We start from the raw sequence: 144,179 nt of genomic DNA on the forward strand, positions 1-144,179 counted from the left end.
CTTGGCCAGTACAAATGGCTCTCTGGTTGTGGTCGCTGTCCATGGTACTGATGGGCCAAACCCCAAGTAAGTCACCAGACATGGATTCCTAGGTGTCGTCGTTCCATGCAAAACAAGTGTCCTAAATCTCCATTTTCCCAATAACAAAGTGATCATAACATTCTAAATAGCTATACAGTTTTGCATCTATATCTATAGGTGGTGCGTCTGTGACACAGGTTCCATCAAATATCAAGGGACCCTTAAAACCATCAAAGACCGAGACACGTTTGGGGCAGGGAGATCCTAGAAAAAGACTGAGCTAAATTAAATATGACAATAATGGCTTCGTTCCTGCTGTCTATTCCAACTTCATTTCTTTCATGTTGCCTACTTGTTGCATATATGTCTGTCTTTGTTGCCACGGTAACCTCTGTTGTTTTAGATGTGATAATAATCCCAAGCACATTTCGACTGTCTGCAATAACAATGTTACAGATAAGAAATTGTTATTAACTCATCTAATAATGATTGTGATGTAATAAAAACCCTCTTCCGGGTTAAAAACAGGGACACGTCCGACATGTTCAATCCCAACGTACTCGGCAGCATCAATGACATAAAAGGTAGCCATATTAAGCATAAAAAGCCCTATTTGCTAGCGTGTAAATTCATAGCTACAAATAAATACATGAAATAACCATAACACTAAAGTACTGTATTCTGGCCAACGCACAAAAGGTCACTTTACTCTGATTTGATAGACATGATCCTTTACTTCCAGTACCGGAAGAGAAATAATCAGTTTTGGGAAAATGTATAGATTTTTGCATTTGTTCTCTATGATAGTGCTATTGGCGTTCTTTGTTTTTCTTAGTCGTGCTGCCTGTTGGAAACATTCACTGCCGGTCTGCTACCGATAGAGGGCGCTAGCAAGGCTGTGGAATCCTGTCAACAGGACAGTCAGAGCGCATGCGCACTAGTGTGGGTGACGCCACGATAAGCCGTGCCCACCGGGAGACAGGGGTTCGACCGTCTAGTAAGAGAACTCCCCTCCCGTCGAGGGTTTGGCTGCTAATCTAGCGCATGCGCACAGAGTGAGATCCGGGTATTTGGCAGGATGAGAGCTGCTTTCCAAGATGGCGGCGGAGGGAGGAGGGAAGGAAATGAACGAAATTAAGACCCAGTTCACCACCCGGGAAGGCCTCTATAAGCTCCTCTCTCACTCTGAATATAGCCGCCCCAACCGGGTGCCGTTTAATTCGCAAGGTTCCAATCCGGTCAAGGTTTCTTTCGTTAACGTGAACGACCAGTCTGGTAACGGGGACCGGATCTGTTTCAATGTGGGCCGAGAGCTGTATTTCTATATCTACAAAGGCGTCAGGAAGGTAACGTTGGAAGTCAGGGTGCTTGTGTCACCCACACCCGGGGTTTGGCGGAGGATGGTGGCCTGGGGCGGTGGAGATAGGCCGGGGCAGAGGGTGAGCGGGGCGGGCCCGTGTCACCTGCTACAGGTCTGACACCTCCTTCCTGCGGGGCTGGTGACATCGCCCCGTGCGAAGGGCTCGGAGGGTACTGGGCCTCAGCTGCCCACCGTGGGGGGTGATTAATTTCGGCTTCTGCACAGTCACGTTGCGATGTGTTAGTGAATCGCAGGGGTGTTGGGCTGCTGTCACGTCTGCGTCGTTGTATGACCCTGAGGCTGTGGGGTCAGAGTATCTGCACACTGCTGACTGTACGCTACCGGAATGGCTGCCGAGTCAGCTGCCTCTAACTGCAAGCGTCATTAGGCAGCAGCATTTACTGATCAGTATCTGCTGACCCAGGCGCTGTGGTGCTCTATGCTTGTTGGGTGCTCACTGTATGGCACCCCGGTAGCTACAATTCTTGCTACCCTGACAGCATGATGCCGGGGTGGCTGCGGTGCTGGCGGGCCGGGGTGGCGAGTAACTTATTCCTACGATGTAGTGATGGGGAGCAGCGTGATTGCTGTATCTATGGAAGCAAGTTGCGGTGTTGATTCTTACAGCATGGGGGGCAAAACATACGCGGAGTATGTTGCAGAACAGCAGCGACCCCCCCTGATTTTGAAACCGATCAGATGACTCTGTGGCATCGGTTTATTTCTGTTCCAAGTGCTATTTTAGTTAGATTACAAAACCCCCGCGGTGAGGATTCTGAGTAATCTGTCAAATGTGGCCCTTAACGTACGGAATCCAAATTTGTGTCCCCCCCCAAAGCTAGGGGCGCAGGATGGGTTAAATGCAACAGCACCCGGACCGTATGCAATTTACCTGGTCAGATCAGGTTGGACCACGGCGCTATGGCTGTAGTGTAACTACACTGATACTGCAGCTGCACGGTTACATTGATAGCTGTCACTCATATATTATGGGATATAGTACGGGATCGTAGGGCTGGATGAGTCCATTGACCGCATCGTACGGTTGTAAGGCAGTGGCTGGCCTTTTTGCTGGGTAGTTGGCGCATGTTTTTCTTTACAGCGATGATTGTATGAAAAAGTTATCCCTAAAAAAACAAAGTGATGTAGGTGACTTCCTTTTATCTTCAGCCGCTGTATAGGGTTCCCTCTTTAGTCTTCTTGTAAAGTTAACGTTATTAAATGCTGTGATGTCCACCTATACCGTCGCGTCGCTGCAATCTGCTGTTCATTAGTGACACGCTCACCCCGTAGGGTAGGTTGGAGTCACGGGGTACATTCTTGTCTTTCACAGCGTACGTTTGTGGTCTTTAGACCCATAAACCTTAATCCCTTTAGTAGTAAAGATGCAGCAGTAAACGCTCTTTTGTCATAGCCGTTCTTCAGAAGATTGGGGTGAAACCACAAGGTGGTTTGTGAGCATGATGTCATGGAAGGTGTAATAACGCACATGAGCTCATATACAGTGTCAGGTTTTCAAAGTATTACAATGTTACAAAGCATCAGCAATAAAATAAACCAGTGGTATTTAGCGTATGACATCACGTGACATGTTATCGAGGTAGAAGCGGGGGTAATGTGGAAAGGTAAGGTAAGGACAAGCCGCCGGCTCTTATTACCATAGGGGCCGTAGAACATTCTGTGACATTACTTTTACTACAATTACTCTTTACAAAAAAAGTCTTATAAAGTCCAGGCGTGACATCTCCATGGCAACCCCAATTTGCATTCTGTTGGTCACACAGAGCCGGCTCTCGTTTTATTTGCTTCCCGGGGTGGGGGGGGACTCGGCTCACATGACGCATCGTCGTGATCCCGTAGCAGTAACATGGCAGCTCTTATCTCGTGTGCGCAGCAAATTTGCCGAGCCCTTCTCTAGTTAGATGTTGGATTCCTTAACTCCGTTGCGCTCGCAGTTCTTGGAAGCCAATTCTTACTGATCTGCGCTGGGGTTTCTAGCCTGCTTTAGAAATGACCATCGCTGCCGCTAGTCCAGTACCAGGGACACCTGGACCCGTCTGTGGTTTCACATCAGTTGCTAAGTGGAGGAGAGCGATGGCTGAATCATTGATACTTTTTAGGGATGTTTAGAGGGGGCAGAACTTTCCACCACACCATGAACATGCAAAGGCGGCGTTCCTGCAGAATAAGATATACCTGCGTTATATTCTTAAAGACTTCGATTACATTTCTTCATGTATGTATGTGTGTGTAATGGGATGCAGCGTGAGTTTGGTTTTCCTGGCATTTATGTGTTTCCATTACGCTGCTTGCTCGGTCTATTAAAGGTATCTGTAAAGCTGGGTGTGTGCGGTGCACACCTGCAGACCGTAGCGCTCCGCGCAGCCTTTAGAGGGACCTCCTGTTATCTAAGGCTCTGTATAATGCGCCGCGCGGACCGTAGCAGCCTGTTTTATTGTTCAGTTCGTATTGTATAGCTTCTAATTATATTTGTTTAGTTTCCAAGAAAAACCTATATGAGCAGCTGACTGTAGCATGAAAGAATTCCGGATTCTGACAATAGGAGGGGCAGGAGAATACTATTTGGGGGGCCAATGTAATATGTAGGAATTATTTTGCCCCCCTCCCCAAAGAAAGAAAGAAACTGGAACCACTCTAAAAGCCAGTCTGCTGATTTATAAGCTTTAACAAAACCCTTGCGATAGAATACTCCGTATCGAAGCAGATAATTGTTCTATGTACAAAGTAATATGTAATAAATGCGATGAGTGTCGCCGCATCCGCTGATATTGGCGTCTGCGTGAGTACTGCTCCCAGTTATCCTCGTGGTTGATGGCTTCGGGCAGCCTGTGGAAGGTTGTGGAGTTCTGAGAACTTCAGAACGGGGGATTTGATTCTGAAATACTAATCCGCTTTGCCACGGATCTCAACCTGTCTTGATCTTCTTGCCACCGATTGGGCACTTGAAGCAGCCAGTGGCAGGAAAGAGCTCTCATTGAAACCAATAGGAGGACTTTGCACACACATATGGTGCTTCCTGAGCCAATGCCAGAGCTGGGTGGTGGGGTAAATGGGGCAAATGCAGATGGCTGGAGTGACTACCTATTCTATGAAGCTTACTTTAATTGTTCACATCGTCGGACACCATGCAGACAATGCCGTGTTTAGCGGAGCCCTATCCATGTTCTCGAGAACCCCGTGGGTTTAATCGGTTGTATGTCTGGACATTCAGCATCCGCGGCTAAAATGTATGAGCCACACGTGGCCGCCGAACCGGTGCGTCTGTGTTCCAGATCTTCTCCCTGTCTGCTGCACCTGGCACTTGTCAAGTTACTGTTTTCGTGTTGCTCGTAACTGTCAGCTAACATGTGCTTTTGATCAAAATGAGAGAAAAAAAAATGTAACAATTACCACAAGAACCGCAGACAGCGAGGATCAGAGCGCTGATTTCCGTGTAACGTCTCCCGCCTGCATCGAGTAGGAGAGAAAAGAAAAGAAAAACCTTTTGAAGGCAGCAATGGAGTAATTTAGGTCCTCGCTTGTACTTGGCTTTGTCCGGCGCTGGCCATGCGGGCCTGGTTTCCGCGTTGAGTGCTCGTAGGATCAGGTGTCATGGAAACCCTTTTAAAAGCTAGAAAGACCTATTTAAAGTCTTTAAATTCAAGACTGTCTCTTTTTTTGTGTAGCTATTCCTATAGTAACTCAGTTTGGTTGTGAGCAGGGTTGACAAATTTGGGGGACCAGTACTGCGTGTACCCCCTTCTAGGTGCCAGGAAGTGATTTCTTGTCGCCATGGCAACCTGACACCCTGGAGCGCACCACAGCATTCTACAGCCCTAAAAGTCAGTGTGTATGTAAACAGTAAATCTGTGTCAATAAACTATTCTAGAATCTCTATCCGTAGGTTAGCAAAATATCACTAAATCCCTCGCTAAATACACCGCGAAATGCAGGTAGTTCTGACCAAATGTGCTTCTGGATATAGGATGTCCTTTTTAATGTCATTTATTCACACTTCCTAGCCTTTCTACCATACGAGTGTAAAGGACGTTTACCATCTTCTCGAGGTGATGCTGTAAGCACGGAAACGTTTAAAAATGAGCAAGGAGGGCATACCCTGCGACTAAAAGCTTTGAAACCTTCAGACTATGAACGGGGCATATAACCCCGTCCCGGTGCAGTAACTGTGAAATAATGCAGGGACCTTGCTAGTTAATATTGTATGAATGAATGTGTGTGTGTGTGTGTGTGCGCGCATTTATATATATATGTGTGTTCATTGTAAAGAATAAAGTGCTGTGTGTATGTATATGTGTCTAAGTGTGTGTATATGTATGTGTGTGTTTATGGTAAAGAATAAAGTGCTGTGCGCTTGATATTTGCCGGAGTTATGAATCTACCGCTAATACCCGCTCACTTCACAAAGTAGGAATGCTGACAGTTGGTTCCCCTTGATCTGCAATCCGATTAAAGTCCGCCAGGCAGTGGATTTCATCTCTTCCCTCTCCTGTCAGTTTACACAAAGCATTAACGACAACAAGGGTCAGGGACCGAGGAGAATCAGGAGATTATGGAGTCCTATGGAAGCATACTCTTCAGATCTGCTTTGGGAAATTGCTGCTTGGGTCCGTCACCTATGTGTAAGCCCCACACACCTATTAATAGGCATATTAAAGCACGCCGAGATGTCGCGAGTACTGATCTTTAATTTAGTTTAATCTAGGGCTGAAACAACTAATCGATAATGAAAATCGTTGACAATGATTTTCATTATCGATTTTATCCTTATATAATCCGACCTCCAACAGAGATCGGATTATAACACTAGAATCCAGATCCCCCGCAACGCTGCAGGGGACCTGGATTCCCCTCACTGTCGGCCGGTCTCTCACTTCCGTCTCTCTCCCCCCACCCATACACCCCTCTGACTCCTCCCCCCTCCCATACACCCCTCTGCCTCTCTCCCGACTCCCTGGTGGTTTGTGAGCCTCCGTTGCTGACAGGCACTTTCACTGCAGCTTCATAGAAGCCTCAGCGTAAGTGAAGGGCAGTAACGGAGGCTGTCTGTGCGCATCGTGCAGACCCCCACCGGCTGACAGAGAATCGAGGTCTCCTGCAGAGGAGGCAGAGTGGTGTATGGGTGAGTTATAGTGGTGTATGGGGGTATAACGAATTTCAGGGAGGCAGAATGGCATATCTGGGGGAGTTAGAGTGGTGTATAGGGGAGGTAGAGTGGTGTATGGCGGTATAATTAATTTCAGAGTGGCATATCTTGGGGAGGCAGAGTGGTGAATCGGAGAATTTCAGGGTGGTGCAGGGCATTTATGGGGAGTGGAGTGGCATATCAGGGTGCACAGTGGCATATAGGGAGGTATAAGGCATAAATGGGGGCGAGTGGCATATTGGAAGTTATAAGGCATATCAGGGGGGCATAAGACATATCTGGGGGTAAAAGGTATATCGGGGCTCAGTTGGATATCACTGGCATATAAGGCGTATAAGGCATATCAGGGGCACAGTGGAATCTGGCATATAAGAGGTATAAGGCATATATGGGGCAGAGTGGCAAGCTGGGGGTCAGATGTGCATAACTGGGGGCAGTTTGGTAAATAAAAGAAAATATAAACAAGGCTTTTTGCTCACTTTTTATTAATTCATATGTTAAATATTTTTCATATTTAATATTTACTAATAACTGCATTAAAACCTAGTTTGAGAAACACTGTGTTTGGGTTCTTGTAGCTTTTATGTCAGTAAAATAAGAAGGTGAATAGCGAGAGGCCATTGCAATAAAGAGATGAAAGTGTAAATTGTACGTTTTTTATTACATTAATTTTAAATTTAAAAAAAAATGAATTTTTTATCCGATTAATCGAAAAAATAATCGGCCAACTAATCGATTATTAAAATAATCGTTAGTTGCAGCCCTAGTTTAATTATGCAGCTCGTGCAAACGCAGCGATCCTTCACCTGGACAGAACTTCTCCACAATGAACATCCCTTCTGTGCCGATGAATACGTTCTCACAGTGCTGTACTTTCTATTAGCGGATGCAAATGCCCAATTGCTAATAATGTTACCCGTTTTTAAACGTATTCTCTCCATGTAAGGCTGGATCTGCTGCTGTATGCGGGACTTGAGGGCTTATGTTTTTTACGCCCCGCTGCGGGCTGATCTCCATAGCAATACCCACATGCTGCAAAACTGACCTTGAGAGTTCACACAAAGTGTCGGCTTTGGCAGACTGATGCTGCTGTTATGCCTTCTGGATTATGCTACGGGAACAGTCTGAGGAGGCCATGGAGATGGAGATTGGCTTCGGCTGCCGTATGATTAGAAGCCTGATTTCATGGGAGTCATAGTGTGACAACAGCCGGGGAGGAAATGGTCAATGTATGCTTTCTGTCCTCGGAAGAGTGGTGCAATGTCTGCCATTCACTGCGAGATGACTTGGTGTCGGCACGGGTAGAAAACCTGTTGGCTAAAACCAGCCATCATCCGCATGTAGATATCTTTACGCCCAGACGGATAAAATCAAGACAGAGGCGGTTGTTGGACGCTGAGAGGCAGCTTCTCCCGTATTATACGCACTCCTGTGACGGCTTAAACAGTGCAGTTCGCTCAAACAATGGATGTTTCATTTGTAATTTCTGGTAATGCTGTCCAGGTTAACTTGGTCTTATGTTGGTAGAAATAACCCCCCTAGTTTCATATTATGAAACTAGTGCATCTGCACATACAAAAATTGTAACTATGTTATTAAACTAGGGCTATTTTAAAGGGGCTTATGGTTCTTTGTCTTTTTTTTTTTTCTTCTTTAGGCAGCTGATTTGAGCAAACCTATAGACAAGCGGATATACAAAGGAACGCAGCCTACTTGCCATGATTTCAATCATCTCACCGCCACCGCGGAGAGCGTCTCCCTGCTGGTGGGATTCTCTGCCGGCCAGGTTCAGCTTATAGACCCCATTAAAAAGGAAACCAGCAAGTTATTCAATGAAGAGGTACGTTCAAATCTCGACTCGAGCTGATGGGTACGGCATCTGGCATTGAAGGGATGTGACCTCAAATCTCGTATTAAGTGCGTTATCGACTGATCCTAATTAGAGCGAGTGTGGTCTTGGGCCCAGCTTATCACAAGTGGAGTAGGGCAAGCAGGAGCTGAACCAGCTTAAATGTGGTTTTCCTTCTATCATTAACTTCTCGAATGTCATTCTGGACTGTTGCACCAACCTGTGTCTGGAAGGTGCTCCTAGATCAGCAGGGTGGATAAGCAGGTAGATGTGTCTACATACTAGTCACACGTACTCTCTCCCATATGTGTCCACTGAGTGTTTAGTGGCCCTGATCCTCCACCCCGGCATTATGTGCCAAATTCTACAGGTCCTTTCTCCTGTTCACCGAATGGTGAAGATGGTTCAGCAGACCCCATAAAAACAAAGATGTTTGCTTGAGGTCATTGTCCATCTTCACAGCCTGGTGTGTTAATCTTACCCAATGTTAAATCTAACTTGCCAAATAACATAGGGAACAATTTCTAAATTGTGTTGTTGTTTGGATACCCTAACAGTCGTGCTTCTCTCGTCTTGTCTTTTAACAGAGACTGATAGACAAATCCCGAGTAACCTGCGTAAAATGGGTTCCAGGCTCCGAGAGTCTCTTTCTAGTAGCTCATTCCAGTGGAAACATGTACTTGTATAACGTGGAACACACATGTGGCACTACGGCTCCGCACTACCAGCTACTCAAACAAGGAGAAAACTTTGCGGTTCATACCTGCAAGAGCAAGTCGACACGAAACCCTCTGTTGAAATGGACCGTTGGAGAGGGAGCGCTCAATGAGTTTGCGTTTTCGCCCGATGGGAAGTTCTTGGCGTGTGCGAGCCAAGATGGCTTCCTTCGTGTGTTTAACTTTGATTCGGTGGAGTTGCACGGTACTATGAAAAGCTATTTTGGTGGCCTGCTATGCGTGTGTTGGAGCCCCGATGGCAAATATATTGTGACGGGTGGAGAGGATGATTTAGTAACTGTCTGGTCGTTTCTTGACTGTCGTGTAATAGCCCGAGGCCAGGGGCATAAATCGTGGGTCAGCGTCGTGGCATTTGATCCGAATACCACTAGTGTAGAAGAGACCGACCCTATGGAATTTAGTGGAAGCGATGAAGATTTCCAAGAGCTCATCAGTTTTGGAAGAGACAGAGCAAATAGTACGCAGTCAAGATTGTCAAAAAGGAATTCGACGGACAGTCGCCCCGTTAGCGTGACCTATAGATTTGGCTCGGTAGGCCAAGACACGCAGCTGTGTTTATGGGACCTTACAGAAGATATCCTCTTTCCTCATCAGCCGCTTTCAAGAACAAGGACACATACAAACGTCATGAACGCAACAAGTCCACCCGCCAGTAGCGGAGGTCCGAATCCAGGAAGTAACGGCAACAGTATCACGACACCGGGCAGTTCCATACCTCCCCCTCTCCCCAGGTCCAACAGCCTCCCCCACTCGGCCGTGTCCAACACCGGCAGCAAAAGCAGCGTGGATAGTGCCATTGCCTCCGGAGTGAGCAAATTTGCCACCCTGTCCATTCACGATCGCAAGGAAAGGCACCACGACAAAGACCACAAGCGAAACCACAGTATGGGACACATATCTAGCAAGAGCAGCGACAAACTGAACGTAGTTACTAAAAACAAAACGGACCCCGCTAAAACTTTGGGGACGCCTCTTTGTCCCAGGATGGAAGATGTTCCTTTGTTAGAGCCTCTTATCTGTAAAAAGATAGCACATGAAAGACTGACTGTGCTTATTTTTCTTGAAGACTGTATAGTCACTGCTTGTCAGGAAGGATTTATTTGCACATGGGCAAGGCCTGGTAAAGTGGTAAGTTTTAATCCTTAATGCTGAGTTCAGAATTAAAACTTGAATAGTTTGATCTGGGAAAGCACTGACATTTCTCTCCATTCAATGTAGAATTTTTTTTCTTTTTTATTTCTTTTGTTCCTTTTTTTGTTTTTCTTTTTTGAGGCATATTTTGGTTACTGCATGTCATACTGTTTTGAATCATTTGAAATTTTGACACGGTATATACAGTACTTTTTGGGGGGGAGAATCACATGTAATACTGAAGCCTATTGTGCCAACCAAAGAAAAAAAAAAAAAAAAAAGTGAATTTACCAGAAGCACTGTTCATTGTAAATTGTAGAGATGTGTTTTCCCCTGCAAGAAGACAAAAAAAAAAAACACACAAAAATTGTGCAGGTAAATTTGGTGTCTCGTCAGCTTGAACTTTAATCCTAAATGTTAGTGAGGCCAACAGAGCATGGGAATCGGCGGTGGCCCCCATCATCTACTTGGAAGCACTTGTTAACGTATTGAAGAAGAAAAAGTGTATCTATATATACGGTATATATATATTGAGTCAATATAGAAGAGAACTTACCTTGGACGTAAGGTTTATTCTAATCTAATAAGATCTGTATTTCTGTAAATAAAACGGTTACCTTGACACCTTTAGTATTCTCAATGTGTAACTTTTTTATTGTTTTTTTTTTGTTTTTGTTTTTTTTTTTCTCCGTACATACAAACTTCCCGTTTTTAAAATCTCCTAAACACCTAAAAAAAAATATCTATATAAAATTCTGGCTTACACCAGTCTTTTCAAAATTGTCAAATATAACCGAATATCCGAAGGTTTTGTTTTTTTTGTTTTTTTTTTAGTAAAAAACTGCTTTTAACCAGTATGGCAGAGAATTTAAAGTCTTCTAAAACAGGCGTGACTAAGATACATTACTCTGAATTTTCCGTCGGCCGGGCCTTTTGAAGTTTCTGGGTTTTGGAGTGTAGACTTGAAGTGTTAAGTTGGCCTAAAGCTGAAGGTCATCAAGTGAATCTGAAATTTCTTTCTGCTGCATGGGTGTTCTAATAAATTAGAAGGATCAATACCTGTACCTTATCCTACTATGGCTCCAGTATAATTAATATTACTATTTTAAACCACTATTTTTCCTTAGTGTATTATCACATTTTTTAAATATTACATGCATGCTTAATAACTGCAATATTAGATAATTCAACTTAAAACATCAATTAAAAATACAACATATTACACATTTTATTTCCTTTCAGGTTTTGATTAAATTAACATTTTCTGTTAATTTACGATGTGCTTTTTAATTTTTTTTTAACGTAGACAAAATTGTAATGGCTCTTCCATTTGATCTATTTCTTGTTGGCAAATTGCAGTCATGTAATATAAATATTTTAACTTATTAATTTAAAAAAAAAAACCCTCTAAAATTTCAAATGTTTCTGAGAGATGGGTATGCAGTACCAAAAACGGTGCACATGTAGTTTTTTCTGAGTGGAGATTGTGGGAAGGTAAGTGTTTTCATAAATATCTTTTCTTGGCCACGGTGTTCCCGTCAATGTGGAAACATTTTGTATTGAAATGCACGTGAACGTACTAAAAGTGTTTTTGTTTTGTTTGCCAGGTCTAAACTGCACTTGGGTCCCGATATTAAAAATCCATTCTGGTACTAGATTCTACTTTTGTCCCCCGAGCCATTCAGGTCTGGCCAGGAGCTTCGCTCAAATTGCCCCTCCCCCCCCCCCAAAAAAAGTAGCGACCTGTTTGTTCCCAAATGCGCATTGGCATTTCACAATCTGCTAAATAAATGGTTACTGATGGGAAATCTTAGGAAAATACACCTTTGCAGTGCAGCTTTCCCCCCCCCCCCCTTTTGTAGGTTTAGTCGCATAAACACACAAGCGTTTTGTAACGTTGTCCTTAGTTTCTATGGCAACTAGTTATTGTTGCCTGCTTTTCCGTCTGATTGGCATTCCCAACTGTATTCTAACGACGATTGCCCCTTTGACTCCCCTGTGCTATCATTCTCTGCCCCCTTAAACTTCGCCAAGGTCGTTGTCCTATCAGATGTTGAGTAACGGTTAAAAACCCCATGCTGTCGATGGATTTGATGGCAAAACACAGAATTCTTCATGCGATCTAGAGATGGTGAATTTGCTGACCGTACGTAATTGGGTAGTATAACATAAGTTTAGCAAACCTTCCCACCCATCTTTATGCAATAAAAGTACATCATCACTTAATGTCACAATCCTTCATGGTTTCACTCAAATGGGCATGGTCCCTTTCCATGTGTACCGGGCAGTGTCGTTCCTCTCTGACTACTGCCTGCCTTCGCCTCCTCTCTCAAAATACATGCGTGGAATAGGTTGGCGGCAGTTTATGGGTTCCTTCAGATAGCCGTCCTGTTTCTCTTTCCAACCAACTTTTAGCAACACATTCAAGAGACAAACTGCCCATTAAATGATCCCTTACTTCCGTATTACCCGATTGAGAAACGTATGTTTGAACATGTTATTTTATGTCGCTACGATGTTGCTAAATATGGGATTGGGACATGTTAAAAAGATGGCTGCGCTCAATGTTTCCGATACAAGGTGTGTGTGCCTCTGCGATAGTCATTGCTGGAGATAATATGCTAGTTTAGTTAAAAAAAGTAGATTAAATGGACAATGTAACGTGCTTGATGTCCATAATAGTGTTTATTTGGTGTGGTAGAGTGTTAGGCATGACCTGTAAAATGGCAAAAGCTCTGATTCTTAAAGAAAATCGATATTTAAAGACGGTCTAATGAATTTGCAGACAGCTTGTGAGATTCCACAGAGCAGGAGGTGTCTTCTAGACCCAAATTCATAATCTTTCTACTAAACGTAAGCTCTATCCCAGAAGATTTGAAATCTCTAACAAGTACGTTTAGTACTATGAGTACCTTTTGTTGTGTTGAACCGTCCAGCGTCACAGGTTAAGTGAATAATCTTGCTGAACTACTCTAGATAAAATAAAGAGCTGCGGAATGAAGCTACTGGTCGGTCACCTCATGCCTCTTGCTGGTGCTCCAGGTGGATGACCCTTTATAATTTGTACATAACACGATATGAAATGGTTCGTCTCCTGTTTACTACATAAACAGATGTTATTTTTCTCCTGACTGCTCCTTTGGGGCACTTGTGGAACAATATTGCTGAACTATGTTCTGTTAGAGGCCATCATTTCCTCTACAAGTGAGAATAACAAAGGAAAGAGCAAATCAGTTCAATAACGTCCAAGTTGTCAATTGATTTGCAAAAGTTACTCTGCTGCCCCCAGCAAACCAAACTCTGAAAGCAACATGGGATAAGTCTGACTGTCGAGTTTAAACTTTGTATTACACAACCACAGCTGGTGGAAAAGTTTTTATATTGGTCAGGTTGTGGGTCAGCTTGCTGAAGTTAAGTTGTTGTTGAGTTGAAATACTTATCTGACATAACTGTCTTGTTAACTGAAATCCTAGCTTGCGTTAAAACGCAGTGGAAAGTAGAGCATCTCTGGTGATCACAAACACTTGAGAATTAATTGTATTTGTTAGCGGTCGATTGTAAGAGGAAAAAAAGGTCCATCAAATTCAAGTTGTTCCTGGCAGGATTATTGGCAACTGTAGAACCCAACGTTAAGTCAGTAGACCCCTTTTGTATAACTGTTACATTGTACATAATGGATCGAAAGAAAACTCTAGTACCACCTTGATATTATCAGTTTGTGTAGCTATTCTTTTACTGTGGGGCACAGATGCTGATCTGCTGAAAATCCACAAAATGTATTTATATACGTTTCGATTGTATTCATACCATGTGTATGTGTGTACATACACTATATGGACAAAAGTGTTGGGACACCTTACCATTAGGCCAACAGGGACCTCACATTATAAACACATAGACATTAATATAAAGTTGGTCCCCCATTTGCGGCTATAACGGCTTCTACTCTTCTGGGGAGGCTTTCCACAAGATTTTGGAGAGTTTCTGTGGGAATTTTGGCCCATTCATCCAGTAGAGCGTTTGTGAAGTCAGGCAGCAATGTTGGATGAGACGCCCCACTCGCAATCTCCGTCTAAGTTCATCCCAAAGGTTTTCGATGGGGCTGGAATAGAAAAGGGTCTTCCCCGAACTGTTCCCACAAAGTTGAAAGCAGAGTATTGTCCAAATGTTCTTGGTAGAAGACCCTTTTCTATTCCAGCATGACTGTGCACAGCGCACAAAGCAGGCTCCATAAAGACATGTTTGGGTCGGAAAAACTTAACTGGCTGCACAGATCCCTCACCTCAAGCCCATCGAACACCTTTGAGATTAACTCTCCACGGTCTTGTAGAAACCCTTCCCAGAAGAGCGGAAGCCATTATAGCTGCAATGGGCTTGGGGGGGGCGCAACTACATATTCATGTGTATGTATTTAGAATGCAATGTGCCGGGGCGTAACTAGTGAGTACCTCCTTTGCCCCCAAATAGCCTGCATGTGCTATCTTTGCTCCAGCTTGTCAGTGTCCCAAACACCTTGGCCCCTTGTCCCCCTCCTACACACTATGGCACACATAAGTAAACACACACAAATTTACACATGCCAACACACACTCCATCTCACAGACACTTACACATCCATGCATACAAACATGCATACTTCCTGCTTTACCTCCTTACCTCTTCTGCAGCTTTGGTTTCCACAGTTTGCACAGGGGTCATCTTGGGTTCACGTGATGTCCTCCAGGTCGGAAGGGCCCTTTCTGAACAATTTTGAAGTGGTACCGAGAGACAGGAACAAGTGGTTACAGGGGTCGTGCGGGCGCACTTGCGGTAGCGACTGCTGTGACCCCTGTAGTTACCCCACTGGCGATGTCAAAAAAGTCCCTCGTTGGTGTAATGGTCAGGTGCCCCAAAACTCTCTTGTCCATATAGTGTGTGGATGTGTGTGTACGTATGCAGAGCATAGCATTACTAACTAGTAATAGATACAAAAATCTATCTGTTTACATTGTCTTTTTATGAAATCTAATGTTTCTGTTTAATAAAAAATGCTTTGTTTGCAGGGTTTATTATCATCCCAAAACCAAGCCAATTCTCCAAGTGGAACTGTAGTATAGCCATCACACTACTGCTAGCAGAACATACACAAGACCAGAATGACAGATGAACCAGGAGCTGTCCTTCAGCCACAGAACAACATAGTACAAATATCAGAACGTAAATTTTGGAATTCTGTTAAAGTAAACAAAATGAGAAAGAAACACAAATCACAGTATATTTGTCAAAAATAACATTGGGAAAATACGTTTTTATTTAAGAATTTTGGCTGATCAACTAAGAGTTCCATAAAAATAAAATAAATAAAAAAAAAAGGTAAAAAATAAACACAAAAAAATACAAAATATTTCCTCTAGACGTTATGGTGGAATTAGTAATTTCATTCCTTTTTTTTTTTTTTTTGCTTTATACTTTCAAGTTTAATGTAATTTAATCTTTATAAATATATAGTGTAAAATAAAGTATGGTTATTGAAAAATTCCCAGTAATTTTAGATGGTTATTAAGAATTGAATTCACCATTGTGTGTATTGCACTGATTTTGTTTTAACCTGCGATGGTAGGAGGGCGCCTGGAATGCACTTGACAAGAGTCATTATTTTCATGGCTTGAAATTCAGGAAGATGGAAGCTGCAATTTTTTTTTTCTTCAATTTTTTTTTTTTTTTAATCTAATATAAAAAAAATGTTGCACTTAAATGCTATTAGAGAATTTAATTTTAAATGGGTATACAAATTTCCCAGAAAAAAAAAAAAGGAAACTGTCGTGGAGAGAATTATCTTTTGTATCTATTAAACATTTATTTTAATATTGTGGTTTCTAATTGCGCTGTAATATATGTGTAAATAATGTAATTCAATTGTGGGATGAGGGAATTTGGATCATTACACTAGTCATTTTCATTATATGAAAATAGTGATTTCTAATTAAAAACAAAATAATATTAAAAGTGTTGCATACGCAGTCTTTGTTTTAATTGGTCAGATCAGAATTCTAATGTATACACACCTGCTAAATACGTGCATATATATATATATATATAAAATATATATATTTCCCCCAATTAGAATTTTAAGGGTATTAATACTCAAATCATTAGCTAGTGGCCTGCTGTAAAAAAAACAAGCAGACTAAATAAAAAATGTGTTTAATATTTTGCAATAAAGTTAAATATTCAACCTTTGTTTTTATATATATATATATATATATATATATATATATATATATATATATATATATATATATATATAAATAAATTTTAGTTGACAAACTTTACATGACTTTGCCAGCACTACATGACTAGCAGACAAGGAAGCATTTCTGAACGCCTGGGTAAAGTGTATACACTATGTGCGTCTTCCCACGACCTCTTCACGATTTCCGTCCACGGTACCGCGAAACAAAAATGGTCAATAGCATTGTATTAAATCATTTAGACATTAAATACCCATTGAATTAGTCTATTTGGTTTGAGTTGTTTTGATTTGCTGGCTTTTGTAATGACAACTTACTATTACCAGTTTCACCGAGGCTCTTAGAATTTGGGTTAGAACACTTTATGCAGAAATGATAGCATATAAAGGATTCATTTTAGACTTTCAGGGATTATTTTATATGTTAAAAAGCAGAATTCCGAAAGGTCGGATGATGGAACGGTGCACGCCTTGAAAAGGTCTTTTGAAGAAGACGACAAATGTCAGAAGGTAAGAATGTTTAAGGAAAGCGGTGTAAAACTGTATAAGAAACAGTTTAATATAAAATACAGACAACATAGTTTCTCCTGACCGCTGTGGATTATACCTATATTATTGTAAAAACAAACATGTACATTTATAACTGTTAAAAATATAAAGTGCAACAGACAACAAAAAAAAGAGGATGTAAGAAACAGCATTTTTTGTTTGGTGGGGAAAAAGGGTTTTTCTGCATTGTTTTTGATTTCCTGTAGTAAAGGCAGGACTGAATTCTTCATTGGAGTAAAAATACTGCTACGGACTCAGATCCCGCCGCCTTTTCGGTCAATGGAGGGTAACTGGTATGGCTTCAACGCGGTTTTCATATGGTGCTGGTTTTCAAACTGTTAATAGAACAAACAATCAGAATATGGACGGGCCGCTCCGTTATCAACACATAGAAATGACACGCACGCAGGGCCGGATTTGTATATCGGTCGGCTGGGTCCCTCGTAGGTATGTACGTAAAGTGGATAGTATATAGATAAGTAGGAGATTGTTCTCAATAGACAGGTTTACTGGTAAAGCCTGACGTCTTTGCTTCCAGTGGCAACCATAAAGATGGCGGCTTAGCTGGAAATCCGGCCCTGGCCACAGGCAAACAAGACATCAAGATGGCGTTGCTGAGTAAGACATGGTGAAAGGGTTTACCTTGGCATCAAAGTACTTGATACTTGGTATAAGTGGGAGTTTTCCGTTATGTGCAGGGGTTGGAAACACAGACTGGAACTTTAGTGCCGGATAGGTCAGGGTTTTGCCCACTTCAGACACGTGAAGCTTTGGCAGCTCCGTGGGAAAGGTAGGTCCGTGATGCCGAGTAACCGGTTCCGGTAGGATCTTCAGCGCTAGCTTTGAAGGTAAATTTAGGATGAAATCTTGTGCTGCTTTCATTTTAAATTCTGTGTTTAAAATCTCCCCAAATACTAACTTCTGTCAGATTTTAATAATCTGATCACTTTGATCCCATAATTCTAAAGTTACTTGAGCCGAGGCTAATCTGATTCCCTGCTATCAACGCGCCATTGATTACATTTTTTCTACCTTGTTAAAAAAAAAAAAAAAAAATTTCTTTAAAATATAAATACACACAGTCCAGGGATTTCACTATGACATCATAGGGGGTACCGACTCATAAAATAGATCCCAAAGGTCTTTCAAGACACAAAAGGATCTCCATAAACATGAAGTAAAATAAAAAATTAAACTGACAAAATATAAAAATTAAGTTCCCTGTACTTTTTCACACTAGATATAATTTTTTTTTTATTTTATTTAAAAAAAAAACAAAAAAAACCTTTGCAGCCCCAGCCCAAAAAATAAACTGTATGTTGGCTATTACTGTACGTGCTGAAATTAAATTGGTGCCTAACCTATGAACGAAATTATATATAAAATGTAAAATATATATATTTATACTAAATGATTGAGTATACCTAAGAAGTGGTATTAAAAGAGAGCTTACAAATAATATATCATTTGTGTGCATTCACCCCAAAATATAATCATGGTTAAGTGGTAAGAAGCTTCTGTCATTAGGAGGGGTAGTACACTTTCATGAAAGGATTTAATACCCCAACATTTTTGGGGTATCAGATGGCTGTTCCACTTATACTATATACTTATTCCACTTCTATAGTACCCACTCAGGCAAGTAAAGCTTCTTTATGTTACGTCTGTGCCTCCGGCTCTCTTATTTTTACTCTGTGAGCTTTTAACAGCTCCTTCGTCTTGCACTTTGCTGAATCCCTTTAATATTATTACATCCCCTGCATATTGAGAATGACTGACTGTGTTTTATGTTACTTTAAGCTTCCCTGGAATGGCAAGAATGCTTAATCTAGAACATTCCTAGAGGCATTTGATTTATAGGGGCAAAAAGGAAGCGCTGCGGCAAAAGTAATCAATGAGCTATCCGCAGACGTTGCAGCGCAAAACCGAGGGGCTTGCAGCTGCGGCCCTCCTATTAATAACCTTGTTAGCCTTTCGGGTAGAGGTGATGCAGCGAATTTGATGGATCAGCAGCCTCTGGAATAGGAACTTACTGTGCCGCGGGTGCGAACGTTTACCTGCCTCCGGCCCCGGCCTGCGATCCGCAGCAGATAGTTGGTGGAGTCGGCGGTCTTTGATTGCTCTGCTATTCTTAGTTTACGATGCAGGGTTTGCGTTTCTAAAGTTCTAAAATTTGAAATGGGGGTAAATATGGAGATCATACTGCATGGATATTACTTTAGGTCTACTCCATTTTTCTCATGCCGTAACGGACACTCTGGAGTATTCATCAAACACGGCTTGCTGGGACCGTGAACAGAATGTATACATTACGTCGGACCCCCCCATGCTTATCTGCTGCTGCAATAGGGCTGAGCTGGCCCCACTGAATATCATCAAACTGCGTTAAGTATGCATTACGGGGGGCAACTCAGCCCTTATTGTAGAAGGAAGTTACTGAGGGGCCCTTCAGTTCTTCATAACGCTCACATGCTTAGTGAATAAATCCCTTTGTAACATTTAAACTCTTAACTTGGTTTTCTTTGGGGTTGAAGACAAAACAGGATCATTGTGTTATTCATCGTTTGGTTATATGATTACGAATGAGTATTCATTTTGGAGGGTTTAAGAAGCTAGGAGCCAAGTTAGAATAAGTTCTAGATATTTCTTTATCAATTATCCGTTTGCGGGCTCTGCCTTTTCGTAGTATTTTTTAAGACATTTTGTGCCAAACTGCAGAAATCCTGTGTTGTTCATTAAGCTGTTCGGTGGTTATTTTGGACACGTGTGTAGCATGTTGTAAAGACACGGATGTACCTGCATTCTGTAAAGTAGGAATGTTGCAGAGCTTCCTTGGCACTTATTCTCTGGTCAGGATCATACTCTAGCATCGCACACATTAAGGATAAACCCTCTGCGGAAATACTGGGTAGCAGCTTTGCAACGCCTGCGCCTTTCTTGTGCGGGAAATCAAAACTCATTGCTCTTGACCTGCATTAAAATAAAAAATATATATATATTATCATTTAAAAAATATATGTATTAATATATAAATAATATAACTGTAGTGGAATATTAAGAGGAATCTGAAAAACTGGGCGTTTAAATGTTATTTGTGTTCTTTGGGAGGTTTAGATTTTTTTTAATGAATCAGCGATTCATCACTAAGAAATCTACTAAGCATTACTATAAAATCCTGCTTTGTTGGCAGCCTTCAGGAGGACTCCTTTTGGACAACTGGATTCACAACATCCTAACATTCAATAATACAATATTACATGTTATTAAATAGTGAGTATTGCATAAAAAGTAGCAAAGAAGAGAAAACTTACTGTTTGAACTTTCTCAGCACAAGAGGAGCTGGCGTACCCAGGACATCATGAATTTTGGATATCTGGTCTAGCTCGTTCGATCCAGGGAAGAGCGGTCGAAGGCTAAAAGTATTTTACAAATGATTACTTTGTCGGTACTGCGCACGCACGCACGGACGCACACGCTATATATACACAGGTGGTTTGCACTAGATGTCTTTAGTGCTTATATCACTGATCTATGTGATATAGCAGGAATAGGCACTTTCTTTATAATGTTTCTTCTGCCCCCTACAGCTCTTTGCAGATCAGTTCTGGGACCCACCACTGGACAGGAGGTCACAATAGCTTTCAAGACCTCAAAAGTCTTTTTCTTCAACTGTATATCAGCATTCGCACGAATGATTATTATTTTTCTTTCCAAATCCTTAAGCTGTGCTGTTTGCTTTCCATTAGCTTAGGGTAATTATTAATCAAGGTAATAAGTGGGAATTCGGGTTTTGTGCCACCTGCCTTGACTTGCTTACCTGCATAGTTGCATGTTTTTGGAAGTGTATGCGTTTTAGTGGTTACCTGGTGATTTCAAAGAAAACACAGCCCGCGCTCCAAATATCCATCTTGTAAGTATAATAGCCATCGGTCAGAAGACATTCGGGGGCCCGGTACCATCGGGTTGAAATATATTCTGTGAACGGCTGCTTGGAAAACACACTACGGCATGACCCAAAATCTCCAAGTTTTAGGATGTCTTGCTGTAAAAAAAAAAAAAAGGAACCATTAACATCTTCCAACAGGACACAGGGTTCTACCTCTCGAAGGCAACAAATACACGATGAGTAAAAGCTACGTTTCCGTTATGAATATACCACTAATAAAATATTTGTATTATAAGCACATTTAAGTAAAAGAATGTTTATTTCAGAGCTTCTTCTCAAATACCTTCCTTGTCGAAAGGTTCATGGGGAGGGATATATCTCTCTGAACCCAGAGGCTACGCTTCTGCGTAATAACACCATGCATTGTTTTTGGATGAATTAAAGGCTGATGTTTCTTACCTTAATCAGAATATTTTCTGGTTTCACATCTCTGTGGAAGATCCCATTTCTGCCAGAAAAACACATTTAGAATGAATTGTAAACCGGTCGTGGCCTGTAGTCACCGGCACAATGATTGTATCGTGAAGGGCTGCACACCATTAGCAAGCACCGGGTGTAGGGGGCATAATGGAGGAGAACCATTGGCTTTACTGATGGTTGTAGCCCATGAACCAGCCCTAGAACAATGTTTTACTGGATGTCTAAATCTATCCGTACGGAGAATTTGGTTATAAAACATCAGGGAAGAAGCTGTTGTGGTCACCTCAGTGGGGGGAAGCTGATGAACCTGGGCAGAAATAACGCATGCTACGGGGTTTAACCTACCTGTGGATGTGCTCAAGGGATTTGCAAAGCTGGTACATGTAATTTCTTATTTTATTTTCAGGTAACGGTTGTCTTCTTCCTGTCTCGGTGGAAGACATTAAAGTTGAGTCCGTATTCTTTTTGCAAAGTAAGAAAGAGATTACAAATGACACAGTCTGCTAGTTCTGGTCCAGGTCCTCTGCCCTGTCCCTGACACCGAGCTCAACGAGACCTCATGGTCCTTGTGATCCACACCTCGTTGCTGTTTGTGACCGTAAATGTTGCCCTTACAAAGTTATCTCTCTGCCATCGGTCTCAGAAGGGAAAACCTTTACCGAGCAGCCAGGTAACACGTTCATAAACGTTCATGCTCCCCACAACAATGGGACTCCCTCCCCCCTACCCTCCAACCTTCCCCTTCCCTCTCAATATTCAAGAAAAACCTCAAAACCCACTTCTTCTGCCTACGACCCATTCGGCTAGAACGTATCCTCTACTAATAAAACCCCCACACTTTCTCTCCCCTTTCCCCCTACCTTATGTTTCTTCCCATCCCCTCTAGATTGTAAGCTTCTGAGCCAGGCCCTCTTTACCCACCTTTTACTAATGTCTTAGTCCGTCAATTCTACTTTAGTCATACCCCTTGAATATATGTATTGTAAGAGGTGCTTCATAGATTGTTGGTGCTATATAAATAAATGATGATAATCATAAAATATTATAACATTATTTGTATTAATAATAATAAGTAAGATACAATTCTTTCTTCTCACATTGAATGATTTAAATCGTCTGATGTTGCCACCTGGGTGTTAATCGTTGGCAAGTGTCTATAGCCCAGCGAGGACGGATCTTGTGCCAGGGATATGTTTTAGCTGATGTTTACAGGACGGTATCCGGCCGCTGGAACTCGTGGCTTAAATTCATGTAACGATCATCTGCTTACCCTTGATCAGCTCGTAAATATTCATATCCATCAGTTCACATATTAGCGCGAGGCACTCGGATTTTCTGTCACTGTAAGAAAAAGTTGTACATTTTTGAAACATTGTCCAATAGTTACCAAAACACACACATGATGACGATCACCAAGTCGCTCATAAATAACCACTTATCTAGTATGTTAGAAATACCTAATTATTCTGTATTCTATATACCTAGTTTCCCCATGTAGGGGAAAAGGGTTTCTTTTAAGCATATAGTAAGGAAAACAGATATAAATCGTGTTGATCAATGAGAAGATGGAGTGTTTCGTTGAACTTTTGCGTTTTCATTCATCAAACCGAATAATGAACAAACGAATATAGCGGCCGGTAAACGTAGACGAGGACGCACAACGCGAAGAATCATTGCTTCATCGTCTTCGTATATATACTGCGCTAGTCTATTAGTAAAGAAAAAATCCCTCAATATCTCCCAGGTCCCCCCCCGCCTCCAGCCTATCGTACGTCTTCCGTAGAATAGCAGGGGTTAATACCGCAATCCACAAGGGAGAAAAAGCTAATAGCGCTAACAGTCACTCTAACCCGAAACAAACTAATAGCGTGAGAAAAATAATACGTGGATTCCCGTATTAACCCCTGCTATACTACGGAAGACTTAAGGTAGGCTAGAAAAGCAGCAGAAAACGAATCCGAAGAACAAATACAAATAACGTATACAAATATTCGCCCAAAACGTAGAAGACGAAGACCCCCCCCCCGAAGACGAACACGAAGACTTCGCCGGCGCCCGAGTCTAGTAATCACCAACATCTGTTCACAGGCGCTGATTAACTATTCTGTGAAGTGTGATCAAGCCGCTTATAAGTATCCAGCTGCCTAGCGCTTGGTGCGCCACGGGGTTGTCTGCTATTTAAATTTGTTCCTGCTTGAGTACCCCGCCCCCCTTTTTATGATCCCTCCACCCGTATCTGATGGATTTCTGTTATATACTCGGATCTCTCCAACTTGGGGGGTAGATGGACAGTGCATCTGAGCATTAAAGGTTTGGATCTATCCCGATACAATAAGACATAGACTTCTAACAGAGATCTATGAGAGCTCAGAACACAGAAATAAGTTCAGCAAGAGGCCAAAACACTCATTTAAAAAAAAAAAAATACAACTAACTGCATATAGACTAAAGAGTAAAGGTATGTAAACGTATGTAAAAATGATTACTTACAAGACAACCTCATATAATATTATTATATTTGGATGAGGACTCAGGCGCCTCAGTGCTTGGACTTCGCGCAGGTTGGTAACCTGTTCTGTGCTGTAACACAAAAGGAATAGTTACACTAGCAGCGACAACAACACGCTGATTTAATAACATTTAAAGAGCCATTTCACATCAGCAAACATGCGGCTGAGAGAAGGAAAAGGAAAGATAAGTACAGATCAGGTCATAGCAACCAACACTCAAACATCAACACTCTTAATAAAACACCCAAACCAACTGGTTAATCGCACGCCGGCTCCTGGCGATGGGTCTGGACAGCCTCACTTTACAATAGCTACTTTCTAACTTCGACATCCACGTAAACATCAGCAAAGATTAAAATATTCTGCAAAAGGGGTTAAACTGGCGCAATATCTATTCTTGTCCAGTTTTGTTTATCCTTAGCTTTTTCCGGTAATATTTTTGTATTTGATGATTTCTCTAGATTGTAAGCTCCTGTGCGCAGGGTCCTCCTCACCTTTTGTTTCTGTAAGTCTAAAAGTTATGCTATACCAGTTGTCAAGTTCTGTTTACCCGTGGTACAGCACTAAGGAATATGATGGCGCTATACAAAACAAAAAATAATAATAAATAATAATAAATTATTATTATAAATAAATAATAATTTAAAAAATAAACTACTCTTTTACTATTTATTCACCTCCTTGTAACTATGAATATATCATAAATATTACGGCTGGTGTCGCATGATGTATAACATGATCTCCTATCCCCCCCCCCCCGATATAAACCACATTTCTGGAGAAATAAGTTAAGAATAGATTTAATTGGTTGATTTGTCCCAAAACATAGAATTGGATGGCAGATAAGATCAAATGGGCCCGTCTAGTCTGCCCATTGTTTTTGGTCTTTATGCCTATTCTATGCATGTTTAAAATCCCTCATTGTATTAACCTCTACCACTTCTGCCAGGAGGCTGTTCCATTTATCTGCCACCCTGTAAGGTAAAACTTCCTTGGGTAACCTCTAAGCCCTGGTTTTAGTTCTAACGACGTGTGATGGGCCACCTACCTTTTATAATGCTGTTTCATCTTTTTACACGCGTAGAAATTCCCGTCTTTCAAACTCTGAGTCTTCAAAACTTCAGAAAAAGTCCCTTCCCCGATCTTACTTATTGTTTTATAGCCTAGGGAATGAGACAGAACGAAATGAATCACAAGCTATTTCTGCGTTCATTTGTATCATTTTTAAACCTGATTTTTCGAGAGTTTTTGTTTTCTCTTAATTTTCTCATTACATCCAAAAAATAAACAAACAAATAAAAAAAAAAAATATATATATATATATAAAGATATTTAAAATAACTATTACGTAAAGGTGGCGATGGGAATGTACTCATGGCTCGTGGCCCATGGCTGGCTTACCAGGTGCTTCACTGATCTATAGGTCACGTACGGCCGCAATGTAAACATTTTAAAATTTGAATCCTAGAAACGTACAATTTGCGGGCAGATGAGACCCATTCGGCCCGTCTAGTCTGCCCATTGTTCCTGATGTAAACACCAAACCCCTAATCAGTCGTCGGTCTCGTCTTTGATTCAGCATAGCTTTATGCCCACCCTATACATGCTTAAATTCCCTCACTGTATTAGCCTCTACCACATCTGCTGGGAGGCTTTTCCACTAATCTACCATCTTCTCAGTAAAGTAGCACGTTCTTACATTACCTCTGCGTAAACTGGGAAAACTTTCATATTTTATTTCATCTCAAAGTATTTCTCAGCAGATATGACTATAAGCGGAAGTGTGGTGCGTGGCGGAGTGAAGGGATTATGATGTTGTGATTCATCATCTTCCTATTATCACTAATCAACTAGAAATACTTGCAGGTGCGACATAAAATCAAACCAACGTGTCATTGTGTATTTGTAACTGCAATTTGTATATTAATATATATATATATATATATATAATTATTATATTTATTATAATATATATATATATATTATAATATATATATAATATATAATTATTTCCTGTTGCATATTGCAACTAAGCAAAGACATTAACTTTATTTCATTTTAGACCCAGACCCCTTATTTCTCTGTTGAGAAACCCACATATTTCCAGGGGGTTCTGTCCATAGGGGGTGTAGAGTTAATAAGGCACTTTATAGTATAGGAATGGAATCATAAAGTGCCATTCCTGAATATGGCTGCCCCTCTATGGCTGTAATGTGAATTATTGCTGGGGTCCGTTTGCAGCCTGTACTTACTGTTCATTGTGTGACAGTACAGGCCGGTGGTCAGCAGAGCACTGATATCTCCCCCCATCGGCTCCGCGGGTTGTGCTGTCAGGTAGCCAAACTGTATTCCCGTCTCCTAGGTAACCGAGAAAGCCTTCACACCTTCCTTCCCAGGTCTGCAGTCTGCAGCCATGACAACCGGTGCGTTGACGTCATACGCAGTATTACGCACACTAAGCAAGCTCAACGCCGCTCCGATTGCGCTAAAAAAAACTCCGGGAAACATGGCCGCCGCATGAGGTTAAACAGAGATAATTAAAGAAAAAAATATTGCTAGCGACATGTGAAGATGTTAAAGTATTCAAATCGCTTGTACGAATACAATTTTATTTCTTAGAGCCTGCGCAAAAACCACTCGCCCAACGTGGGGCTCGAACCCACGACCCTGAGATTAAGAGTCTCATGCTCTACCGACTGAGCTAGCCGGGCGCTGGTAACGCCGACGTCCAATACCGTTCTATGGAGTATGATGTCATGCATTCTTTTTATTGTTGTGTCCACATTTGTCAGCTAAATTTCATTTGTTTGCAGCCAAAATTGCATTAACGTATTTGTCAGCAATTATTTGTAGTCATTATACATATTCAACTTGCAAAGACTTTTGTTTGCTATTGTTATGGAGTCATGGTTAACTATCAGAGTTAGAATGAAGCCAAAATAGAATGCGTATGGAATTTTCCCCACGGTTTTATATTGTATATGCACTTTTATATCATATTATAAATTTGTTGCCTTGCTTTTGACTGGTGATATGCAATACCATTTTATGGTGTTATTATAAAAAAAAGTAATAGAACACCGAAAACAGCGGCCTTCAGCTGGCCGGTTAGCTCAGTTGGTTAGAGCGTGGTGCTAATAACGCCAAGGTCGCGGGTTCGATCCCCGTACGGGCCAATGTTTTTAATTTTTTTTTTAAACACAAACCCTTTTATCATTTAAATACTACCAATCCCCAGTGCAATAGAATACAATATATATTTTTAACAATACGAACATCGAAGTAAATATTTTACCTGCCATAATAATATGTGATCTCAAAATGTTTATTATTTAAATTATGTTCGTCCGGTTTCCGTTAATTGTTACGGTATTAAACTGCACAGCTTTAAAGGGAAAACAGAGATGTGATAAACTTTTTTTGTATCTTTTGACATGACGTAGAAGATTCTTATTACAGCGCTTAAGCAGGGCCAAGCTTCCGCTCAGCCTACATTGCTGACAGCTCGAGCGTTCGGGGGACATTTTGACCTCGGCCGGCTTCCGTATTGTTACTGGTCCTTAGTCCCACCCCTTGATGACCTTTTGGCGATAGTTTTGATATAACGTTTAGTCGGTTACGAAGCTTTACAACGGAGAGGAAAGAGTATCGCATGGGCTTTGATATTACGCTGGCTACCCGCTGCGTATTTGCAGGTGACGTGGATGTCGCACATGTCTGATGCCTTGCCGGAATCACTTCCCCTAGTAAGATGGCGGCGGAGGTTGGACGTTGTGGCATCACTTCCTCTAGAAATATGGCTGCGTTTGGTGCCCATGGCAGCCTGGAAGAGACTGTGGTGAGCTCCGAGGAGTTGTGTGAATACGTTCAGGTCGTTGTGGAGGACTCCGAGGAAGTCATTGTGGAGCAGGGGGCAGCCGCCAATGTCTCTACCCTGGTGCCGAGCGAGGCTGTCAGCGAGGAGGTCATCCGAAGCCTCAGGGAGTCCAACATGGTGTACTACATGCAGTCGGACGGGACCCTGGTGCAGGGGGGAGAGCTGGGGCAGCAGGTGCACGAGGTGACATGGCTTCAGCACCCCAGCACTCAGGAGAGTTCCCCGGAGCAGGCGGCAGTCAGTGTGGGCCACCCGCCGCCCCAAGCAATGGTGAAGACGGCGACCCAGCAGCTGCTGACTGCGGCCCAACACGTGGCCCTGCAACAGGGGAATGTCACCCCGGTCACCAGGCTTGTCAGCCCCAAGGTAACCCTATGGCTGTGCCGAGCTGCACGTGGGGTGGGGTAGCTGGTCACACGTGTGGAGGCTGGCTCCGAAATAGCAGTTTATGTGGACTTGGTACAGGAAGCCCTCATTAGAGATATTCAAATAAAACATAACCGGTAAATTCAACCGATCCTTTAACATGAAACATGGACTCCTCATCATGTCATAAAAAACCTAATAGTGACTATGTAGATCTCCCATCATGGGTCCCTCTGGCCAGCTCTCCTGATTGCCCCTTATTGCAGGAACCTGTATTGGTATTAAACAACCATGCTTGGCATTTAACCTAAATAAAAATGGTGCCCAAGTTCATGTTAGGCTGTCTAATGGGATTCCATATGGTATCTAAGGCAGAACCTGAAAATGTATTTTTTTGTATCTTATTTTATCTGCCTGGCTATTTCTTTTCAGGGTTTAAAAACCTTTCGCATTGAGGTTCCAGGACTACAGCTAAATGAGGACAAGACTCAAGGGCTCGGTCTTCTTCATGGTGCACAGAAGCCCGCAGTCCAAAGCAAGATCGGTTCAGGAAGCCCTAGTCCCGCTGGGGCTCAGATCATACGTATCAAGCCTCAGCCTGGCCAGCGGCAGTTCCTCCTGCAAAGTTCTGAATCTGTAAGCCCCGCTCAAGTTATTGTGAAGAAACCGTCTTTGTCGTTAGAAAAAGTAGTAACCGGGGTGAGCTCTGTAAAAACCATATATCCCACCGATCTAGTGCGTAAGCAGGCATACGGTGCTTCGCTGAAGAAGACTCATCCGGTGCCCAGAGCTGAAGCCTCTTCCGCTCCTAATAAATCTTCCAAAAAGGAGCAAAAGACCAAAAGGTCTGTAAAGGTAAAAACTCGCTCCGGTCGAATTTCTCGTCCACCGATGCACAAAGTGAAGGACTACAAATTTATCAAGATGGGAGACTTGGCTTACAGCCATCCATCAGATTCTGATGACTATGCCGAGCTGAGTGCCGATGAAGAGGAAGATTGGGCCAAGGGTAGTTCGCTGGCTGTCCCTCAGAGTTACACCGTAAAGCATACATTGTTTCAGTGTGACACCTGTGAGAAATCCTATATGGGAAAAGGAGGGTTGTTGCGTCACTATCGGCTTCATCCCGGCCATGGGCAACTGGCTCTGTCTGACTACAAAGAGGCTACCAAAGCCGGTGGTGCGCTCAGATCTACAGCAGAGCCCGTAACCAGCGAGCAGCAGGTAGGTTGTTGTCGTATGACAATGAAGTGTCTCTAACAAAAATTAGTGATACACAATGTTACAAGATTCTAGAATAATTTGTGTATTCATCAGTACCAGGAATTAAGTTTCTAGTGCTGCATTTCATTACAAACCTGTTGAAATAAGACAGGTCGGTTGAACAGTGCCTTTGATTTAATATTTTAAACCTTATTTAGTCCCCAGCAATGTCGGTTATTTCTTGCTATACAGTAGAAGGTCTCCATCTTAATCACCCGGGGGAACCTTCTGCAGCCAATGGACTCGTCCCCTTCCCTTTTCATACTTTGCCCCAGAATCATAAAAGGTGACGACAAGTTATCCATTTCCAGTCCAACCCGTTTGGTTTCCTTCCTCTCTCAGAGAGCTGCAAGCGGGGCAGAGCAGAGGCTGTGCGGCGATTCTCAGGATCCCAATGGAAGCAGCCAGTCTTCCACGGCGCAAGCAACGGCCGAGCGCAAGAACCAGAAAGGAACCAGACGTGGAAGACCACGAGGTACCGGAAGGAGGTTTGGACGCCCTCGAAAAACCCTGGCCGGTGGATCAGCTGACACGAAGACTCTGAATAAAGCCAGGTTGAAAGAGGTTAGTAAGTAGCCTGTCACGGCGTTGTGCAGTAACTGTCTGGTTTAACATGTATTTTACTATTTCTGCTTATTTCATGACGTATATCTGTGTCCTCAGTTGCTCCAGCTGTGTGATAAAGAGGATTTGAAAGAACTGGTTCTCCCGTGTCTCACGAAGCTGATCACAGTGTATGAGTTCTTACTGTTAAAGGTCAGTATCCGTAATCTTCACTTTCAGGTGATCTGAGCGAATGTCTGCCTGTACTTGTCTAGGTGTAATCAGACAGCGTTCGTCTGTTTCGGACTGGCTATGACATCATGTTTGTGTTTCTGCATGCAGGAAGTGACATGGTCTATAGGTAACGTTATCGGGCACAAATGTGTAATTCATTTTAATAAACATTGAACCCACCTTTTATTCTTTAGTAGATAAAAAATGACATCTCTTGTAGAGTGTTTCCGTGTGAAATATTCTGCAGGTGCTCATCGGGGCGAAGAACTGAAACTGGGATAAGCACTGGCGGCTACTGCGCATAAACGGATGTCATTACTCCAGAATAATGACTCGTTTTGGATACAATCGGTTGGGTCATCTAGCAATTCTGGCTCCAAACACTGGCCCCTTTGGTGTTGGTTTTAATACTTTAAATACTTTTAATACTTGTTTCTACCATCAAACCCTGGTGGGCTGTAATGAATAGAACCAACATTTATTTATGGAAAGCGGGATAAACAAAGAGGTGTTTCTACAGCTTTCCCAAATCGATTGCATGTTGGCTACTCCATTTTAACCTCTATTTGACATTGGGGGTTATGAGTGAAACTAACCCTGGTGCCGTGTGTTTCTCACGGATTGGACCACTTTCTTTGGGTACTTTCAAGTCCTGTAATATGCCAACACCATAGCCCGCGGGTCCCCATGTCACCTGGCGTTACTAAATCAAGGGTCACTGAAACAGTTTTATTCCCTTATATATTTATTTGTCTAATTCACAATGATTTTTTTTAATTTATTTTTTTTGTTCCGAAGGTCGAGCAAGATTATCCACAGAAGCCACGCTTTCCTTCCGTGTATAAAGAGTTTGAGCGTTTGCACTCCAGCGTGAAGATCCTGGCCCAGGACTATTTCAGGATTCAGTCTGTGAACGCTGAAAAGATTCTTGCCGTCAATGACCACAAGGTGAGATTGTGTGCAAACCTATACCCTGAGCAAAATGGTGTAGGTGCCATGAGCCATGGCCAGCTATAGGCAATCTGGCATAGAATGAGTTGGCAGTGACCCCACGGCAGCATTCGGCATCACAATGTCAGACGGACAGAGCAAGTCGGCACCTCTTGTTGCAAAACGTATTTACGGAATCAGAATGTTTCGGGGTACTTTTTTTTTTTTTTTCTTTCATTACGAGCAACTCTCATCCCAGATAAGCATACAGACAAGTTTCACGTTTGTTTCACAGGTCGCAGTATCTCTGGGCGTTTCAGAAGAGATGATTGGAAAAGATGATTCTGCCGTCTGCTCTTCACCGGCTACAAATGAGCAGGAAGTTAATGTAAACGTGAAGGCGAAACGTAAGCATGAGGTATGGGCGAGTCAGGTGCTTTACAAACCAGGCTCTAATCAGATCCACAACGTACGATGATCCTTCTTCTGGATTTATGCATCCAGACTGTCTGTGGGACTGTTGTGTTTTTTGTAGCTCTGACAACTTGAGTAGCTGTTTTTGGACTTTTTTTTCTTCTAGTGTTCAGAAGAAGAGCTGCGGCCATTGAAAAAACAAAGGCAAGAGGTCTCTGACAGTGTGTGCTGCGATCAGAACGGGAATAACGTCCCCCCTGTAACATGTGAAGAAAAAAGACTAAATGAAGGTAAGTGCTGAACGCGTTACCTGATCCCAAACAAGATACCTTGCAGTCCTAGTTATGAGCGAGGAGACCTGTCAATGCAGACACGTCAGGAAAAAAATGTGACAACCTCTGCTGCTGTGCATAGACAACCTTCCGGGGCTTCTATGAATGAGCGCCGGAAGGTCATGTGATGCCGGCGCTCGGTCATAGAAGCCCCAGAGGAAGTGCTGGCAGCAGCTTAGGTTGTCTGCACGCATTGCATAGACCTCCATCCATGCAGCTGCCGGAGAGGAGGATCAGGGTTCCCTGCAGTGCTGCGGGGATCTGGATCTTAGTCTTGTAGTCAGAACTGTATTTGAGGTCTGATTAGAAGACTATCTTGAATATAAGACAATGGTTATTTTTCAGAGCATTTGCTCTGGGGGGGGGGGACTTGTCTTATCAAGCAAATATGGTAATTTTTGCTTGCTGTTTTGTGTTTTTTTGTGGGGGAAGCTGTTGTAGGATGTGTGCATATTTTATATGTTGGAATGCTGATTCATATTTTTTAATACTTGTAGGTCTAGGATGCCAAGTTGATAATCTGTACATGCCAGGAGGTGACAGCGTTGTGATTAATACTTCTCCAGTGACCACCGGGGGCCTTACAGGGGAATTTTCCCAGTCTGAAGCGCATCTCCCCAGCACAGCTATTGAAAGCTGTTCTGAATTGATTCCTTATGAAATGGACACAGGGTTATCCGTGGCATCGCAATCTCTGTCGGACCCGCAGCCGCCGGCATCATCCGGCCATTCGCAGACCGGTCCCGAAGGGTCCCTCCCTGAGAAGTCTCGTTACGAAGGCCAGTTTTCTCTCGAGGATGTGAAAATGTCTGCAGATAACTCAGAAGATGTCGGCTGCTTATTTTTTTCTTGCGTAACAGAGACTTCGGCCCTTGATCAGAACGGCATGTCTGCTACACACGAGGTGTCCTTTGATGATGGTGGCCACCTTGGCTCGCTGGACTCGCATAGCACCGAGCCAAGGAGTACAAACGGAAATAAAAGCGAGGTGATTGATCCCGTGGACACGGCTTGCGCAGACGTTTCTCAAGCTCCTTCACCGCATTGCAGTTCGTTTCCAACTCAGGCTTCCTCCCCGGATGGGAAATGCGATGTGTTAAATGATCAGAGCACCTCGTCGCATGGCGTAAACAGCGAGGATACCTTGGTCTTAATACAGAGTCCAGGAGGAATGGTTTCTGAAGACACCCCATCTCTCCTGCTAAAAAGTACAGATGCGTCAGGGCTGCAGTTTGAAATCATGGAAGCGCTTTTCCAGATTTAAGCAAAACGAAGACATCTTAAGCTTGGAGCCAAGAAGTAATTTCGGGCTGCTGCACCTCTTGTCATTTTTATATCGTGTGCTAGGATATCTCCTGTAAATTCTTCTCTTGGTAAAAGGGCCATGACAATTTATAACTTATTTGTAAAGTTTCTATTAAGAGGTTTATTTTGTACTATTTAGAAGGAAAGTTGTGGTCCTTTTTTTAGGGGATTTGCCAATAAATGGGGTGTATGCACAGAAAGCGATTCAATCAGAAAGTGGGGGGAAAACAAAATATATATCTAAAATATTCATGGAGGAAGAAATAGACCATCGTTTAACAGTTTGCCCGTGTTCTGTTCATGTTACTGGTGGCCATGTGGTTCGGACTAATGGTTTAATATTAATCTAAGGTTTTGTTACTCTTTTTTGTAAACAAGGCCCCTCTTGTGAATTCTCTCAAAACTATCATGTTGCATTTCAGGGCTTTTCCCGTTTTTCAATGGCCAGTAACGCATGGTCCAACTCATTGATGGGCTGGGATAGTAAAATAAATCAATGGCTGTCCAAGTTGTCCTCTAACGACATCAAACTAGCTCTTCAGGTTTAACAGCCACGTTACTAACGCCCTGTTAATCACATCCTAAAACTGTTTGGGACACGGCCCTTGCCGGCTTCTTTGGAGATCCTTCAATTACATCTGATTTTTACTTTTGTTGAATAAAATGTGCCTTGTTTGCATGTTTTTTCCCCCATATCTTGAGGCTTTCGTGGATAGCCGACCTGTTGTAGCTTGCGGGTTGGAGATCGCTTTGCTGTCATGCTGTCTGCTGTGTTTAACAAATCATTTTTTGTGATTACCAACGATCTTGCCGTTTTATAATACATATACAGGCTGATGTTCCAAGATTAAAAGGTTTTTTTTTTTTTCTTCCTCTTCTTTGACATCACTTAGTAATAATGGTCTATGTGAGTAAAAGAATCTACCAGAATATTAAATAGATGCACCCTGTAACGATAAAACCAAATAATGCGATGGACACATTTAATAGATACAAATGTGAAGTGATGTATTATGTACGGTCACGCAACAGCTCGCAATCCCAGCAGGGGGGGGGGGGGGGTTATACAAATGGCAGAGCCCCCCCAAAGCCAGACCCCTTTCTTTTTCTGCCCACTGCGCAACTCAGCAATGGCTGGGTCAGGTGTAATTGCCCATACAGGTTACCTGGCTGAACTTCACGCAGATGAATCCATAATCAACCAGTGATAACGTTCTTAATCGTAAGCATAGACAGAGACAGAATTTGACAGCAGGTACTAACCATCCGGTCCCTCGTCTGCCCATTTTCCTTGATACAAAACCCAATTCTTAATCAGTCCTTGATCCTAGTTTCAGGATAGCTTTACTATATTAGCCTCTACCACTTTTGCTGGGAGGCAGTTCCATTTATCTACACCCTCTTAGTAAAGTGACATCCTGATTTTGTATTTGTTTAAATTTGTCACGGTAAGCAGCTGTAACCAACAGCTTATTTCCCCAGTGAAGCTGCTTTTACTTCAACAAAGTAAACATTTATTTAAAGACCGGTTTCTCCGCGCAGTAATATTCTTTGTACTCCTGCAGCTATTTCCATTCAGGAATACCTCGATGAATAAAACCGTCCGTTACGCGTCGGAGGTATGAATTCTGCAAGGTTCGTAGTCAGAGAGGGCGATGACCGGTTTCCAGTAGCATACTCTCCAGCAGCACTTTAATGCTGCTGTCTATATAGGGTTGGTACAACCAGCATGATAGGTACACCATTAGTAAATCCTGGTCGGTTGTATGTGCGATTTGCTCAACAATCGTCCTTTTAAGTGAGATTTCCTTCTTGTACATTTCTGACATTTTGACGGAGGTTTCATCTGGTGGAGGATAAAAAAAAAACAAAAAAAAAAACTCACCCAACCTTTTAATTTACTTTTTTATTGGCACAGGGGCATTGAAGAATTTGGAACACAACCTAATTTAGCATTTAGGTCCAGGCTGTAAGAGCAAACTACTTAATCCTTAAACCAGTGGCCTGGGCCAATCCCACATGCCAAAGGGCAATCATTTTCATCGTTCACCAAACCGTAAAGTCAAGTGGAATCCATATTTTTACATACCGGCAGCTGTTGGACAATATTGTCATCACACCATCTAAAAATATTTCATTATGGTCTTATTATAAGGGGGATTTTCACGGCTTTAAACTCAATTATGAAAACTAGATAATCCTTTCACTTCTTGTTTTTTATGGCCTTAAACGTATTTAAACAAATGGCTACTCACAGAAAAGCGGCGTAGGCCATGTATGAAAAAGCACAGGTCTGGAAGCATTGCGACTGCATTGATAAGCTTCAAGGTCACAGACCCCTTTCAACGTAGATGATAATTTTTCCATTTTAAGATGTACTTGTTTCTAAAATAGGGACATAGAAAAAAAATATTTTAAAATATTATATATTATTTTGCAGAAAATGTGTGTGTTGTTGGCCAGTGATAAGAAAACATGACAACTTCTATAGTGGTGGCAAACGCATCCCATCCTCTAAGTGTTTTTAGGAGCAGGAACCCTTCAGATAAACATCTATGGGAATGAACTGAAAATTGGAGGAATGAGGGGTAATCTGTGATTAAAAACGACTCGAAAATCTTCTATCATATTTCTAGGCGGAAAGGACTTCATCCCACCGGCTGGACATGACAATCTTACCATGTTTTCCAAAGTGCCAAGTAATTCTGAGCAAAGTGTCTCCAGCTCCAGTCTGTCGTTATCCAAACTGGTTGCATTAGGTACAGCGCCGTCTAGTAACATCTCCTCGTAAGATCTAGAAAGATAAATGTACAGAAGGGAATCTCGGTAAAACCTCAAACGGTTGATCTGGTTAATTGAAGAACAGAAATCCTTTAGAGCAGTGGGTTTAGAACTTCACAGTAGGATCTATACGCACTAAGGTGGGAAACAAGAATACAAAATACAACATACTTAATAAGAGCATGAAAGAAAATAGAAGCAGTATATATTTATAATCTATTATACTGGACAAACACTATGACTCTGCTGTACTGCCTCTTGGTAAACGACAGAATGACCCCTTTAAAGAGAAATATAAGCTTGCAAATCATCTTACAGCTTCTCTCTCCCTAACCAAATGACAGAATGTATCGCAGGGATTTTTTATTACTACGGACATTGTGTTTGAAACTTGGTCTTCTAACCTTACCAACCATGGAATGATCCAGTCTGCAGAAACATCCCATTCATTCACATGGTGAATAAATCACTTTTTATACGCAATTCCCCAACCTACAGAAAGTATGCGGGGAACAACTACACCCGTGATGTCATACAAATAGAAACCTACTTTGAACTTATTTTTAGGTTCACTATTTTATTTGCTGCATTAAAGGCCGTATTATTGTAGTTCTCCCATTTTAACATCAGGTTGTGCCAGTCCGCTGCGCTGTCCTTGATTTTCCTAGCGCTTCCCGTTAACGCAGCCTTGTTTGGGGTAATAAATCCGGGGCTTTTACCTGAAAAAAAGAAAACAAATGATATCAGCTTCCAGAAACACACAACATAGTTTCTCAAACATGTATGTCTGACAGAGGCAGCTCAACCTGCGCCTTACATATTAATTGCAAACTGAACTTCAACTTCCCCCTCTAGTAACATCGTCCATGTATAACTAGCCATGTTAATACAGTGTTATGTGTATAGAAACTCCAACACCGCATTCATTCATTCATGGACCTTTACTGACTGCGTTCATTCATTACATAAAGTACATCATATGTCTCCACCCCCCTTCCAGCGTTTAATCCCCCAGGAAATTATACGATTCTGCGTTACAAGCCGTATAAATCTAGCCAGGTACTCCAAAAATCAGTAAATCCACTTACTCTCCGCCATATTCACGATCACAATAACAATTCAGAGCATCAGCCATGCCACTTGCAGCCACACGCCTGCCCGCAGCCCCCGCAACTTCCGCCTTCCGGCCTGAGGGCTGCCTGCTGATGACATCACACGGAGGGCGTGGCCAGACGAGCCTGCTGTGTGGGGTGTTGCGATTGCCGGCGCTGGGGTCTGTACTTCAGCTGCGTCAGTTTCCAGCGGAGAACAGAGAGGGACCCCGGGCACCGCCGGCCTCCGGGGAATGGAGTGATCGCCGGGGGGAAGCCCTTATATCGGGTTATACCGGGTTAGAGCCGCAGCATCCGGGGCGAGTCAGTACGTATCGGGGTGATGACAGCTGCACACGGATATGGGGATAGCGTTAGTATACTCCTATGTATAACTGTACACATGTACCTCATAAAAACTACTGCTCCTGTGGGCACTGGGCTACGACTCGCATCACCTATCTCTTGCTACATGAAATGAATGGCTGCAGGTTATAGTTCAGTACAGGAATCGCCGCCCGTGTGCCCGGTGCTTGCACATGTTGCGTGTGTTGCGGGGCAGCATCCTGCCAGTGGTGTGTGACAGGGCGGGCGCGGGGTTAATAACACGACCTGCGTGTGCCACTGAATTGAGCCGCCCTTACTGCAGCCACAGCCGGTCCCTGCCTCCGCAGCATCACCATCATCAATATTATTAGTATTATACCGCTATGTATAACTATAAAAGCACACCACGGCAACCGCTGCATCCGGATGGTGATTGGTTACAACTCACATCACTCTCAGCCAGCATGTCGTGTGTTGCCGGTTTATCAGCTGTTGAAGATGCTCAGTCCTGGCGTGTAATAGTCTGATATTCCCTTCTCTTGTTGCTTTTAATAATGATGATAATAATATAGTGAGGTCATATCCCACAGCTCAATAATAATATTTATTATTACATAGCACCATTGTATCCCACATCTCATTATTATTATTATTGTTGTATAGCGTCGTGATATATGCCACAGCTCTTTTATTATTATTATTATTATTATTGTTATATAGGGCCGTGGTATATGCCACAGCTCATTTATTTTTATTATTATTATTGTTATATAGGGCCGTGATATATGCCACAGCTCTTTTATTATTATTATTATTATTATTGTTATATAGCGTCGTGATATATGCCACAGCTCATTTATTTTTATTATTATTATTGTTATATAGGGCCGTGGTATATGCCACAGCTCATTTATTTTTATTATTATTATTGTTATATAGCGCCGTGATATATGCCACAGCTCTTTTATTATTATTATTGTTATTTATTATTATATAGCGCCATGATATATGCCACAGCTCTCCTAATGCGTGTTAGATTAACGTGGTGTGCATATAATGAATGCTTTTGCAGGCATTGTGAAGGCACACAGACCCCATTCTTTTCTTGGTGGTCTGCGGCACAATAGTTGTTTGTAATGTAAGCCGTAACACAATCCACAAAGCTGCTCTTTGTGTCGGCTTTACGTGGCTGCCGAACCGTTCTCCGGCCTCTAGGTTTTGTTCTCTGGGGTATTGAGAGGCTGTAAAGCAGATTAAACGCCACGATGTTCTGTGTCAGTACTGTAACAGCCGGTATGTGTTCTACAACTCCCATGAAGCTTGTGGATTATGCCGGTAAGTGGCCTTTGGCTGTGGCTGCCTCTACATTATAGGAGTTGTAGTTCTGTGATGGCTACAGGTTGACCTCCAGCGATGATCATTGCTCTAAAAAAGCACTTTTATGGTTTAATGGCCCAGATTTCAGTTTAAGAATGAATTTCCTTCTTATATAGAAATCACGGTTAATTATTTTTTGTTCTCAGCATCATCTTCCTAGGATTAACCCTTTCATATATAATGAAGTTTAATGCAACACTTTTTCAGTGTATGTGCAGGAGCTTCAACCTCTAATGCGCTGTATTTGTTTCCATGGTGACTACTCCACATTTAGATCTTTGCCTCAGACTTGCTTTATAAATAGGCTTATGGGGATTCTGTATGCTGAGCAGTTTTGTTGCAAAATTAAAGTAATGCAGTCACCATAGCAACCAATGTTTTCCCCCTGAGTGCCACTTTTCTTGCTTTGCACCTGAATCTTTCCATATACTTAACCTCCGAGGGGGTAATTCAGATACATGGAGGTTAAATATGATTTAGTGTTCTGATCACCATCATGTACCCCTCAAAACAAATCTATGTATACAAGGAAACTCGCTCCTCATCTTCATCGAGCGCACCTGGAGCGAAAAATACATCTCTTTATGGAAGATAACCCAATGATTTGTGCTTTTTCTAACCTCTAATCATTCTCCTAGTCCTCCCCGATACTTTGATCTGGAATTCCTCTACTGTTAGCTGAAAGAATAGGCTGTGTGGTTACCTGGACTATTAGAGGTGGTTGACTTGTTGCCGTGATTGCTCGAGTTTAACAGATGTGAAGAAGACCCTTTTGTCGGTGAAATGGAGCGTTTCACCCGATATGGCGATCGGTTCGGGGACCTGAAAGGGGTTCATCTGCTTAAAAACATGGACCTTCTATTTTGAGTAACAATAAACTCAGTAATGGATCGTAAGCTTGAAGGATCTGGACCTTCTTGTCTTTCTGTGCATGTCATGATGTGACCCTCAAATCGTGTTTCTGGCACTCTGCCCGCGCTCTGTAAATAAATGCATCGGTTTGTCTTATTCTGTGGATTCTCGTCTCGTCAGACCCCTTGAATATATGTATTGTATCAAGCGCTGCGTAAATTGTTGGCGCTATATAAATAAAAGATAATATTAATGCTACGCGCCGTTACATTTTCTGGGTTATTGCTGGAGGTCTTAATGGCGCCATCAGAAATCACAATCGATAAACCTGAGAGATGATCTATCATGGGGGGAAACCAGGTCAGCGGCTCCAAAATTGTGCCAAACTGTGGACTTCTTGGCTGGACTTTAACACCCTTTGAGCGCCTTGGACGTTTGTGTTTAGGAGAGAGTGGACTGATGAAGACCTGTACGGCTGCCTTGTGATTATGCAGACAGTCACGTTATTCTTCCTCTTTGTTTCTCAGATGACCCCGGGCTCCGGTGATGGAATAACGAGGCTTTATTGGCGGTGACAGAATCAAAAGCCATGGCTGCTCCCTCAGAAGCTGTGGTGTTTACGGAGTTCTGTCCTCTGTATTCCGTTCTCAATGCCATTCCCGTAAAGGTGCAGAAGGGGTTCCGCTCCATACTGGTCTACCTGACCGCGCTTGACGCCAATGGTGACTATATTGCAATCGGCAGCAGCGTCGGTATGCTCTACCTGTACTGCCGGCACACCAACCAGATGAAGAAATACAACCTGGAGGTAAGGAGCCAATACCCGGTGGACAAAGTGACGGCTCCCAACAATGGTGATCCCAGCAGCCGTCATGTCTTACTGGCCAATGCTACGCGTGTCTCAGAGATCCAGTAGGGTTCCTCGCTGTCTGGGCGTTGGAAGTTTAAGGACTAAAGCTGCCCCCAGGGTCAGTGTGCCATGCTTTCTATGTGAAGCACTCTCCCCGGACGCCTACCACATTTATTGTGGCCAGTGAGCTTTGAATTCATATGTTTTTGTGCGTGTAGTGTGATATTTAATCTACCTGCCGGCTTTCCCGTGTTGACAGGGAAAGATGGAGTCCATCTCTGTGGTGAAGCTTCTGAGCTGCTTTGATGACCTGGTAGCCGTGGGCACCGTATCGGGAAGGGTGGCCGTCTTCCAGTTGGTGTCCCCCTTACCCGGCAGAAACAAACAGGTTAGTGATTTTCACATAAATCATAGTAGGTTTGAACCGGGACTATTGTATTTTTTGGTTGTACATTTTACTATTTATGGTTTGATTTTTACAGTTAAGGAGATTTGATGTTCTTGGCAATCACAGGAGTGGCATCACAGCACTGGCATGGAGTCCCAATGGCATGAAACTGTTTTCTGGTGATGCCAGAGGAAAGATTATACAGTCTGATCTGGATTTCGACAAGGTGACGATGCTCATAATTATTATTTAGCACAAACAGTCTATTATACTACGGTTTATAGAGTGTTTGCATGTAGTCACCCCTTAAATGATGTCTGTGCCCACAGGGTTCCTGTAACCCCAGCCTTATACTTGAGGAGTTATCTTCTATAGTCCAGCTGGACTACAGTCAGAAGGTACTGCTGGTGTCAACCACCCAAAGATGTCTATTGTTTTACACAGAGGAAAAGTCCGTAAAGCAAGTTGGTAACCAGCCTAGGAAATCGTAAGGACGTTTTTTCTTTTCTTTTCTTTTTTTTATGGGGTAGAGGGATATGTTCTTGATATGACGTCCATTTATGAGCAATACTTGACATCGCAAGACAAACTGGAGCCAGATATCCTTTTGGACGTTCTACATGGAACTTGATGTTTAAATGTGGTGTTCCACTTACAAAAAAACCCCCAAAACATTAGTTGATCTCTTTAGAATGCTAGCCAAACACCTTCAAGAAACCTTCAAGCATTAAAATTGTATGATTCAGAGCAAGCTCGGCCCATCTTGGCAGACGACGCTTGATGGGTTTGCAGGGCACCAAGCAACCACCACCAACCCCAACCAGTCACCCCAAAACTCCCAGTGTAAACCACGCTGCCACCACCAAGAACTTTAACACCGGGCGTCTTAGGTTACCCAAAAACAATCAGACCGCGATTACTACACAATCCTCAAACTGATATCTATATAGTTATCCGGTTAGTAACGTGACGTATCTATATGTATACAAAAGGCTATCTCTAGGCTGAATTCGATTAGAGAACAAAGACAGAACTGATTAAAAATGTTTAATCTGAGTATAAAATGGGTCACAGTGCTGTTACATAAAAATGCATGTAAAAGGAGACACAGACTTAGATAGTACAAAACAGTGTAAAATAAAAGGGATAAAACAGAGTATCATACCATACTTCCTTGGAGCCTTGACGTGGTCTCTGTGATGGTAAAAACAGGCTCTTCCTCCATTACCAATTGCCCACCTTTTTATCCCCCCCCCCAAGACCGCCCTTTTCCTGTTACCTGAGCAAGGGGATGGGAGTAGGGGGTTCAGAACTATGACCTTCTGAAGGCGGGGTTATATCTTCTCAACTTTGGTCTGGGATCACAAAATATGTAATATGACGCCGGCCGAGCTTGGCATAATTATGACACCAGGATCATTATAATTCTCTGGTCCTAGCGATCATTTTCATACCAAACTCCACACCTGTATCAGTTGGCACAAGGGCGCGTTCGCATAACACTTGTTATGGTCATGCCTGCATGGCGTGTTTGGTCTCCCTGAGACCAGCACATCGCAGGCATAAGGATGCAATGTACGATAGGGCCCAAAAGTTATGTACCCATCATATTTTGGACATTATACATTTAATAATTTTACCCTGTGTCTATTGATACCCTGTCTCCACACCCCAGGGAGATGTAGCCAGGATGTCTGGCCCTTCACTCTTCGACAGGAATCCCTTCCAGTCCAAGGTGACAATACCCAGCATGGGGTAATCAAGTTTTATTTAGGGCTCTGGCTCCAAAAGGAAAGGTGTGAACAAATGTTACTGGACTTAGCCTCAAGTCCCTTAACCCATTCAGTGCCAAGCCCCAGTTACTCATGCCGTGGCATGACACTATGCAATTTATATTTATGTTGTTTCTCTTTAATCTTGCAGCAATGGTAGATATGGAGCATGTTTCATACCTGGGCTCTGCAAGCAAAGTGACCTTACGTTATTTGCCTCAAGACCAAGCCTGCGTCTCTGGAAGTCCGACGCTCATGGATCTGTCCACTCCACTTTTATTTTGAAAGATGTGCTGTCTCGAGAATTTGACTCTTTTGAGTTATACCCTCGTGCGGAGATTTCAAAGGATGGCAAATATACATTATCTGAGAAGCACCTCGGTCTGTTATCATGCTTCCTACATGATGGTTGGGTCCTGAGCTGGGATGAGTACAGCATCTATCTGATAGACACGCTCAACCAGGTACATGTTCCCAATTCAGTGAACAGTTAAAAAAAAAAAGTGCAGGAATAGGGCTGGAGTTTTAACTTTTACCAATGGGGAGCAGAAATAACCCAGCACCCCCCACTGTGTCACCAGAGAACATGGAGGACCAGCCTTGGTTGATGGTCCTAGATCTTTTCAAAGAACAGGTCCTCTGGCCTTTAGACATTTATCTCCTGCAGCTGTTTGTTTAAGGGGCTTTTCCACTTTGACGAATCATTAATTACAATGCCTAGTATGATATATGAGTAAACTTTCACGGATCTGATCGTTTTATTATGGACACCGGTCCAACCGGCGGAGCGCTTATCTGTACGTTCTTTTGTTTCCTCAGGCTGTTGTTGGAGGACTGGAGAGTGCTGGGGACATCGTGTCTGTAACATGTACAAACAATGAGATATTTCTCCTCAAGGGGGACAGAGAAATTATCCGAATCTCTGACATGCCTGAAGGCGTAGCATCTGGTTTGTTGGAATTTATCAAAACTTGTAGTGTCAATCTAGTTGTCCATTTCACAATTTTGATGTTTTGTGGAAGTGTAATTTCCCAGCATTGATGACAGAAAAGAACCAATTGCCCCACCTAGTCTTCATTTTTGGAATCGCTTTTTACTTTACTGTAGGATAGTTTTATGTACGTTACATCTTAAGTTTCCTTGAATATCTTTTCTGTTACTAGAACTTCCACTGGCTTCCCTCTCTGAAAAGTAAACCTTCAACGTTTAGTCCTATATGATCTGTACCCTACTAACACCAGGGATTTTAAGGATCCCGGTGGTCTTGGGCAAGTTGGCCAAAAAAAGATAGACCATTACTAATTGGGAAATAATTCTGGGAAAACCTATAGACGTAGGTTAATATGTTTAAAACGGCGAGAATGCATGGAAGAGGGAAGTAATTGGTTACTTTTCCCCAACTAAATGTTCTGTGTGTAATTCTTTGAATAGCTATTCTGCATAGCCCTTTCCGGGCACACACAGCCCTGTCTCCGGAGAACAGCAAAACTCAAAACGTGTCCGATAGAGAGCCCAAAACACCCGGTCAAACTATAAAAACGGAGAAGATCCAGATTTGTGACCTAGAAAACGAAGAGCTTGCTCCAGATGTACCCGGCGAGGCCAGAGCACGGAGTTGCTCTCTGCCCACGGAAGTAAAAAGCAGGAGCAGCTCCTTAAATTCAGTCGACAGCGGATTCAGTCTGACAGCCGGGGGACAGAATGCGTCTCCTAATAACGTGCCGAGAAAACACCAGCCGGCGTCGCAAAGATTTAGCATGATCAGCAACGAAGAGTTTGACCAGGAACTTATCGTGAAACCCATCAAAGTTAAAAAGAAGAAGAAGAAAAGACAAGGTAATTTCCGGGCAGATTCTGGCACTCAGCGGGATATTTGTTGGATGTTAGTAAGAGGTTAGGAGCACATTTTGTCTCCAAAAGTATAGTTGATTTAGAAGACACTACCCTGCAATTCACAACAATACAATGTTGTGACCTTGTAGGAGTGTTAACCGCGTAGCTAATTAATGGTGGTTTGTTTTTTCTCTTTGGCACATGCCCTGATATCAGAAAACGGACCCAAGAATTCTGATGTGGGATCAGTTGAGAGCACTCCAAGTGTAGACAGTCCTTATACCTTGAATTCTGACTTCTTTTCTACAACGCCCAGCATGCCGAGCAGCAGTATAGACCACCTGAGCTCCCATGAGAGCCTTCTTAGTGGGAACTACCAAGCTGTTGACGATGGCAGTATGGATGTCTTCAGTGCTGTTCCGCCTGTCGAGTCGCTTGCCCCTGCTCTGGAAGATGAAGGTGGTCATCTTAATGAAAGAGAGAAAGAATTGGTTGAAATAACCCAAAAAGCACGGGTTGCCACCAATACTGAAGACCAATATACCTCAGTGACCTCAAACCAACCACAGCCTGCTGGTAGTCTGGAGCATAACGAGTTGGAAAGCGTAGGTTCTCTGCTGGATCAGGACAACGGTTCATTCATGAATTTGCACGAGTTAAAGGACTGTATGAATAGTGAGGATCTGGAAGAGCGCGCTGGTGTGTGGGATACGGACCCTCTTTCTGCCACTGTTACAGATGAAGAGCAAAGAGGCTGTGAAATGCCATCCTCCAACATGACTTCCTACGCATTGTCAAGTTTTATTGGGGATGGCAGTCAAAGCATTTACATTCATTTAGCTGATTCTAAAGAAGCCACCGGAGGGCATAAAACTGAGCAGGCTGACCAAGATCACATGGGGGCGTCTAGCGATGAGGATGATATTTATGGTCATAGGTTTCCACACTCATCTTCAGATATTAGTGTAGCGGACATGGCCGTCTCCCAAGAAATGAATCGGTCCACCCAAGAAGAAAGCGCTCTAACCAAACCAGAGCAGGTAATGATGCTTTAAGGCATGTATGTGTTTAGTGTGTCAGACTCTGCGTACTGGTTTGGGTTTCTCCTGACTTTTCTGAGCAGTAGACTGGATTTAAACATGAATACGTAACTTTTGAACACTTGATATATTTGCCTTTTTTTTTTTTTGTTAGCTTGCAGAGAGTTGGATGGTTTACTCGGGACCTGCCAACGGCATTCTGAGTTTAGTTGTGTCGGAGAAGTATATATGGTGCCTGGATTATAAAGGATCGCTTTACTGCAGCGCTCTACCTGGTGCGGGGCTGTGGTGGCAGAAGTTTGAAGATTCTGTCCAGCAGGTGGCAGTGTCTCCCTCAGGTTAGATACCCCTGCTTACCAGTCATTGAACTTTCTGCAATGTCTTCAGGCTAACAGCATGTGCTTGTCTATACGTTATGATATCACACACACCTTTGAGTGAAACAGCTGTGATCAGGCCCGGACTGGGACAAAAAATAGGCCCGGGCATTTAAGCCCGAGCAGCCCATATTTATTTATTGTTAAAGCCCACCCTTCATGTACCATCTTTGCATTTACTCATTCACACAAATCATTAACACATTCATTAATGCAGTCTCACAAATCATTCAAGCAATTCATCCACACATGAATTCATTAATTGTCATACGCATTCACACAATTCATCCACACATCTATTCATTCATTCATTCTCATACGCATTCACACTACCCCCTCTCCCCATCTTATCTGCCCCTTCTCACTATGTTCCCCCTTTTCACTATGTACCCCCTCTCACTATCTATCCCCTCTCCCCATTTCTCACTATCTAACCCCCCTCTGCCCCTTCTCACTGCACCCCCCTCCCTCACCCTACTTACCTTGTTGCCGGAGCAAGCAGCAACTGCGGCTGGGCCCGCGGCAGGACCGGACTGACTGGGCCTATGCGGCCTCTACGGCCGCATTAACGCAGGGCATAAGGGGCACCTGCCCCTTAAGCCCGCCGCAACTGCGACCGGGTCCGCCACTCTAAGGGCCAGCCTTAGGGGTCTGCGGCCGCACAGGGCTTACATTAAAACATCGGGGGGTTTTTTAACTTTATTTAACATCCTCCATGTTAAATAAAGTTAACAAAAACTTTATTTAACATGGAGGATGTTAAATAAAGTAAAAAAAAAAAAACCCGATGTTTTAATTTAAACCCTGTTTAAATAACATTTAAATAATGTTAAAATGTTACTTTAACAAAAGTTTAAGTTTTTTGAGTTTTTCCCCCCAAATCTGACAGTACCTCTTTGATATGGCAAGTTCTGGGGCAACTCTACGTAGTAATAAACAGGTGCGGTTATTATAGTTTTTTATTTTACATATGCGTTCATTTTTTTTAGGGGCCCTTCTTTGGAAGGTGGAACAAAAGACGGACAAGGCTTTTGCTTGTGGAAAAGTAACAATCAAAGGGAAGCGGCACTGGTACGAAGCTCTTCCTCAAGCTTCATTCGTGGCGTTAAGTGATGACACCGCATGGATCATCAGAACGAATGGAGATCTGTATTTGCAAACCGGTACTTTACAATTACGATATATTTATGTATATGTCTGGGGGCAAAACCTTTTCATTGTTTCAGTGAAACTCGTTTCCTGGCTATGATAAAATTATATATGGTTTTCTACTAGCATTAGGCTAAAATGACTTTTTATGTGTATATATTTTTTTTCCCCTAGGTTTGAGTATTGACCGGCCTTGTGCCAGAGCTGTGAAAGTAGACTGCCCTTGCCCCTTATCCCAGATAACAGCCCGGAATAACGTTGTGTGGGCTCTTACCGAACAGCACGGGCTCTTGTACAGGGAAGGAGTGAGCAGCCTATCGCCCGAAGGGGAGGCTTGGAAATGTGATCTCATCAGGTATTTAATAAATAAATACTAATACTATGTGGCCCCCAACGTTTAATAATGGTATGGTCCAAATACTAAAAGAAAATATTGTCAGTTGCTCATGTAAACCTTAGAATACAATAATTTGTGATCTTCCTCAAAACGTACGTTTAAAAATATTGAGATTTTAACCAAATCTGTAAATTGCCGTGTCGGATGCCGCATTTCTTGGAGTTGTCATTCAGAGGTATATACACGGTTTCTTGCAGCGAGCGGCAGGCTCTGGAGCCGGTGTGCGTGACACTCGGTGACCAGGATACGGTGTGGACGCTGGATGCCGGGGGTAACTTATGGTTCCGGACTGGGGTGACTCCAAAGAGGCCACAAGGGGAAGACGATCATTGGTGGCAAGTAGGCATTTCTGTCAGCTTCTTGTTATTGTGTGAGAAACCTATACTTTTTGGTAAATAATGTGTAGAATATTGGACTTCCTGAACCAAATGATATGTATTGAAGAATTGTGCTGGGTGACGCAAATCCGTCTCGGCAGAGAACGTAGGGAGACATTGAGAGCAACAACAGATTTTGTTTCCGAATGAAAAAAAACCTCTCTGAATTTCATCTGAAATAAAAGGACAGGAAGCAAAATGAATAGTTTTTGTCTAGTAAGTAAAATAGTATAGGGTCCCATTCCACTTCTCGTTTGTGTTAAATCCCCCCTATAAGCAGGAGGACTCATTTCACTTCAACCCGCATCAACACTTAATGCCCCATACATATGAGTGGTAGATCTTCTACGTGGCAGGAGGAGGACATTGACCTATAACGTAAACAAGCTGAAAAAGTTGAGAGCTGTCACTGTTTTGGTGGATTTTAGGGTTCCTTTATAATTTGGATATGCTTCAGTTATTTATACCGTCTGTTTCTTGCAGGTCAGCATCACGGATTACGTTGTTTTCGACCATTACACCCTGTTTCAAACCTTAATCCAGGCTACGCAGTCCGTGGCCAACGTGGCGCAGGCTCCCGTTGAGAAAGTAGCAGACAAACTCCGAATGACGTTCTGGTCTCAGCAGTCGCAGTGCCAGCCCAGCTTACTGGGAGTCAACAGCAGCGGGGTGTGGATCACCTCGGGTAAAAACGAGTTTCATGTGGCCAAAGGCAGCCTAGTAGGTGAGTGTTTACTTACTTTATAAGCGCTGGATCTTGCTCTAGAAAGCTCCTGGGGCAAACGATGGAACCCTTTCCCCATTCCTGTATTCAAGCTCTGTCAACAAATGGCTACTTATGCTTCTAACTCCTTTGCTGTAGGTACTTACTGGCATAATATTGTGCCACGCGGCACTGCCTCTACCACCAAATGGGCCAGTGTATCAGCTTCTGCCTCACCCACCAAAGAAGGTGCGTAAAACCATACTATTCTGCCCAGATTCATGAGATCGCTGCGGAACTGGATACGACGTCCACTTAAAATAGGTGTGGATGTAAGAAATCTAAATTTGGTCATTGTGATTGTTAACGGAAGAGTCAAAGTATAATTTCACAGTAAGAACTTTAATAAACTTAATGAAATTGTTGTCTGGGAGGTTCTACATAGCGTCATGTTTTCTAATATAGAGTGATAGTGGTTATTGAATTGTGTTGTTTATGGTAATGTGGTGGGTTTTGTGTTTTGTTTTTTTTAGGAAATGTCCTCTGGATTTGTCAAAGTAGAAAGGATCTGTTTTGTTTGAGCGATCTGAACCCTCCGTTTAGACCATCGACCGTCCAGCTGCCTCCGGAGACCGAGGTGGTCCATTTGTCTGCCTGCGCTGATGCGTTGTGGGCGCTTGATAACCAGGGAGGGGTGTTCATCAGAACTCTATCCAAAACATGTCCGACGGGGATGCATTGGACAAAGCTGGACCTCTCACAGCTCGGTAAGTGTAACTTAATTTGGGTTTATTTACGTCCTAACTACTTACATTACATTAAAATGTAAAAGGTGAGACGTCTGCCAAATCTGGAAAGCTTGTTCCTTGGAGAGAACGATGCAAACCTTTTCATATTTTCCTGTAAGAACAGATTTCATTCCCAAATGTCAGGGCAAGGAAATGAATACCTTTTTGGGGGTATTTTTCTCCAGCTTCCCTAATCTTGTATCAATCAGCAAAGTAAAAACGGGAAGTTCTGTGTCTTTTATCCAAGCAAAATCCAACACGGTTGATATACATATGCATTTTTATATGGCATTTTACTGCTGAAGGCAATCTTTGGTTATTGGAGTTAAAAAAAATGAGACTGCAGTCTTTTTTCCTCTCCCAGCTGCCTCTATCAAAAGCAGGAAGCATACCTTTAGTATACCTTAGTATGATTCTTACACATGATCAGTAGAACTTCCATTCTTGCCAATGGGAGCCGGGTTCCTATGGACATGTTAGGTGGTGGTGGTAGCCGGTAACACATATGGGGCCTGCGGCTGGTTGTTGCACTTTGTATAGAAGTTGCCATGTCGTGTCTTGAATATTTGTCATAACGTAGATAAGCGTCACGGATGCCAAGATTCCAATGCAGTCTTCACCGAGGGATCACGGTTAACAAAACTTTGCTAGTGACAGAGGGGCTCAGTAAAAGAACAACGCAGAAGACCATTCAGAGTCCCATAGGCTTTTGTGACCTCTGGGCTCTTTCCTTCTTCACTTATAGCGATATTCCTTATTATCTATGACATGCCGCTAGGTTTTTAAGTTTGCCCATCTGTGTAATGTACACGGGCTGGCGTTGGTCACATCAAACCGCCCCTGCTTTTTCCTTGCCTTCAAGGTTTTTATGGTGCAGGCATACATAGCCGTAATGCACCAGCCGATGATTTTGACGGCGCCGACACAGTGTAATATTTTAGTTGCTTCTGGCGTTTTCAGGTGGTCACAAGATCTGACTTTTCACTAAATAATGATCCCGTTGGACGTCACGCTATCCGTGCGATGCGAGGATGGTATGCGATTTCAAAAGAATAGCTATATGGGCATTGGATAATTATTGAACAGACGGTATGGTAATCTTATTTTATGTACGTCGATGGAAGATGTTTTTCTTAAAAAGAATCCCCCGCTGTGATAGATTGGCTGGATGTCTCGGCGAAGACGGAGTCAGCAGTTATTACGCAGAGCATTTCAAGTTCACTAAACTCGTATTACCGGTGGCGGGATCATTCCGCGCGTGCTAGTGCTCGGCTTAGCTGGAACGACATGTCCTGGTCCTAAATTAAGCTTGGTTTTAAATGTTGCAGGTGCGTGTTTGGTTTCTTCTGGAAACATTCTGCTCTGCGCTTTGCAAGCGATGTTTAACAACATTCGCTCGTTTCTGAAAAATCTGCGTTCCGTTTTTGGGCCGCACAATGGAATCGCTGATGACGTAACTTTACGTCCCGGAATAAAAACACATATAGAGGGCTTGCTTGTAAAAATGTATTTATTTTTTTTTTTGAGTCCCATTGAAATAACTGGCGTGATTTCTGATCATGCGCACGGGGCGGTCTCTTTAGACCTCCTGGTGCTCTCGCACGAGGCGGCGCTTGCGGAGGCTGGAGGTAAATACGCAGCATTCGACGGCTGAAGCCCCCTTTATGAAGAGCGGAGGAGCCACGAGTTTATCTTTAATCACCGAGGCGTCACGGATCCAAACATTAGTAAATGTTTAGTAACAAAGGAGCCTTTTCCTAAACCCTGAGAAGTCGTCTCCGCAGCCTTTACAGCTTGGTATAGAAAGCAGGTAGCTGCCGGGCTAGACATCCCCTGGAAAATATTTAAAGCCCAGCGATAGATCGCCTCGCAAAATTTACTTAAGTCTCCCCCCAGCGCAAGCGTGACGAGAGGAGGGACTCCGATTCTAGAGACTTTGCCATATTTAATTATTATTATTTTATTGTTTTATATAGCGCCATCATATTCCACAGCGCTGTACAATGGGTAGACAGGATATAATAACAATAATAAAACATAAAGATCTGACCGGTAAGGAGGGACCTGCTCATACGAGATTATTTTTTATTTTAAAGCCACCCACAATCTGTTGGGGGCCAGATGAGAAATTATATTATGATCCTGCGAAGGGTTAAAAAAGGCATTTGTAGCGACGTTCGCTTTTCCTCGCTGGCTGTCGCTACTGCCCGCCGTAGGCAAGGGTTAATTTTCCAAACGCCCAATATTTGTTGAGCGCTCGCTAGCTGTATCAGTAAAATGACATTTATGTAAGGTTACACGACCCGTATCAGAGCTTCCAAATTTAGCACCGGTGCCCTTTTCATTCCAAACTGACGGCCGGCGGCGTTTTTTTTTCTCTTCTAATAAACAGGTAAGAATAGCGCCGATGCTGGCGAGAACCTGCCGGAGGGTACATCTCTGGATATTATTTGATTCGGGGGGGTTATTTCTAAACGTTGTGTTTGGTGAATGTCACGCTGAGATGTTTGTTTTTTTACGGAGGCTCGGCTATGTGAGCGATACGAGACGCCGCTCGGCGGGCCCGTGACGCTCGGCGGCTACGACACATTTCAACAGCTGCGGCCTCATGTGACAGTCAGCGATATCCTACCCTGTCACCGAATGCCGCGGGCTGGAAAGTCGCGCTCGAGGGCTGGAGTGTTTGTTTTGGGGCTGATGGTTTTAAAAAGCAATGCTTAGAGGGCAACCCAAAATCCATGTGTAATTTAATAAAACAAGGGCTATGTAGTTAATAATACAGGTTGCCAGGCCTTGCTAAACCACGGATATAAAGTTTCCACTGGTTGCTAAGGTGATTGCACTACTATATTCCAGGATTCCTCTTTAAATGTAACTCCAGTTGAAAAGTTACTAAATACGGAATAATCCTCATGAACCTCTTTCTCTGCACACTGAGCCCTTTTATTAAAAATCGTTGCAGTCGTATGCAGGACGGCGCGGATCATAAACATTAGATACATTTCTAACTACTTTTATTCTCCGTAAATCTGCCGGGGGAGGCAGAACGTTGTATCCGTCGTTAGATGGCCGGCGCCTGCACTATGTGTGTTGTGCGCGCAGCGCTGTACCGTGCCGTGTGAGGGGCCAGAAACAGGATCCTGGATATAGGCCGCTGAGAAATGTGTATACTGTCACCCGCCGAGTAATCCGCTGCCGGCTGGGTCCCGTCACCACATTTGTGGAGCGAGGGCTGCCGGCTGCTGTCAGCGAGTGCTGTTTCCAGACGTTTAAAGGGCAAATTCTGTACGAGAGTAAAACCAGATGTCGGCAAATTGCCGCCTCCTTCTTCATCCAGTACAGTTCTGTGAATTATTTCTTGATAGGTGTAAAGCGTTCTTTGTGTGTAATTGTTGGCTCGTGTCGACCTAATTCTTTTATATGTCCGGTTTATTTTTTTTTTCACCTTGCCCTTTGCTGTACCTTTGAATATTTTTAATGCCAAAGGTTTGTGACATAACCTTTGAAGGGTTAATTATAGCTCATTCTGTGTCCTCCAGTACCATACGATGACAAGCTGGCTGCTGGCACACTTCTTCCAGGCTCTGGTTATGGCCGCATGGATCGTCTGATGTCTCCAGTGGAAGTGGGCAGCGTGGGTCTGTTATGACACCCACCTGGCGGCACACACTGCCCGTCCTGGCTCTGAACTGGGCACACGCGGTCGTTTCTACCACCTCCGAGCTCTCGCTCCCAGGAACACTGCGTTAGATACTCCATAGCCTTAATGTAGAATATCTCTTGGGTTTTTGCATAAATAAGGGTGATTACACAAGCGTTGTGAAGTATATCTGATTGTTTGCATTCCTACTATTTATTGGCCACAGGTTTATTTCTGTAGGAAAGCTTCCTGGAGTTTTTCCACCCCTTTGGTTCCTCCACACACCTGTTGTGTGGACATTAGTAGTGTGACATATGTTGTAAAGTGGGAACACCTGCTTTGGATCCTTCTTAGTCTCCGTCTTCCTGTAGGTTTGTGGACCAACTCAGTTAGCGGATCACAATCTAGATCTAAGCAGTTGCTATTTATATATATTGTTTACAATTGTTTATGCTTTTTTGTCTTTCTTTTTAGTCTTGTTTATTTCTTGTGAAGACTTTAAACTGTCTGACTTATTGTGGCCACGGCAACATTGTATCTGTTGAAAAAAAGGCATTTTAATGCAAATTCAGGTAGATTGCGTAGCGATAGAATTCCAAGCCAGTCCGTTCTAAGCAACATCCCGACCCCCCTCGGCACGCCTAGCTGTAGTCAAACCGGAGCGGGCTCGTTACTGGTGGTACGGCGTGATAAGAGCGCGAGATCCCTCCAACCACGACCGCCATGTCTCCGAGAGTCTCATCCGGCGTAAGCGTGTTGTGTCAGAGAGATCTGGGTCGTCACGGTGGCCCCATCGATGGCAAAGGATTGGAAAAACACTCACAGTGCTAGGACTGAGCATTCCCGGCCATGATATATCTGCAGCCCTGGGATCCTTTACTGTAGTATTCGGTAGTGGGAGACGTGGTTCCCTGACGTTACTGATGACTTTGATGATATCTTCTTTCCGTCTAAGTGGTCCTTGTTTCGTGTATAAAATTCTGCTTAACTCTGGAGGGATGGGATACACTTTGATCTGTCTGGTGGGCTGCCCATATGTCCATGCCCATGGTCCTCCCTGGTCTGTTGCCCAATTCTGTGCATCTAGTGCACGTCCTATGGTGGGTCAAGCCGTGTTGGTGGATCTGTGTATCTGTAGCGTGGATGGAAGTTCCAGGTCTCTACTCAAGGCACAAAGTGATAAAGCGGAGAGATTGTGTCTGTGTCCAGTCCCATTGCCATAAATACCCAAGTGGTAAAAATATCTTGTTCCCTTTCTGTGCCAGAGAGGCGCGCGGTGCGTGGGTCATCCCTTCGCCATGAAGACCATGGAGAAATCTCCAACAAAGCTGAGCGTTATTTGTTCCAGCTTCTTCTATCACGGATTCTTGATGTATTCGTTCCACGGTATCCGTGCGGTTTCTGTGAGCTCGTGATTCTTTGTACTCACACTTGGATGTTTTAATGATATTCCACATGCTCGGATCCGAGTAAAGATGTCTGTTGTACCGAAAGCGCCCGTGTCCCAGAAACTGCATGAGGTTGACCCTAATTGACGATCCTTTTCTGTGTGGCAGGCTCTGTGAGACTATGCAGCTTGTCGTGTGGAAACCAGCATATCTGGGCTTGTGACACTAGTGGAGTGGTTTACTTCCGAGTGGGAACACAGCCTCTGAACCCAAGTATGATGCTGCCGGCGTGGATCATGATTGAGCCCCCCATTCAGGTAAAACTAGCAGGCAAGTAGTATGTAACATAACAATTTGACTTACAGAGACAAAAGGTGAGGAGGGCCCTGATCAAAGGAGCTTACAATCTAGGGTTGTTGCAGGTATCCTTCGGAATGCAGCTGGGCCGCCAAACCCTCCGGTGGGCTAGGAGGCGTAAGACCCCTCTATAGCAATACTGTGTACTATTCTGATGATACAGATATAAAAGCCGTTGCAAATGCAAATTAGCAGAGTGATATAACAGGGTACGAATCGCACATTACACTAATGTAATTCTGTACGGCAACATACAGCGGCCCCCGCTACAATACTGAGGGGCAGATAATCTTCCTGGGCTATTAGGACACCCAGTGGGCCGGCTACGAGAGAGAGAGGTCACTGATCTCCCCGTCCGGCTCGTTTACATTGTGGAAGACCGTGCCATGTCGGCACAGACTCCATAGGTTGCGCATGAGGATGTCGGCTTCGCATGAGGAGGTGGCTGGGAGATCAGCCCCGGGTCAGGTCTAGAACAGCGTCAAAGGTAAATACGCCTGTGTCCATCCATGTATAATGATACAGTCACATATCTCTGCACCTCCGATCCATGTCTGCGCAATGTGACCTATTTAATACGTCGCTTTGTTTATATTTGCATGGCAAGTAAGGCTCGTTTCCAGTTTGCCGGCAAAGAGAGACTGTTGTGGCTTTATACCAGCTGCACTATTGCAAACACAGCCTCCATGGGAGCGCCGGGGATCGTTTTACTGTGATTCCTGCTACCGGGTTGCTATGCTGGTTACCGCGACTGTTCTGCGGGGGTTAAACAATACGAGAAGAAGTGTATTCTAGACGCATATAGTAAAGCAACAAAATCAGTTGTCTAACCACCTGCAAATGCAGCGGTACCTCGATTTATTTAAACGTTGATTGTTTGTTTTGTTTTTTTATTTTGTTTTGTTTTATGACGTCAGATTTTTTTGTTACACGTGTTGCAAGCTAGTTACGCAATATTAATGTTAGGGAAAATGTATCATTTTATTTACCGTATTTGCCTGATCATAAGGTTTTTTTCAGAGCAAATGCTTATAAATGTCTTATAATCGGGGTCGTCTTATAATCAGACCTCAAATAGGTCTGACTATGAGACTAAGATCCAGATCCCCCGCAGCGCTGCAGGGGACCTAGATCCTCCTGTTCCCCCCCCCCCCCCCAGTCGTTCTGGGCTCACAATGTCCGGCCATTTGTACGCTGTCGGTAGCTTCAACGTTCACCTAAACCCTCAGGTGACATCGCATAACCTCCCTGGGAACAAGAACATTGCCGCTCGGCACGCCAGGATTCCTGCCGGGTGACTCAGTGGATCCGTCCTAATAGTCTCGTGATGTCACTCGGGAATTTGCCGGAGTACAATGAGGACATAATCGCGTCCCGGTTATTCTGGGCCTCGTCGGATTTAAATAGAGTGCTTGTTTTGCAGAGAGACGCTGTTGTGTTAGAAGGCATGTCTCTGGCACATCTTATACCGCCAGATGAGCCAACGGCTCGGCAACTTGGCCGCTTCCCTGAAACGTCCTTATTTGCTGCCGTTTTAAAACACGGTTTTCCATTAAAAATCTGTTTCGGGTGAATCGTCTACAATTTGAGCAAACGGGGAATGCATAGCTCAGGAAGACATTAATATCTTTTTAACGTCTTACATATTTATAAATATATATTTTTTTTAACTCAAATTTCTTGTTTCCGCGGCTCCTCGAATTCCTTGCTTACGCCAGTTTTATTGATCTGTGTGTATGTATCCCGTCCAGGCTCCTAGGGATGACAATTAACCCTGCGTAAGCACACACCTATATAAATATATATATATGCATGCACATACATATAGTTTGAATACATAAAATATACGAAATATAAAATCTCTGCCAATATGTGTGCTGTTTGGTATTTTATTACCTCTCCTGGCAGAGACGGGACCCCCGATAATGCATCGTTAACAAACTGGGTATTGACTCTCCAATATTAGTATTGATGAATCCAGGATCCAGAGTGCTTTTGGCCGTGTGGATCTAACGTGCTTTCCGACGTCTGCGGATGATCTATTCCCTGTCCTCGGTTACAGTAATTCACCGGGATCCTGTGTTTCTAGCCTGTAGGAATCAGCCTGGTCAGCGTGTATTCCAGCCCCACCGACAGCATGCTCTGGACCCTCGACAACAAGTGTAACGTTTACGTGAGGATTGGAATTACCGACGAGATGCCCGTTGGAATTGATTGGGAACATGTGCCCGGTGAGTTGGACAAATCTAGGTTTCATTTAGGAGCCACACGAGGTTAAGCTGGAAAAGGATTGATTTATAGAGCCCCGTCTGAAATAGAACACATTCTGAGCTATATCTACCTGGCTTTGGGGTATTTAACCCCTCCGCTGCCAGCTCCACTGGTTATATTATTTAGTCTTGCCCCAGTTTTTAACCCTGAATGTGACAGATTACGGGTAATAGGCACATATTCTCGTCAGAACTATGTGTAAACCTCCGATATCGTAATTCTTCTCTCCGTTCAGGGTTGCAGGCGTGTCAGCTGGCGGTGAGCGCCAGAACAGTGTGGGCTCGCTGTCCAAGCGGAGACATCGCGCGGCGCTACGGGGTCACCGAAAAGAACGCGGCCGGAGACTACTGGAAAAAGATTCCCGGAAACATGGCTTGGTTAACAGGTGCGTCGTTTATAGTCTGGACCAAATGCACACGGCCATCTTCTGTAAAGGGCCATTCTAGGTTGACTAGATGGGATAAATGATTCTTTTCTGCCATCACATTCAGTTTTCAGTATCTTTTTTGTGTCGGTAAGTTTTGGGGTGATAACTGTGGTTATAGCTGCTTTTCCCTCCGATTTTATGACGCCCAGTGCATGGCTCGTTGCCATCTTGTTTCTTTCTTCCAGCGACCCCTCTGGATGAGCTCTGGGCGGTGGGTACCACCGGGGGTCTTCTTCAGCGACTCACGAAGACCTACAGCCACTGCCCAAACCCCCCGAAAAACGACGCTGTTTTAATCAATTCCGATTTCGAAGATGAGTGGGAGGTAATCTGACGCAATGCCGCGGAACATGGCTGCTGTTACGTGTTTGCTGCTAAAAGTCTGTATTGTCCTAATTTAACATATTATACGGAATATCAAAGCACTTTGCCCGGTCCAGGGGGGGTTCCACGTTGCTGTATACGTGACAGGGACTCAAGACGCTGTATTTAGGTTTTTAGATCTGTGATCCAAGCATGAAAACCTCATATCGCAACCATACAGACCCCATACACTGCATGAGCTATAACAACTGGAACTATCTCAGAGCACTGGTTTGTTTTTTTTTCTGGTTTTTTTTCCTCATTGAAGGCTCTAGAACGCATCTAGAACCTAATTAGCATCTTAAATTGGGTGCAAGACATATCTGTTCCATGTTATGGTGTAGTTCCTTAAAATAACTAAACTTGATATCTCCGTCTCAAAAGGTTTGTTTATTTGTAGCATGAGCTGGTAGCTCTTAAAAGGGACGCCACCGTTTTTATTATTATTATTAAAATGATGTCATTGACATTTTATCACGCCTTATTAAAAAAAAAAAATAATTAGAAAAACAAAGATCCTTGGGGGGTCCGTGAGAAAAGACCGCGACTCCTGGTTTAGTGAATAAACCCCTACAAGATTTCTTAGGCATGACGGAGCCACGTGTCGACTAAAGCAGATATTACACTTGTCTTATCCTAGGGTTCTATAGTTGCCAATACAACCTTGCTTATATTCCACATTTCCACTGGGGCCTTTTTTATGTAAATACTCACTTTATTCATCTTTCTCGTGCTTTTGGAAATCACAATGGTGTCTTTCCGACTTTTCCGAGCACTTTTGGACCTGTGACCTTTGTGCTTTGCAAATCTCTTTTTCTGCCGGATGAGAAGGGATCTTTTTGCGGATTTTCGCCACTGTAAGGGTTAAGGGTCGGCTAATTATGTGCAGATATGTAGTAAAATCTGTTATTATGCATATGATATTTTTTGTATCACAGTTTACTGTAATTTATGTGGAAGCTGTATTAACCGAGCGGTTTTAATGCTAATTTATTCTTTAGAACCCGTTTAGCTTTAATCATTTCTACAGTTTTCTTATTGTTAAAATAAAATAATAATAAAAAATAAAAATAATAATTATTTGGCACCGTGTGCTTCTTTCCATATGTAATATATGTTTCTGTCTGTATTTCAATGAGCTTTTATTGAGGAAAAGTGCATAAGGTAAAATATAAGACAACCTGAAAGGAACGGATTTCCAATAAAGGCGGTGTTTGGGGGCAAAAAAAGTCAAAATAATATATTGGGGGGGGGTCTTACTCTTTGGGACACCCCATCCTAACTTTCAATGTCCCAGATCAATTATGATTTATTGATTTGCAACAAAGTACGCTGGGATTCATATTACATGGTCAGATATTCATCAATAGCCCCCCCCCCGAGCCTGCCCTGGAGGTAACACAGAGATTTCCCCCACATGCATCAGCACGGGGGGACCATGCGGCGATCGTATGCATTAAAGGGCTTGTGTTGGCTTGACTGTCCCTTTAACACCGCAATCCCTTGGTATGTACGGGGGGGGGGGGGGGGGGAACGCTTTTATCACGTCTAAAGGCCAAAGGTCTGACGCTTGTTTAAGATACCAGGATCATATTAAGTTCCTCCATGCTTGCGGTCACTAGGTTCACACACACATACACACACACACACTCACACACACACACACTCTCACACACACACACACACACATATGCTTACAGTGCTTTCTGGGAGAGCCCCCATGTAACCGGGGGGGGGGGGGGGGGGGCTGTGTACACGGTAGCTTTGTTTGCCTTGTGAATAAATGCCAGACAGGAGTTAACGAGGAATAAGCCGAGACGTCACCTTTTCTTAGGGCTGCACCATTTAGTTAAATGCCTACATTCAATTTTCTTACCAAAAAAATCCCAATATTTCAAATGCTTTTGCTAATTCCAGAAATCACTCTCACGCCTCCTGTCATTTCGTTTATCCTTTGATTAAAATGAAGTATAAGGTGCTGGCAGAGATCTGGTGAACGGGCATTTATCTGATTCGGGGGGTATATTTAATACTTTGATTAGTTCATAAATCATTAGAGACAATCATGTTTAAATGTTTCTATCATATCCTCTCTCTCTTCTCGCCTCGAGGCCGTACCTGCGAGGATCCCTTAGTCTGTCCTGCGAGCCGCTTGCCGTTTTAGTAGCCCTCTTCTGAACTCCCTTCTATAAAGCAATATCGGTCTGGATACGGGGTCTCTAGAACTGTACACCATGTTAATCTGAACCGGCTATGATGGATCGCATGTATGGAGTCATTTAATATATAAAATGAAAAGAAGTTCGAGCTTTTATAACAATGTCCTGCTGTGCAGCGCTACGGAATACGATGGCGCTATATGAAACAATACATCATAATAATAATAATAAGCATTTGACAGGGGGAAAAGATTCCAGGGTAACCTAAATAAAGAGCTTTAGGCTATTAGATTAAGTAAACGATAAGGAGCGTACGCGGATATGTTATTATTTATTTTAATTTTATTATTATCTCCCCCCCCCCCCCCATATGACTTTCCCTTTATAGAGCTATACGGAGTTATTTTTCAGTAGGTAAGATACAGGCGCTTGAAACAGAAGAAGAAATACAAACAAACATGAACTGGCCGTGTTAACTCAAGGCTGCATCTGCTGCAGTGTTTCCCCATAGATCTATCTCCCTGCACCAGCTGCAGCGCAGCAGAGTGTGTTACGTCAATGAGCCGGGGACACATTCATTCGCACACGCTTAATGATTCTCTTTCCAAGTATACGGAATCCAGGAGTGTAACATTGCACAAGATTGCATAAAAAGGCTGGTTAGAATGAGAAAGTTCGCGATAAAAACAACTACCGCTTCTGCTGGAAAGCTATTCCAGTTATCTACTACCCTTCTAGTGAAGTATAGCTTCACCTTCTCGTTTCAGACTAATCTTCTATCCTAATATTTCTCCTCTTGTGAAATATACTTCCCTCTTGTACTTCGTTGAATTCTTTTTATTACGTTTTTTTTTTTTTATATATTTTTATATATTTTGATGCTTTATGACATTTGCTTAATTAATAAATATTTTAAAAACAGCCAAAGTCAGTAAAACTTGGTCATCTCTATAAATGAAGGAAAGGTGCAATAAGGCATCAGCTCTTTAAGTGCCAAAAAACTCTGGGGGGGGCTATAATATTACAAACATCTTGCGTTACACGGGGAGACGTTGAGGATGGAACCACGTTGCCTGATTCAGCATGAATGAATACAGTCTACCCTTATTAATTGTGCATTGTGCAGGGCCAGCTCATTTAAAATGCTAAAGAGGGTTCGCTCACCTAACATAACTTCTTCGCTTTAACAATAAGGGCCAACTTGCCGCGAGAAACCTGCCGGGGATGGCCGCTCGGCGCACGGTGTAGTATGCACGTGAAAGAATGTTGACGTTTTTGCAATATCTGCCCCGAAAATGCTCTTTTAAGATATTTTTCACGGCTGAGCCTCTATCGTCACTATAAAGATCACTCTTTTGGACTATTTGCTCGCATCTCCCAGATCCGCCGCGATGAGAAACGCTTCGGGGTAATCCTGAAGAACACGTCGCCGCACAAACGCCTCTTTTCATATTCATCGATTATTTTTTTTTATTAACTATTAAAATATATGTTTATTGCGGTAAACAGAATCTGCATCTTCCTGTAAAGTGCTTCTCAGTAAATTGCGTATTAGATTATTAGATGTCCTTTTTATACATATAATAATATATACATAAATAAATATATATATATATATACAAATATATATAATATATATATTTATATATGTAAATATCCGGAGAACGAGTGAAATGTGCGCCATCTTTGATTCTTTGGTACTTATTTTTCTTTATTCAATTCAACTTTATTCAACTGTAAACTCTCCATCAAATAATTGATATAGGAAATATATAATATTAAATACCATATAATATTAAAATCCTCCGCCCCCCCCATGGTGAAGATATCTGGGAGACCTCTCGTGAAACAGAATTTGATGGCAGTTAAGAACCTTTTGGTCCATTTAGTCTGCCCATTTTTCCTGATGTATCGCTAGGGGCTTAGTCCTTGGACTTGCCTTGGGTTCAGGAGACATATGTTTGTCCCATGCATGTCTAAATTCCCTCACTGTATTACCTCTTCTGATGGGAGGCTGTTGTATTTATCTACCACCATCTCATTAAAGTAAAACATCTAAACCGCTGATGCAGGATTTACATTCTGGGTGCCCCGTAGATCCTGATGACCACTGGCCAACTCATTTAAAAAATATAAAGGCTTTGTAGGTATGTAGTGGGCACAAAAATGACAACTGGGGAGACAAAAAAAAATCCTATCAAGCGAGGGGCACACGGGATAAAGGAGAGCGTCCTGCTTGCAGGCGGCCCCAAGCAGCCGAGATGTGGCTACAGTAATGGCCACCATCAATGAGAGGTAAGAGCGTGACCACAGGTGTATACAGCACCTATTGTCACCTATACATTCATACGCTTACCGCTCTGTAGCAAGAAGGGACCCCCGCATGCCTTGTGAAATGAGATTGTTTGCCCCCCATTGTACAGCTCTATGGTACATGTTGATGTTTTATGAATAAATATACTGTTTACATACCCTGCTGTGTATTAATGAAACCCAGACCTTGTGTGTATATATATGTCATGGGGACCATATATACATCGTTATATACCAGTATCTGGAAACTGGCACAGTAAATCTGGTTGGCATTTTAAAGCCAGCGGCAGATAAGCTGCATCCGTGAGGCCACCTCCTGATGGGTGCAGGAAAGGGCACGTTTGGAGCATTTTGGGTCACTAAGTTACTGGCAGCCATTCTTGGCTCTGAAACGCAGTCAGTCAACTCCAGGAAGTGAAATGGTTAAATCCCATATGGATTTCATACCTCTGTGGCAAAGTATCTATATACAGGCATCAGTGGCCAGTGGCATATGTTGGCGATCCACTAGGGCCTTGGGCAACGCCACCAGCCTCCCCCTCCATGCCGCCTTTCTTACTTCGATGAGCCAGGATATCATGTCATACGCGCCCGGCGGAGGTGAGCTACGGAGACGGCCACCCTCCTAGACCTGCTGCCCCAGGACTAGTTAGCCCAGGCCAGAATACGTCAGTGGCCATGACAAGGCTTGCGGAAGACCGGGGTCTGTGGCCATGCTAAATGTGCTGCTTATTTAAATGGTTCATTTTTTTAAAGAAAGTTTTTATTGAGCTTTTTAGTATTTTAAGCAAATAAACCCCGGCAGATCCGCAGTCTGCTCTCCGCCAACAGCTTATTTTCAGCTTCTATGGCAACAACCTATCAGTTACTGCTTTTGAGTCACATGATCAATGAGACCATTTTTTTCATGATTAAAGAATGGTTTCTGATAAAAGTCTGGCTGTTTTTAATGCCGCGTTTAGTTACAAAAAGTGAGGAATTCAGCAGCGTAGGTAGAACGGCACCTTTAAAGTGATATTTTGGGGAGAAAATCTGTTTATATATCCATTATATTATTTATTGGGTGTAAATATACAACGGCTGATGAAATCGTATACCGGAGGTATTTAACGGCAATCGGTATTATTTTATCGATAACAGCTTCATATTTAATGTAAAACCGGTCGATGTTGAATCCCATGTTGGGATGAAAATAATGGGATGAACTAAACACAAAAGTGACCCCATACCGACTAGATCCAAATATACAGATACATGAAGGGGTTAAGTTCAGTCCCACTTGTTCCGCCCCAGCGCTAGAGCTTCTTCCTTAGTGCCAGGGGCTTTAGAAAGTCAGGCAGGGACAGTCCCTCCAGGGCCTCCGGGAACCTCTCCGGTGGCAGGGTCCCCAGCAAGGTCTGCATGGAGAGGGTAAATAGTGAGGGGGGAGAGCTGCCTACCAGCCATCGGTACAAGTCCAGCCCTAGCAGCTCCCGCCAGACCCCCTCTTCCTCCCGCAGCCGGTCCCGGGATTTAAAGAGCAGCCCCCGGGGCAGATAGAGCAGCAGGGAGTCCAGGCAGAGGCGTTTGAGCCGCAGCTCCTGCTTACTGCCCCCTATAAGCTGCAGCAGCAGGCAGTCCAGCGGGGTATTTCCGCCGCTGTCCGGTATGGAGGGAGAGGCTCCGTGCCCCAGCAGCAGCATCAGACAGTCCGCCCTATGCAGCTCGCAGGCCAGGTGCACCGGGGTCTTCCCCCCTTCCACTCGCTGGCACCCCCTGCGGTTAATGTGGCCAGCGCGGCTGCTAGCAGGGAAGCCCCGCAGGGTTTGCAAGATCGCCCGGAGGATTTCCACCCGGCCGTACCGGACAGCCATGGAGAGGTGCGGGGCAGAGGTCTGGCAGCAGCTGAAGTTCTTGCTGGGTACGGCCAGGGCATCCCCGGGGAAGTGGCTCAGGAGGTACTGGGCATAGGGCAGGTGATCGTGCACCAGGGCATACAGCAGAGCCTCGGAGGGCGTGTAGGCGCTCACCCGGCCCCCTTCTTCCCAGTGCAGCACCTCCATATTCCGCATGTCCTCCAGAACCCACACCGGCAGCAGATCCCTCACCGCCTGGTAGAAGGCGAACGAGCTGCTCTTGCATTTCTTCTGGGACTGGTAGTCAGCGTGGCTGTAGGAGGTGGGCAACCACTTGACGCTGCCTGGCATCTCCGGGTCTCCTGGCTGCACGGTCAGGGGAAGGGCTGATGTGACGGGCAGCGGCTCCCAAACCCTCTCCAGACTCAGTCCAGAGCGCCTTCCATTCACCGTATAGACTTCTCTCCTAAAATGGTAACGGGAATGCAGGTTAACAGAACGGCTTCATTCCATTACACAGACTGCCTGCGGATCACAGGACGCAGCTGCTGCAGAGCCTCTTCGTCACAGCCGGAATACGGTATATGTGACCGAGAGGTGCTGCAGCAGCTGAGCTCTACACGGCCAATGATTAACCCAGATATTCATGCAGGGAAGGAATTAATGATATATATATATATCGATCTATATAACGGTAATCGGTTATATTCACGCTGATCGAACACACTGCAGATCCGCCGCACACACCCAGCTCTTACCCCTTCTCGGTGACAGAGATGACCTTTCAGACTCCGCACGCAGTGCTATGACACCCGCCGCTCACGGGGATCCCGGCTATTCTCTATGAGATCTCCTCGGTCCCACTAGATCCCGGGCCGCATTGTCGATTCGCTGTTTCATGATTGATCTCCCCTATCAGTCCCAAGCCCTTTCCCGGCTGTCTCCCGCGGTGTGAGCTGGGGATCCCGGCTCTCCTCTCTCTCTGACCCGGCCTCGGCAGCTTCCTGCAGCAAACACTGGTTGCCATCTCTCGGCATTTTTATTTCCTACTCGTGAAGGTCGTCAGTACCGCGGAACTGTCCGCTCTGCGCCCATTGGGTGCCAATTGGCTATACCTGCTCTGATTGGTTGCAGCGAAAGCCGAGCCCCCAACATGCTATTGCGTCAAACTAAGGCAACATTCCAAGAAGTTGGCCGGTGTTCCGTGCGATAGGGGGGGGGGGCAGGTTCGGGAGGTTGAGCTCCTTGGTAACGAATACACCGAGAAGGACAGATCGAGAAGGAGGGGGTGTGTGGTTTACAAACAGCTGAGGGTATTCCTTTCTTACCTGTGACTATAAAGAGCCTGACAGGTATAATGAAGGGTCAGGGTGAGGAAAAAGAGGGACAGGGGGATTTGGGTCCCAACAGGATGATCTATCCCTAGTAATGAAGCCTATGGGCTGCCACCAAGTCCCACCTGTCTGCATGGGAAGAATATGCCCTCACTACACATCAACACTGCACTAACTGCAATCAATAAAGAGGTATATGTATTTGTTTATATATATATATATATATATATATATATATATAAGTTTACACATACAAAGTTTATATATATATATATATATATATATATATATATATATGTTTTTATATATATATATATATATATATATAACATGAATTTAATGCACAGTCAGCAAATGCTGCATTATAAAAAAACAAAAAAACTTCTCCATTTATCATACCTGCATATCCAAATAACAGATATCTGGAAATAATATCCAGCAAACAATTTAGGGGTAATCAAGAATCACATAAGTGTGCAAATAAAGTCTATGATCTGTTAGCAGCAACCAAAATCCGCTACCTTATTATTTCTCTATTTCATAATGTCAGGAGACTAAACTTGTATCACTCAGGTCACCTGATATAGACATACCATTAAATAAAAGATAAGTTATATCTAATATTTTCCTTATATTATATTTTACATTTTATTTATTATAAGTTACTATAATGGATTTATTAAGTATTTAATGTTTGTCTCAATGGATGATTTTTTTTAAATCCATTGTCCCTATCGTGAGCTTTGTGATGTCCCCTGAAATATATTGAGCTGTTTTATGCTCATCTGTCATTAAAATGCAGTACCCATGACAGCAGCATGGCTGGGCATGATGGGAATTGTACATCGTGATGTTTAACTCCCGTCCTCGAGATTATAACTTAGTTATTGGCAAAATATTGTGCACTCAATGATCTCACAATCTGTCAGATTTGTGACTCCTGCTGTGCCCGGTATCTTCAAGGTCCAGACTTTTCTTATCTCCTTCAACAGGTTTTCAAACATCCACTGAAAAAAAAATAAACAATATTTACAGGAGCATCAACGTGCCGCAAAACCAGCCTCCAAACTGGTTTAAATACTTCCAAAGAGAATTCTTTTCAGTGAATCCCATCACACTCCTCAACGCCTCCTGGTGATCCATCGGCTATAGAAGTCTCAGCATCAGCACAAGTGGCTCAATCACCTTGGTTGATGAACCTGGGTCAGAGCAATGTGTAAAATGTGGCTTTTATGGCCGACGGTTGCCAATCCCTGCACCAGTTAAGGCAATAGGAAAGCCTTTCCAAGACTACGGTCCAACATAGTACCGATGTGACGGCAGATAAGAACCATTCGGCCCATCTAGGGTTTAAAACCCTATCAGTCTTTGGTCAGATCCTATAGTTCGGAAAGCTTTATGTCTATCCCATGCTTGTTTAAATTCCCTCAATGTATTAACCTCCACCACTGCTGCTGGGAGTCTGTTCCATTTATCCACAACCCTCTGAGTAAAGTAGAACTTCCTTACGTTACATCTAAGCCTCTGGCCTTCAAGTTTTAGACCATGACCTCTTATTCTAACATTGCTCCTTCTTTCAAATAATCTTTGTGAAGTCCCTTTAAGTATTTAAATGTTCCCCCCTCTTCTTTCCTCCCAGCGATACATATTAAGATCTTTTAACCTTTCCTGATAATTTCTGTCCTGCAAACCACTTTTGTAGCTCTCCTCTGAACTCTCTCCAATGTGTCGATATCTTTCTAGAAATGGGGGTCTCCAGAACGGTCCCCAATACTCCAGGTGAGGTCTGAGCAGAGACCCCCTCCGTCTTCCTGCTATTAATGCCTCTCGCTATACAACCCAGCACCCCGCTTTAGTAGTTTATGATTACCGTGGCCCTCCTGGGCTAGCATGAACCCTATCATTTTTTTCACCCCAACATTTGTTGAATGAACAGCCTGGCAGACTTAACCCCTTAAGGACAATGCACTGTGAGCCTGTACATGTACAGGCTTTGTCGTGGAGGGGTTAATCCTATAGATCTGTTGCAAATTTATATTATGTGCCCTCTGTGGATGGAAAGTAACATCCAATGAATCATCGGCCCATTCACAGTAAGTTTCGTTTCTCTTACAAGTTATATTGTTTCGTGTTTCTTTTTTTTTTTTTTTTTTTTTTTTACACAATGGAAATGATTCTTGTTTTTCATAACCCTGATTCCAGTTTATTTAATCTCGTCCCGATGAAAAGATTCCAGACCTTCACCCTAATGGTAAAAGCCTCTCCTTTGGTAATGAAAGAGGTTTTTATGTCCAACCAACAAAGGGCCCTCTAATGTATTGACACTCCTGCCTGTTATTTTGTGTAACTTTTTATCAACTCAATGACTAATTGCATAGAAACAAGAATAATCCATGAACTAATACATAAACTAGAGAGCTTTGCCAGATAATAATCATGTAATATTTAAAGATTTAGAATTTTCCCTTTAAAGGTACGCGCCAGTCATCATATACATATTAAGTCATATTCACCCGTTATTTGCATTAACTGACTGTTTTACATTCAGATGCGTAGAGGGGCATTCATCAGAATCCTCTGCGTGCCGTTGGCCTTTCTCTCCAGCTACTAGCCCAGAGGTGTGTACAGCGGACGTCATTTGGAACCGTGACTATTTATGTATATACCTTTTCCTATTAAATGGTTAATATTACAGGGACTGTACTCATGGGATCGTGCTGTTATCCAGCTAGGTCGTATGGGGGAAAGCTTGAGGGGAATGTTGGGGGCACAGGGACATTTGTATAAGATCTTCTCATTCTTCTCATTCTTCTCATTCTTCTCCTTCTTCTCCTTCTTCTTCTTCTTCTTCTTCTTTTCCTTCATCTTTTTTCTTCTTCCCCCTCGTCATTTACCGTACCTCACTAAACAGGTTCCTGAAAGTCGTTGCCGGTGCCGTTGCTCAGTTTCCTGACATTAAACAGGGCTTTCTTTCAAAACAAAGAGACGTTCCCCCACCCAACTTACGGCTTTCTGAAGCACACAGCTGAGTCAGGAATTCACTGAAACTATATCTGTCCTAAACTCATTTGAACCTGTTTGTCAACGAAACCCTTCATTACCAAGTCAAAGGAGATTCGACCTCTAATTGTAATAGATCATGATAGGCAAATGTTGTTGATTGTGTTAATGTCGAAGCGTTGCCTGCAAGCATTTATGACACAGTAAAGGATCAAAAACTGCAATGTTGCCGATTATTTTGCTGGGTCTGTGGACGGCTGGGATGGCAGAGCCGGATTTGCTCATCAGCCATACATCCGTTCCTCAATGACTGCTTGTGAGTACCTTTGCCCCTAAACAGCTTGTCTGTACCATCCTAACCCTCAAAAAGCCTGCCTGTATGATCTTTGCCACCAGCTTGTCAGTACCCCCAAACAGCTTATCTGTGTCATCTTTGCCCTAAATAGCTGTTCTCTGCCATCATCGCCTTAAAATAGCTTTCTTTGTCATCACTGCCCCAAACAACATTACTGTGGCTTTATTGCCCCTTGCCCCCCCCTATACACTTTGGCACACATATGTAAACACACTTACACAAATTACACCTTCTAATCATTCTAACACACACACTCATCCTTACACACACACACGTACACACACTCCCTCTCACACCACTCATGCTAACACACACTCCATCTCGCTCCACTTACACATCCAAATTTATATACCGACTCCAATGTTTTTCAGTACTTTTTTTTCTGTTAAGCATTGCTGCCACACAGTGGCCGATTTATATACATTGTAGCCCTTTCAGCGTCTTATTTACCGAAAACGGGAAGGCTTTCATTGGCCACAGATACTTCATATCTGGAAGGCTTCCTATTAAGGCAAATCTGAGTTTCATGCTGTACCCCCCCCATGGGATTTTTAAGTCTTAAGTCTTATAATAATAAGAGTTAAAAACCCTCCTCACTCCATTGTAAGTGGTACCATAATCAGTAACAGGGAGCTCCAACAGACCCCCAGTAAATCCTGTCCCTGGTGGTCCAGGAATAGATCATGGATCTCATCCCACAGGGCCTTACAACTTGCTCCTCCACAATGAACCCCTAGGCCTCATGTTGGACGGAGGTGGGGGCAGCAACAGGACCCTGATCGTTAGGACGGAGTGGAGCCTCCTTCTGCCACATTAGATTGTAAGCTCATTGGAGCAGGGCCCTCCTCACCTGTTGTTCTTCAAGGGAAATTGTTATTTTATAGACTACTTGTTTTGTCCGTTCTACCCAATATACAGCACTACGGATTATGATGGCGCTATATAAAATGATAATCTATATGTTAGAAAGTAGCGTATTCTCCATTTAAAGACGAGGCTTGGGCACACGCGAATAAAAAAACGAATCAGTTTTAATTTTTTTCTGTAACGCCTCGATACATGGGTGTCACACGTCTGTTAAGTCTCTCAACCCTCTGATGATATGGGGACCATAGATAAACGATACTAAGCAGCTGCTTATGTTATCTCAACCTATGGATTCAAATGCTTTCACCTGGTGCTAATACATTGCCTTATCAGTGTGACTGGAAGTTTAATACCTGGTACTTTATAACTTGCATTATTTATAACGCTCTACGGCATTGCTTGTAAATGTATGATGAGCTGGAGCGTAAGGCGGTTTTCCCACAAAAAAGGTGAGGGAGGGTGGTAGATAAGTGGAACCGGCTCCCAGCAGAAGTGATAGAGACAAATACAAAGTGGGAATTTATTCATGGATGGGGTGGTCAAATGGCTCCTGAATCTAAGGAGGTCAAGGACTAATTGAGGTCTGAGTCTTTACATCAGCCAACGAGCCGTGGAATGGTTCCAGAATACACAAAAAATGGGTGAACATTTCTTTATGTGACGATGCAGTAAATGCTGCAGAGATATTTGAGTGTTTTGAGGCATACTCAATTATTCCAGATAGTTATCCCGATTTCAACCAGAGAGGTCAGTAAAACACCAGAGGAATAAAAGGCAGCATGTTCCAGGAAACAATCAACCAAGCCAATATATCGCATCCTATATTGATTGGATTGGAAAATAGCAAATGTGATGCCTTTGTTCATGGAAGGATCCCGTTCAGAGACAGGAAATTATTGCCTATTGATGTTCGGAGAAGCCCTGAGATTTTTCTTTTTCTTTTTCCTCATCTTTGCACCTCTCTATTATAAGCTGGAGTTTTGGTGCATATTTTTAAATATATTATGTTTTAGAGTGATCTGAGAATGTTTTCAATACAGATATCTCTGGCATTGCAATGGTTAACTATAGCCTTTTTTTTTTTCTTTTGCTGTATATAACTTCTTGCACCCAGTTTACTAATACCTAATCAGTAGCACCTGTGAGATTTATTGGACTCTGAATGCTTAGCACTGTACCCACACAGGGTACCACCAAAAATGCCAATCATTGCTTGTTTAAGGCTACTTGACCCCATAAAATGTGAAAGGGAGAGGTAAATGAATGAACACAACTTTGGTGGTTTTGCCATTCATTTTGGTTTGTTTCATTGTGGTGTCTTCTCATCATTGGAGATTCATACAAACACGTGTAACAGGCAATTTTAGTTAAAAAGCCAGTTTGGACAAATCCGAATACACAATATACTCTAAATGGTTAAGTGTTGGGTAAATACTCTATGGAAAAGGATTTGGGTGTCCTTACTTACAATAGATAATGCAGCTGTGCACAATGTTAAGCGGCTGTTGCTAAGGCAAGCAAGATATGTGCATGTATTAAAAGGGAATAGGTTTAAAAGATCAAAACATAATTTTGCCTCTTTATAAGCCATTGCTAAGACCGCATCTAAAATATGCATTGCAGATTTTGGCACCAGTACAAAACAGGACATACTCGAAATAGAAGGGGTTCAGAGAAGGGCTTCAAAAAAAGATTAAAGGAATGGGAAATTTCAGCAATGAAGAAAGGCTGATCATATTGGGATTGTTTTCTCTGGAGACGTTTGTGGAGATCTCTTTATAAATAATACCTTCCAGGAAGATTGGAAAAAAAGAGCTTCCTTCTCTTAGATACGGTTTATTTACTGTTAGGGCTGTTAAATTGTATCATTTGAAGTCATTTGGGCCACATTCCAAAAACATTTGGATATTTTTTGTAGATATGAAATGCAGGCAGGTTTATTACAAGTAAAAGTAGGTAAGGTACCGTTTCTCCATGATGAGTCAGACTGCCGTGGAGTCAAGAAGGAACTTCTTCCCTTTGAGGTGACCTTCCTGTCTCAGTGGGGTTTTTTTTGCCTTCTTCTGGATCAGCTAATGTGGTTTTGTGAACTTGATATACTATATGTCTTTTCTCCAACCTAATTAACTAATTAACAGTTGTGTTAGTCTCAGGGGGAGCTGACACAGGGACGATTGCCCCCGGGCCAGTTCAAAGGTCTTCACAAAAGGCCAGTCCAGGTTTTGTGAAGAATTTGCACTGGCCTGGAAAGGTGGGGACACGTAACACAATGTTACATGACCCAGTGGCAAAAAAAAGAGCGACTGCAAGTGAGCTGAGTGTATGTATGTCTGTGTGTGTATGAAAGGTAGTGTGTGTGAGCATGAATGTATAACTTTGTGTGAGATGGAGTGCGTGTTAGTATGAGTGTATGTATAAATATCTGTTTATGTGAGTTGCCAGAAGGCGCGAGGGGCTGTGTCAAAATTAAATGCTGGCCAAGTTGTTAAAAAATGGCTATTGCTGCAGAGTGCAATATATAGTTTTTGTGCATTTGCATTAATAATTGTGAATTTGAGAGGAATCACTCAAGAAAGAAGAATCAACAATGTTGCACAAAAGCCCAGAGTAACCTGACCATTGTTACAGAAAATGGTTGAAAAGTCGACCTGTACGACTCAAGAGTCACACGGGGTGAGGGTGCTGTGGGCGTTGTTGAGATTTAAGACGCACAAAGGTACAAATCGTACTACTCCCTACCTTATGGAGACCTGCAAGAGATGGTAATCTGGTCAGCCAACTGAAAATAACTGCCGGTATATCTGATTAAGCTTTTAGGGTACAATGCTACCATTTCAGCAGATTTAGCAGCTGCTTAGGATCCCTACTAGTTTAATGTATTACACACATTTCATATATGTGGTCATAGATTTAATGTTTTAGAATTTCTGGAGAATATTTTCCATTATATTAAAAAATGGAGCCTTTCCATTGCTTGTCTAATAAATTCACTAAACAAAAAAAGAAAGTAAATGCAACATTTTGTTTAATCTGCCATGGACTTTTTCATCCAGAAAAGGTACTTTCTTAGAGTTGTACTTTTTTTTGTTTGTGGCGCTGATGCCTTGCTGGTGATAGTAGGCATATCAGTCTGACGGCTGCGATGGTAGCCGCCCCCGCTGGGGTCTGCCGTCAGCCTGTGGGCACACACATCATTTCCCTCTCCGATTCTTCCGCAGACACCGTGGTGCGCCCAGAAATGTGTGCTATCTACTGTTTATATACAGTAATTATGGTGTTTTCCAGATGGATCATGGAATTGAGCACAGCAAGCATTCACTTTCTGCCAGTAACTCTATTTAGGTTGAAACGTGCAGTTTTGAGGTGTGTGAGAATCAAAGCAGAAATATTATTTTTTTCTCTTTCATACACTGAGCCAGATTTATTTATAACTTCCCTGCCAGATCTGGCTTTACAAAGCGAGCTCTAAGATTCCTGTATAGTAGGACAGCCCCTGCCAAGTATATGGGCTCTGGCGATCGGCGTACACTATGGGTATTTATGGGGTATTTAGAATGAATTGGGCTGGTGCTGTGGGTGCCCTGTGTGTGCTAAGTGGCTATAGTATCAGATCCCTCATCTTGTATGGACCTCTAAAAGTCCTTGTGTTGTTTTTTTACAGTACTTTTTCCTCTCTTTGATGACTAGAAGCATAATTGTGGTTCCTGATTGTCTATCCCATATTTCCTAATGATGTTGGGTTGATAACCCTCACATATACAAATCGCTACGTTGTTTCTGAATTTTATACATCTTAAGCGTACCTTTTTAATGGCAGGGTTTTTCTTTTCTCCTTTTTTAGACCTTTCTTCTGATATTGCCGAGTTTTTGTGTGCGTTTATATCTTTATGACACTTTATGACGCAAAGGGCGATATATTCTAGAAATCCAGATCAGTCCCTTACTGTATCAAAATATATGGCCGGACTCGGGATGGCTAAGTGGCCCTGGCACTTTAAGACCATAGGCCATCAAATTAGTGTGTTTGTATACCCTCGCAGTGTATAGCTGTGTGTATCCAACAGGCGGCAGCATAACACAGAACAGAGCCACTGGAATATGTGCAGTGCAGACCTATATATTTATATATATTTATATGTAAAAATCTTGTGTTCTGTCACAGGGGGTATTTGGAGATGTGGATGTTCTGAAGACACTCTGTGACCTCCCAATCAGAAATGAATAACACATGAACTAATTGGAGCTGTCACCCTAGTTCTTCGCTTTGCGTACAGGGCAGAGGAAAGAAGAGTTATTGCATTTGGCAGAAGCGCCTAAGGGAAGACCAAGCGTCCTACATTAGATGTACATAAATCCTAAAATGACCCGCATACAATGTTTTCTGTTTGCAAAGTTTCTTTTTTATTGCATATCAATTAACCACAAAAAAATCTGTATTTTCAACAGCGTAATATTATGGATGCTGCAAATCCTATTTTAAATGCTTGAGATTCTTTTTTATTCTACATTTATTAACTAAGATGGGTTTCCCTCTGACAATTAGTGCCCCTAGAGGCTAAAAACTGCATAGCTCAGCAGCATCTGAGTCTTATGCAAATGAGTTGCATGAATATTAAATATATTGTGTGATACATTGTTATTATTTTTAGTATTCCTTTAACGACTATATGCCATCACAATACAACTATACCCGTTCTTTGATTGGGATGTACCGTTCTTGGTGACAACTTGATGAGCAAGCTGTGCATGAGTTTTTCTTATGAAGCAGACCTTCTCGTTCATTCATCAGCAATGGACATGAATGATTCTGTCCTCATGTAATCATTGCTGGACACTATTGGGTTCGCCTCAGGCTCTATAGGGATAGCACATTTTTGTGGAATCTCTTTCTTTTCCTAGTGCTGGAGAGCAGTGTTGTGTTCTACCCACTCAAGTCTGGTTCAGCAATCATATGTGGAGAGCTAAGTGTTCTATCACTAAAAATAAACTTTTTGAGATTGTCTGGTAACCATGGAAATGTGGTATTTCTATGAATCTCCATTATGGTAGCAAATGCAGGTGTTTTATAAAACTTTACTTAAGCAACTAAATAGTCTGAAACGACATAAATATTGTTGATTATGGTGTTTTGTGGGTTTTTTGTCAATATTTTTTTTGTTTGTTAGATCAGAATTCCATTTTTTTTCATATTTCATAGAATGCATTTAGAGTCGATATGGCTCATAAGTAAACCTACGGCTATCACTTTGCTACTTGCATGAAATGATTTGCCTTTATCTATGGCGTGTCAGTTCTGATGAAGGCGTAGACACTAACGCAGTTCATTGTGCTGTGATACCGCACCTACAGAAAGCAAGCTTGGTTGCTATGTGCAGTTCTTATATCGCCATAGCAACAACAACCTGTCGAAATGAATGGCTGCTGTTTTTTTTTTGTGTGTGTGTGAGACGCGCGCATGTCCCGAAAATAGTCAGGATCGGAATCAAATAGGAGCACTGCAGCGTATTTATAATAAGCGGTTCTGGAGCAAAGGGCTAAACCTGGAACAGTCAGCAGGGAAATTCCACTGGTTTCCATGGTGACCACACCACGTTTAGAACTTTACTGCAGGACTCACGGCCCACGGATTCTGAGTGCAGGTAATAACTCATTGGCCCACCCAAGCAAATATCCTATTAACTCCTTATTTCTCCTGAAACCTCTTGGCGATAAATGCACATTTGTAACCTCATTCGGCAAAAACTGTAACGCGTCCCCTCCATGTAGTCTTACGCGTGGTCATAGTAAGGAATCTAGAGCAAGACGCACCAAATTCTTAAAGAAGTGTTTAAGAATTGCCCCCAACTGGCTCACTTTGGCCAGAGGTGGGGACCATGGGCATAAGAAATGTCTATAGACACACATGAAGACCAGACGCAGAAGAGGGCTGGGGTATTGCGCCCTGATTTATGGTCCTACCTGGGAACCTCCCAGCGTAGGCTACCCTCACTCAGTCCTCCCCATTTGTGGGGGCGTGGCTTTGTGAAGGGGCAGGGCTAGCTCCTGTTCAGTGGGTGGGGATTGGGTGGAGCAGTGGGCACGGTCAAACAGCGCTCCCCTGGGGAAATGACCCAAAGAAGCAGGGCTTCACCCGGAGACTCACAGTCAGACACGGAGAGGTCCCAGGTATCCCCATTGATTGCTTTAGGCAGCCTTTGTGAGGGTTGGGGAGGAAAAGGGAGAGACCGGACATTGATGACATAACACTGTCTGCCTCCCCGAGACGCATCTCAGATTCCATCATGTTTACACTGATTGACAAAAAGTGCAAGCGCTAGATCGATGTAATTAATGAAAGTTAAAGCCTGTGAAGAGAGAGGTTTCACCTTTTTTTAATAACGTTCTGTTTAAAATGTTAACACACCTAAGCCATTAATGTCCACTGGCAGTAAATGAGTGAATATATTACTTTTCCCAAGAAACAAAGCAACTTTGTGATAAGCCTTATTGCATCAGCACCCACAGAAGCTGCCCCTACCCCTCGGGAATTCAGAAGGACGGATCACGCAGCCGCTTAGTGCAGTTCCCTTAACAGCTGCCAGACTGCATCGGGACTCATTGTCCTCGGGCCGTCGCAGGGAGGGCGCGTTGGTGCTCAGGGACATGCAGCTGATGCAATTATTGACTCAATGCTCGGGAGAAAACGCAAATGACTTTTCAGAATGAACGGCAATCCGCAATAATTCTTCCATCGGTTCTAGATCCCGTGGACCGTCAAACACAACAAGAAAGTTGAGCATCTCCATGGAACTGCAAGGGTTAATCTTATTTACTTGGCGCTGGCGTATGGGTGTTGCCGAAATCAGTTGGCTTATGCGTAATTAAAATAAAACCAAAAACCCAGCATTTTTATATTCAGACATATTATCATTTATTCTTATTTAGAGGTACAAATTCAGAGTCGCACAAAAGCATAAGGCTCTGAGAGCGCAACGCAAGGAGCTCAAACCCCACCGTGTGTAGGAGATCAGTATGGGGAGACCTCAGATCCCCATCGCCTTGGCCTATTGCCCCAGGCAGTCACCTCCGGTGACTAATGGTTAATCTGGCTGTGCTTTTACTTTGATGGGTTATCCGTCATTAAAAAAAAAAGGCAAAGGGAGAGGTAAGGAGCAGCTTGACTAAATGGCATAGGGGCAAAAGTTTCTATTTCCATAACCGGACAACGACTAATACTCCGTGGGCACTTTAGGCAGAGCTGCATATTGGTCAGGACTACCTCCAGTTGGTGCCCTGTTGGAATATGTATCGCTTTGTCTCTGTCATCCTATGACACTATATAAATCCTGGTGATGGTGGTGATGATGATGATGATGTCATAGCACCAAAAGGTTCCAAAGATCTGTTTAACGTGTGACATAGAAACATGGCGTGGCTGTCTCTGTAAAAAGTCACACTTATTCATTGAGGTCTTACATAAAATACCTGCAATGATCCGTTTTCTGTTAAAGTGCTATAATTATAATTAAACATGAACATACTGGAACGCTTTAAAGAAATGATGATACTCGCCACTGGGAAGTCATACTCGGTTATGAATCATTGTTCCAATTTGGCAAGGCCCTTAACGAGATCCTTGAATTTTGTTTTGTTTGAAACATTGGATTTGGTTCTTTTTTATACCTGTAAACACTAACAAAAAAAGTCATATTTCCAAAATATGCACTTAAATAAATCCCACTTGTTTCCTTATAAACCTTCTAATATACAATATGGTTTTATGCCTAGATAATAAATTCTCCAGCTAATTCCTGGAACATTTCTGCTATAAATACATTTATTTTTCTTCCCAGCTGCGGGGAACCGGTAACGTCTCCTGCTAACATGTGCCCGGACGCCGATCCGTTTTTGTCACTCGCTGATCCCGTTAAGATGAGTTAGTCTCCTGCGCGTTTCGTCTCCTGCGCGTTTCGTCTCCGGCGCGTTTCGTCTCCGGCGCGTTTCGTCTAACCTGTCTTTTCGAGGGAGTTGTCTGGTGTCAGATTGCTGGGGCAAAGTGTAGGCTGTGTCTCAATCCACATACCAGAAACAGAGAAACCCATGCCCAAAGTCCATTGTACAGCGCAGGTTTTTAACGCTTTATGTGCCACTAAACATACGGTTCACAAGGATATAAGGAAGGTTTGGATCACCGGTGAATCCCTCCATTGTCAGTAAGGCTTGGGTCTCTACCTTTTCTAGAGGAAGAAAAAATACTGGCCATTGCTTCCAAAGTAGCAGTGTTATCATTGGCAACAAGCAGCAGTGTTACAATGTAGGACACAGACCATAAAATAAGACCATAACGCCCATCCTGCGACCAGATAACCGGGTTAATTAACAAGAGTGTGTTATTACATACTCCTGAGATCAGTTTCTGATGTAATAATAATAATAATAACCAACCCAAAACTCTCTCTACCTACACAGCAGGAGGCTGGAGACACTTACTTTCCTTAAGCGTAGGTAGGAGGCAGAGGATCACAGCGATAGACCCTAAATTCGTCATCTGTAAGAGCTAATTCTTAAAATAATGGCCCACACCCATTGAAAAAATGTAATTATTCGAAAGGATACTACATCGCCCCCTGAACAATGAATGTACACAAAAGTGCTTTGTAAACCCCTTAAAATATAATCTGTGGCAGAAAAGCGCTCCCATTAAACTCCAATGTGAGCGCGTCTGCGCATGCATACAATGATCTCATTGGATCCCCATCCTGGGCATTCAGTGCTGGTGCTGACTGGCGGGTAAGTATATCACATGCAAAGAGATATGTTTGGCTGAACACTTCAACTACACGACAACTAGCCGAGGGATAGGGAAAAATGCATAAACAAATCAATAAATAATATGATTGTATGATAAAATGATGTTTTTAGATTAACTCAACTTCGGCACTGTAGAGATTTTAAAATGATGGAGTGTGTGACCCCTATAACCGCCATTCAGTTCCACGTTACAGGAGAGAGGTCTAATCCCACTTTCACGCATACTTTAAAATTAAAGAAGTCACAACGGGTTTTGTTTTTCTGACTTCCAAGATCTGATTTTTAGGTGCCAATTGCTTTGGAAGAATGGTATTCCATACCTTACCACTAGGTGGCAGAAGTGTTTCCTGAAATACTTAATGCCCTGGCCCTGAGTTTGAGCGCAGTCTCCACTTCCTGCAAGGAACTATTTTTTTTTTTTTAACTTTGACACACTCCATGTTGGCCTCTGACTCACACAGGGCCTATTCATTTCATACAAAAAGGCGCATGTACTTGTTTTAAACCCTTCTTTTTGGATTTTTTTTTTATTTTTTTCAAAAAATAATTTTTTATAAAAAGTTAATCGTTCTCAAACACAAAATAGAAAAATGCACCATTTGCCCCAGGGAGGCGAGCTCAGAAAGAGTCGTTCCATTTTGGCTTGTGTATCTAAGTGTCAGATCATGAGTCTGGAGAGCCCCCCCCCAGCAAACCAATGGAAATGGGGCATATGCTTTAAATAAATAGACTTTTCAGCCAACAATGTGTATATTTTGTAACGCATGTATGTTGCATGTACCATCTGGCACACATGTCCAGTAGTGTGTGATTTAATTACATTTAAACCAGGTTTCCAGCACGTGTTCTAATGTACTGTAGGTACAATGGCCGCTTCGTCTTATGGATCGCTCACGCCTGACATACATCACCGCTGAAGCCAGATCATTCGGGGACCGGCAAATGCACCTTAATAAAAAAGACTGGATATTTAAATCAATTTAATAGATCTAACTTATTTATTATCCACATAGCCATTTTTCCATATTTCACTGTAAATCCTGGTTTAAATGAAAATAGGTTTATTTTTAAGCCAACTAGCAGTCTTGGGGATGAAAGTATAAAATATTACGACATCACGTAATATGCTATAGACTACAAAACCTGATGTCGGTATATGCTATACACTATGGATGTATTTAATTGGCTATATATATATAAAATCCATATAGCGTACCATGCTGCGGAATATGATGGCGGTATTCAAACCAATAAATGCGTCTATATAATATGTATAGTACATACTGCGTATATTATACACCTGGGTGTATTGGGCAAAGTGTCCATAACCCGTCCTCAGATCATACTTTTGGTCTAATCAAAATCTGGAAGCAGTTACCATGGTAACAAACTAGAAAAAGTGCAGCACGGTAATTTTGTGCTAGTTCAGTCTGTGCCAGGTTTAGATTTTTTTTTGCAACATTGCTGGAAGTCCACCCAGGAAGGATCCCTTTCTCCCACCGTGTAGCATATTATTATTATTATTATTATTATTATTATTGTGTATTATTTTATGAGAGGTCAGAGCACGGCTGTCGGTATCACGGAATGCTTCTTCTTCGTCACCGGCCCACAATCAGGGCCGGACTGGCCCACCGGGATACCGGGAAATTTCCCGGTGGGCCGGAAGGTCCGTGGGCTGGGCGGCCGGCAGACTTACCATGAAGACAGCCGCTGAGCGGCTGCAAATGGCAATGAACGCCTCCCTCGGTGCCAGGGGCGGGCTGGGCAGGGGGGCAATTGCCCCCCAGGTTTCCCGAAATCTAATCAAAGCGGCCGCTGGGTGCTGACGCGGCCGGCCGGCATCAGCACCCAGCAGCAGTGTGAGGGGTGAAAGCTCCGCCCCCTCGCACTGACCTTTCACCCCTCACGCTGCTCCCATCACTATGCGGCCATCAGATTGCTGGGAATGTAATCTAAACGGCCGGTGCGTGCTGATGCCGCCGGCTGCCTCTGCTTTAATACTTTTTTTTACTTTATATGGCAAGCCGATCCAGCTTACCATATAAATAAAAAAAAAGTGTTAAAGTAGCTCCGGCCGGCGGCATCAGCACGCACCGGCCGTTTAGATTACATTCCCAGCAGTCTGATGGCTGCATAGTGATGGGAGCAGCGTGAGGTGAAAGCTCCGCCCCCTCGCACTCAGACTGCTGCAGCACCGGATGTCAGGTCAGTGACTTCCTGTCAGCATAGAGGAGAACAGTGTGCAGCTACCAGGAAGTCAAGAGAAGTAGAAGGTGAGTAAAATAATGTATTTTTTGTACTGTATAATGTTTTTTGTATTTGTTAAAAACAAAAAAAATCGGCATGTGTGTGTATGTAAGTGTGTCCCCCTATATGCCACTCTGCCTCCAGAAATGCCTTATACCCCCCTATATGCCACTCTGTCCCATGATATGCCTTTTAACCCCCTATATGCCAGAGTTGCATATAGGGGTATAAGGCATTTCTGGAGAGTGACATACAGGGGGTCAAAAGGCATATCTGGAGGCAGAGTGGCATAAAGGGGGTTAAAAGGTATATCATGGGGCAGAGGAGCATATAGGAGGGTATAAAGCATATTGGGGAGGCAGAGTGGCATATAGGGGGCATAAGGCTTTTCTGGAGGCAGAGTGCCCCATGATATGCCTTTTAACCCCCTTCATGCCACTCTGCCTGCAGAAATGCCTTATACCCCCTATATGCCACTCTGTCCCATGATATGCCTTTTAACCCCCTATATGGCAGAGTGGCATATAGGGGGTTAGAAGGCATATCATGGGACAGAGTGGCATATAGGAGGGTTGAGGCATATCAGGGAGGCAGAGTGGCATATAGGGGGGTATAAGGCTTTTCTGGAGGCAGAGTGCCCCATGATATGCTTTTTAACCCCCTTTATGCCACTCTGCCTCCAGAAATGCCTTATACCCCCTATATGCCACTCTGTCCCATGATATGCCTTTTAACCCCCTATATGCCAGAGTGGCATATAGGGGTATAAGGCATTTTTGGATGCAGAGTGACATATAGGGGGTCAACGGCATATCTGGAGGCAGAGTGGTATAAAGGGAGTTTAAAGGGATGTCATGGGGCAGAGGGGCATATAGGAGGGTATAAAGCATATTGGGGAGGCAGAGTGGCATATAGGGGGCATAAGGCTTTTCTGTAGGCAGAGTGCCCCATGATATGCCTTTTAACCCCCTTTATGCCACTCTGCCTCCAGAAATGCCTTATACCCCCCTATATGCCACTCTGTCCCATGATATGCCTTTTAACCCCCTATATGGCAGAGTGGCATATAGGGGGTTAGAAGGCATATCATGGGACAGAGTGGCATATAGGGGTATAAGGCATTTCTGGATGCAGAGTGAGGGTATAAAGAGAGGGTATAAAGCATATCAGGGAGGCAGAGTGGCATATAGTGGGGCATAAGGCTTTTCTGGAGGCAGAGTGCCCCATGATATGCTTTTTAACCCCCTATATGGCAGAGTGGCATATAGGGGGTTAGAAGGCATATCATGGGACAGAGTGGCATATAGGGGGTATAAGGCATTTCTGGAGGCAGAGTGGCATATAGGGGGTTAGAAGGCATATCAGGGGGGCAGAGTGGCAAGTCTGGGGGCAGAGGTGCATAACTCGGGGGTAGGTTGTCAAATGAAAGGAAATAAAAACCAAACATGTCTCAATCATAGCTTTTATTAAATATGGAAAAAATAGTCTACATGAATTAATAAAGAAATAAAAGTTTCTTACCAGAATATCGTGAAGAATAATGTGATCAGTGTTTTGTTCCACTAAATAAAATGGAACTTTTTCATCTAAAAATGTTCGCAGTAGTAAATGTTTTGATCCCATTATGTGTAATGTATTTCATTTATTAGGGCCTTTTAACACTTTTGCTTTCTGGCATTTTAATACAAATAATGAGATAAAAAGAATGGCACATAGTGTGACTCGGGTGTGTATAAGGGGTGCGTGTGGGTATAAGAGCTTCACCGTGAGATAAACTATATGGGGCTGGTCTCCAAATTTTTCCAGGGCTGCTTTTCAGTCCCAGTCCGGCCCTGCCCACAATGACGTCTCTATTAACCGTTTTTGTGGGTTGGGAAGGTTTGGTGGGGTAAGAAGGGGTTGTCTGTTCTATGGCTCCCTAGGGGACGCTGAGACATAAATCAGGGCCTGATTTTTACTTCTGTTTCATACGCCCCCCCATCTCCTTCCATTAAAGTCCATGTCCCATTGCATGTATTGCCAACAGGTGGCCCCCCAGCTGTGGCTGATATTCGCATGAACTCCAGGAAGTACTTGGCCGTATTCCAACAGCGTCACTGTTGGAAGGGGCAAATGCAAGGAGGGCATCACAACGATTTAAAGGAACCTCCCAGCTGTCACTTGCATTAATGAGCATCTGATGTATCCAGCAACGGAGTGTCTTTAACCTCGAATGATACAAACTGTAACCAGGGCCGGCCCAAGACAAAATGCCGCCTGGGGCGAAGTTTAAAGTGCCGCCCCCCCCATTATCTACCCTTCCTCTCCCCGCCGCCCCCCCATTATCTACCCTTCCTCTCCCCCCCGTACTTACCTTTCAGCAGTCCTGCGGTGAGTCTCCCTGCTCGGTCTCGGTGCCGGCTTGTAATGCTGAGCGCCGGAAATGACGTCATCTTCCGGCGCTCAACGTTACAAGCCGGCACCGAGACCGAGCTAGAGGGCTCGCAGAGGAGAGAGAGGGGCGCCAAGCGGGTACTGGCAACTTGGTAAGATAAAACCACTCGGCGCCCCTCTCTCTTCTCAGCTTTAAAAAAAAAAAAAAAAGGGCTTGGGGCGGCAAAGTGTCGCCCCTTCAAAAGTGCCGCCTGGAGCGGTTGCCCCACTCGGCTCCATTGTCGGGCCGGCCCTGACTGAAACCGTTTCATGACCGGTAAACCACTCCCAGCGGAGAGCAGGTGTGACACGCACGAGGGTTGTATTTTTAATAGTGGAACATAGCCAAAATGGCAATAAACAAGACTCTTTATCGTGTCTCTCTTTAACACGCACTGTAAATAATGTAAGCTTGCTTTAGAAAGATTCATTGGAAGGCTGACCCAAGCGACCACTTCAGTCGGTTTGGGTCATAAGGATTTTTGTTTCTGGAGCGTAAGACTCCCGCGAGTGGGATAGGAACCTTTCTTTTTACAGAGGCTATAGTTGGCCTCGGAGCAAAGTGTCTGCAGAACCTGTCTTTCTAGACTGCTCCCCTCCTACAGGTTCTGGGCAGGGCAACCGTCTGGAATCGGGGAATTTTGCATCCGGTGGGCAGGAAATAAAATCAACAAAAGGTCCCACGTTTATCTTTTATTTGTTTTTTAGGTTACGCTGGAATGAATACATTTGGTAGTCGAGGGGTTCAGCGCGTGTAGTGTCAGATGGAAGTTGGCTTTCTATGTCTGCATTCTAGATTGTGAGCTTGTTTTTGTTTCCGTCAGTCCAAAATGTTTAGTGTTACACTACTTTTTATGCTCTGTTTACCCATTGTACAGTGCTACGGAATGTGATGGCGCTTTATAAATCTATTCGTGCCCAGCAAGGAAGTCCTGACGTTTGGGTTCATCGTTCCTCGGGACGCCGCACTGTAATGAGAAACAAAAATACAAAATTATGAATGGATCATTTGGATAAATATTACCAAATGTTCCTCCCCTACATCCCATTTCACACCATAAAGGCAGTTTTGTGCCTCAGTTGAATGCTGATGTATGTGCCTACTTTGTTATATCGAACAGTTGATGTTAACTGTTTACATACTGTGTTTGACTAAACTGGTTTAGGATAGGTCTGGTCTCTCCTCCTCCCTGGAAAAAATCTATCTGATGGTTTCTGCCCTGTGATATTGAGATTTAGTCATCAGCTAGGTTAATCCTCGTGTCAAACTGGGCAAATGGCCATTTTAATGCTAGGCAAAAAATAACACAAAAAAATCCTTAATATAAAAAAAAAAACATTATAACAATTATACCAATTAAAAACTAGAAAAGGAAAAGCTAAATATCTTGATATGAAGCAGATGCATAACTAGAAACCACAGAGCCCCCTAACTTTACCAAGTCACAAGTTCCACAGTGCCAGCTTTGCCCCAAACAGCTTGTGAGTGCCACCTTTGCTTCTAAGCAGCTTATCAGTGCCCCTTGTCCCGCCTCCAACAAACACTCTGGTATACATATGTAGACACACTTACACAAATTTACATATACTAACACACATACCCATGCTTATGCATACACTTACTCATACTCAGTATTCACAAACACACTCATTCTAACACACTCCCTCTCACACCAATTATATATACACATTTATGCTCACACACAAACACAACACATACACATCCATGCTAACAATCACACTAGTGCTCACACACACAATCATTTACACATACATGCAAACACACATCTATGCTCACACACACTTACACATACACAGCTATGCTAACACTCAAACACTTACACATTCATGCTTGTACGTACAAACATTTTCAACTACAGATTCATGTTAAAAACACATACATACACATTCATCCTCGCATACACTTATACACACATTCATGCTCACAAAAACGTATACATAGACATTCATTCTCACATGCATACCCCCATCTAATCATAATAATGTGCTTGGGGCTGATTTATTACTGGGGCCACTTGCCTCCCCCCTCCACCACTGAACAATGCCAGTCTTCCAATGCAACATTGTTGCAACTCTGTAACAATTATCAGACTGATTTTATCAATGTGACTGCTCAGAAGTGTAAACAAAAGGTACTTTCATTAACGTGGGATATTAGTACGCATTAGAACGGGACACGTGAACATCTCCTTCAACAAGGGCTGAGATGGACCTGCATATTGCATAGCGATATCGGGAATTTGAAAGTCTTTAGCCCTCCTCAAACTTATGGCTTTGTGAATTTATGTATGTCAGAAATCGCTTTGCTTCACTCAAAATGGGATATGGCATAGTCCAGGCCCAAGAGGGCGATCTGGACCCTGGTTTTGTGGCAAAGAGGACTGCCGCCCCAAGACCTACTGCCATAGATCTAGTAGACTTACGCCAGAATACACCTCTGATGATAGCTGCTCCCATGGTATATACACTGATGGAGTTTAACTTGTCTTGTGCATTCAGATTGAGCACAAATGTTAATTTTAACAAAATTTGCTGATTTCAAATTTCAGAAAGTGGGTGACATCAACAAAATAAATGAAAAGCAGAGAGCTCCAAATTTTCGTTTGAATTTTACTTTTTCCTTATTCGCGCTCTCTCCCTACCTTTCCCGCCAACCGCTTCTGTGTCCATGTCTTCTTTTTACGCAGTTCCGCTTTTTCTCTTGACTCTTCTTCTCTTGGTCTTCTCCCTTCTTTCTTCTGTCTTCTTTCTTCTCTTTTTTTTCAGCTTTTTCCCAATATCACCTCTGTTAACCAGGCCTCCATGAGCACTTCTGCAAAAGGACGGAGCCTCCGCACATATACTCTTACCAGATTGGAGTAACGGGGAGAACCGATACGAGGAAGAAGCGGAGGAAGATAGAAGACAGAAGAACAAGAAGAGGCAGGACAAGAGGCGGAGCTGCGGAAAAGGAGACAAGATTATGGAAGTGGTCGGAGAGAAGTTAAGGAGACATTAAGTGAGAGAGCATGAAAGAGTGTGAGAGAGTGTAAGTGGGGGCGAGTGGCTTTTGTTCCCCAATGGAAAAAGCCCTCTAAAATTTGTCCTGACCGAAAGAGCAGGAAATTAAATTTGTTGTCCAAAAACGAAATTAAAACGTATCCAATTTTTGGTCCAATTCCACAAGTCTAGTTTCTAATACATACGTACAGTACAGAATGTATAAGTTCATTCAAGTGAATGGTGGGATCAGCACAGATACGGTAAAAGCTAAACCACAACATGTTGTGACACATAGGTTGAAAAATAGTAGTTTGAGGGCGACGTGCACAAAAATGCCTGGAGTTACTGCATTGGTAACAAGCGATAAGTGATAATGTAGATCACATTATAAAAAGCGTCCCTCAGACATACTGGGGTGGGGGCTGTTACCACAATTCAAAATGATAGGATCGCCTCTGAAATTCATATGAATTCGAGGAATTCTACTGATGTGTGTCATTATGCTGCATTTACCATATTATTCCAGTATCCATTATTTATTACGATACATATTTTGTCCTTGATTGTTTTACAAGCCTATGTTGGTTCATTAATTAAGGAAACTTAGTAACAATCTGACTGTCTAGTGGGGCTCGATATATATATATAATTTATTTTTATTTTTTTATTTTTATTTTTTGTAATTATTGCCGTTTCAACAGTGTTTCTCTGTTTTAATTTATTCGCTCATTCCATTTCAAATAAAATATAGACGCAGTTGTAGTTGGTAAACCGTATAAAACATGCAGTGCCCGATCTGCGTAACGTCTTGCACGCCGAACCTAAAAATGCTTTGAATGAAACACAGTTGATGAATTTGCCGTCGGTTTTCTGGATAATCCAGCATTTGACACATCCTGCTTTCCTAAGTCACCATGTTCTCCTCTGCCTCTCTTCCCTTCCCCCAACGGTCTTATTTTCTGCCCTGCTTTAACCATTTAAGCGCCTAAAAGATGTGCGACTCCCTGCAAAAACACATTTGCAAGAGCACACAAAAGACGCTGCGGCGAAGGCTTCTTGGCAGCTGAAAGGAGCGGGGCTTTTTTTGTGAGCTCATATCAAAAGTAGCAAAAGGGTTATGACATAAGCGATTATATCTGCGACCTAAAGGGAACTTATGCAAAGACCACAAATTCCAGGATATCTCGGGGACGTTCGCTATTCTCTCTCTCTAACGTGCCAACCAAGAACACTCCTGATTACACACATAGCAGCTTTCTTTTGATCGACAATCCCGGTGTTTGCCGTGTTCTTTACTGTCCCAGGGCTAAGCTATTTGTTTCAAAAGATGAGGTTTGTTTTTTTAATAAATTGGTATTTAATTTTAACCATTTATCTTCCTTTGTCGTGCGTTGGTAAAATGGCTCCAGGGAGCAGCCATTTCTCACTGCTCGTCTGCCACACCTCGGAAAAGAGGCAACTTTTGCTCTAGGAGCGCTTGTAATTCGATATATGACTTGGGCGATGATAGAACTCGAGTCCCAATTAAAAAACGGTCGCGCAAATCTATGGGGTTTATTCACAAAAGGCAGAGTTGTCAGGAGTGTTTGCAGGAGAGTTTGTGGTTTCGACTCCCTCGCTTCATTATTCATAAGTAAAGGGGGGGGTGTGTGCATTCTCAGATGATCCGGATCCACTTCCCAGCGTGGTTACCTCTTTTGGAGCATGGACACCTTCTTCGTAACACGGAGACAGGGAAGCACCGGTTACCCTTAGTCTTTGAAGAAGAAAAAAAATAAATAAAAGGGCAAATACTGACAAGTTTCTTAAGGAAGGGCTGAGCTGGCCCTGGATAATGCACAACTCAGTGGGGCTGGAGTCTTTGAAGAAATCTCTCTGATTTAACTATGCATTATACAGGGCCAGCCAAGCTCACTGAGGCTAAACCTTCATAATGAATAGGAGCTAAAACACAACTCTTGACAACACTCCCTTTAGTGAATAGATCCATTTGTTTTTTTTCTAGCAATGTTAAATCATCACACTCCGGTGTTGGACTCATTTTTATGCAGCCCCCCGTAACTCACAGGCACACATATTTAAACATACTTTCACATTTACACAAAGTCCTGCAAACACTTACACACTCATGCACACACAGATTCATGTACACATACACATACACACGCATGCTCACATACACTTACACATACACACGCATGCTCACATACACTTACACATACACACGCATGCTCACATACACTTACACATACACACGCATGCTCACATACACTTACACATACACACTCATGCTCACATACACTTACACATACACACTCATGCTCAAATACACTTACACATACACACTCATGCTCACACACTTTCACATACGCTCTCACTCTAGCATACATACGCTCTCACTCTCACCCTTAACTTGCTTCTCTCTGGCTGCTTGCACCCTGTGTCCTTGCACCTTTACCGCAAGGACATGTAACCATGTTTCTGCCCCCTCATCCCAATCCAAAAATTGATCACAGAGGGCCAGTCCAAGTCAAACCTTTAGACTGGCTCGGGGGGCAATTGGCCATGCGGGTGTGCCAGATGGCTAGTCTGCACCTGATCAAACTGCAAACAGAAAGTGAATAGTTAAAGAGGATTTTACATTTTTGGAGTTCACACAGGAGCAGTCATCATAACTTCCTGCTTTCAGGATCTGTGTTATTATTCCTCCCCATCAGGTTACTCCTGCCTATTCAATAGAGGATTGGTTTTAGCAGCCTTTTCCTCCATGTGGAGAGAATGGAGGTAAGTCCAGGTCAACAAAGTAGTCAGTCTCAGTGCATTAATTTCAAACCAGATAACATAGTAGTTTTAATAAATGAATAAAGCTAAAAGCTATCAGTTCCTATATAAAAACCTTTTAACAATTCGAGTACTAAAGGTGCGTATTATCCGGGGTAACATTAGTCCCATTTCTGTGATAATTGAAAACAATCATTTTACCTTTTATAAGTATTTTTAGGGTAGTAACACATTAGCTCGCTATATATATGTGTTACTATATATTATAATAGCATTTATAGTACTCTGTAGGTACGACTGACCTACAGATGCTGCCAATTCTTCATTCTATTGTAATTCTGCAGATTCTTACCTCTTCTCGCGACTCATCGGACGTACGCTGAACTTTTTTTCTGTTTTTTTGCAAAGATCCATATTATACGCTTATGGATCTAATCACCAAGGGCTGCAACTTGATCTGTTGCTTTCACTTTAACAGGGCGGCTGTTCCTTTAAGGGACGACGGGAGGAAATGCTCAGCTTTGTACAAGAAATGAACACAGATCTTACAATCCAGTGATGCAGGCTGCCTTACTCAACCGCAGGGCTCTCGGTTATATTACCCTATATCTGCGCTCACAGAAACAAAGTATGCGCCACCCATAATATTTTCATTATCACAGGACTGTTACTTTCTTTCAATTGAAACCTGTCTGAAAACAAATAAAACACATAATGTAACAATCAAGGATTTGCACGCCGCATAACATTAAGGTTAATTAATTTATATGTTACTTAAGGGCACGAGGTAGAAGCGCAAGATGCTATTCCCTTATAATAGCAAGTTTTCTGTTTTGGAGAGCCGAGGGTTAAATCTGCGCATGTAGCGTACCTTTACAAAGCTGCGTTACATGCAGTTCCGCTCATCTAGAAGCTTTAGACTCCGTAAGCTAATGGAACAGCAAGAAGCAGCCATTCTGCCTCCAGTCCTGGGGTGGGGGGGTCAGACTCCCCAGGTTTTTTAGGATTGCTCAGTCATACACTGCGTTAATGGCTTCATTATTTGTTAATTAAATAAATACTATAATTCTGCCAGAATCAAGTTCCTTACACAATCCCAAAACCAAATGGCAAGAAATGTGGCCAAGTACTATAAACCCCCCCCCCACTCCCCAAACGCTCCATCGGTTGTATGTGTTTTTCTATACGTCAAGCTCTTTTTTTTTTTTTTTTTTTTTTTTACATTTTTCCCTTCAGTGTCTTCACTTTCTTGCCTGGGGTGGTGGCACGAGAAATGAAAAGAAAAAATGTAAAGGGGGATCTCCCACCAATGGTTTTGTCAATTAGATTAAAACGACATTTTTTAAAATGAATTATGCTGTTTTCTTTTTTTAAACCATTTTAGTTTTCGCATGATACGCAACTGTCGGAATACATTATATCAGCCATTTCTATGTATTCTAGCTCTGTTATCTGAGCCCAGGCTACTAGACAAAGACTCCTTGTCATCCTGCCAGTGGTAAACGATAGAATGGCTCAGTCTTAGTGACCTGGTCAGAGACTAACTAATGATGCTGAATGAAGGAGTGGACTTGGTTAACATTGCCATAAAGAACCGATTCAGTGTGGTGTTTGAGCAGGGAAAGTCACCCAAAATACCACACGACTGACAATAATGGCGGCCACCATGTCGGCAGATAAAGGGAGATTTATAATAACCACCAAGTGTCAAAGGCTTAACTCTTAAGTCTTAATTTCTCTTTTGACTTTTCAGGGATGAGTAGGTGTAGCGACCCTGTATCTGAACAAGAACCGCATTTCAAGGGTACCCTTCCTAGTTTGCGTTGGCCTTTTCCAACACTCTTTACCATTTTGGGCTTTCCAATGAGCGATACGGGAGACTCATACGCAAGCAAAGTGCGCTTGCCTGCTTTTCCGAGGCTGCTTGGGTTCGGCAGGATGACGTGTACGAAAGTGCCGATATGTTCCCATTTCAATGTACGAGGTGTCAGAAACAAAACATGACTCACGGATCTGGAAACCTGCTGATGTGGTAGCCTTTTCTTTGTATTTAAGGAAAAATCCATAATTATCACAACTATCACAAAACATTTTTTAAAACAAGGGCTAAATGTGCTCTTTATAGCCTATCGTATGCCAATAGCATTTACGTATTTCCAGGTAAAACAATGATATATATATATGCAGATCTCTTCGCTTATAAGCCCAGGACTTTTCCTGGCCACGGGGCAGGAGGGAAGTCTTTACTTGTATGAGACACAAACATCGCTCTGTACTGAGATCCCACCGTACGTTGTGTTTCGAGCCTGGGGCGTATAAAGAAACACCTAAAACCTATAAAACTTCTACATAACATTAAAGGGAAACGTATAGAACTCTCTGCTTCTCGTTTCCTTGAATCCTGAAAGGCTTTATCGTAACCTTGATTCATTCTGAAAACTGGAGAAATGATTGCATCTACCTAAGTGGGAAATCTCAAGATACCGACTACTATTAACTTTTTATATATATATATATATATATATATATATATATAAAGATATGTCAGACCTTTAAATGGTAATTAACGGTCAAACCGGGAAACGTGTTGTGTTGACATGGTTGGTAACTCACGCTGGTTACTTCAGCAGATAAAGCAAATATAATATGTCATATATGCTACATCTAGTGTTGTATGATAAATTGGCTGACGCCTGACTCCTGAGCTGGGGCTGCGACCCCGCCGCTTCCCATGACCTACCACGTAGAACATCATACTTATGCTGAGTGCTTGGATATGACATCATATGCCTCAGAAGGACATGCCGTGCCAGGTAAAGATACTACGGAGGCTCGACCAGCTAGGCCCAGTAAGCGGCAACGCATCGCAGGCCTGGTTCACTAATGGGTTGATCTGCTCCTCAATTCAGCTTTTTGTGTTGTTTTTTTTGTTCGCCGACCTTTTCTAAAATGGTACAGTGCTACGAGGAAAAGCGTATGGATTTTTCCACTGCACACAACCTTTTCTCAGGACTCGGTAAAGTGGAATACAGCAGAACTCGATCGAGTGACTCCGTGTCATACTTGTATCAATGTTAAATTGATTAATGTGCTCTGGTCACCATAGATACCACTGTGATTTCTTAACATATGTGCTATTACTTTGTTTCGTGGAATTAACCATACATTTCGAGGGTTCTCTACCTTATCTGCCTGATTAGTTCACGTTTCCATGTTAAATCCCTGCAGATTCGATTTTTTTCCCGAATAAACGCTGTCTGCATGTATATTGAGCCAGCAGCTCAGAGAATATGGAACATGTAGGTTAATAATTACCCATTCTACATGGAAAATTACACATATTACGCTAATGCAATATATCTGTGTGTGCCTATGATGTATTGTACTCTGCGTCTGTGATAATAACGAGCGTACCTTTTAAAGGTTAATAATAAGGAATTTAAGGTGCCGCTAATCTCAAGGCATTTTGCTGTGAGTTTGTTGGCTACATGTGGCTAAATTATAGATTAAATCTCTATATATACGACAGACGGACTGTACAAGGTGCATTAGTATGTGTGTTGGATGCTTGTCAAGAGGTATGTGGTTTATGGAAACAATCCTATCAATGAGCGTAAGGAGAGCAAGAAACGGTAACGTTCCAAGGCGAGTCTCAAAAGACCATGTCTTCTTAGGACTGAGCTACAGAAGGAGTCGGCTTTGAAGGAGTTTAAAGTCAAAATGTAAATTTTCTCAGCTTTTAACATAAAGAAATGTATTTATTGGAGCTACCACTAACTTGCACTTTTTTTTTTGTTTGTGAATTAGATAAGTTAGGGGGCACAAAGTAACTATGGGACTAAATTACTTATGGAGGAAATTTGAGGATCACATAAACCGAAAAATTTTAAAAATGTAAATTGCATTCAAGCATTTCTAATAAAAGTCAAAATGTTAATGTTTCCCCATTTGACCCTGAAGAAGACATTTTGGGTGAAACGTTGGTATGTAATATAAATTTAAAAATCTGCTATTGGGGTTTGCATGGTGTCTTTGCTTGACTCCAATGGGATTGTTTATGGGATTAATCACTATACCCGATCCCTTAATGTTGTATAATAAAGCAAAAAATTTAGATGAGTGCGTATGATGAGTTTTTATTCTCTAAATTAATTATGGAGGCTGAGGCCGGGGGCAGAACTTCCATAACTATCGATTCCCTGCCCAGATGTTATCTCCACATCCACCCTTACAAAGACAGCTTGAACTAATTTGATCAAGAATGGACACTTAAAAAAGTATGTTTTTAATACATATCTATGCTTTTATTTGTAAAGAAAGTCAATGGCAGCTCAACTTCCATATATAAAATGTCATAAAGCGCTATGCATGCGCATATGATGTGCATATGCCCACCTTCCCAAACCCAACAATTCAAGACCGATTAGCGAGTGGCAAAATCCACCAGAGCCCATGAAAAATGGACCCCAATGTGCAATAAAAGAAAATTATGCATTATTATGCATTATGTGTTTTTTTTCCTTTAAAAAATATATATCTTTACTTTGTTTAATGTTGACAGACACTTTCAGGGGTTAAATATTACCCATGAGCGATACTTCAAATAGGGGTGTAAAAGAACTGCCGTTATAACACAATTACGGTGTGCTTACGTGACAAATGGATACCGCATAAAAATGCTATTTTGTGCAAGAATGGCAAAGTGATGTCATTTTTCACTGGGAATTCTGTGACAAACTATTCATAAAAAGTGGCAAATGTGGGTAATTTTGGTGGTTAATATGATAACAAATACCCTTCACTCTTTCCTCGCCATTGTTTGTACTCCGGACGAGGAAAAAGCACATTTTGAAAATGTAGGGCTTCCTTATTGATGTTTTTCTGCCTTACACCATGGAAGAAGGAAGGTCTGCAACTATTTTTCAAGGAAAAAGCTGTCTGAAAGGAAACTTTACTAACGATGGTTGCCGTTTTCATACATTACAAACGAGATAAGTGTTCATCACAGAAAAGGCTTACTACAGTTTAGCCTTTTTTTGTCCTAATGCATGTAGACCATCTGATGAGCTCCTGGATGATCTCAGATGATCTCTAGGATATGGTTTGGTCCATGTCTCTCCACTGCCGACCTGTATATAAAACCATCAATTCCAGTGTATTCGAGTCTTAATTTATACCAAGGAATGTTCTTTTAGGATAAACTCAGTTCTTTGTGCCTTATTTTTGTGGACTGCACCATTTTAGTAGGCTCGGGTGCCATTTTTGGTGACGGTATTGTCCTTTTAAACATTTATGATACCTTTTTAGTGGGTCGACGTATCCAGAAAACAAGATGCAGCATAATCTAAGCTTTCAGACATTAAAACAATAAATAATAATAATAATATAATAATCAGGACATAACTGAAATTAAGACGGCAGTATTCATAAAGTGAACATCAAAGGTGGTGGTCTACTTACACCAACAGGGACTTATATGACATCACAGTCTAAATACATTGATGGTTATATAAGTAGTTGGTCCCCTCTTTGCAGCTATAACAGCTTCCACTCTTCCGGGAAGCCTTTCCACAAGATTTTGGAGAGTTTCTGTGGGAATGTCCCCTTCAGCATAACAAATAATTTTGGACAATGCTCTGCTTTCAACTTTGTGGGAACAGTTTGGGGAAGATCCTTTTCTATTCCAGCATGACTGAGCCCCAGAGCACATAGCAAGGTCCATAAAGACATGGTTGGATGAGTTTGGTGTGGAAGAACTTGACCGGCCGCACAGAGCCCTGACCTCAACCCCATCAAACCCATTTGGGATGAACTGGAACGGAGATTGCGAGTCATAAGTGCCTGACCTCACAAATGCTCTACTGGAGAGAAACTCCCCAAAATCTTGTGGAACATCTTCCCAGAAGACTTATTTTAAAGGGGTGGTGGGCCTTGGCACCCTGGGAAAAATCCAAGCCTCCTTCTGGCAACGGGCAGCGGGAACTGTTGTGGCCCCTGAGCACAGTCCGCCATGGGTGCCTTCCCTTTCTCACTAACCTTTTGTGAACAATGATTGTCCAACTTTACCATCACATACCTACTGTTGCATACCCATTTTTTCTTTTTTTTTTTTCTCAAAACAGCTTATACATTGCAGAAATCTCATGTTTGAACAGTTTTTAAACCTGCAAAATCTTCGTAAATCCCCAGTGATGGAGAGAAGTATGTAACTGGGACAGTTGGGTGCTGAAACCGGAATATGGAAGCCAGGGAAAACTAATCAACTGGCCACCATTGTACGGGCTCTACTGTCCATGTACGCCAATCACCAGCCATTCAAGACCCTGTTTGTTATGCAGAGGCTGATTTGAATAATCCAATCACTTGACGCCTACATCTCCGAGTTACGCTCCACCCCGTGAGTTTCTCTATCACCTGCTGCTTTCACTCCGGCTGAGCTTGGCCTCTAACCCACCACTCCCTCACTAACCTGCACGTTTCACGTGGTTACAGAGCTCCGTCTCGTCACAGGCAGGTGATTGTGATAATTACCATGTGCTGGAAGCTCCTACCCTACAGGTCAAAGACAACCAGAAGTGTGTGTTTTATTGGTAATACAGATTACCTTGACCCATATCTCATTCAAAAAAAATTTATTTTTGCTACTTGGAGGATGTTGGTAACTTTTATCCGGAAGGGGGAAGTACTCAAGAACGATAATCCTAGGGAATTGCACTGAAAGCTCATTTTCTCCAGATGCCTTGTGCTCTCTTGTGACAAAAGTACATAAAAGGGGAAGAAAGTTTTTGGGTTTTTTTGGTTTTAGGGGTCCTAGTTAGAGGCATGTTGGGCTGAATGTATTTTGTGCATCTCTAGGAGCTGGAGGGCGGGGAAAGAGGCAAAGTCACCGTGATGGGGGATCCTGCAGAATCTCTTACAAGAGGGGGGGGGATTATAATTTAAAGACGACACTCTATTATATGATTGAGTGTCCCTTTAAGACTACAGTCCCTCTTAGTTAGAACCACCCTACATCTTTGCCATGTGGCTATAAGCTGTCTGCTCAGTGTCTCAGTATTGCATTGAAAGGGTGACTGGCAGCGTTGCTTCCTCCTGTTGCACTCCGTCTGTCTGTCCGCTTTGCCCCCTCCTGTCACGGAGTGGGCGAGTCTGTGGTTCTGTGCCGAATATGCTATCACCCAGAATAGGTATGAGCCTAGAAGGTGATGTATACATACCTGGGAACTTTCTAAATGAGCTGGTTCTTTAAATATTAACCCTTTAAAAGCTCACAGTGTAGTGACTCACCAAAGAGCTGTAATGCTGTTGCTTGCGGAAACCTTGATGGGCTTATTTGAGTGACAACCCTGAGGCTCCCCGGGTATGGATATATGTCTGCAGGCCCCGAAATCAGTCTGAATAAAGTGGTGTCTGGCTCTGTTTAGTACATGGGCTTGTCTAAGAGAAGGGTTTACAGGTATACGGTATCTAGCGTGTGGCTCTCTACTTACAACGTGCTACTAATCAAGGACACATATGAAAGGTTCTTCCTGAGCCCCCCTGCAATGCTATTTAAGCGGCACACTTTCATAAATTACGGAGGTGATTTACCAAAGGTCAAACAAGCGTTCTGATTCAGCTGAATTCAACTTTAGATTGCATAGAGTGGGTGTTTGAGATTGGCTAAGCATCAGAAGTGAGAAGCCCTGCATTGACCGAGGAGTGTCTCGCTGAACCGTGTCTCTGTGGGACCCTTTATGTGTTATCAGTACCACTCACTAAATTCGATTTAAGCATTTACATTTTTTATCACACTACTTGGGTATATTGTTTAATTTTATCGGTCGAATGCAAAATAGTGACAGAAATTTCATGAACAAACTACCAAATAAAGTAGAATTCTTCTGTTGAACTTATTAGTCTTAGATAAGTTAAAACACACTGCAAGCCTTTGAGATAGAAGATATGTACTGCGGCTGTGCTTTATCGTGTAAATGGGTCGGTTGTGGAGATCAGAGATCTCCTCTGTAAGCAGCCCATTGAGCTTCAGCCTGATCACCCAGAAGGGAAAACACCCCCCAGGTTTTACAACAGAGGGAATGCCACCCCACTGGACCTAATGCCCTAGCACTAGTTTATGTGAATTTGTAACATTTAGACACTTAGAAGAACCGTAATGTGTTTTATTTACACAATTCTGTTTATAAACGCATTTCTGCTGTTTATATAAACGCATCATTGTTGAAAACAGTCTGAGCTCCTAGAAAAGAGGGGCATCAGGGAAAGAACGGGGAACAGCAGGATTTTGGCCTAGAGGCTTGCAAGGAGACAATATTACACCAATACTTGAGACATTTAAAAGAATATATATTATTTGCAACTTTGCTAAAACATAATTTAAATGTATAGTAACTTTGATGGTTAATGAGCCCTTTTGTGACATTCCCATGCGACATATCTCCTTGTTGCCCCATCTCCCCCATTGTTATTTTATTATATTGCATTATTATATTACATTTCAATTGCATTTGCAGAAACACAGTCAAATTTGGGATTGTCTATTTATTAAACCTCCATGTAGCACAAGGGCACGTTGATGCTTAAAGGGTTAATCCACGGGAACGTGTTGGAACCGTAGCCACGTAGGTAAACTGCAGGATTCTTTTTTTATTATTATTATAATGTAATCGGAGGCCTTGTTACAGTATCAAACCCGCATTATAGCCGTCTGGCAGAGAAGGGGTTAATAGCTGCAGATTAATTCTTGGTGATGTCTTTGTGGCCTGGTAAATAATTCACAGGCAGTTTGCTAGTCATAGCAAGCAATGCATGCGAGCCACATGAAGTAGATTATATTGTAGAGGTTAATAACTGTTAGGATGGTTGAGGATGATGGGAGCTGAGCCCAAAAGCTAAACATGTGGGAATAGGGGCATCAGCCTGTAAAGGAGACCCCAATACCCTTCTAATGAGCCGAGCCCAGGGTCTGGCCACATCATAGCCGCCCCTCCAGGGGGTTGAAATAACAGGGGTCGCACCGGCACAGTCCACTTTCAGGCTTAACTTTGCCTCTGTATTGTATCAGGGCACCCCTCCCCCATTTTTAAGAGGCCTTGAGCAGCCATTGATCACTGCACAGTCATGACAAAAGTTTTCTTTTGTGTAATTAATTTAAGGATTTTTTTAAATAATCATAATTTCACAATTTTACTGATGTTACCTAATGTTTCTGTTTATCTTAGTCTGTCAGTTCTAGTTTTGTCAGACCCTTTGAATGTATGGACGGTAAGGAGCCCTGTGTAAATTATTGGCATATTATTACTTAATAATATTATTATTATTAATATTAATTATTATTATTATTAATGATTAAACATTATTAATCATCACCAAAATCAGCCATAACTCTTCCTTTTTGAGAAAACAGCTATTACTTTATAGTATCTTTCTGAATGTATAGAATACTCTAAGCGCCTGATATCCTACAGTGAATACCCCTCTTATTATATGTAGTCGTCAGTGCTTCTGTCTTATATGCTAAACAGGCAGCCTCTGTTTCTACCTCTACTTGGTTTTAATTCACTATTTGCAAGCGAGGTTGCCCCGCAGATAACCTCCAAAATAATTACAGGCTCTTCAACCCCGGGATAGAGCTGCTCGTTCCTGAGAAAACAGTGTCCAAATTTTTGGAAGGAAATGCCAATTTACAAAAAAAAAAAAAACAAAAAAAAAAAAGAAAACATGCCAAGATATGTAATCCTGATATTCGTGAGGATTTGAATACATAATGAGCTCATTCTCTGTATCGTTTAATCTTTACATATATTCCAAGTTTTTTTACCTAAATCCAAAAAAACCCACCCAAAAAACAAATTCATTATGAAGAGGTGACTATATTAAGCATGAGGTTTGTTGAGACTGTATAATAAGAGTTTTATAATGCCACATAATGCCACGCTGTGTATATATAGTTTATATATATATTTTTTGAGGAAGGTTATCTATTTAATGCTTAATATTCAGACAGGGCTTTTAAATAAGGGCTGCTTGAGTCTCTCCGCAGGGAGCCAATTATAGTGAATGCTGTATGGGACTGATTATACGCAGAGCTCCCTGCGTGCAATTACCCCGCGCAGCTCTTCTTATAGGTACGGGACTGTGTAGAGCGTCCCTGCGTGGTACAGAATACACTCCGTCTGTCTCCTCAGTTTAACCCCTTCAATTAGGGATGTGCTCGAAAGGGGAGGACGTTGTTGTTTGTTCTTGATTCGCTGCCGGTTCTAGGAGTGCTGGATTAGAAACTCTAAGCAAAAGTTTTTGGGGGGGTTTTGGCCTCTTTTCTCCATGAAAATGCAAAATTCAGTTTACTTCTCAGGCACCTGGATCTACTCTTCCTCTCACACGGTGCGAGCTGTTGCTTGACACGGCCCTGCTGGACTCCTCTTCACAAACCTTGCCACAGACACTGATGTCCTTGTTGCCTATCCCTGGTAAAGCATCTGTTCCCCCAGAACTCTAGGGCCCCTAGGCGCGTGCCTAATGTGGCTAATGACCAATCCAACACTGGCTCTGGACCGTTCGCCTTTGATTGAGGCCGTTCTTCTTCTGCCAGTGGTTTAACTTGTATGGGTAATATGTTGTACAGCCCTAAAAGTATCGGTAATGGGTATAGAAACAGCAGAAAATGTGTTTTTATTGATTTCAGATTCCATAAACGCTTTTTTTAAATGTGCCACTCAAGTAAATTATCGATATATCACAAATACCCAGAGTCTTGGTAAACACTGGCCACTAGGCACATCTATAACCAGCCCCTAATATAAAAATGTGCCCCTTTTTGTTAGCCAGGTGGCCAGTGTGCTTTTCCTGCAACAGGTGATGGCGCTCTGAGGTTGACCAGTTCAGATGATGACACCTGCCCCTCACCCCAGCAGGGACAGGCAACAAGGCAACATCTGGCGCTGCAGCTGCCATGGGCTGCGAGTCCCCTGATGTTCGGTGTTCGGTGAGCCTAAAGGCTTGTAGAGAATTGTAGGGGTCAGAGGGTAAGAAGCAGCTGGAGTACCAGAGGCTGACTACCTCAGCTATTCAGTGGCCTCACGGTGAAATCATGAGGCAAACGGTTGCCAAAATCTGTATAGAACTCCTACTGTTTGTTTTGATTTTCTTCATTTGCAAATTAAGCACAAATAAATCATTAAATCTAGGAGCAGCCAGGTAAATGTTGAGAAACATCTTCTGTAGTTATCACCTTGGATGATTGGAATTCTAGCTCAACAAAAGTATTAATGAGCTACTGAATTCCAATGGCTTTTTGTAGTTTGGGCTAGTGTGGGGCATGTGATTACCATGTACAAGGACCATACAAAGACCTGTGCGGGGATCTTTTCATTCAGTGGGCTTTACTAACAACATGGGGCCATCCGCTAAAGCTAGAGGCAAAAGAAAATCAGGTTCACCAAAAAGCGAGGGGCTTTCTGGTTTTTCAGATTAAAACTTTCAAAAAAGTTTGGAAACTTTTTTTTTTTTTTTTTTTTAACAATAAAAACAGGCATCCAGGGTTATCACAAACGAACCTAAGATTTGGTTTGGTCTACCAAGATTTGGTAGTGCTGGCGCAGAAGAAAATTCCAGTTGTCCTCTGCTGAGGTTGCATATTTTACAGTTGACCAGATTAACTTTCTGTCTCAGCTGGCAAACTAAGGGTTAAGAGCCAACGTTGAATAAAAAAAATGTGCATTACAGCGCTGCAGGGTGAAATAATCTATAGCAGTGATTCACACTCATTAGGATCCATTCTGATGTAAGCGGGGGTACTTTTCATTAATGATTATTCACTGACAGTTATCTAATTAATGAAGGGAATTTTACATATATATATATATATATATATATATATATATATATATATATATATAGGAGAGCTATTGAAGACTTTCCGCTATTAGCTTTTTTTAATTATTTGCTTGCAATATCATCCTTGCAGCGGTCTAGCCAACAAGGTCTATTTGCTGGCAGACAGACAAGGATCAGTACTCCCAGCCGAGCACCGCCGGGTATCTACCAGCGCTACCCATCCTTTGTCTCCGGAGTCTGGGTTCAAGGACCCATCTTTAACTAGAGAATCGCGGTTGTAGTTCAAAAGGGAATACACAAACTGGCAACAAAATTACTGCATTTCTATAAAATCAATTAAGTGAGCGACATATAAAAGAAGGCATCTGATCCAGACTGGGATTCATCTGGTGTGCACGTGTCCTTAAACCACCTCTGTGTGGGGTTTCTACAATTAAATCATTCCGCCAAAAACAATTTAAAATTAAATAGGACTTTATAAAGAACAAAGTAAAAGAAATGAAGGTTTTTTTTAAATTATTGTTTAAAGACGCTTTATTTAAAACTTGGTTAAAACTCAAACACTGATTTGCCTGCAGTTTTTCTTTTTTAACTGCAAGCTCTGATGACCAAGGTGAAAATGTTCATGCAAAGCATTAATCAGCTAGGGCACACACAGCTCTAAAGTGTTAGCTTTTGGGATCACATATTCATATATTATATAAAATTGTATGGTCAGAAAATATGACTGCAGGTCACAATAAACACAATTTCTTTCTTAAGAAAAGGCTGATTTTTTTACCTTTCAAGAAATCTCACTGATTTGAACTACATGGCCAACCTAACATTTGCTAGATCTGCCTTCATAACCAGACACCTTTCTTGTCTTCTATGATAAACAGAGGAAGGAAATCAATGGGGGGTTAGGGGGTTTGGCAGCCCCGGGATGTCCCAGGGTATGTTGACCACCTATCCTAGAGAAGAGGTATTAGGTCAGCTCCCTGGGTGCTTCTCCGTGTGCTGTTTGCTCACTCATTACGGTGAACAAATCCAAATGCTATGCGCTGGACTGATTTCACATTGGTGTCGATGTTTACAATTGGTAGCCATTGTTACAGTGGTGTATTGTGGCCTAGGGCGACAGATCAATGATCTCCATAACCAGCCCAATAACGTTATGGAGGACCATGCCAAGTTGGTGACTCGTGGTGGGCCAGATGGCCGCTCCGCACCTGAATATGTGGCTTGCGTAAGGACCTTTGTGATTCCATTGTATTGTCGTGAGCAAACCTGGGAACTCTGGGTGAAGATCTGCTTCCATGGGCCCCTTTAAGAATGCTCCTTTGATGGCTAGCATTGCCCCTTTGATGGCTAGCATTGCTCCTTTGATGGCTAGCATTGCCCCCTCCCAAAGCCATTCCCTGAGATGAAGGAGATCTCTGGGTGGACCTCCGGTGTGGTCACAAGTGACACAATTCCGATCTTTAAGCCAGGTACTTGTTTGAAACAGATATAAATTATAGTGTTACTATGTGTTACTTTTTGCAACAAATATTACATACATAGTCTATATAACCATTATAGAATAACTAAATGATATAAAAGTATAAAAGTATAGCGGGAGTTCTCCTTTCATCCGCTGTTGGGCCGCAGGATTTATACATTTATTTTGCAGGCTTTTTTCCTCCTTTCTTCCTTCTTGACGTCTTTGGCTCTCAGCAACAGCAGCTGATGATTATTTCTGGTTATTTCTAAACTTGAAGAGTGTGCGGATTGTGGAATATGTAATATGTTTCACATAGAACACCCGACAATATGAAAGCGGATTCAAATATACCCCTGCAATAGGTATATATAGAGAAGTAGTAACTTCAAAAATAGTCGTATAATGCAGAAATACTGAAAATGCAGTAAATTTGCAGAAATAATAGAAATACAGACATTAAGAGTAGGGCCTGCGCGGTACGAAGCTGTGACCGAGGCACAAAAGATCTACCATAGGCATGGAGCTGCAGAACTTGTACAGACAAGACAATAGCAGATTTTTTTCTAAACGAAATCCCATTTACTGCATTTTTTTTGCCTTAAACATTATTAACTATTTGTGTTTATCAGACTGACATATCACCCCTAACCTGATTTCATAAAGACCGCAAAATACCTTTGCTGCGTACAAATAAGTGTGTTTGGTCTCTAGGGCAGTATGGGACAATGCGACGGCTCCCAAGGTCAACGGCGGAAAACGAGTCTTTGACCCAGAGGCTTGCACATATTAACTACTTATCTGCCAGAGTAGTAAAACTCATGGCCACCGTATTTCGTGATAACCCAGGCTTCTTCAAACTACCCCCCCCATCCCCGCGTCGAAAAAGTGCCCAGGAATAATATATTTTAGATGCCTTTGTACGCTACATTTATGAAATACTCGGTGCCTCTGCTTCCACCCCACAGAGGAAAATGAACGTCTATATTTTTAGAAAGCAAGTAGGAAGTCACAAGTTACAAGCAGTTCGGAAGCCAAGCACCAGGGGAGGAAAAAAAAAAAAAAAAGGAAATATCTTTTAATGCTGATTTATGCTCCTTTAATCAGTATTACATAGGGAATCTTAACCCTTTGAGTGCCAGTGGTCGACCAGGTCGATTTGTGTGCATTTGCAACAGTTAGATTTAGATGATAACCGGATAAGAAGCTTACCCTTTTTTTATTATTTATTTATTGTAAAGATTTAGGACAGGCTAAGCTACTCATAGGTACCTCGTTTAGGGCAAGCCTTACATATTACATTATCTATCCTGAGCTACATGACATGATGGAAAATTAATATATATAGCACAAAAGTTTTAGGCAGGTATAGAAAAAAAAATGCTGTAAAGTAAGAATGCTTTCAAAAGTAGACATGTTAATGGTTTATTTTTATCATTTACCAAAATGCAAAGTAATTGAATGGAAAGGAAAATCTAAATCCAATTAATATTTGGTGTAACCTCCCTTTCACTTTAAAACAGTATCAATTCTTCTAGGTATACTCGCACAAAGCCAGGGATTTTTTAGGCATATAGTCAGGTGTAAGGTTAAACAATTATACCAAACAGGTGCTAATGATCATCAATTTAATATGTAGGTTGAAACACAGTCATTAATTAAAACAGAAACAGCTGTGTAGGAGGAATAAAACTGGGCGAGGAACATCCAAACTCACTAACAAGGAGAGGCTGCCGAAGACAGTTTAATGTCAAGAATCATCCATCATGGCAACAAGACAACAGGTAGTTCCACTGCATCAGCAATGTCTCTTCAACCAGAAACTGTAAGCCAGGCATGGATTTCCAGATGTTCTGTCCAAGCTCTTTAGAAGAAGCACAAAGAAACGGGCAATGTTCAGGACCATAGACGCGGTGATCGGCAGACATCATGCTTACTTACCTTCACAGTATGAAGCCATCCAGCAGTGCCACCAGCTCAGCATTGGGACAAATCTAAGAAGTCCAGGCGGAAGTGGTCTTTATGGAAGACCTGACGCTACAAAGCCATACCTCCGACACGGAAACAAGGCCTATACAACTCAACTATTCATGAAAACTCAGAACGTGGGGTGCAGAAAAATGGCATCAGGTGCTCTTAACTGATGAGTCAAAACTCATAGCATAGCTAGAACAGCAGGCAGTTTGTCCCTTTGGCCAGTGTGCTCATTTTAACTGCACTGCTAACTTAATGAGATCGAACTCCTAATGGCGATGTATTGATCCTCGTGTTTCATAGAGGTTCTGTTACGTTACAATGTAACTAAAACACAAAAATACCTTTAGCTACTTTAAGAATCATTTTACAGGGTACTCTTAATCCTCGTTTGCATGAATGCCAAGGTGACCAGATGGCAGAATTGCATTAAATTTATATTCTAAAAAATCCTTTAAATGTCCCAATTTATTTTTTTTATTAATTTTAAATCATCGAAAAATGGCATCTGTTCCCCTCAAAGGTTCTGTGTTTTTGGTGAAGGAGGTGTGTGGTTTACCCCTTCCTAAATAATGTTTCCAGTCATCCTTCCATGTAAGACAGGACCAAGAAGATCCGCCCTGCGATCCAAGGGGCAAAGGAAGGGGCCGCATATCCCTGTGGGGAATGTGACCCCAAAGAAGATTGGGGAATCTGGTGCTCTTTCATTGGCCCTTTTTTGCACTTTTCATTACTTTGTTTTGTAGTAATGCTCTGACCTTGATGCTTTTATTAAAATAAATAAATAAATAAATAAATAAAATCAGTGAATATATAAAAAAATAAATAGTTTTTTGTCTCGGACAAGTAGTGTAACTTTTTGGAAAAGTATAAATAATGCATAAAAAAAAAGACACCAGATTTAAATTTAAAAATCATGTTCGCTCGATGCCTCTATGAGAAACCCTAGGCAGGGTCCTTACTTTACGGCCTGACTAGTATACTTACCGCTGCGTTTAAGTCTAAACCCAGTCCTAATCAACTTGTCTCCATCTAGAGTTCTTTTGATTGCGCTGGAAACTTAAAGTTTTTATGAATTCAGAGCAGCTTTGTTTTCAGACAGGTTCATAATGAGATTTTTACTTGCAACTTAAATCTAATTTACCCCTGCAAAGAAGTGTTTAAATTTCATCAAGCCCTATGGTAATCCTTTAAAAAGGAAATCGAATGTCGCACACGGCCTTAGCTAAGATCGAAGTATATAAAGTGCTATTAATTATTACTATTAAAGAACTATCATTATTAACGTACTTAGTATTTTAATTTACATTCATGACTTTGTTAAAAAAAAACAAAAAAACCTGCTGCTGACGATGCTACTCCAATATATCTGCTGAATTAACCAATCACATACTGGAAATGGCTGGAAATTCTAGACGTGTGGTGGTCCTTTTTTGACCTCCTATAATTAACACACAAACAGTACACTTTACACACGCACACTAACTGTTTGGAGAATTAGGACGAACCCAGGGGCCATTATTCCCCCCACCCCAGGCCAGCCTGAGTGGAGCCGGCTGGAGGTGGGTATCTATGCATGCTTTTGGTCTGTCGCATCTCCCGCAATACCAATAATTGGGGGACATGGAAAAAAGAGAAACGCATAGTTTACAGTTTAAAGATGACCGTAAACTATCACATGCATTAAAGTACAGATGGTGGCTGATAGACACAAGCAGCTGCGTATTCTGGCCTAGGACCGCTAGTTCAAGGGCAGCAGGTCATGGGAGATGGCAGGTCTTCTGCCACAAAACTAGGGGAACCTGCTCAATGGTCCAGTTAAAAGGGAGATCTCTGATCCCTTTAAGGAGTGTTTCTCTCATTTTTGTAACCTTCGTGACAAAGTATTTCAGGTGGTGGTGGTGTTAACACTTCCCATGCACTAATTCGACCACCAGCATTTGTCAAGGTTTATGGCCAGAAAAAAATGACTACCTTGGAGGCATCGTTTGGTGTTTATCTCCCAAATAGGACATGGGTGCAAGATGCCAAGCCATCAAAATTCCAAGTTGAATGCCTGCATAAATTGTTGGCACTATATAAATAACAATAATGAGTCAAAATTTTAAATAATTGGCTGTAGCAGAAGGCATCACCGAAGGGCTGGAGAACAGTACAAGCATCTTTGCACGCAACAATGAAGCATGGTGGAGTTTCCTTGCAAGTTTGGGGCTGCATTTTTGCAAGTGGAATTTGGGGAACTTGGTCAGAATTAATGGTCTCCTCAATGCTGAGAATTACAGGCAAAAACATATCCATCAGGCAATACCATCAGGGAAGCATCTGATTGGCCCCAAATGTATTCTGCAGCATGACAACCCCCCCCCAAACATACAGTCAAAGCCATTAAGAACTATCTTCAGCTTAAAGAAGAACAAAGACTCCTGGAAGTGATGGTATGTCCCCCACAGAGCCCTGATCTCAACATCATTGAGTCCGTCTGGGATTACATGATTAGAGAGAAGCAACAGAGGCTGCCTAAATCCAGAGAAGAACTGTGGTTAGTTCTCCAAGATGCTTGCCAAGCTCCTTAAACTGCGTGCACGTATATCTAGAAGAATGGATGCTCTTATGAAGGCAAAGGGTGGTCACAGCAAATATTAACGGATGTAGATGTTTTCTTCTGTTCATTCACTTTATATTTTGTTAAAAATTAAAAATAAACTATTAACATGTCTTTTTTAAAAGCAATTCTCACATTACAGTATTTTTACACACCTGCCTAAAACTTTTGCACAGCACCGTATATAATATTTTAATACGTATTTAGTGCCCCGTTCCCCAAGCTACTCCCTGTTGGATGCATACCCTTGCCTCTGTCATGCGCAAAAGACTTGTATGCTGTAAACGGGTGCTACAGTTAAAAATAAATAAATAAATCTCCATAAGCTCGCATACTTTCACTTTACTGAGCGTTAACCCATAGTCTGCTGGAATGCACAGAACTGTACACCATTACAATCTATCCACAAAACAGAGTCAACTTGTACATAAGAAGCAAAACGCACGTCTAATTAGGTCAGCCGCAAGCTTCCATCATAATTCCGTAATGTCCCTTTAAGCATTTCCTTGGGAGACACGGGGTAAATTCCTGTGCTTTTCGCAAAGAAATCTGAGTATATACACATTACACAGGAAGTCTGCACGTCTGCCATAGAGACGCTATTCCCTTCCCCACGGGAACCTGAAAGGACAGCGCAAAGCAGCCTGTATGCTTTGTGTGCATGCAGTACAAATATATATTGTGTGTGCATACGTATACAAAAGATTTGTGTAGTGTTAAAGAAGAGAAGTCAATCTGCGCATGTGTGTGTATGTATGTATATATATAATATTTATACGGTACATATATATATATATATATATATTATCCCCAAACTGGCCTTGCCCATCTTGAAGGCCATCTTTCGGTTGGGTTTCTGTATGGCTCTGGCCGTTGCCTGGGCAGACATGCTATTTATTAGTGTATATGTATGTGTGTGTGTATATGTACATATATATATATATATATATATATATATATATATATATATACACATATATATCCCTTTAAACAACAATGTGGGCTAGGCATAGCATGAATATAAGACCAGACCAAGGAATGAATAAAAGGGGGCAGACTAGGTCAGACCAAACGGTTCTTATCAGCCATCGAATTCTATGTTTAATATCGCTTAAAGATATCACCCACCCGTCATTTAATTATAACGACCTACAGAAATGTTACTAGCCATCGACTGTTTCTAAATGACCCAATGTGTCACGTAACTTAAGCTTAATAACCTTGAAGGGGAAATATAGTACTTTTTGTTATGTCTGTTTTGACTTCCTGTTAGGGTGATGATATTGATACTGTTCTGATATCTATATATTATAATGGCGCGTGTGTAAGTATGATTGGATTGGCCGAGAATCTGTCCATCATTTTGGATACTTTAATAAACTAGCATTTTTTTTTCATAAGCCAGCTATATTTGTGGAGAAGCGGATGGACACTCTTTATGTTTACAACCATTCTGTTAAAAATAAACAAATAAATATATACATACATATATATATATATACACCTGGGTGGTCATAGAAATATTCGGGGGGGGGGCAAAATACTATGCCTGCCCAGGGGGTGGGGAATAGGCAGGATAAGAGGGCATGGTTGCGGAGTGGCATGTGATATGGAGCGTTGGCACGTCCGGTGTCCCTGATCATCACGTTGATGTTGTAGTAGCCTCAGACACAGACACACTAGTCTACTTTATTTATTATTGATCCCTATAACTCTATATCTTAGTCAGAGGATTTCCAGGGGGGGGGCATGTGGACCCCCCCCCCAACACACACACACATGGCCACCCGTGTAAATAAGTAAATGTGATATATAATATTTATGTATGTATATAATGTACATATAATATATAGCAATAGGTTGTATATCTTAACACATTTTAAAACTATTGGCAGTTTTCCCTGCCCCCTATTGTAAGAGAACTATGGAATCTGCTGACGCGATATAAATAAATGCAGTGTGCCTAATATATATATATATATATAATTTACTTACATTTCTCAAAGTGTCCTCTAATATGAATTATTTAATTAAGTTAACCCATTCATGATAGTGGTAAAATTAAAATATGAATATGAATACATTTTTTTTTTCAAATCATCCCCATGGTGAGGTGTATGTCATTTCTTACTCTTTTTCTATTTATGATATCAATAAAGTATAAAACTGCTGGTATCCATCCGCCGACAGAGGCAAAAGAAATAGTCCCACCGATTTGTAATTCTTTTTATTCCCTAAAAACTCACTCCCCCAGCCCAACGTGCCTCTATTTCCCCGTGTCAGGGGGTTTTCCATAGGCTTTCATTCAATAGACACTGCCGCATCTCCGTGGATTAAATCAAAAAGCCTTCCATAAGGCCATTTAAGAATTGATACACATAACTGGTATCAAGGGGCGTAGAGATTGCAAACCCCAGACCCACGTACCAGAGAAGATGCGACTCAACCGCACGGACAAACGGAAGCGTCGGCTGCCCTGGAGTGACGGCTCTGCCGACCAATAGGAAGACAGCTCCATTTTCCAAAATTCTTCGGTTGGCCAGTACGAGGCAGTAGCAGGATGAGTGTAGGCGGAGAAGACGAGGAGGCAGGTTAGGCTGCTTCAGCTGCTGTGCCGTGCCAGTGCTTCAGGGAGACACAGAGTGGCCAGTGCGGGGCGACGATGTGACGGAAAGTTGTCTCGGTCGGTACCGCAGCATCAACGGACACTCGAATCGGACGCCGACGGCGTTTTAGACCACCCCCATCCCCTGAGAGGGAGGGGTGGGAGAATTAACGTTAAACCCCGATATCCTTTTACAGCCACCCCACTTCTGCCAATGCCAGCCATGATCGAGAAGGGGGCAGAGGGGTCGGGCAAAAGGAGGGGTAGGAATAACGCTGCCGGTAACAAAAGTTTGGCAGCGAATGGCAACGGCAACAACTCCTGGGAGGAGGGCAGCTCGACCTCATCCAGTGATGATGAGCATGGTAAGTCAGGTGGTAGCCTAGAACTAACCCCTTCCTCCGGACTTACTGCCCCAATAATTCAAACCCTGCACCTCACTAGTTCAGCTTTTGACCCCCCGGTGTTTTCTGTCCCCCCTCCCAGGTAGCGGCGGTGTGAGAATCGGGCCCCAGTACCAAGCCGTGGTGCCAGACTACGATCCGGGTGAGTCCACACTATTGTTGGCGATGTGGTAGCCTCAAACTGAGCACTTGCTCTATGAGAATGACTGTAGTTTACCTGATGCCTCCCCCCCCACGGCCAACCGGCGAGCTCCCACGGTCAGGTGGCATTCCCACGACACGGGCTTTATTTTATTATTTTTATGCTTTTTCGGTGGCTCGCGCTTTCTTTTATTATAAGGAATGGGGGGGGGGGAATCCAACTTTTTTTTTTTCCGGTGCACCTACCGTTCAGATGGAGAACAGCAGGCGAGGAAAACGTGTTGTGTAAACGTGCCACCGGACTTGTGCAAAGAAAATGGATATTTTTAATATGTTTATTGCTAAATATATAGACTTTTTTTTTTGTTACTTTTTCAGAAATTCAGTTTTCAATAAAAAAAAATAAAAATCATTTTTTTAATCTATCATAGGTATTTATGATGATGGCATTCCAATTAAAGAGACAGAGCCCTGAAATGATTTATTATATAGCATGTGATATAGGGTACCATAGTCTATTGGAAGGATGGCATTGCTGCTATAGTGTACACGATCCAGGGGAGGAATAAACTCCATTAGAGGTTTTTTGTTTTTGTTTTGTTTTTTTTCTACATCTTAGTGTATAATAATATTTTGTTTTATTGTTTAAATGTTTTGTAACAAATATCCAGTTTTGTTTTTAACAAAGGATTGTTACTTTTTTGTGTCTGTTTCGAATACTTGCCTAGCTCTCCCTTTACCAATTAGGACCCTTCAAACCAGTAAGAGCCTCTACAGCGATGCAAATGTCGTAACTGGTCGGCCAGGGCCAATTGGATCACTTGAGTCACGGCCTCTATAGTGTTAATGGTGCGCGCTGCTCCCCCCCCCCCTGCATTGTTTAGTTTGTAAGCTGTGAAGCCACCCTTTCCCTTCCAGTGGGGGGGGGTCGCCGGTCATATAATGGGCAGATCTCGTGAAATTCTCAAAGATTAGGTGTTTTTATAATTATTTACCCTCTGTTTGTGCGCATAGATTTATTTCATGAGTTAATTTTTTTATTATTATTATTTCTGGTAAACCAACTCTGTTTCTTATTATTGTTTGTATAGTTTTCATGTAATTTTGTAGTCATTTGCATCCAGATGTATATAGGGGGTTCGTTAAATATATATAGTAATTTTATGAATGATCTGTTAGCCATTTCCTGGGTGATAATGGAATTAATGATGGTTTTATGTCCAAATGAATTACCCATATCTGTCTATAAGGATGCATGGCTCTGCCTGGTTAAACATATAGTTTATCCTATACGTTCCCCATATAGTTCTCCAGCCCTGGGTCAGGTCACCTCTCTTCCGTTCCGCTATGGCTAGGGACTAGATCTGTGGAAAGTGAGGATGTTTGGTGGTTGGCATCCAGTCTTTATTTATCATTATATATTATTAGTCGGCCGTGGGCTCTTATATCATCTTGATGGGGTTGGAGCCTATAAATTGTTTAAATGCCTTCAGCAGGTATGTGGCAACCAGAGACGGCATATTAATAACTTTTTGGCTCATTACCAATTTTTCTGTGTCTCTATGATGTATGAAAATGTTTATCATGGTATATCTATACCTATATCGCTATATATCTATACCTATATCGCTATATATCTATACCTATATCGCTATACCTTTAATATGAGACCGTGTTAATACCCTACGGTCTGGATCTATCGGCAGGCTGGCCAGCTGTGGGCCCCTAAAACTTTACATGGACGTGAAACTTTGCGCTCAACTTTTTATTTGCCCATAGCAGCCACTTAAAAAGTATGTTTTATGAATTTTACATGGTGCCGGACAGTAACCGGTAAATAGGTAAATGTTTTGCTTGGATTATTCTGTTTTATTACGTAGGATATCTAGAATTTTCTTTTTAAGATGTGGATATCCTCCATGGAAGTTCACTTTATTCATGATACACCACAGTGTATGTGTTGAGCCAGACCACAATAGTTTCGTAGTTGAAGGGGACGGGGGGGGTAAACATGGATTCAGACTATTTTCTGGAAGAACTCCTTGTAATGCAGACCGGCTGGCGATACATTTCTGGGCTTTTGAAGAGGAATAGGGTTTGCTGTGGTATGGTGGCTAAAGGTTACGGCAGAATGGTGGGATGGCTACTAATGATTCCCCCAGTTGGCTCATGAGCTTACACTTCCTTCGGGGTAATTAAATGATGAATATATTAATCAGTGTATTGATTGTGAGCATCGTCATGCGACCCTGTTCCTGGAAAAACTTTCACTCCGCGTCGGGGACGGTTCTCGATCTGTATGAGCTTTGCCCGGGTTTGGCGTCGTTTCCGAGTAACGCTATCGGCTGAAAACTCACTCGGTTGTCTGTTTCTTGCGGAAAGTGACCTGTTTATTTCGATAGATGGAGCAACTGTGCGTGCGTGCGTTGTGTGTGTGTATATATATATATATATATATATATATATATATATATATATAATAATTTCTGTAACTTTGTGTGTTATATATACATATATCTATACACACATCTATATATGTGTAGCTGGGGCAGTGTGTAGATGTCTACGCGATTCGCGTAGACAACTTCCGCTGCAGCAGGAAGGAGGTGTGGCTAGCAGCAGGGGGTTGTCTGCGTCCATCGCGCAGACCTTCCCCGACTGTCAGAGATCAGAGTTCCCGGTGCCAGTGCCGCACTCTGATCTCTGACAGTCGGGGAAGGTCTGCGTGATGGACGCAGACAACCCCCGCTGCTAGCCACGCCTCCTTCCGGCTGCAGCGTAAGTGCGTGGGGTCAAAAGGCATATCATGGGGCACAGTGGCATATAGGGGGTATAAGGCATTTCTGGGGCAGATGTGCATAAAATATTTTTCTCAATCATAGCTTTTATTAAAAAAAAAATAGTTTACATGAATTAACACTTACTGGTAACTTTTTTCCTATCGGGTCGTCTTATATTCAGGCTTTTTCTTTTTTTTCTTAAATTAATATTCAGGTTTGGGGGGGTCGTCTTATAATTGAGCAAATACGGTATATATATATATAATATACATGTGTGTGTACGAAAAAAAAGGCAGTTGTCGGACCTCGGCTCGACAAGACGTGATGCATCCGCTCGCTTCTGAATGCCAGGAACAGATTGAAAACACTTGACTCCCCGGAATTCTTTGTTTTTGTATTTTTTTTTTTTCAGTGTTGCAAATTTGTGTTTTTTGTACGATGCCAACTATTGTTAACCACACTGTGGTGTTTTGTTAGCTGTGAAAATAAATGATTTGTGGTTATAGTTTGAATTCTCTCCTTGTGAAACTTGTGATTTTGTTTTCTAATACTTGGCGAATATAGGCATTTAATAATGAATTTATATATACATAATCCAAAAGTAGGTGATCTAGAGCTCATTTTGTGCCAGTACAACTCCCATCATGCTCATTCTAGGAGTAAGTAACTTACAGCTCTGGTTTTAAAACTACAACTCCCATGATGCTCCTTGTCACCACAGAGCCTTGGGCTAGGCGAGCAGCATGGAAGCTGTGATCTACTTCGTCACTGGGTGGTTACGGCTTCACGCCGCCGGCTCTTGTGTATTCCTGGACATTTTAAATATGTGGTCGTTTTACGCGCGGAATACCGGTTGTTCCCGTGTCTTAATAATTCTACTTCCTGTGTCAAGGAGGACAAGCGAGAAACACCGTAGCGTTACCCTCGGGATGATCCTTATTAGCCAGAGCTGGGTGAGGAGAATTAAAGACATATAAAGAAATATTTTAAATAAAAGCTCATGATTATTATCTCCGCTGATGTTCGGGGGATGTGAAAGTTCCCGCAGTTCTGGTCGTATAGCCGGGTTTAGCTTCTCGAGGGCACCCAGGAGTTCAATAAAACCTGAAAAGAAGTCAAACTGCTTCGAATACAACTCTCGATGCAGTATTTTTGTTGCTGAACGGGCTAGCGCTGCGCCGTTTAGTAGGAAATGTTCAGACGATTGGGTTATTCAATTAGCGAGAGCGGAGCTAAAAATATATTTTTTTAATAATATTTTAATAAGTGCCGCCAAATTGTGATATTTATGAGCTGGTGTTTGGGGGTGTTGAAATGGCGCAGTGTTTTGGAGGGTGCCCCCGCGGTGTTGTCGTTTGGAGGGGGGCCATCATATTCAACGCTGCCGCCGCGGAAAGAGGGCAGGTTTTATAGATCGTGATTTGACACGACAAGAAGAAAAGGCTTTGTGAGGACAGCGTCGCCTCCTGTGACAAAAATGAGCTTTGTTATAAACCAATGTTTACCCATTGTACAGCGCCGCAGAATATGATGGCGCTACAGTAATAATAATATGCGATATACTGATTGATGTGACTTTAAGGCAGGTTCACTCACTCTTATCTCTACCGTAGGAAAACTTAATTGCCAAAATCTACTATTACGCAAGTTTCCAAGTAGTTCGGATTTAGTGACGGATTCTGCAGCAGTGGGGCTGGTTGTAGTAGTGCAGTGCTTGGCCTACCGGCAGACAACGCCTAACTTTCTCAATGCATCCCGATGAAATCTATTGGCTTTGTGATTTTATTATGTTAATTATTAGTGGTTTTGGGCCATCGTACTCTGCAGCCCTGCTGAATTTTAAATGATTATCTGAAAATTATAGATGATTGTAACCCATAAAAGCTTGCAGAGATTTGCAATCGGACCTACTAGTCCTAAATACCCTTCTGATAAATATTTATATTTTATTTTTACCTTGTAGTCGTATAACGCAAAGTAGTCACTGATTGGTCAGTAGGGGGGGGGTTTTTTGTGTGATTTAACCCTTTTTCGGAAAAAACGAAAGGGACGCCGCTCAAGTTTCTGTAACGAGGAAGAGGATTTAGCTGACCTTCTGCGTTTTGCCCGTCTAAGTGGCATAAATGACTGTCTTTGCTTGATTGCCGTTTCAAAGACTGGTTGGAGCGACAGATCTCCTGACCATCTGTGTTCGGGACTCGCTTGGGGGGAAAAGATAATATTCTCTTTATCCCAATAGAAGAGCTGAGTCATCATTTAAACGGCTCTGGGACGCACTCGCCGCTCTCGTCTGTTTTAGACGTAAAAGATTTTGATTCTGTGTTTGGGGGAAAAATAGATTTTTAAAGCCTTCTACGCAGATTTTTCAGCCATTGGTGGCTAAAGTCATTTAAATGGCCGTCTTTTGAGTGTAACGCGCTGCTCATGGCGTGATAAATCACCATAGTCGGACGCACGGTGTTACCCTACGTTCTGCTGCTGGCACAGAGTTGGAGGGGATTTATATTGATTGCTATGGATACATAATTTCCTGGCTCATAATATATTCTAGCTGGTTCTCCAGATTATATAATTGCCTGCAACCTTGTCTCTGAATAATGCGAGATGTCGTTAAGACGGCAGAAATTACAATCTGATTTTAACTTCTTGCACGGATGATGAATACGGGAGAATGTTCTCTCTGAAGCAGGCGATGTATAGATGTAGGAGTCTGCAGACGATTCGTAGGAGATGCGGGATGTTTCTATCCTGGGGGTAAATTAAGAGCTCTGGAGCGGGTTAGCTTTTTCCATTTATGAGATGGCAATTTACAAAGGTATTGGAGAAGCGGATCCTGCGCTTATTTCCAATGATGGAAACGTTTGGGAATGTTCCAGATTGTACATAAGTTCTTGCTAACTTCTAGATGATGTTGTGTTTTATAGTTTGACCCGTTGCCTATTGTGTGATGAGGGCTCCATGTGTTGGCAAGTCAGGCGTATGAACGCTTTCCCTAAACATGAACCTAACTTGCCCAGAGATGGGTTTTCTCCACTATGTATGGATGCTTCTACTTTCTGACTAGGGACAGGAGTTCTGACTTAGTAACCAATTCCATTTTGGATGAAAACTATGTCTGCCTCCTCATCGGGTAGATTGTAATTCCAGTCCTGTAGGCTAAGACTTCTTTTCCCCCCCGCTCAATTTACTGAATGGTGGGCAAAATAGAAAGCTGTGGGCCCTCAGTGTAATTGTACATTCAGCGCGTGTTCTTTTGTCTTGTGGATAGAGGGGGTCCCGGCTGTCGTGTTATGAGCATGTCCTTAGATGTCTTCTACAGCGGAGACATGTTTCCTTTTTTACTTTTCTTATACTGAACAGCATGAATCATAGTGTCATATCTGCGTATGTGCACGTAACGCTTTCACCACTAGGTGGCAGCACAGTAATAGCAACTTTCTGTTGTAGAAATCAGTGGCAATGCTGCCAGTTTGATAGTTGCCTGCATGGCGTGTGTGTCTGTCTGTCCGTATGTGTGTGTCCGTGTGTCCATTTACTGAATCTGTGTTGTTGAGAGGGAGGAGCATAGTCCTATTATTTCAATGGTTCATTGTGGAGACACTATGTAAAACTTCTGGTGTTTCTTGCTGATGTACATGAGCAGTTATAACCTTGTTTTGTTCCCTCCTCCAGCTATTGGCAGCCCTGATATTCCTGGTTCCAGTGATCATTTTCTGCTTAATAGACCACATTGTAATGTTCAGTAACGGCCATAGCAGTGCATTAGACGTGGGCAGTGACATTAAATTGACATTTTAATAAACTGTGTTGGATTTTGCTTTAACCCATTTAATCCACCCCAGGAGACAGTGGAGCCTCGTGTTTTCAGGGCCTGTTGCTTTAACCACATGATCCAAATGTGTTGAGTTTTCCCTGCATAGGCCGTGTCAAGAGTTCAGACCTTCACAGATCACGTTGTTATTACTCTACTCCAGATTTAAAAACTGTAAAATGCAAAATACCCCCTTACTTAGAATCTCCAGTTTTATATACAGGCCAATAAGATTTAAAATCTTATTGACATCGTTAAAATTTGCAAACTGTTTTCTTTGATATTTTAAGATTTATATTTTAAGACTGTTTTTCTTTGTTCCGTCACAGAGGTCGCTAAAAGCTGCCTGCTACGTGAGGACCTTGGCATGTTGGTGTGGTCCCCCAATCCGAACCTCTCAGAAGCCAAATGTAAGTATTTATTGTGCGTGCATATATATATATATATATATATATATATATATATATATATATATATATATATATATATATATATATATATAATGATATAACGGCAGCAGCCACCTAATAACATCAAACCTCACCGAAAAAGCCATAGCAATGACTTTTGAAGATTCTGACAGCTGTGGCTTTTTATATTTTTGTTTAAAACATTTTAACTTTATGGGTACATTTGATGGATTCATGTTTGGCATTAAATAGTTGTTGTCGCCTTAGCGATTATTTACTTTTATATTTTATATTGTAAGTTCCGAAGGGGGGGGGGGAGGATTTTTGTATTTTTTTAAAGTGGTCATTTTTGGTTTTTTTGCATTTATCAGTGGATGAATACATTGCTGTTGCAAAAGAAAAACATGGTTACAACATGGAGCAGGTAAGGACCCTTTGTGTATGTTTTATGTAGACCGTTGTGTAAAATTTTATTTATATATGCTATGAATGCACTACTAATAATGTAATATTGGAAATACGTTCATGTTTGTGTAAAACCGCTGAGGGGACAGCCTGGACAGATTAGTATTATTTGTGAGAAATCTGTCCCTTATATGCTAACCTATAGTGAATTATCTTCCTGTTGTGTCATTATTATGTGTTTATTTTTGCGTATGTATTTCCTTTACAGGCTCTCGGCATGCTTTTTTGGCATAAACATGATATGGAAAAATCCCTGGCAGATTTGCCTAATTTTACTCCGTTCCCAGATGAGTGGACCGTGGAAGACAAGGTCTTATTTGAGCAGGCCTTTAGTTTTCATGGAAAATCATTTCACAGAATCCAGCAAATGGTAAGCTGCATTCACCAAGACGATTAATCTTTAAATATAAGTAGGTATGGCTCTTGTTTTAGGGATTGGCATCGCTATATGGTCTTTATTTGCAGCTTCCTGATAAGTCTATTGCCACTTTGGTCAAATTCTACTATTCCTGGAAGAAGACTCGCTCCAAAACCAGCGTGATGGACCGCCACGCTCGCAAACAAAAACGAGAACGCGACGAAAGGTAACGATTAACTTTTTATCATTCCTGCTTGGCAAGCTCCGTGCGACTTCCTTATTACGTCTGAATCTAAGGTTTATGTAGCTACCTCAAGCAGGACCGTTTTTTTGCGTTGGGGGAATTGCATTTTTTTTTTTTTTTTTTGGTGTTCCTGGGGGCATTACGGCGTATCGCAGCAATTAGTCTTTCGGTATTTTCCAGCTGTTGTAAAATTGTATTATATTTCATGTCTGCCCAGGTTAGGTAGATCCTTACTGAAGGGCAGTGCAAACATGGCAGCCTCTGTGGAGCTCTTGGACTTGAAAAGGCATGTTCACCAAATTTTACATTTACACGTATTGTTAGGAAAACCCTGGACTATCTCTTTTTATTGTGATGATTCCAAATGTTTCTCTGCATTTATGTTGGTTGTCTTCTAATAGTTTGAATCGGTAACTATATATGGTTGGGCTTATCGTAGCTAGCTGGACCGACCTGTCCCAATAACTTATTTTTCTAAGTAGGTTTCGTTACTTTCTAGAAAAAAGACTCCAAAAAGTTGGCGACAGAGATTGTAAATATGTTTTGATCGTTGCTTGAATCATTTAAGTATTTAATGTCAGATCCTTTCCCTCTCCCTGCTATGTTTCTTTCAGTGGGGATGAGATGGAGGAAGCCAATGGAAGCAACGCGATGGAGATTGATGCAGAACTCCAACCAAAAGAACCCAAGAAAGAGGTATAAATCTATAATAATCTATTATTCTGGAACCCTTGTATTGGACTCTCATTTGCTATTATAAATCTTGTTGCTTTATACTTTTTAGCTCAAGATATGTCAATTTATTATTCTGTATGTTAACAGATTCCCAAAAATGACACCGTGCCTCACGTGAAAAAAGAAAAACACCCATCGCAGGCTAAAAACCGGGCCAAACGAAAACCCCCAAAGGGGATGTTTCTCTCCCAGGAAGATGTTGGCGCGGTTTCTGCGAATGCGAACGCTGCCACCACCGTGTTACGGCACCTGGACATGGAACTCGTGTCTATAAAGAGACAGGTAAATGACCCCTATAGATATTTACGGGTCAAAATGGCACAGGGGAATATATATATATATATATATATATATATATATATATGTATATGTATATATGTATAATTATAACTACTGCGATTGTGCATGTGTGGTTATTAAGTAGGCAGATATGGTTGGTGTGGTGGGTCGCTTTCTTTTTTCTGTCGGTGTTTGCCTTTTTCTTTGATGATCTGTTCATCTATGTGGTTATCCCGGCTCTGCTTTTATTAGCTATAGGCTGCTGCTTTACGTATCCATCAATCTGTCCCTTTGCAATAAAATGTACGCATGCTGATTGTAAGCATGTACCGTGGTGTTCATCTCTAAGAGAGGTTGTAAAGGACGTGTTCTCTTGCAGATTCAGAACATCAAACAAAATAATAGCTCTCTTAAAGAACAACTTCAGGGTGGAGTTGAAGAATACAAGGTGGCGGAGGTAGGCTTTTGATGGTTTTGTTGGTTCGTATTTGTATTATTTGACTCGTATACGTCTTAAAAGCTTGAGATCCCAAATGTAGTTTGCAATGACTTTTTGCGATGGTTACGATGGTCTTCAGCCTATGCTTTACCCAGGGTCATGCTGTATGACTACACCAGCTTCCCAACAGTAATTTCAAACAGTTGTGGGTGAAGGGGAATGAAGAAAGGAGGTGGACAGTTGGAGAGCAGAACGAGAGTTTAGAGCCTTGGTTACTGTCACAGTACCTGACGCAGGGGTATTGGTTGAGAAAAGATTGAGGATTTGATAAGTTATCCCATCGGCTGTGTACGAGCTTCTCCGTTCCCATATAACATCAGAGTTTATTAATTAGCAGAGGTTCTTCCAGCCTGCTCTTAACCTCTTAAGGACAATGAATTGTGAGCCTGTACATGTACGGGCTTTGTCATGAAGGGGTTAAGGTGGCCCTAACTGCAGCAGGGATATGTGAGATGTGTTTGGTCAGTATGACCTTCGACTACTCATTTTAAAGGAAATGTTTGAAGATAATAGAGCTAGGAAGCTTATGATCGGATCCGCTACTATTATCAAAGGTTATTGGGTTTTGTTTCAAAGAAAATCGAGTTCCCAGTAATGGTTTACAGCTGCATGTTACACCAGCTAGTTATCATACTGACGCGGGCTAACTGATAGAAAGTACGTTTTATGTATCCAGAAGGAACGGGGAATTTTTTATTTATTTTTTTTTAACATATTTTTTATAATTTTTTTAGGCTAATCAGAAGTTTAATGCTCGTTGGACAACAGAAGAACAGCTTCTTGCTGTGCAAGGTAAATAAACAATCATTTAAAGCTGCTCTCGCCCTTCATTATGATGCAAACATTTTCAGACTAACTGATATATATATAAATATACGCACGTTTTTTTTCATAGATGAACCTGTTTTTCACACAATTTCTTTTCGTTCCACAGCCATCCGTAAATACGGGCGCGACTTTCAGGCCATCTCTGACGTGATCGGAAACAAATCCGTGGTGCAGGTCAAAAACTTCTTTGTGAATTATCGGCGGCGCTTTAACATCGATCAGGTGCTGCAAGAATGGGAGGCAGAGCATGGAAAAGCCGAGGAGAACGGAGACTGCCCCGTGAAGCGTATAAAGCTGTCGGACACGGCTGTGAAAACGTCTGATGAAGAGGATGAGGTAAATGTTGATGAGGGAAATCGAAATGTTTGGGGGCTTCTTGGAGGCCAAACTCTTCATTTGGGAGAGCTGGAAGCTGGTCTTGGTGGTACCTTTTATCTTAATACAAGTACCGAATTTGTATTCTATAAGCTCATTAGCTAATGAGGGTTATAATATTGGCAAGATGTAGTTTATATAATTTCTAAAGGAATTTTCTATTTTTTTTTTTTTTAAACCTTTTCAGTTATTACACAAAATGTAATTTTACTGTCTTCCATGTACATGTTTTCCCTTCACAATAAGCTAATAAATCTTTGTTTTTTCTTAGGCTTCTCCCCTTGATATCAGCTATGCATCTGGCTCATAAGTAAAAAAGGACAGAGAGAAAACTCAAAAAAAATATTTTAAAATAAAAAACTGCCCTGATGGATGGACAAAGAGACGGAAACAGAAGGAGTTTTAGTTAAGGCTTCCCCTCTTGATATTAGTTATTCATATGGCTTATAAGAAGAAAAAATATATTAAAATAAAAAAAAAAAAACTGCTGTGACGGACAGACGGAAACAGAAGACATTTTTAGTGTAGACTCCTTTGCTTTCTTAGGCTTCTCCTCTTGATATTAGTTATTCATCTGGCTTATAAGAAGAAAACAGAGAAAAAACGCCCCCAAAAAACCTACAGTGAAAAATGGCCGAAGAGACGGAAACAGAAGACATTTTAAGTGTAGACTCCTTCACCTTTGTAGGCTTCTTCTTGAAATTGGCTATGCATCTGGCTCATTAGGGAAAAAAACCCAAAAAACTTTAAAAAAACAAAAAAAAATTGACTTGACGGATACAGAAGATATTTTTAGTTTATTCTACTTCATTTGACCGGAATATCAGGTATTACAAAACCTCACCCAAACACCTTCGTCATCTTTGTGGATGAGCAGCTATTTACCAAAAAGGCAAATTCTTCCAGGCCGTGTTTGAAATCTGCCTTAATCATCTCTGATATCCACACACTGCTTCCGCCGTTCGCCCGGAGTCTTCGGTATAATAATCTCCAGTCTGCAGACGCCAGTAACGCCCCGATGGGGATTGGCTAAACCGCAAGGATGCTGTACGCATGAACGATCCGCGCTTTGGATGTTGCATCAGTTTTAGCATTAATATTAAAAAAAAAAAAAAAAATCCTGCATGCAGGACAATTTTTTTTTTTGTACGTTTCGTTTCCTTCTCCCGTTTTGAACTTTTATAGGTTTATAACGTGTAATTTAACTGAAATCCGATGAACGTTTGTAGAGTTTTAATCTGAGAAATCTGCTTTCTTTGAATTATTATTATTTTAATTTTTTTTAAACCATGCCAATGTGGCATACCTGATTTTTCAGGATTTATATTCTAGCGCTCAATTTGTCGTAATTAAGTCTGCAAATTTCATTTGTTCACGTTTTGCTGTATTTTTTCTTTTTTTTTTTTTTTTTTTTCCTTTCTGGAATGTAACTCTTACTTTTTTTTTTTTTTTTTTTTTGGAGGACTATCCAAAGAGTAGCATGTATTATATTCTGAAAATGTGAGTATATAACTTTTTTAGAATTCCGGTTTCAGAGTGCCAGTGGTGACCATACAAAAATCTACAAAGTATTTAATATTTTCAGTTGAATGTCCAGGTTTTTTTTTTATGTGCAAATCAACTGAACCCCGTCTTTTAAACAAAAAAAGTATAACATATCTTAATTTCCCTTCCTTTTTAAGCTAGTATGTGCAATATTTGAATAATCCTTTTTTTATTAGCAGTAAAACTGTTACTTGTTACTGTTTTTTTTGTTTGTTTTTTTTTTTTATATATACATTAGAAGATCCCCAGCTTATCAAATTGATATATTTAGGGAGAAAACACATACCAATTTTGTTTACAATGAGCCAGGTTATATAGTAGAAGAATACTTTAAATTGCGGTGTGCCAAAGCAGGGAGTAAGTCCTTGGACCCGTCTGGCACACGTTCTGCTGTATTCATGTTACATTATTGTCTTATGTGCCTTTCTACCTTTTTAAACAAAAAAAAAAGTACATATTATAATATACAGGGTGGCTTGGATGTTTTTTTTACATCATTGGCCTATAAATATTCACTATCCCACTTAAGCATTTTCAGCCCAAGTATATTTTAGAAAATAAGAATTATAATTTTTTTTTTTACATTGATATGAATCCCATCCATGTTAGGTTTGTTTCTTAACCTATTTAATGGTTCACGTGAGAATTTATTTCGCCCCAACTATGTGATCCAGAAGCATTAACAATGGTCTTCCTTTTCTATAATGATCATTAGAGGTGATCAAAAATAAAGTGAGGAAAAAATGCAAGTGTCGTGCGAAACGCGCCGGGTAACTGAGCAGACACTGTACATGGTTCTGCAAGAATTAGCTCTATGTTGAACATTGGTAATTTTGCATTTCCACAAATTCCCCCTGTTTTAAACCAGAATGATTCTGAAATATGCGCTTTTACACCAAAGCGGTTACTACAGCTACTAAAATACGCTACACAATGGAATAAAGAGAGAAAAGGATCCAAAAATGGCTGATAGCGCTACCGTATTAAACAGTCACGTTTGGGAACGGGAGGCGATAGGAAAGGATAGTTTTTGAACCCGGCCATTGCCTTCAGCAATTCATACTGTTCTAAAAACAAGCCAAGTGGCAAAAAAAAGTTTTGATCCTAAAGAATCCAATCTACTGTTTCCAACCTGATCAGTTCTTTGGAACACTAAATTGTTTTGTGGCCGGTAAATCTCCAGCTAATGTTAAAAACCGGGTGCCTAGCAAAATGCTGGATGAGGGTTATGGGTGTTGCAGTCTGTTGATTGCTGGCTATGAAGCCATTTGCCACAGGGGGTCTATTGCTGACCTTAAAACCTCAGTAGGGTGAGAAGGCTGTAATGCATGTTCGACAAGGCAAAAGGGCACTGCGATGACTTAAAATACCCAGTGATCGCATCATAATGGGGGGGGCACGTCATTTCTATGATAAATGAATCATGCTTACTGACATATTTTGCCATCGTGAACAGCTGCCAGTGTCCCCCCTCCCCCAATGTTTCCTTTTTAGGTCCGTCTTGCATACCTAACCAGTTGGGACTGCGATATATGGTTACTGTGTACCTTATGTATAGGGTAGGAAAGAATGTTGCAAGAAGTCTTAACCCTTCAGCATCCTTCTGACAATTGAAGGGTGTTCACGATGAGTTTGCGCATATGTTTTTTGTCCTCAGGGCCATATAGATAGGGTAGTTTTAAAATCCCCCTTTAGATCAGTTAACCCCAACCGTTCAGAGATCTGTCTGTAATTAGGCCGCGATGTGCTGTTGGGGTGATCGGGGATTTGGGCTTATCTTCTTCTTCATATCCTTCATGCGCCTGAAGAGGCCTCCATCACCTCTCTCTGGCAGCGAAGGGGTCTTAGACCACCCGTAGTCTGCTAACGATTTTTGTTTCCGGCAGAATCTTTTAGGTTTTTGTTTGGGGGAATAAACCTATATTTCAGTGAAATGAGGGTCACGTAATCTTGCTTTAATATATTTAATCCTTTTTATTTTTTTTTTATTGTGAAAACTATCCATGTGAATGTGAAATTTTTATATATTTTGGTGAAAGCAGGAATGTATTTCTCATATAATATAATTTATTGTGCAAGGTATGATTAGCTTAAGACAACTAGTAGTTTTTTATTTCTTTTTAAGGTTTATCTTAAATTTTATTTAATTTTAGCTAGGTAATATGTTTTAACAAAAGCAAAACACTTGAATATTGGACTACAGAAATGTAAGGGAATAACCCTAGAAATCTCTGCACTCCAAGGGGTGGTTTATCAGCTCAAAGAACCACGTTCATGTCTCAAATATTTTTTTTTCTTTTATTATTCCATTGTATTTATTTTCTTTGATAAGGTGCAAACAAGTAGTTCATATATTGTGTAGATATTTTTTTTACTAGACTTAGAATCTTTTTGTAATATTTGGAAATGTAAAGGTTGGCTTTAGCGGAAGGTATCTGCGTAGAGAATCGCTTTGCTTATTTATGCTTCAGTGGTCTTTCAAAAATAGGGGAGGGGGGGGGAGAGATAATCCCAGTGTTTCCATTTGCCAAATGGGTTTATACTGGAAAAGTCAATAACATATATTTTTCCCATCTATGTTCATTCAAATAGTGATAATTCAACTCCCAGAGCAATAATAGCTTTAACCGTATAATTTAATGTATTTTTAGAGCAGCATCACAGAAAACTATAAATTTTGGTCTTGTGTAAGCACACCGGTCACACGATTCTGCGTTGCTTTCATTTTATATTGGGGGAAAAAGTGTCGAAACTGAGTAACGCTATATTTCATCCCAAACTGGGTTATGATAATGACACTTATTGATGAATTGTACTAAAACTTTTCTGTAAAGCAGTATTTTGCTCCTCTACGTTCAGTGCCGCTACATAGACCACGATAGGTAATGAGGTGGACTTATGCGGGAGGAAAGCCCTTGCAACAAAGATCCATTTAGCTGGTATGTTAAAATTATTCATAATTGTCTTTTAAGTGGGGAAATGAGTTTATAATGTTTGTCATGATGCATCTCAGGGAAGTCGGAGCTTTGTGGTAATGATCAGGGTTAAAAGCCTCTTTGATCGGTAAGATAAACTTCCTAGAATGCAGAACGTAATGTATCGATGTCTTAGCTTGGGTATTTTCGGCGAGGAGCAATGCCAAGGTGTAATTGCTTTGAAATCCACGGCAAATTCCTAAGTCTTAACACACTGCGAATAGATTGCGGCGGCCAAAGCCGAACCCGTTTGCCACGCTCTATATGAACGCAGTGTCTTCAATCGGAGGCTAAAGCACAATCGCTAATAGGCTTTGTAAGATGGGGGGGGGCAGCTTAGACTATTATGCATGCTGTATAATAATGTGTTTATATTTTGTTATTTGCATAAGCGTTTGCTACAGATTTATACAATATGAACAATATGCAGTTCTTTTGAGAAATGTACACAAAAGCGCATAAGGGTTTAAAATGTATTGTGTGACAGGTGTTTGTGTAAATACATTTTTTTGTTTGTTCCTTGCCTAGTAAGATTGCTTAGCCACTGAATTTTTTTTTTTTTTATCGGTTTGTTAATATTTTACTGTAAAAAATATAGTGGAAATTGAATTTATTTGTCAACCACACAATTAAATATATTCTTTATACATGATTATTTTTTATATTTTTTTTTTTGCTTTCTTTACTTGTAAATTGTATGGCATTGACATCTTCACATTTACAGAACATTTTGTGACTTGGTTTAACACCAAACCCAGACTTATCCGGTACGCGCCATTGCTGGCCCGGGCGCCATCAGCCGCAATGCATAGTTTCTATAGGAAAAGCTCTGGGGGACTTTTATTCTATTCAAAAAGTTATAATTCTTCCATTTAAGTGTAGATGTGAACGGCTTTCTTCTAGATACTGAGTCATACTCATCACTTATATCATCCCGGCTGTTTATTTCCAATTTCAAGTTTAGAAAATCTAAATCTCTTGAAGATTTCAATACTAATCCTTTTGCTCAAAGGCGGTCATTATCTTGAAGATTACGAGATGTCTACAGAGCATGTAAGCTAAGGCAATGGTCTTCTTAAAGATATGCCAGATAAATCAATGCGGTTGTTGGGATGATGTCTTTCCGTACATCTGATTCCTCTTAAAGGGCAATGCTAGTAATGATTTTTAGGGATCGGCTCTTTCTGTAGAAGCTGAAGACTATGCCTGAGAAATATTCGTGGATATTTAAAATAGTTACTGCAACTAATTCACTTCGTCAGAAGATCCTGAGAACTCAAGGTATCTTCAACTGTCTTAACCGAGTGTACAGTTCTCTCTTAGAACAACTTATAGACAATATACTTTGTGTTTTCTATCTTAATGTTTCACCCACAGCGTTCAAACTTTCGATTAATTTGATAGAATTATGTGCCTATGGTCCATTGATGCCAATATAAAACATACGTAGCAGGGGTGCCATGACGTGTGCTCCCTTTTTAAAGCTACTACCAACATTTATCATCTGAGCCCCCGTTTTTGTTTTTAAAGCATACAAGTTAATATCTGAAAGCTGTATCCACCGTCCAGAGTAGAGCCCTGCACGGGACTGCTTTTTTAATCCCGCTCCCGCGATGTGGGTGTTCCGCTCCCGCCACATTTGTGGCCAATCACGCCTGCCTCCTTACCTGATTTCCCGCAAGGCTGCCCCGAGTTGTTCCCTCACAGCCTCTCTTCTCTTGCTCCGCCCAGGAACAAGGCGGAGTCACCGGAAGTGACGTCACATCACGTGACTCCGTTTTGTTCCTGGGCAGAGCAAGAGAGGAGACACTGTAAGGGAGCAGCGAGAAGGCAGCCTTGCGGGACTGTGCGGGATTACCGGGACCCGCAGGTACAGTGCCTGACCGCCCGCAGCCCCAGCAAGACCGCTCGCGCCCGCAATGCAGTCCATTAATCCGCTTGCCTTGAAAGCCAATATGCCCTCGCTTCTACGTTTTGTAAGTAAACAAATGTAGTTTACCGAACGCCAGGTTGGACGGCATTAAAGGTGAACATTTAATATTCCTTCCCGTTATGTACGAGTGTCTCAATTATGGTCATTCAATGGATATAATCGCATCTCTCGCTTATCGCCAAGGTAACGTGAGCATCTCAAGTACACAAAAATAAGCAGTTCTCAGATGATGATGGGAGAAGCACAGTCTGAATACGGTTGGTACATTGGTTGGCTTTGTGCAGAAGGTTCTAGCGGTTAAGCCGTGTTTACGGGATGTACGGGCCCTTATCTCCAGTCAGAAGACTACCACTATGTTCTGGTAATCCGGTAAAGTGTGTTAATTAGGTTAATGCACAGAAAAGTTTCATGTTTTGTGCTAGAAAAAAAACACACAGAGGGCTTGTGATATCTAAAATACTGATCAGCCTGGCTGTTGGAAGCATCTGGGACAGTCTGACTGCTGACATCTATCTACATGATTATAATACTGAGAGAAATGCATTAATACTCAATTCATTCAAAACTGAAGGTTAAAAAAAAAAAAGTTAATCTACAGTTACTAATATAAAAACTCAAATGTCAGAATGATATCCTCCAAACCAATACCTACATGTTGACTCCTGTGTTATCGAGTAGGTACATGATGTATACATTGCTATCAAAGAAAATAGAAAGGCTGTGCTTAGGGCTAATAAGGTGCTATAATCATGCATACAGGTACTGTACATGTGAATTTTTAACATGATAAATGGTACCCAGAGGTTGACTGGAAAAAGAACCAGAAGGAGGAAAACATTCAGTGAGAGTGGATTAGTAAATGTGTGAGAGTGATGGGTGTTATGCTGTAGTTTATGCTGAATGTTTGCGAGTGTGTGTGTAATAGCATGGATGTGTAAGTGGGGGGGTAGCATGGCATAGGAAAGCTGTTATCACATTCCTATCATGCCCAGGTTCCAGCATGTACTGGCTGTCTGGGCATAATAGGAGTGTGATTGCTGTTATATATATATATATGTGTGTGTGTGTATATAGATATCATTGCTAATATCGTTGTTGGTTTTTTTTTTCCAATTTTGATGTTTAACCACACTTTTAATAAAAGTAAGTAACAGACCAAAATTGGACAGAAAAATTCAATAACAGTATATATATATATATATATATATATATATATATATATATATATATATATATATATATAATATTATATTGCTAACAGCAATCACACTCCTTTTATGCCCAGGCAACCAGTACATGCTAGAACCTGGGCGTGATAGGAGTGTAATTGCTGTTAACAATTATATATATATATATATATATATATATATATATAATGATTTTTTTGTCTAAGGTTGGTGTGTTACTTTTAATAAAAGGGTTTTTTGTTTTTAAAGGCGGGTGGGTCAGTTTCGGTCAAGTGAAAGCTGAATTTTCGGTTTCGGTCCAGAATTTTCATTTCGGCCTACTATATGTTAGGCCAGACACTGAAGTGGTAGGCCTATACCACATCAATGTTTGGCTTGGTATATAGTGCTAGGGGTTATTCTGCATTATTGTCAATGTCTGGTTCAATGTATAATGATAGGTGTTATGCTATACTACCGTCAATGTCTGCCTCAGTATATAGTGATAGGTGTTATGCTGTACCACTGTCAGTGCGTGCCTCAGTATATAGTGATAGGTGTTATGCTGTACCACTGTCAGTGCGTGCCTCAGTATATAATGATAGAATTATGCTGCACCACCGTCAATGTCTGCCTCAGTATATAGTGATCGGTGTTATGCTGTACCCCCGTAAATGTCCGCCTTAGTATATAATAAGTTATGCTGTACCCCTGTCAATGTTTGCCTAAAATGTGTGTGTGGGGGGAGGGTGCCACATACAGGATGCGCCCCAGGTGCCAAATACTCTAGGTACGCCCCTGCGCACAACAGTTGATCCTTTATGTGGCCTAGAGCCTCGTGATTCGCTCATAATTTACTTATGCAGTGAGAATTTCACCTTTAAAAGAGACCATGGAAGTGGAGTCAAAAGTGGTGGAAAAATAAAGCTCCACCCCCTCGCAATGTGAATGCAATGTGTGACAGACAAAAATGGACGTTAGGAGAGAGGCTTGTCTGTCAGGCAGGCTGACGTTACAGTAAGTAATACTATAATCACACTATAATGTAGTGTTATTAACCATGAGCAAGCTGTACCAAAAATATAGAATAACAATTTAAAATTAACATTTGCTGAAGCATATTGTGCACACAAAATTGTGGCTCTTTTTCTGCGCACACCACCTAAGAAAAATTGGAGGGAACATTGTACGTGACCATCTAATGTTTTTTTTTCCGATGCTTTAAACATTTTGGTGCTTGGAGTCAAAGCACATTTTCCCCAGCAATTTTTGGAGTATTGCTACAGTTAAATTTAGGTGACAATCCTTAATCTTTAAAGAGGAAATATGCATGTTTTTCAAACAAGTGAAACTAGTCGTAGATTCCTCGTTTAGGGTAAACTGTGCATCCCATCATGTGATATATAGGTTAAAATACGACCCCCCTTCAAAAAATCAATTTCCATTATAAATTCCAACCCAAAAAGAAGCTTGAACTGAATAATTTTCTTAAACACTCTCACGGTCCCTTACTTAATGTATCCAGTAGATTTTGTTGTACATGCACATAGATTGCATACATAGCCCATAAAGGTGGTGCACAATATAGTGCAGACAATTTAATCCTCATCACCACGGCATTTGTTACCATTTTAGCCAGCAGCCATTTTAGGCTGCCTCTTCCGGCTACTAAACACTGTCTCGGGCTAGCCATGCTTCTACACTCATCTAGCCCTCCCCTTCATAAAGCTGTTCCCTGGTGGAAGGAATGCTCCACATAGCCGAGAGTAGAGTGTAACGGAGCGCAAAGACTTTAATAAGAGGTTACAGGACAGGGATCAGTTTAAGCCTAGGAGCAAGAGCGAGACACATTGTGGGCAAGGGTGGCTCTACATTTTTAGGGGCCCTATGTGAGAAAATGTGGAGGGGGCACATCTTAAGTAGAATTGTTGATAATGGATACTTTATTGTGATATAAATCATCCTTCGTAGGGGTCACTTAGATCAACGGGGCAATAAGAGGCTGCTTAATCTTCTTATATGATAGTGCCAGCCCTGAGAGTGAGTACAAATATACACTCCTAGCATGCAGATAACAAGCACTGGGCAGCCAGCCACTACGTCAAAGTACCCCAAGTCAGGCTATATTGTTTAAAAAGGAGCTGAATCAGTGCATTTTAACTCAAAAGATACACTCAAGCAAGTTAAAGCCACATTTTGTATATGATTTGTGTTGCCCGTTGTATAACTGCAGAATGTGATGACGCTATTTAAATCGGTACATATTAATAATCTATACTAACTGCTTTGGCAAGGTAGCCCGAAATAAAGAATTGCACCACCTAGTGTCCAAATGTATATACTGCAACTTGTAGGCTGTTATTGTGCCTTAAGGTTGCCATGGAAACCCAATTAACCTGGGCATCCACAATTCTTCTGTGGTTTAGAAAATCAAATGAAAGTAAAATAAACAATTAAGTAGCTATGATCAGGGCTGGTTTTTTTATATGATTAATATGTTGCATATAGGAGTAAAAACTATTATTGGAAGTAAAATAAAATATACTAATTCCACATATACTTTTTATGAGGAAAAAATCAGTACTTAGGCAGATTGCTCACCAAATAACTATTAACTGGCCATTTTCTAAAGTGCCATGGGAGCAAATATTACAGTTCTTCATTCAATCATATATTCATTCATTCATATCTACAAAACTAAAAATGTTCTTTTTTTATTAGCAGTAGGATGACAGAGCCATGAGCATGGAATACTATCTTTTATTGTTATCTTTTATTTATATACACTTTACGCAGCGCTTCTTGCAGTACATACAGTATATTCAATTTCTGTTCCCCATTTTCCCCATTCCTCTTCTTTCTCATTATTTCCCCCCTCTCTATCTCTCCACTTTGTCACTCCTCTTCATTATCCTCCAGTCCCCCCAGAAAACATTTCAGATAAAAGGACTGTTATGGGAGGCCTGCTTTGGAAGCTACCTGGTAGAACGGATTTGGCTGAAAACCTGAAAGATTCTAAATGGCACTAGAAAGCACAAGGCCATGGTGCAAAAATCACCCCCAGGGCACCCTAACTTCCCAAACAACATGTCTCACAGTGCCATCTTTGCCCCCTAAACATCTTGTCTTTGCCACCTTTGCCCCAGAACAGCTTGATTGTGCCATCTGTTCCCCCAAACAGGACTGTGCCTTGTCAGTGCCCCCATGCAAGTTGTTTGTGATATCTTTGTCCCCAAACAGCATGTCTGTGTTATCCCTGGGCACTAAACTGCCTGCTTGTGCCATTTCTGGCCCCTAACCAACCTGCCTGTGCCATCTCTGGCTTCTTAACAGCCTGCTTGTCCCCTTAATGCCCCCCTGTAGAACCTGCCTTTCCCTCCTCTGCTCTTTAAACAGCCTGCTTCTGCCACCTATGCCCCTTAAGCAACCTGCCAATGCCACCATTGTAAAGGGTGAATATGTTCCAAAATACGGATTTAAAAATATAGTTTCTCCTGTGTGTTGAATCCCACAACCACAAAGACACTTTAAGGTTGGGTATGGAAGCTATCTGGGATAACTGATTTGGATGAAAACCAATGGAATGTGCACCATCTTTAGATCACATTAAGGCACCAGTCTCTGGCACGCTTGCCTTCATCGTTGTCATTTATAAACCGCAATCATACATCAGTTTTATAAACCCCTAAATTGCAAGGGCAAAAAAAAAGTCTATGGGGATTGAAGATTAGCACCAGTTTTATTAATAAAAGAATGCTAAAGAACAGACAGCGAGCTGCAAAGCTAACGCTCAGGAACTGTGAAGCCGAGAACGCAAAACAAACACTGGGGGGCATCCGGGGACTGCTTCCTGGCAGAAGTAAAGGAATAGAGCAAAAACTTCACACACTTCTGGTTTCTGGAAGCTGTTCTTGCCTCCCAGGCATTTTTATCACTCACCAAACAGCAATGGAAATAGAAACATCTACGGCACTGAGAAAATGTTTTAGGCATGTGTAAAAAATAAAGAAAAGTAAGAATGCTTTTAGTCATTTCAATAGTTTATTTTTATCATTTAACAAAATGCAAAGTGAGTGAACAGAAGGAAAATCGAAATCAAATCGCATCAATTCTAGGTATACTCGCACAAAGCCAGGGATTTTTTAGGCATATAGTCAGGTGTAAGGTTAAACAATTATTCCAAACAGGTGCTAATGATCATCAATTTAATATGTAGGTGGAAACACAGTCATTAATTAAAACAGAAACAGCTGTGTAGGAGGAAAATTGGGTGAGAAACAGCCAAACTCACTTACAAGGTGAGGTCGCTGAAGTTTAATATCATAAAGTCATACACATACCTGAAAACTCTCCGGGTTTAAACCGCTCCAACAGGTCAACACTCAAAGCCTCTGGGAGTGGGGTCTTGACATGCCCCACTCCCTGTCCATTCCTCCTTTAAATGGGGGTGTTTCCCACAATCTTGGTGGGAGCGCCCATTGATGTCAATGGGCAGTCCTGGTCGCATACCGCAAAGATAGGCTATGGGTTGCTGGAGCCCAGAAGTTCCCAGGCATGGTCATACACCATGGCAAGACTAAGCACAGTAACAAGACGCAAGATCAGCAAGATCTTTCCCAGGCAGAAACTTCAAGGCGGATATGAGTTTTTTTCCAGATCTTCTGATAAAGCTCTTTAGAAGAAGCACAAAGAACCGGCCAATGTTGAGGGCCATAGACCCAGTGATAGGCCAAATAAACTTAGTGTAGCAGATGAAAGATCATCATGCTTACTTCCTTTCCCAATTGGAGGATGTCCAGCAGTGCCATCAGCTCGACATTAGATTAGTGGGACCCTTGTGCACCCATCTATTATACGGAGTAGTCTGGACAAAATTGATCTTCATGGAAGCCATACTTCTGACATGGAAACAAGCCCAAGCGACTAACTATTGAAGAAAACTCAATGGGGTGCAGAATTTACCTGCACTCTCGTGTTTTCAATAATATACCCCTACGATTCCTGTGAAGTTCAGCCAACCTCATACTTTCTACACATCACAGAGATCACAACAGCCGGAGTGCCACTTACTTCTACCCATTATCACGTTCTAATGAAAAAAAAATCCATTACCAAGGATAATGAAGTGATGCAAGTGACAATGTGATAACAGCGTATCTGTCCCCACTCTCCCTCTCAGGAACCTCTAATGCAGTGGTTAATGAGGAGTGCAGCATAAGCGATGTAGCATGATAAATCTGAAATAAACACAATTAGTAAGTATAACCAGAGACTGTTCCATTTTATGCTCATGTCCCCCAAAAACAGTCATGTACAACCTAAAGTGACTCTAGTCCTTACGTTACATAGTACATAAGGTTGAAAAAGACCTAAGTCCATCAAGTTCAACCCTTCTACCTAACCTTCCTGCTCTTGATCCAAAAGAAGGCAAAAAACCCTAATTAAGCTACTTCGATTTCTGCCATCAGGGGGAAAACTTCCTTCTTGACTCCAAAAGGCAATCGGATTTCTCCTCGGATCAAGAAGCTCTAAAATATTAATGTTATTCTATTTACCGTATTTGCTCGATTATAAGACGAGGTTTTTTTCAGAGCAAATGCTCTGAAAAATACCCCTCGTCTTATAATCGGGGTCGTCTTATAATCAGACCTCAAATAGGTCTGACTATGAGACGACTAAGATCCAGATCCCCCGCAGCTGCAGGGGACCTGGATCCTCCTGTCTCCCCCCGCCCCACTTACCGTTGCTTTTGCGTCCCCGGTGTGTAGCCGAGGCAGTGTGTAGATACAGCCTTACGCTGCAGCCGGAAGGAGGTGTGGCTAGCAGCGGGGGTTGTCTGCGTCCATCGCGCAGACCTTCCCCGGCTGTCAGAGATCAGAGTTCCCCGCACCGGGGAATTCTCTCTGACAGCCGGGGAAGGTCTGCGCGATGGACACAGACCACCCCCGCTGCTAGCCACACCTCCTTCCGGCTGCAGCTTAAGGCTGTATCTACACACTGCCTTAGTCGTCTCATAAGGCGAATCGCGTAGACATCTACATGCTGCCCTGGCTGCATGACAGGGGAGTCAGAAGCACCGGTAAGTTTGGGGGGGGGGGATGTGTTAAATGGGGGGCATAAGGCATTTCTGGAGGCAGAGTGATCTATGAAATGCCTTTTAACCCCCTTAATGCCACTCTGCCTCCAGAAATGCCCTTTTAACTCTCTATACGCCACTCTGCCTCCTGAAATGCCTTAAACCTCCCTATATGCCACTCTGCCCCATAATATGCCTTTTAACTCCCTTAATGCCAGAGTGACATATAGGGGTATTAGGCATTTCTGGAGGCAGAGTGGCACATAGGGGGTCAAAAGGCATATCATGGGGCACAGTGGCATTTAGAGGGTTAAAAGGCATATCATATGGCACAGTGGCATATAGGGGGTATAAGGCATTTCTGGGGCAGATGTGCATAACTGGGGGGGCAGGTTGGAAAATAGAAGGAAATAAAACCAAAATATTTTTCTCAATCATAGCTTTTATAAAAAAAAAATAGTTTACATGAATTAACATTTACTGGTAAAACTTTTTTCCTATAGGGTCGTCTTATATTCAGGCTTTTTCTTTTTTTTCCTAAATTAATATTCAGATTTGGGGGGTCATCTTATAATCAGGGTCGTTTTATAATCGAGCAAATACGGTATATCCCTGTATGTCATGCCTTTGTAAAAAAAAAAAAATATATCCAGACCCCTTTTGAAGGCATCAAGTGTATTTGATAACACCACCTCCCTTGGCAGTGAATTCCATACCTTTATTGTCCTCACTGTAAAGAATCCCTTCCTTTGTTGTCTATGAAACCTGCGGTCTCAGAGGGCGACCTCTTGTTCTTTGTATATTTCTGTTAATGAACAGGTCACTGATGAGCTCATTATATTGGCCCTGCATATACCGTATTGGCCCGAATATAGGCCACACTTTTTCCCCCCACTTTAAGTCTTTAAAGTGTGGGTGCGGCCTATATTCGGGGTCTAGCGCCCCACGCCGGGCAGGCAGCGGGGTTAGGATACAGATCCCCCGAAGCGGTATCCTACTCTCTGATACGCTGAGACAGCCTCCCCGGCCAGCACTCCCCACGGGGGGAGTGCCGGCACGGGAGATTGTCTAAGCGCATCGGGCAGAAGTTTACCGGCAGCTGCGATGTGCGTAAACAGCCTCTGCTGCCGGCGCGTCTGCACGATGTGCTTCAACAATCTCCCTTGCCGGGAATTCCCACAGGGGGGAGTCCCGGCAAGGGAGATTTTAAAGCACATCTTGCAGACGTGCCTGCAGCGGAGGTTGTTTATGCTCGCATCGCCGCTGCCGGTGAACGTCTGCACGAACAATCTTCCTTGCCGGTACTTCCCACAGTGGAAGTGCCGGCACCGGAAGTTGAATACGCGTTATGCGTAGATGTCCCCCGCCGGCCCCGCAAGACCCCGTGGAGTCTGCACCGGTAAGTCTGGTGTGGGGGGGGGACATCTTGGGGACAGAGTGGCAGCATATCCGGGGGGGGGGTAAAGTGGCAGCATATCTCGGAGGGGGGGTTGAGTGGCAGCATATCTCGGGGGGATAGAGTGGCAGCATCAAGATTAGCCTGAATTACCCTGGCTAATTTTGTGTCATCAGCAAAAACTGTGACATGGCTCTCAATGCAGCTTCGGAGATCATTTCAAGAGAAAGAGAGAGAATGCTAGATGGGAAAATGGTCTATTTGAAAAATCCATTCAACAGTTGGTGCTCTATCTTAGTCCAGTTACACCAGGTGGCCATATGTGGAACTACAAGTAGGGTTTTCTCCTGTTATGGAGGACATATTGCACAGAATGCTTCTTTCTTATTTATTGCACTGATGGTTAAGTCCTGAATCTAGACTACGAGTGTAATAATGGTTAGGATGTAACCCCTGCTGTCCCTTACATATGAAATAATGGTTCTCTGATTCCCAAATCGTAACGGCTTTGGGGCAAAATTTCTTGAGCTCATCTGCCATCCCTGAAGACAATATAGGGATAACCTGAAGGCAACTGGAATACTAGGGGTACAAATTTAAAATATTTTGGTAGCCTACAGATTAATCGACCATTTCGCAAAATATGTTCCAGCAATTTTTATTTAATTCAGCTGTCATACATAAGAACTACATATTTAAATGTGCCTAATTACTAGGAAAGCAAGTTCTTCAGGTAATTTGGATTGTCTCAAGAGCTTGCAATCTATTTTACTTCAGTTAGCTGAAAAAATATAATCTCCACCAAACGTGCTTTCTTTTCTTTCAACTGCTAACATTAATCACGAAAATTAATAAAAATATTAATATTAATCACTATTACTCACTGAAATGTAAAGCACATATTACTGCAGCAAACCTCTTTTTTGGGGGGAGGGGGGCCAATTTCCTTTTTTTGCCCCCCAATTTGAAAAGGAAGGTGTACAAAACCACCTGTGATGTCCTAGATGTGCTGCATCATTATAGACGTTTTTGCCAAGATTCATTTGCACCCCCTCCCCGGTCCTAAACATTCCAGACCACCTCCTTTCTAGGAAGCAGAGCATGTCCTTAAATGACCCCGTGCAGCTTCGCCATGACAGCCTCCAAAATCCCCATTTCCAAGCCATGCACCAAACCCTCCTTACACCAACACACACATCCTGCTAGTGCAATCTCACCATCTTTTTTTTTTGTTTTTTTTTTTTTAAATTGGACTCCACCATTGTGTCCATAGGAACGGGGGGGGGGGACTCTGTGCATTACCCCTGCATTCAGTGTAAAGTGCCCATTTACACAGCCCATCTCCCTGTGCACTGGAGGTGCCGAGCCCCGGTGCAGCGGCGCTCGGCTTCCGTGCTTTTTGCCGTAGACCGTGCATGTTCTGCAGCTGTTCCTGCTGTGACCTCATCACTGCGGTCGGCTCATTACTCCGAGCAGCCTGCGGATGACTTGGTTTCTTCTACTGAGCAACTAGTCTGTCTGCCTGCTGCCCACTTAGCCAAATTCCAGCTGATCGCCTGCTCTTTTTTTTTTTTTTTTTTTTTTTATAGAATAATTTTTTTTAAATTATTTATGATCATAGATATATTTTTCCAAATGCTTTTGCCCCAAGCAACCTGTAAACATCTGCTGCTTTTTTTTTTTTTTTTTTTTTTTAACCATGGAGTCTGGACCTTTGGTGCAAACAAGCCCTGAATTCACTAAAGCAAGACTAAGGTAGGTTCCCACACCCATCTGCCCTGTGCAAATCAAACAAGCCATTGATCAGTGACCTCCCCGGTGTGTGATAGGAGTCATTAGCTGGCACATAGTGGCATTGCATGGCATGATCCAGGAATTGCACAAGTTTGCCGGTGCATTGGAATACTAATGTGTTCTCTCCCCCTTTTTTTCTGTTGCTGCAGCTGGCAGTGCCAGTGAATGCCAGGGCAAGCATCAGTCCTGGGCATTGGGGATGCTATGTTTAAGCTGTAGATCTGGCATTTATTAATGAAGAGTAAGGTGGAAGCAGAATGTCTGCCTTTCTGTCATTAAAGTCTTAAGTTTTAACCTTGGAAGGAGGACACACTTAAAATATGAAACCAAAAACTGCAACAAGATGTTTTTCCCCTTAATGACACAAAATGAGGCTTATCTCACCTTCTTCATATCACTGCAATGTGATCTCTTAGCATGACCACTAGATTAAGCCTTTTACCAACAATGTGTATATATATATATATATATATATATATATATATATAGCATAAGTCCAAGGGAATGTAAAAAAACCATGCTGGGGCCATAAGGATGATGAGATAGAGAGATATATATATATATATATATATATATATATATATATATATATATATATATATCATCATCCTTATGGCCCCAGCATGTTTTTTTTTTATAAATAAATAAAAATAAATATATATATATATAAATAAATAAAACACAGGCTGTTAATCAACAGTAATATCCGCACGTATATATATATATATATATATATATATATATATATATATATATATATATATATATATATATATATAATTGTTTAATGTAAAATGCCAGTAATGGATCTGTTTCCCTGATGTGGTTTTCAAATTAAAAATTAGGAAACTGAAAAAACAATTGTATTTCTGAATCCAGAAGCTGTGTCATCCTGAACGCAATGACATTGTAGTTCCTTGTTGATTAAAATTGCTCAAGAAAAGCAAAAATGATTGCATTTTTAGAGCGGTGCAGGAGTCACGATTGCATTGCAGAGCTATGCATGACTGTTCAGTCTTGTAGTGAAAAGGTTAACAAACATATACCTGCTTTAAAGTTGGATTTTTTTAAATGCAGTAACAGTGCTGAACTGTATAGGGTCTGGAAACATATATATATATATATATATATATATATATATATATATATATATATATATATATATATATATATATATATATATATATATATATATTATGCAGAAAATGCCCCTTTCAATTTTTAACAGGTAGTTTTTTCCAAGGAAGAAGACAAATGCTATAATAACTAAATAAAAGCATTTTATAGTAGTGCATCAAATAGTAATTCCATTCATGGAAGATATGTAGCATTATGTGTCGCATCTGATTTTTTAAGACATTTTAATTGGAAAAACTGGGTTGAAGTATATCACAGCTACCAGAAAATCTTGCATTAATATCAAAAGAGATTATTTTTAATATTGTTTCCAGCGCCACATACAGTGTATTTTAGATTCTAATCTATATATATTAATAATAATAATAATAATACCTGTTTAAGTACAATGCAGCTATCACTTAACAAATTCTATCATATTAAACCTATTTTGGTGGTATGCAAGTCACTGAACTGGACCCCTCCTCTAGCATGCCATGGGTTAAGTGTAATAAAAATATTAATCGATTGACTGAAATATCTTGAATTAAAATCAGATGTGCAGTTTCTTTATTGATAGCTAGGGGTCAGTCATTTAATACTAAAACCGAAGAAGAAAACACTCATGGCTTAAACATGTATGAAATTTTGTTAAGAATCGAGTCATTGATTGGCAAATTAGAAGATATTTAATTTTTTTAATGTCCAGTTTGTTGACCTCGCCATAGGGGATTATTAGAACACAAGCTGGATGTATAAATAATCTATAATTCACAGAATTAAAGTGGGAAATGTAGATGGCAGCACAGCTTCTCTAAATAATGCTATGATTAACATAGGACTTCAGGTGGGACCATTCAAGATCTAGATGACTATGGAGAGATTGCTCTTCATAGCTTTGTTGGCTACATTGACATGATCAATGGGGAAAATGATTAGTTATTGATCTGTGATTTTAATCTACATAAGAAGTAGCCATTGATTGATTCCCTTTGGTGCTTGGAAGGTGGCCTTCCATAACTTTGGCGACCAGGTAGTAACATTTTGTGCCATTGAGTTGGCTCTAGACACAATGGTATGGCCTGCTACATTACTCTAGTAGATGGAATGCCAAAGGTTTATGTGTAGGAGCCAACGTGGGTGAGGGGGAGCAGCATCCGCCAGACAAGAAACCGGTAGATACATTACTAATACAAAGAGTCGAGTGAATGCGGGAACTTGACGGTGTTATTTTGTGGGCTCCTACACCCCTGATCAAAGGAACTTTGGTTGCCATCGAGCAAGTGATTTAATGGCAGGGCAGTCATGGCTGGCATCATCAGGCAATGTGTTTAAAAGCAATATGTTGCCCACATCTCCAGTACAAAAATGGTTACTGTTTGGGTTGAATGAGAACGATACACGACAGGTTTCCTTGTAACGGTTTGCGTTCGCTATGACAATGCAGAGAAATATTGTGTTTGGTCTACTTGGTAACATTCTAAATTGCCCTGGTGTTTTTAGTCCGTCGGCGTGATTAGCCATCATTTTATGGCCTCTGGTCTGGCACCAAGCAACAGCGAAGAGTGCCTGAAAAGAAAGAAGAAATTCATTCTGTTTTAAAGGTGCTGTTCCACTATTTCAAAATATTAATAGAACCTTATCAGAACTGTCACTTTATCAGATCATCTGAAGTTTTAACCGCATAAACAAAATAAAAAATAAAGGTACTTGGATAAATGGCTCTAATGCTCTAGAACCTTTAATATTTCGCAGGGAGAAACTATAAAAACTACAGACTAAAAATGAATTGATTGAGCGTTTGCTTTGATTTAAATTATTGTTTAAATTGTTTAATATGATTTTTTGGGATCCTATTTTTATGACTGAGTATGAAGTAGAATTCTGCAAAGGAACAGAAAACCTGGTGATTTGCTAATAAAAAAAATGAGTTTTCCATTATTTACGGAATATACGGGTTTTTCTGTACCTCGTACCATGACATCAGCATGTAAAGACTTCCATAGTGTTATACTAATACTATGGCATTTATATAAGTATAGTATAACTATTGTGGCATCATTTCTCATAACACCTGATGCTGAAATATTGAAATTAAGGTAAAACGAGTGGCTGCGGTGGGTTGGCTCGCTGGCCTAAAGGTAAAAGACACATTGAAGCCTGAGGTGTAGTAAGAGCCACCAGAATCAGTTCATCTGGGCACATGTTCAATGGTGGATTTAATTCTTATAGGTTGGGGGCTACATTTGGATTTTTTTATATATATTTTGTATGTTTTTGGGGGTGGATGTTGGTTGGCCTTCTCTTGAAGACTTCAGGGGTTCCCCTCTTTGGACCAAAACATTTGGCCCTCCATATAGCTTCGGCTATGGAGTGAAGTAAGGTGGGGAAGCCGGGCTTTATAAAAAGATAACTATATAATAATAACCATATAATGAATATTAAAATCTAACAATAATAAATCTAATTATATTTTTAAAGGTTAGATTCTTAGACCGTTATCTGTCTATTTCAATTGTTATACAGGGTAACATCTGTATTATTACTAGACTTCGGAATCATATATATTGCAAATTTACAGAATTTTTGCTAATTTGGAGATTCGTGCAAAGCCAAGAAAACTAGGCTAAATGCCCACGTCCTACCCGTGAAAACGACTTACATATAAAAAATTAAGCCCTAAAAAAATCTAGGCCTTTGGACCCATGGAATCACTTTTTTCTTGGTGTTTTCTGTCTCTCTCCAGCCTACGATCACAGTGAGATGGCAAGAGTCAGAGACACAGGCAGTGCTTACAAACAATGTCTTTCTAATCTGACTGTTTCCATACATGTTGGCATATAGCAGTGATCACATGCATGGAAGTACATGAAATCTGCTGTAGGCTGACCGCTGCTGTCAAGGAGTGGTCACCTACAGCTGTGACCCCACGATCACTGGACTGGGACTGGTGTTCGCCCATGACTTACCAGGTACGTCATTGGTCCAACAGGGACCGCTTTTCAGGGCCTACTTTAGTATGGCCTAGGCAGATGCCTTTGTGTGCTTATCAGTGTACAGGGTGAAATAAGTGTGTGTGCCAGTATGCAAGGTTACAATAACTGTGCGTGGGAAAGGTTACAGTGTACAAGTTAAACTGTGTATGTGTCAGTGTCTGGATTGTGTGTGAGGGGATTGTCAGTGTACAGTGTTATATCATTTATCAGTGCACAGTCATGTGTGTAACTAGAAACCACAGGGCCCTGGTGCAAAAATAGCCCTGGGGCCTTCCAACCTCACAAAGCAACATAAGAAACATGTGCCACAGCGCCACCTTTGCCCTAAAAAACTTGTGACCCCCACCTTTTGCCTCAAACAGCTTGAGTGCCTTTGCCCCCAAGCAGCTAATCGGTGCCATCCTAACCCCCAAACAGCCTGTCTGGGGCATTTTTGCGCCTAGCCTGTCAGTGCCCCAAAACAGCTTATATGTGCCATATTTGCCCCAAACAGCTTGTATGTGCCATCATTGCCCCCAAACAACTTGTCTGTGCCTCCTTTGCCCCCCCCTTCCAATATACACTGACACACATATGTAAACACACTTACACAAATTACACACATATATTCATACTCACTGACACACATGTACACATTCATTCTAACACTCATCTCATCCCACTAAACATGCATGCTCACACACACTTACACATACATGTTCATGCACTCTTACACATCTATGGTCATGCACACACACAATTAAACATCCATGCTCACACACACACACACAATTACACATCCATGCACACGCACTTGTGTATATATATATATATATATATATATATATATATATATATATAAACAAACATACATGCCCCATTAACACTCACATCTCCAGCAACCTTCTGACCTTATATGCGAGCAACTTCAGTTTCACATTGGGGTCACATGACGTAACATTGCCCCGATATGTCCCTGCCTCCCCGTGCTGGTTCAAATAGTTTAGCATGGGCCTGGGTGGGGTTGTTGGTGTACAATGTTAAACTAAGTGTGTGAGTGTGTGTAAATTTTAAACCTTTACCATGAAAAAAGAAAGAAATGGTGTTTGAGCATCATTCTCATGATTTGATCAGTTTGAGGGATTCTGTTTTCCTAACGTGGAACTATTCTTGTTAAATCCATGGGCTATGCTGGGCTATTCTGCTACAAATGAAGAGCGGATTTACCCACCGTGACAGCTTTTTCCTTGACAGACCGTGCGGTGTATAACTTGTGGAAATCATATTGAATTTCTCTTGCCAGGAATTTAACCAAAGCATTCCAAACGTCTTAACCTCTCTGTAACATCTTTCTCACTGTGCAGAACTGCGGGATATGATGGCACTATATAGATCAATAAATAATAATTATTTAATATATTTTTGTCTGCATACTTTCTTAACTTACTTTCTCAATTGTCCCTCTTTAGGATTTTACCCAAATTGCTTTGTCCCAGTTTCTCTCCTTGTGTCCCTCTACTGTAGGAGCTCAGGAAAATGTTTCAGCAGCTTAAAAGGCCATAATAATGTGAAAATGAACAGCCGAAAATATGTTAAATTCATGGGGTAAATACAATGACACTAGTGCAATAATAATATATGCAATAATTAATAATTATTCAGTTAATGCATTGAAGACATTGAGAGGTGTCAGTAGGGTTGCCATATCAGCAATTTTTCCAGGATGCATGTCCATATGTTCCTAACCAGCACATGTAAAGTGCTGCCCTCTGCAGCATGTAGGATGTAAAAGTTCACAGAAGGGAGTCACTTACTCAGTAATACATCCCACATACTGCAGGGGGCAGCACTTTCCATGTAAAGGTCAGCAACATGTAAAATGTACAAGTGTCTGGAAAAAAAATGGCTGATATGGCAACCCTAGGTGTAATATAAAACATAATATATACAACAAGGCCAGGGACCAAGTAAGGGTTGAGGTTTTAGAAGATATATGGGCAGAATTACTCTTATCAGCGATGACATTATTTTACTGTTTAGTCTCTGTATCTACTTTGGTAATTGTTTCATAGAAAGAAAAAGACACAAAAGACAAAACGGATACTTGCTGCTATTACACCTGCGTTTCTCAGTGGTACCTGCACCCTGTAGGGAACTTCTGTTTTTCCCCAGAGAGCAGTTGAAACATGTTTAGTTCCAAAAGTTAATGGTATTTATGGGAAACTGTACTTTGTAAAATATATTGTGTATCATAGGACTTATGATGACCTATGGGGCGTCAGTCTCATGGGGTTTATTCACTTCTGAGTTTCAAAAGGCTAGCATAACAATTAATGCCACTTTCAAGAATAAGTAAGAAAAACTATGCAAAATGTAGAGCCATCGAGGCCCTTCGCTCAAGGCAATACGATGTTGATGAGTCAAAAATACAACTGCTGGAAGCGGGCTAGATATATATGTATTTTAATTAGAGAAGGATGAGCTGGCTGGTGCACGGCAGGCAGTTTTTTGTTTTTTTTAACCAGAAATCTTTTGTACCGAGTCATTTTAGCAAGAAATGAAGCGATCT

At 42.0% G+C, this 144,179-nt stretch overlaps 6 protein-coding genes and 2 non-coding genes across 13 annotated transcripts; 4 read left to right on the forward strand and 4 right to left on the reverse strand.

The window, feature by feature from the left end:
* Positions 1-1,112: 1,112 nt before the first annotated feature.
* On the forward strand, positions 1,113-15,358 carry LOC149272696 (WD repeat-containing protein 20-like). Of its 6 annotated transcripts, none has more exons than XM_089506795.1 (4): positions 1,113-1,367; positions 8,203-8,385; positions 8,982-10,259; positions 15,305-15,358. In XM_089506795.1, exons 1-4 carry the CDS (start codon positions 1,119-1,121, stop codon positions 15,356-15,358), a joined length of 1,764 nt encoding a protein of 587 aa, XP_089362921.1. In that variant the 5' UTR covers positions 1,113-1,118. The 6 variants fall into 6 exon arrangements, with proteins under 6 accessions (XP_089362921.1, XP_089362920.1, XP_089362917.1 ...); XM_089506791.1 differs by lacking the exon at positions 15,305-15,358 and having other exon boundaries at positions 1,119-1,367; positions 8,982-9,635; positions 9,726-10,277; XM_089506794.1 differs by lacking the exon at positions 15,305-15,358 and having other exon boundaries at positions 1,113-1,409; positions 8,982-10,277.
* Positions 15,359-17,294: 1,936 nt separating this feature from the next.
* On the reverse strand, positions 17,295-27,631 carry LOC149272697 (MAPK/MAK/MRK overlapping kinase-like). Its single transcript, XM_089506779.1, has 12 exons — positions 27,595-27,631; positions 24,965-25,079; positions 23,897-23,986; positions 22,677-22,747; positions 21,752-21,830; positions 21,386-21,434; positions 20,904-21,082; positions 20,352-20,453; positions 19,837-20,010; positions 19,098-19,206; positions 17,683-17,880; positions 17,295-17,375 (listed from the first exon to the last, which is right to left on the reverse strand). Exons 1-12 carry the CDS (start codon positions 27,629-27,631, stop codon positions 17,295-17,297), a joined length of 1,284 nt encoding a protein of 427 aa, XP_089362905.1.
* Positions 26,555-26,627, reverse strand: TRNAK-CUU (transfer RNA lysine (anticodon CUU)). Its single transcript has one exon. It is a non-coding gene; the product is annotated as a tRNA-Lys (tRNA).
* On the forward strand, positions 27,019-27,092 carry TRNAI-AAU (transfer RNA isoleucine (anticodon AAU)). Its single transcript has one exon. It is a non-coding gene; the product is annotated as a tRNA-Ile (tRNA).
* A 7,192-nt stretch (positions 27,632-34,823) lies between the features above and the next one.
* On the reverse strand, positions 34,824-37,059 carry LOC149272700 (cyclin-dependent kinase 2-interacting protein-like). Its single transcript, XM_089506780.1, has 5 exons — positions 37,050-37,059; positions 36,512-36,680; positions 35,860-35,974; positions 35,436-35,565; positions 34,824-35,026 (listed from the first exon to the last, which is right to left on the reverse strand). The coding sequence occupies exons 1-5, from the start codon at positions 37,057-37,059 to the stop codon at positions 34,824-34,826; spliced, it is 627 nt and encodes a 208-aa protein (XP_089362906.1).
* Positions 37,060-38,644: 1,585 nt separating this feature from the next.
* On the forward strand, positions 38,645-58,014 carry LOC149272701 (tectonin beta-propeller repeat-containing protein 2-like). Its single transcript, XM_089506781.1, has 21 exons — positions 38,645-38,672; positions 40,217-40,416; positions 40,718-40,846; positions 40,941-41,072; positions 41,176-41,333; positions 42,770-43,082; positions 43,438-43,567; positions 44,050-44,454; positions 44,668-45,491; positions 45,646-45,829; positions 46,858-47,031; positions 47,192-47,372; positions 47,612-47,753; positions 48,275-48,515; positions 48,654-48,743; positions 49,028-49,261; positions 54,479-54,627; positions 56,757-56,898; positions 57,174-57,323; positions 57,551-57,690; positions 57,997-58,014. Exons 1-21 carry the CDS (start codon positions 38,645-38,647, stop codon positions 58,012-58,014), a joined length of 4,164 nt encoding a protein of 1,387 aa, XP_089362907.1.
* Positions 58,015-63,495: 5,481 nt separating this feature from the next.
* LOC149272702 (ankyrin repeat domain-containing protein 9-like) lies at positions 63,496-64,386 on the reverse strand. Its single transcript, XM_089506782.1, has one exon. The coding sequence runs from the start codon at positions 64,384-64,386 to the stop codon at positions 63,496-63,498; it is 891 nt and encodes a 296-aa protein (XP_089362908.1).
* A 45,142-nt stretch (positions 64,387-109,528) lies between these two features.
* Positions 109,529-120,944, forward strand: LOC149272703 (REST corepressor 1-like). Its single transcript, XM_089506804.1, has 12 exons — positions 109,529-109,670; positions 109,792-109,851; positions 116,771-116,851; positions 117,223-117,275; positions 117,525-117,686; positions 117,782-117,900; positions 118,533-118,614; positions 118,741-118,935; positions 119,312-119,389; positions 120,166-120,223; positions 120,366-120,595; positions 120,906-120,944. The coding sequence occupies exons 1-12, from the start codon at positions 109,529-109,531 to the stop codon at positions 120,942-120,944; spliced, it is 1,299 nt and encodes a 432-aa protein (XP_089362930.1).
* Positions 120,945-144,179: the final 23,235 nt, after the last annotated feature.

This window comes from Sceloporus occidentalis, unplaced genomic scaffold (assembly GCF_023333645.1).
Source record: "Sceloporus occidentalis isolate IW3139 unplaced genomic scaffold, rSceOcc1.0.p SCAF_422, whole genome shotgun sequence".
Classification (NCBI taxonomy): Eukaryota; Metazoa; Chordata; class Lepidosauria; order Squamata; family Phrynosomatidae; genus Sceloporus; species Sceloporus occidentalis.

Coding starts and splice junctions, on each gene's coding strand:
- LOC149272696 (XM_089506794.1), top strand. CDS start 1,119: ATGGCGGCGGAGGGAGGAGGGAAGGAAATGAACGAAATTAAGACCCAG. Junction 1,410..8,202: donor TTGTGTCACCCACACCCGGG/GTTTGGCGGAGG, acceptor TTTCTTCTTTAG/GCAGCTGATTTGAGCAAACC. Junction 8,386..8,981: donor GCAAGTTATTCAATGAAGAG/GTACGTTCAAAT, acceptor GTCTTTTAACAG/AGACTGATAGACAAATCCCG.
- LOC149272697 (XM_089506779.1), bottom strand. CDS start 27,631: ATGTGCGACATCCACGTCACCTGCAAATACGCAGCGG. Junction 25,080..27,594: donor CACCTGCAAATACGCAGCGG/GTAGCCAGCGTA, acceptor CTCATTCCCTAG/GCTATAAAACAATAAGTAAG. Junction 21,831..22,676: donor TATTTACGAGCTGATCAAGG/GTAAGCAGATGA, acceptor CCACCGAGACAG/GAAGAAGACAACCGTTACCT.
- LOC149272700 (XM_089506780.1), bottom strand. Junction 35,566..35,859: donor TTGGCACTTTGGAAAACATG/GTAAGATTGTCA, acceptor TCCCTATTTTAG/AAACAAGTACATCTTAAAAT. Junction 35,027..35,435: donor ATGGCCTACGCCGCTTTTCT/GTGAGTAGCCAT, acceptor ATCCTCCACCAG/ATGAAACCTCCGTCAAAATG.
- LOC149272701 (XM_089506781.1), top strand. CDS start 38,645: ATGTTCTGTGTCAGTACTGTAACAGCCG. Junction 38,673..40,216: donor TGTCAGTACTGTAACAGCCG/GTATGTGTTCTA, acceptor CTCCCTCAGAAG/CTGTGGTGTTTACGGAGTTC. Junction 45,830..46,857: donor GGTGGCAGTGTCTCCCTCAG/GTTAGATACCCC, acceptor CATTTTTTTTAG/GGGCCCTTCTTTGGAAGGTG.
- LOC149272702 (XM_089506782.1), bottom strand. CDS start 64,386: ATGCCAGGCAGCGTCAAGTGGTTGCCCACCTCCTACAGCCACGCTGAC.
- LOC149272703 (XM_089506804.1), top strand. CDS start 109,529: ATGATCGAGAAGGGGGCAGAGGGGTCGGGCAAAAGGAGGGGTAGGAAT. Junction 117,901..118,532: donor AAACGAGAACGCGACGAAAG/GTAACGATTAAC, acceptor TGTTTCTTTCAG/TGGGGATGAGATGGAGGAAG. Junction 118,936..119,311: donor TCGTGTCTATAAAGAGACAG/GTAAATGACCCC, acceptor GTTCTCTTGCAG/ATTCAGAACATCAAACAAAA.